At 34.5% G+C, this 144,179-nt stretch overlaps 10 protein-coding genes across 17 annotated transcripts; 5 read left to right on the plus strand and 5 right to left on the minus strand.

Annotated features, from left to right (window-relative positions):
- Positions 1–1,643: 1,643 nt before the first annotated feature.
- LOC147407312 (putative protein phosphatase 2C 55) lies at positions 1,644–6,310 on the minus strand. The gene is made up of 5 exons (XM_086435808.1): positions 6,044–6,310; positions 4,641–5,328; positions 4,153–4,477; positions 3,782–3,931; positions 1,644–2,282 (listed from the first exon to the last, which is right to left on the minus strand). The coding sequence occupies exons 2-5, from the start codon at positions 5,000–5,002 to the stop codon at positions 1,986–1,988; spliced, it is 1,134 nt and encodes a 377-aa protein (XP_086291934.1). The 5' UTR covers positions 5,003–5,328; positions 6,044–6,310; the 3' UTR covers positions 1,644–1,985.
- A 12,429-nt stretch (positions 6,311–18,739) lies between these two features.
- Positions 18,740–21,771, minus strand: LOC147407313 (zinc finger protein ENHYDROUS-like). Of its 2 annotated transcripts, none has more exons than XM_086435809.1 (4): positions 21,018–21,771; positions 20,531–20,927; positions 20,257–20,435; positions 18,740–19,797 (listed from the first exon to the last, which is right to left on the minus strand). In XM_086435809.1, the coding sequence occupies exons 1-4, from the start codon at positions 21,151–21,153 to the stop codon at positions 19,082–19,084; spliced, it is 1,428 nt and encodes a 475-aa protein (XP_086291935.1). In that variant the 5' UTR covers positions 21,154–21,771; the 3' UTR covers positions 18,740–19,081. The 2 variants fall into 2 exon arrangements, with proteins under 2 accessions (XP_086291935.1, XP_086291936.1); XM_086435810.1 differs by having other exon boundaries at positions 18,740–19,794; positions 21,018–21,770.
- A 14,697-nt stretch (positions 21,772–36,468) lies between these two features.
- On the minus strand, positions 36,469–45,086 carry LOC147407314 (uncharacterized). Its single transcript, XM_086435818.1, has 4 exons — positions 44,928–45,086; positions 44,545–44,647; positions 43,713–43,785; positions 36,469–36,698 (listed from the first exon to the last, which is right to left on the minus strand). The coding sequence occupies exons 2-4, from the start codon at positions 44,627–44,629 to the stop codon at positions 36,653–36,655; spliced, it is 204 nt and encodes a 67-aa protein (XP_086291944.1). The 5' UTR covers positions 44,630–44,647; positions 44,928–45,086; the 3' UTR covers positions 36,469–36,652.
- A 1,641-nt stretch (positions 45,087–46,727) lies between these two features.
- Positions 46,728–54,628, minus strand: LOC147407315 (splicing factor U2af large subunit B-like). Of its 6 annotated transcripts, none has more exons than XM_086435813.1 (13): positions 54,424–54,628; positions 53,820–54,031; positions 53,418–53,531; positions 51,991–52,073; positions 51,300–51,370; positions 51,165–51,209; positions 51,009–51,068; positions 49,900–49,960; positions 49,695–49,807; positions 48,716–49,162; positions 47,561–47,702; positions 47,210–47,277; positions 46,728–47,110 (listed from the first exon to the last, which is right to left on the minus strand). In XM_086435813.1, exons 1-13 carry the CDS (start codon positions 54,544–54,546, stop codon positions 46,973–46,975), a joined length of 1,677 nt encoding a protein of 558 aa, XP_086291939.1. In that variant the 5' UTR covers positions 54,547–54,628; the 3' UTR covers positions 46,728–46,972. The 6 variants fall into 6 exon arrangements, with proteins under 6 accessions (XP_086291939.1, XP_086291938.1, XP_086291941.1 ...); XM_086435812.1 differs by having other exon boundaries at positions 51,165–51,212; XM_086435815.1 differs by lacking the exons at positions 53,820–54,031; positions 54,424–54,628 and adding an exon at positions 53,678–53,819 and having other exon boundaries at positions 51,165–51,212.
- A 1,138-nt stretch (positions 54,629–55,766) lies between these two features.
- Positions 55,767–73,573, plus strand: COP8 (Proteasome component (PCI) domain protein). The gene is made up of 14 exons (XM_086435820.1): positions 55,767–56,133; positions 56,237–56,388; positions 58,049–58,152; positions 58,264–58,324; positions 58,808–58,900; positions 58,998–59,098; positions 60,205–60,313; positions 61,252–61,296; positions 61,487–61,555; positions 62,065–62,156; positions 62,276–62,318; positions 72,040–72,099; positions 72,434–72,493; positions 73,341–73,573. The coding sequence occupies exons 1-14, from the start codon at positions 56,004–56,006 to the stop codon at positions 73,413–73,415; spliced, it is 1,194 nt and encodes a 397-aa protein (XP_086291946.1). The 5' UTR covers positions 55,767–56,003; the 3' UTR covers positions 73,416–73,573.
- Positions 73,574–73,708: 135 nt separating this feature from the next.
- LOC147407317 (uncharacterized) lies at positions 73,709–76,145 on the plus strand. Its single transcript, XM_086435819.1, has one exon. It carries the CDS (start codon positions 74,698–74,700, stop codon positions 75,892–75,894), a length of 1,197 nt encoding a protein of 398 aa, XP_086291945.1. The 5' UTR covers positions 73,709–74,697; the 3' UTR covers positions 75,895–76,145.
- Positions 76,146–86,713: 10,568 nt separating this feature from the next.
- On the minus strand, positions 86,714–88,366 carry LOC147407318 (uncharacterized). Its single transcript, XM_086435821.1, has one exon. It carries the CDS (start codon positions 87,985–87,987, stop codon positions 86,932–86,934), a length of 1,056 nt encoding a protein of 351 aa, XP_086291947.1. The 5' UTR covers positions 87,988–88,366; the 3' UTR covers positions 86,714–86,931.
- A 9,405-nt stretch (positions 88,367–97,771) lies between these two features.
- LOC147407319 (polyol transporter 5-like) lies at positions 97,772–100,943 on the plus strand. Of its 2 annotated transcripts, none has more exons than XM_086435822.1 (2): positions 97,772–98,059; positions 99,339–100,943. In XM_086435822.1, exons 1-2 carry the CDS (start codon positions 97,921–97,923, stop codon positions 100,784–100,786), a joined length of 1,587 nt encoding a protein of 528 aa, XP_086291948.1. In that variant the 5' UTR covers positions 97,772–97,920; the 3' UTR covers positions 100,787–100,943. The 2 variants fall into 2 exon arrangements, with proteins under 2 accessions (XP_086291948.1, XP_086291949.1); XM_086435823.1 differs by lacking the exon at positions 97,772–98,059 and adding an exon at positions 98,099–99,170.
- A 14,140-nt stretch (positions 100,944–115,083) lies between these two features.
- On the plus strand, positions 115,084–117,786 carry LOC147407320 (putative polyol transporter 1). Its single transcript, XM_086435825.1, has 2 exons — positions 115,084–115,292; positions 116,199–117,786. The coding sequence occupies exons 1-2, from the start codon at positions 115,154–115,156 to the stop codon at positions 117,644–117,646; spliced, it is 1,587 nt and encodes a 528-aa protein (XP_086291951.1). The 5' UTR covers positions 115,084–115,153; the 3' UTR covers positions 117,647–117,786.
- Positions 117,787–134,022: 16,236 nt separating this feature from the next.
- LOC147407321 (polyol transporter 5-like) lies at positions 134,023–136,792 on the plus strand. The gene is made up of 2 exons (XM_086435826.1): positions 134,023–134,157; positions 135,164–136,792. Exons 1-2 carry the CDS (start codon positions 134,133–134,135, stop codon positions 136,609–136,611), a joined length of 1,473 nt encoding a protein of 490 aa, XP_086291952.1. The 5' UTR covers positions 134,023–134,132; the 3' UTR covers positions 136,612–136,792.
- Positions 136,793–144,179: the final 7,387 nt, after the last annotated feature.

A 144,179-nucleotide genomic window follows, 5' to 3' on the forward strand; every position in this document is an offset into this window, starting at 1 on the left:
TTATGTAATTTGCCAAGTACATCTTTCACGGCTCTAGTGTAGTATCTAGGTCATATCATTCTTATGATAGCGTGTGCCGATTCATACAAAATTACATGTGGTGTAGTGGCCCAAACCATTCAATATTAAAAGCCTTGTATGGTTTCCTTGAGTTATCTGGCTACTATCAAAATTCCATTGAACATTACTACTGCTTGAATGCTAACTATGCTCCTTACTAAAATGCTTGCAATGGAGTGATGCCATTTCTACTATCTTTTGCCTTCTTGAGTCCAAGAAGGTGATGACAAACTACTATTTTAGCATTACTAGATTTTTTGAAGCACAATGTTGTTAAATGTGAAGGGTCAAGAATCCGGATTGAAAGTCTTCCCATGCAAGACGGTTGGCCAATTGCCCGTCTAACCAAGCAGGGCCTTGACGAGATGTAATTTGGGCAACTCTACTTATGGTAAAGAAAAGATGGCAATCGTTCGTGCAGTTGAAAGTATCATCCCAATCTCCTAGGCTGCCGCTTTATTACCTGTACTGATCATGCCATTTGAAGAATATTTTCGATCACTATATCTCCAACATAGCACAACAAAGGTGGCATGCGAAACTTAGCACACCTCAATGATAGTTTTTTGTCTGGATGGGTAAGCTGGACTTGAACCCGCAACACTCAAAGTTGCTTTGCAATATGTCGAACCAACTGGGCTTTGGGTCTAAGCTCAAAAGAGGGAGGAGTGCAACACAAGGACTTCTCAGGAAGTTAATCATCCTAATACTACTCTCATCCAAGCACATTTTACTGCAGAGTTCTGATAGAATCTAATGCATTAGTATTGGCACACCTCAATGATGGTTGTCAACAAAATGTCATTGTTGATGAGTTTGAAATTAAGGGATGGACACACTTTGATTCTATTGCCCAGCGTAAGTGAGAAAAAAATAGTAAAAGAATGGTACATCTTGTTTTGTTGAATTTCCTATTATGTTATGTAATCTCACTTACATAGAATGTAAAACAGGCAAACATAATCTTTCCTTCACAACATATAGGTATATAATTGTAGAAGCCTCTCTTTTTGGAACTCAATGGCATCCTTACTTTGATATAAAAAGTCACAAATAGTTTCAATCATTAATTGTCTTTTAGTGTAACAATTTTAAAAGAGAAGAGATTATGTGTACGATGGCTCTCATACTCTCTCTTTGGCAACTGAATTGGCAGCATTTCTCATGCTTTTAACTTCAATCCTTTAGTCTAAAATAACAATAACCACAACGACAAAACCTTTTGTCTGTTTTGAGCAAAGGTGGATCTATTAGAAAGGGAGGCTTCTGCGACCAAATTACAATTATGGATGCATATCGTGTGAGGGAATGTATGTGTTCCTATTTCACTTTCTATTTAAGTAAGATTACATAACCTTTCTTTGATTGATTAGTTACATCCAACAACAGAATGAAATAACCATACATGCAATATAAATGCTGTAAGACAGAAAAAAATTAGACTTAAAAAGATGACTTATCCGTATCCCATCTCAACCTTACCCAAGTCTAGTGAAGTAATAATTTAAGATCCCCATGACATGTCTGCCCAAGCAATATGAGATTACTCAAAATGAAGAAAATAACATGATCAAGTCAACTACTTAAAACAATAATATTTTCATTCAAAATAATATGGATCAACCTTTTTCATGAATCTCATAACCACATTGAAAATGAAGGATCAATAGGATTTTCCAACATTTGGTCACACATTCCATAAAAAATGGATCAAAACAGACCCACGTGTAAAACAGTAATAACAATATAACTAAACGATAGTGTGTGTAGATAATTTTGATGTCAAAATGCTCCTATGGATCTCCACTTAAGGTAACTGCTTTCAAAGGTTCTCCAGCTAAAAAGCAGATCCCCATTTGACAACCACCCTTAGTAGAGAAAAAGGAACGACACAATTAGAGATGGAATGGGTACAAAAAAATCTCTCATGCATTACTGGAGATGCTTATATAGGAGACAACTACAGTGATGTCGTCGAGCTTGCCACCATAATAATTGAAGTTAGCCTCTTGGGCAGCAGTCGAGAAGGGTGTCTGCCGGTTACTGTCCAGAGCTCGTTGGCGTGCCAAGGCTGCTATTTTCTGAGCTGTCAATTGAGGGCCCAAGCCAGCCTTCACAGCATGAACAACCATAGCTGTGACCTCACTGCTGAATAGGTTGTCAAACAGACCATCCGTACCAGCAATGATGACATCCCCCGGTGCAACAGGAATATTAAAAACCTGGTTTATTATCAATTAAAAAAAGTCATTCAGAAGTTACTAGAATTTCTTAACCGACATCACTTGACTCGGTCCTGAGGTTAGCTTGAACTCTATGTGCAAACATGGATGGAGCAGGCTACATGCATGGATTGATTTCACTTTGCTGTTGCATAATTTTATTTTCACAGCTACATTAGTTCTATTTCAGTTGATATATTTTTCTATTTACTATTTTCTATCAAGTGGTCAGTAGAAGTTGGGAAATGCTTGGTAATGTTGCTGCAGTTCATCTGTCATCATAGCTACCTTGTGCTATGAGTTCTAAAACCAGAGAGGGCAATGGAAAAGGCGTAGTAGCAAAACCTTGACCGTACCAAACAATTTCTAAACACTAAAATGTTAGGTGAGGCCTTTCACTAGCCACAGCCTTGAAGCTTATGCCTAAAGGTATAAGTTGCAAGTTCCATAAGCATGCACATTTTAGGTAGATTAATAATTAGATGTATAAATGTTTAATAGACAGTAAAAAAAACCAAACATTTAAAATTAGGGAACATTCTCATAAAGGAAGGAAAATAGGAGTAGGTTTGACATAGAGAGAGAAATTGAAATAGATAAATAGTGGAAGAGCATGTGAGTGCTGGAGTTGCAAATTCAACTATGACATATAGGGATTGGGGCCAAAAGAAAAATGTAATGCATCTAGTTAAGGACCTTTATAAAAATAAATATTATGGCATGGAAATCTTACAAATTACAAGGACTATTATGTAAGGGTCGTAAAAAATACAAATAAAAAAATACAAATAAAAAAGAAGAAGAAGAAACTCAAAAACATCCCCTTAAAGTGCATCTTAGTCAAAAGACGTGTGTTTCCCTGGGGCATAAACTTTTTCAACCCGCTTTGAATTGACTTCTCTTTTGGTGAATAAATGGAAATATTACTTTTTCGAGAAATACGAGACATCTAAGTCGTACAAGTAAAGAGATCTATTCATTGATAAGAAAAAGAAAAAACGTGAACGGTGATTGGATTGATGATAAAATAGAATCCTGGGTCGCGAACAGTGATTCGATTGATGATGAAGAAAGGGAATTCTTGGTTCAGTTCTCCACCTTAACGACAGAAAAAAAGATTGATGGTGCAAACCTTTGATGAAACAAAGATTTCATAGAAGCCTTAAGGCCTTCTTTTGAGAGTCTCATATGAGAGGGAGGCTACTGATTCAGCATTCGACAATCAATCCATATTCTGTTGGTGGAGAGAGAGAAGGAGGAGGGGAAAGGGGGGGATTGGTCATAATTCATTGCAACTAATCTTGTGGTATGATATGGTATCAATGCATATCCATATATGTATTGTTTATTGGTGTCACTGATACACGATAGTTACTATAAGAATATGTCAACATTTTGACATTTTTTTGTAATGAATGTGCAAAATATTTAATACCACTCAGTAAAGGAAAACGAAGCATCTGAAAGCAATGAAAGAGAATAGCAGTGCATCAACTGACCTCACCAGAGCTTGGTAGATCACTATTATTTCCATTCTCGAGTTGATATGGGAAATTGAAACCATGCTGCTGTACAGGAGATTGGAAGATAGTGCATCCATCTCTAACAACTATAAAGCCACTGTCACCTAGATTAATGGCTTGAATGGCCTGAAAACAGATGATAGACATTCAAGTATGATTCCTTTACATTAGCATTTTTGCCAACAAAAGGTTAAATGAACTTCAGAAATTATGATTTAATAGCACAATTTGCTTTCAAGTGAAATCTAGAACCCATAGCCTCCCTCTCGAGGACCAAAAGCTCCTCATATTGGAGCTAAGGAAAAAATTCAGGAAAGCCTGATGTACAACAGTGACGAATAGGATACCTGGTCTGTTAGTGCTATGATGCACGCTGTGGAGGATCCTTTGGCCTTTGTACTTGAATGTGCTTTCTCTAAAACTCTTGCTGGGTCAATGGAACCTTTGGGCTCCTCTTGAATTGCAGTTACTGAATTAGACATGAGTTCTCGGGCATATAGTCCTGAATCGACACCCAGATCTCTCCAGCCTCCAACACCATCTGCGACACCTATTGCCTGCTCATCAACGCATATAAAGTAGGCATCCTCACCACCAGTTTCTTCCTTATCAGGGTGCGGCAGGTAACATGATCCCGATAGCAACTTCAGGGTTCTGACACCCACAATCATCCTGTACTCGACACCGAGCCAACTAAGTTAGTTGAGAAGATGGGGAACCATTGGAACCTTAATGTTGACAATAACATGTTCAAATTTTTTTTCTCACCATCCTTGACCATTTGAAATTATGAAAAGTAATAAATTTGGAAAAGAAACGATAAGAGAGTACAAACTGGTCAGATGAAACTGTAGAATCTGCTATCTGTTCATCACATGATCCTCCAAAGGAAACATCAGGAACAGCCCCAGCAGAGTAACCTGATGAAGGTGAGCAATGAATTTTTCTCGAACCTGGTAAAGGATTGGAGTTGCAACTCCTCCTCGTGACATCAAAAATGAAATACCCATGAACAAAGTTATTGTTGTATGGTTCTTGATTTCTCAAACTCATGCTCGTTTTCCTGCAATTGTAAAGAGATTTACCGGTGTACGAAAGACCAGCTCGATTCATGGAATTCAAGAGACGATCATTCGTCAAGGTAAATTTATCTAGACAGCAATCGTGCAATACAGCTTTGGAACCACAAGCAGCCATTGGTGTCTTTTGAAATGGACTGCCAACGGAAAATGTGCGAGAAGTGCTCGAACAAAAGATAGGTTCCTCCTTCACTGATTTATTAGTGAAAATCTGATTTCACAGTGAAAATTTTAAGTGCCTTACGATTAAATTTACACCCCCAGAATTCCCAAACAACTTTCTAGACAGTTTTGTAACTGAGAAAAACAATGACATCTGACCCTCTCAAAGAAAACAATTCTACTCCTCCATTATACAGACCAACTCCCAATACATCAATCCTCAAGCTATCCATAACAAGATCCTGTGCCTGCCTCTCCAGATACTTTACAAAACTTAAAATCCTGAAAAGAAAAAAAAAAGAAAAGATAGAGGTGGAGATAATAAGTTACAGACGTTCCAACTACAATAACAGGAAAGACCAGAAAACAAAAAAGGAGATATATAATAACATAAAATAAAATATGGAGCTTCCAAAGTAAAATTGATTCCGGCGTCTACTCCAACAAAAGATTGATAAGATCAAAACACAAATAACTAAGACAAACCCATCTGGGCCCACTAATATGCATGAAATCAAAAGGCAGCTTCAAGAAATCAATAGTGGAATTCTAATACCTCTTCGTCTTTAAAATTAATGATTTTCAATAGTTTTATTATGATTTATAAGTGTTTAATTTCTTCCTCGAGCGCTCGTAGATTTTCGTCTGTAGTGTACTTCCCTGGTAGTTGAATGATTTGATTTTATACAAATATATTTCCTTACTAGCTTAGCAAAATAAATAAAAATCCATCTTAAAAAGAACATTCCCAGAAACTGAAAACCATAATAACATATTGACAGAAGATGATAAATCAAGATTAAATTGGGAAATGAAACAATATTAAATTTGAAACAGTCGATCACGAAGAAGAAACAATGGCAGAAACAACAAACCCTAAAAAATAATCAAAGAACTTGGGCACATTTTCTTCAACCAAAGCTACTCATTCATTCAACCAAGAAAAGAAATCCTAAAACCAGAACATTAATTAATTAATACACCAACACCTACTTACACGAATTATTATAGCTGTTGTCCACCGCATTCGCGATTGGGTTGAAATTTGAAAACACAAGTCTCTCTCTCTCTCTCAGTCTCTCCCCATTAATATTCGGAGTAAAAGCCTAACTTAAGACTGAAATTCCAACTTTAGGGACGTTCGATGCCAGCTAGAAACATATGGAAGAGAGGGGGAGGAAAAGATGGGAAAACTTCAAATATGTAATGACCTAATAAAAATGCCCTTATCTTTAACCTTGGCTGAATTTCCTGATTTTTTTTGTCCCTAAAACCAGTCCGAACTTCGTTTTACCCTTTTTTTTTTTTTAAGAGAAATTCTATTTGCACCCCAACTTTTATTTATCACATCCCACTATTTGAATTATTTGTCACATTCCAGTATGGTTTTAAATCTTGTCCGAGACCAAGACGACTCGACCAATACTTCTTGGTATTATCCAACTAGACGGATAGACAAGTCAAACCTAACGAATAAGATTTTAAAATCATGATTCATTTTTCTCATTGTTGAATGAGACGATTCAAACTTATTAGAAAACTAATCCGAGACATCAAAACGGGTTTTTAAACCATGCATTCCATCCAAAAATTAACATACGCCATTTAACATAGGGATTAACATTTTCAAATCAAAATTTCCTTCATAACACTTGCATAAGATATAAATTACCACTATCGAAAATAAAACATCAAAAATAACAAGTTGATGTGGCATCAACGATAATTGGCTCTGACTAATAGATGTGTCACTCTCTGATATCTCTCCACCAAAGAAAAGAAAATACTTATAAATCTCTTCCAAAATGAGATAATGATATTCTCATCCTATTAATTTTTTATTTTAAAAATTAATTGGAGTGTAATAAGTAAAAGTTGGGAGGCAAATAAAAGTTCTCTTTTTAAAATGAGGGTGTTGAACCTAGGTCTAACATATAAAACACGCGTCGACTTTCCCAGACCAAGATGGTTAGGACAACTATTTTTTTTTTGCCACCAGATAAGTATGTTTTTAATGACATTAAACTTGATGAAGATGGAAATTGAATCCATGTATATGGCATCAACACTCATAAATTTTATCAACTAAGCTAGTAATTGGTTGGCATCTTCAAAAATTTTGGTGTGGCCACCAAATCAGATAAACCCACTTTTAGTGAGATCAATAACTTGTGATGAGAACGAGAATTAAATTTGGTGGGCATTCAAGTCAAGTTTTAAACTATGAGTTAAACTAGTAAGAATTTTCCTAGCTTATAGCTCTTTCTTTTCTTAAAAAAAACCTATTATAACACATATGAACCTATTTTAATAAGTTCTAATCCAAGCAAAAGTTGGGAATAATAAGGTTGGTAACTTTATAATTTAATTGCAGGTGCCAACTAGCTTAATTGGTAAAGTATTTGCGTGATAATACTATAGACTTGGGTTCAAATCCTGCTAACACCGAGTAACTGAACTCATTCAAAAATATGCTTAATATAAAAAATCTCTTAGGGCTTTCAATCCTGCCACCAAAATAATATGGTAGGGCCGGGCTCAAAAAATTTCAACCCATTATATCTAGGTCAAGCTTGGATCTAACGACCTTGAAACTGATTTGGCCCTGTACTTTATTGTATAGGTATATAATATATAGTTAGATGTATGAAATAGTTTTAAAAATTTATAAAATAATAGATTTGTCCTCAAATTAGAATAGAGTATTTTGATTTAACCAAATATCAAACAACTTCCAGATGAATACGACTAACTTTTTGTAAAATACACGAACATCAATCTAAGCCCTTTAGGGATGGGTCTGGGCTTGTCAGACTTAGGCCCAAGAGGGGCATAAGACTATCTAATACACAAGTACCTCTTTAAGGCTAGATTAAGGCTCAACAAAGCCATGCACCAACATTAAGTTCTTGGATAACACTTACCTCAACCAACGGTAGAGGCTCCCTATCGAACAGAAAGTTTGAGATGCTAAGGATTCCTAAGAAAATGGTTTCCCTAGTCCGGCCCACACATGTGGGAGCGTGTTGAGTTTAGTCCCACATCGAACACTTAATTGCCTAGTCTCTCTCTTTATATGCTCTTGAGCCACTCTACTCATTGTCAATTGGTTTTGAGCTGGACTCCTAAATTTATCAATATTACTTGAAAGTAAATGCATTGATTCTTTAGAAATGTATGTTTTTTTTTTTTCTTGTTATCCTTACCTCCTATTTTAAGGAGAGCCGCAACCCTGGGTTGAGACTAGAAAAGTCCTAGATTCACTAGAGAAAATATTCATAGATGGTAATAGTTGAGATAAGAGTTAAAACCAGATTTTCTTAGATATCAGATGAAATAGGGGCACTCTATTTGCATCCACTGTTTGGGTAAGTTACCGCCTTAATGAAAAAAATAAAATGGTAATAATTGTGTTCCTTGATTTTTTGTAAGTGCACCAATCACATTAAAAAAAATAAAACAAAAACCCTAACCTTCTCGTTCGTTGATCAAGTGTAGAAGATGAAATGAACAATTCATATTTATTTTTTTTTCAATTGTTTCCCCTATCTAAAACTTTCAAATTAAGCTTTTTGAATATTACATCAATGAAGGTAGGTTTTTTATTGATTGATTTTTTTTTTTTAATTTTTATAAAAAAAGAAATATAATTGACATTTTTTTTTGTGTCAACAGGTGTCTCTCAACACAAACATAAATCTTTTTTTTTCCGATATTGTCTATGTCGATAGGCATGTGTTGACCTAGTTCTTGCCATGTCGATAGTCAAGATATAACCATACTGACATGGCAAGAGCGAATATTTTTTAAATTATGTTTAAAATGGTTTTGGTTGCTCATATTCTAATAATATTACTTCTTGTATCACTAAACTCTCATTGAAACTTTCATAAATGCAAATAAAAAGAAAAATAAGGAATTAATGTTTAATGAATTATAGACCGGGGAGAGATTGAGAGAGAGAGGAGTAAGAAGAAGAATAGATGAAAAAGCTCAATCATGAAGGAGAATTTTATATTTGATAACTGCATTTAATAATATTTATATATATATGGGAAATATTCACGCTACACTTTACCCTACGCTTTACCAAACGTGTTTTTTCCTACATGGGTTAGAAGTTTTGGAATGGGCTGATTTTTGGTGAGGATGATTTCTATGATTAGAAGATCCTCCTCACCAAAACTCAGCCCATTCCGAAATTTCTAACCCCATGTTTACAAGTTAAACAATCGTGGACCGTCCATTTTTTGTAAACCATTTTTTATGGGGTTAGAAGTTTTGGAATGGGCTGATTTTTAGTGAGGATGATTTCCTTACCATAGAGATCATCCTCACCAAAAATCAGTCTATTCCAAAACTTCTAACCCATGTAGGACAAAACACATTTGGTAAAGCGTAGGGTGGTGAACGGGACCCTATATATATATAAGTGCACTTATCCGTTGGACAGTGATCAAGGCATTCATCCTAAAAGATAGAGGTCTTGAGTTCAAACTCCCTTGTTAGCCACCAATAAGGATTTATCTCCTAGGAATCCAGAGCTTGTCATAAAAAAATGTGCACTTATTAAATTCTTTTAATATTTCGTAAACAAAGTGTCCGTTGAAATAATAATATTTTAAGAGATTTTTCTTGAGAATCCCTAGCATCTTAGTTGTCTGTTTCAAGAGAGCCTCAAGCTTGGGTTGAAGCTGTTGTTTCCATGAAGAAGGATTCAGTGGTCCAACCAAAAAATTAATTTCCATCGACTCTTACGTTCTTAAAGAGGCACGTGAAGCAAAAGTTTACTGCACACAATGGAGCTGTGGACCCATCCTGGCACATTCTTGAGATCAATCAACTTCTAAGTATTTGGCCCATTTCTATGTCGATCCACACATTACAAATAAATATATAAACTTTTAACCCAGATCTTATGCACGGAAGGTGGATGATTGAAACCCCTCCTCCCACACCTTAACACATGCCTTGTAAGCCTCAATCCAAGGGATTGAAGTCTAAAATATCTCGTTTTTTAATTTTCCTTGGATTGTGTCTTATGTGGCATGTGCTGAGGCGTGGGAGGAGGGTTTCAATCCTCCCCCTTGGGTGCATTCGATCTGGACTCATAAATTTTAGTCATAAATATGATAAGAAATGCTAAATGGATGTCGTTTTTGGCCAACGCCCTATGACGTGTTAGCTCACAGCACAAGAAAAAGTTTGACATGTGGCACAATGACATCAGCAATGGAGAGAGCTTCTCTCTCTTGCCCGCTGTCCACATAATTATTTTTTTAAGATTTCAAATCTTTAAAAGAGTCGTTGGGCCCACATTGATTATCATATTGACAATCCAACATCTTTTAGATTTCATAAAAATATTTATATTAAAAAACAAGAAATAAATAAAAAAAAATATTGTTTTTCGAATTTGATCCAAGGTTTTAAAAATGGATGGCCACCAAATACCCAAATTTAAAAATAAAATTCAACGGTGAAAATTAACTTTTTTTTTTTTTTTAAAGTTTATATAATTTTGTCCTCTACAACTCCATTGCATCGGATCATTTTGAATGTCACAAGATAATCAAATTAGAAAGTTTGCTTTTTTTCACTATGAATGGGAGAGAAAAAAGGGCGTTAGGTGCATTGACCAAAAACAACATGCATTTAGCATCACTCAAATATGATTGTTTTAGATCTCTATTATCTTAGATACATGCCACCTTGCAATAAAGTTGTTCACAAAAGAGGAGTTGATGCAACAAGAGATGGATATTTAATTTTCTATATATAAATTTTGATAATTTTTTAATAGAGATTCTTCTCATCCGGAAATGCATTGTGCAAAATCAATCAGTAGGACCCACTAACCCACCATATTCAGATTTAGATTTGCTTTGAAAAAAAAAAAAACAAAAGTTTTGAGTAGGAAAATGATCAAATATGACTAAGAATCAATCATATTAATTTTGAATAAGGATATCTAGGCCCCCTCTGACATATGCCCCCATCATAGAATCGTAGATCATTTGCCTCAGGATACATAGATCATAAATCTTTTCCTTGTGTATCCGAAGGCAAATAATGATCCACAGTTTTGTGATAGGGGCATATGTCAGAGGTGGGTGTCAAAATATCACGACTCATAAATTTTATGCTAATAATTAGGACCCTAATCAAACTAATTGTAACTGTATGGGGCCCTTCATTTGATCTTCATGTAGGATTAGTGGGCCCAATTGAGGTTTCTATAAGACAATATCTAGGGAGAGGAAATTAAATTTTTATGTACTAAAAAAACAACAAATTACCCCTCTTATGAGCCTTGTTAGCAAATCGAAATATGGCAAAAATTTGAGTTCTATACAATTTTGGATTGCAAAAATTCAGTCTAAAATTCGATAAATGAAAAATATGCAACATATGCTTCATATGTGTATTATCCGTTTCATTTAACAAATTTGAATACAAAAAATTCGGCCATATGATAGTGATGTTATTGTTAATGATGTGGTAATAATGAGGACATTGAGATTACTGTTCCATTGATTTAGAAAAAATCAAAGTCAAGGGACAAATCATCAGATTGAAAAATTAAAGTATAATCTCAAATAAATATAGAGGGTCATGTCATTATTATTTTTAAGATAAAAAAGATATTTATCACGTAAAAATGTGGATTGCTTCAAAATTTTGAAACATGACTGTTTTAAAGTCGAGTTTACACTATGCAACATACAATAAGTTATAGTAGTATTTTTTTTCCTCTGAGTTTTATAAAAAATCGTAAAAGTCACAAAAAACGTGTTTTATTCTTTTCAAATTTAAAATGTATGAATTATTCATAATAGTCAATAATTTGGAAAGTAATACTTAAAAAAACAAAAAATTCGTAAAATTTTCAAGAATTAAGTGTGATTGCTAACAAGGCTCATGAGTTCCGTGTTGCGTGCTTCAGTGTGAAAGAGCTCACATAAATGTGAGAGTGGTTTTGACACAAGACCTTAGTCAAGATGCAATTAAGTCAGAGCTACCCTTTGACGTATTAAAAGTTGCAGTTAGAAAATGAATGTATATTAAATGATTACAAACTGCCACAACATGTTCTGAAGATAAAGCACATGGCATCTAAGTATCAAACATTTGTTGTTCGACATATGAAATAAAAACTTGGAGGCGTGGTGAGATTAATAAGTATCACGTGTTTCAATTTTGAAGAAAACATGATGTTTTAGTATTGATCTAATAGCTTTACAGCATAACTAGATCATGGTAAAGCCAGACTAAAAAAACGTTAGTTGTTTTCCAGTGGTGCTGACCTGACCTCAATTCACATTTTTCTGAAGTGAAGGTGCGTACAAAAGCATAAATGCTCGTGCTGGGGTGACACAGTGGAAGACATAAGGGTGATAAAAATTTGTGGTGTCGTGCACGTTATCGTAGATGTTTTTCCGTGAGATATGAGTAAAAAACATCTACAGTTATGTGCACACCATCACATCATTTTTGTCATCTTTGTGTCTCCATTTGTGTCATTTCAGCATTTTCCTTTACTCATGTCTCGATGAAAAGCATTGTCATACCCACTTCCACATCAGCAAGGTATGAATTGAAGTCAATCTTAAGGTCACTCCAGTATTATTCTATGTTTTTGCTCATTGAACTTGGGAGTCTTGTTGGATGACCTCAATTTACACTTTTCACTCGAAGAAACTATGGTTCTGTACACACCTCCACATCAGCAAAGTGTGAATTGAAATCACTCTAGAATTTTTCTTATGTTAGTCCACAAAGTTGTGTGCTCCACATCTCTATATGTACGTGTGAGCTTTTGTTGAGAGACTTCTTCATCACAACACTCACAAGCTCAATTTCTAATGCATGACACATACGACTTAATGAGGATAATTTTGCAATTTTGGGATGCCTCAATACACACGAGCTAATATGATTGGTCGATCTTAGATCTTGCAAGCTCTGGGAGAAAAAAAAGAGTCTTTGAGTAATTTATTTATTTTCGTATTGACACATTATTTATTGGTCATTGATCTAAGAATGTCGTGAAACTCTATTTTTTTCTTGCTTAGTAAGCTTTGGATTATTGGATAATAAAGGTGGAGCTGGGTTCAACGAGATTTGAACCTAAGTCATGGGATCAACTCTCTTCAAGCCTAAACCACTTAGCGAGTGATTTTTTTACTCACAATACAACAGTTATTTGACATGTGGCACAAATGATAAAAGCAATAAAGAGGAAGTTTCTCTCTCCTACCCGCATGTCCTTTGCCCATAAATATTAATTTTAAAATTTTAAATCTTAAAAAGGTTTGTTGGGTCCACATTGGCAATCTAACACCACAATCTTCTAAATTTCATGAAACACTCATAGTGAAAAAAATGAAAAAAAGTTTTCAAATTTGATCCAAAGTATTGAAAATGGACAACTATCGAACATCCAAATATATATATATATATATCTAATTTAATTTTTAAAATTCATAGAATTTCGCCCTTTATAATCCCGTGGCAGTAGATCATATTTTTGAGTGCCACAAGGTGATCCGATCAAAAAATTTATTTCTTCTACTGTGGGCAGGAGAGAAAGTCTCTCTTACTACTTTTTTCATTTATGCTACATGTCAAATGGCCGTTCTAATGTAAGAAAAAAAATCTCTCCCACTTAGCTAAGTGACATCTTTAGATCAGATTTGAAACTCAATCCGTTCAAATCAGATAATTCAAAGTACGGGATGAGGTGAAATAGGGATACAATCTATTAATGTGTTTGAAAATATATGAATGTTGTTATTTATTTATATAATTTAATTATATAGATTTGTGTGTGTGTGTGTGTGTGGTGGGATAGTCTGTTAATGGTACATAATTAATAGATGAAATCAGGTTTTAAAGCCTGTAGCAATACTCCTGGACTTCAACCAACTTGGGAAGATGGTTCCTTGAAAAAATTTATTTACAAGAAATTTAATTATACATATAACATATGCTATATTTTATATACATTTATTTAAAAGAATCGAAGTTAAAGTAGGATCCATAAAAAAAAATATCAATTTGGGCTCGGATCCAAAAACAACCCATTATATTGGATTCAATCAAGAGCTAAAACAAACAGATCCAATTAATTTCAAGTTGATTCATGTCTATTAAAGTTGTTATTGGATTGGTACAAATTTAATACCAATCTGGTCCTGTCACAATCGATTGAGAGCCCTACATACCCATCAATTTTAGGCCATTCCTGATTACTTTTGGAAATCAATCTGATAAGTTTTAAAACATTGGATTTTAGCCAATTTCAATATGAATTTATGAGCACCCCACGGTGCGTTGACATAAATATATTCATGTGAGTGGGTCTTGTCACGTAAGATAAATAAATTGGATGCCATCGATTAATAAATGTTGATTGCAAGGATCATTATTTCTTTCTTCGGTTTCTTACTTTGGGGGAAAGGATCGTACTCCTAATGTGAATAAAGGGTTGACGAAAAAGAGAAGTAGAGAGAGAGAGAGAAGTGGGACCGAATAAAAGCAGTTGGCATGTGGAGGTGGGCACTATATCAATCGCAGCTTTCTTGAGAGCGATTTCGAAGTCACACTTATTAATGTGAAAGAAAAGAAAAACATAAACCTCAAACCACACTTCTTGAGAGTTGAGAGTTGAGAGTTGAGGGTTGAGTCATCAAAGAACAGCTGTGGTGGAAGGATATTTTCTAGGAGTGAAGTCTACACATCAAAACTCGTTTTAGACTGGAAAAGTCCTACCACATGAAACTATAGGCAAAAGGACATTGGAATGTGCAATGGACCACGTTAACCTTAGGAAAATTCTCATCTCCAACCATCTTGTGTTTATATTTACTTTAAGAAATTTTAGTAATACCCCACTACAAAATAAGTGGTATTAGGGATACCCTGCAAAGTATAATTAGATGAAGCTTACCCTACTCGACCTAACGTCAAGTGTCGTTTTGCAGACTGGTAAAGAGATAATGTTGGATTTATAAAATTAAAAAAAAAAAAAATATTCTTCTAAAACTAAATTTACTAAAAGACCATTAGAATTTTTAGAAAAAACAAAATAAAAATAATTTTAGTAATTTAGGGTTTTGTTTCGCTCATCCTTTAGGATTTCTTATCAACTAGGATTCTTTACTTGAATCAATCATCATTTAGGATTTGTGTTAAATAATAATCTTGTCTTTTATTCATCTTTGCATTCTCGCTATTAATGTATCTCCTTTAAAATTTTCTAAGTAATCTTGTAAAATCGAGCTTAAAAACTATTATTTTGTGCAATGGTCGATGGATCATGGTAAAAGCTTTTAGATTATTTTCTATAAGTATTTTCAACTCAAAATCTCTATTTCCTAACAAAAGTTAAGAAAAGAAGCTAAGATTTTCAATTTCCACGAGAGAAGGGGGTTACAGTTCAAAATTCATACAAGGAAGTAATATTATTAAAAAAAATTCTTATGTTATGTTTGAGTAATTTGTCAAAATACTAATTTTAAATTTATAGGTGGGTTAGTCCATTTTAACCTTTTTCTTTTATCTTTTCAAAAAAAAAAAAAGTAGTGAAATTTTACTAATTTTTCTAGAGGGTATTTTGAGTATTATATATGTAGAGGTAGATTTGAGTTTACCTCAAGTTACTTAGTTCTACTACTCAGCCAAGATGTTCCTTTCTCCTTCATGATGACACTAGTGGTACTTACTAATAATCCTCCAACGACTAAGTTAGAATTATAGAAGAAGAAGAGATTACTTAAGTTATAACTCTAGTCAGAGAGGAGTTAAAAAGATCCCTCGCTCTTGATCCTTACTCCTTTTTATAGGATTTCTCAGTGAATAAGGTTGCTTATATGGTTCCTCTGAATCAATGATTTGATCATGGGAGAGCTCTTGATCATGGGGATCTTAACCAAATTAGAACTATCCTTATCGTACCCTTGGATTCTCCTAAAACTCGAAGTCTAATACACACAGAACGAAATTAGTGCGCATATATTGATTTACTCTCTCTTGCCATCAAGGTAGGTGTCATCTTTTACCTACCCTCCTACTTGGCAGACCTGGACTATTGGCCTGACTTGGGTACCAAATGCCTCCAACAATTGCTTCTCTGCTATGTAATCAATTGTCTTCATCATGATATGTGTTGGGTCTTGATGAAGTACCGATTTTACCTTCTACAATATATTACAACGACAATCAACTATATATGTTGACTTTTGATTCGGGGGTAAGTTGCATCTTGTATATTTTCAATGGGTATCACTATGCTAATATCATCAATTTTGCTAGGTTATTACTAATATTCCTTTTAGGGTGGGTTTGATTACCAAAGAAAAGTAAGTGGAATTTTCATTTTTCATTGTTTAATTATTTTTTCCATGAAAAATCTAAATCTACCCTCAACTAAAACGCTAGCTGAGAATGGATTTCAATTTTTCAGCTAGTCCTATGAAAAAATTAATGAAATCCAACGCTAAAATCTATTTCTTATTTTTCTTCTTCGCTCCACCTCTATTGTTATCCCCCTCCTCCCTTCATTTTCTTCTTCTTCCTTCACCTCTGACCTTTGCTCATACCCTATCTTTTTCTCCTCTTATTTTTCTTCTACATCCTTTATTTTATTTTTGATATTTTTCTCTTGTACAATCAAATGGTGACTTTAAATTTTTCATCATGCACATTTTCGTATCACAACTTTTTCAAGGAGTTTGAATTCATGAAATTTCATTTCCCATGCAATTAAACAAACCCTTAATTTATTAGTCTAATCATAGTCACAAAAGATGGCTTTTTTTGAAGGGGGGAAAAAAATCAACGTGACTTGCATCCCTGACGATCAAAACGGTAAAAAACGTGATTTTTTCATTTGTCACAAAAATCGTTGTTTTTTTCCGACCTTTTCCCATTTTTTCAGAGACTCAAAAATGAATGTTTTCTCTCTTTTTTTAAATGTGGGCTTTGATATATAATATAATTTGGTAATTCAAAAATGTAAAAATATGAGGTTTAATGATAACAACTTGATTTTATGAATTTTCATTAGTATATATTTTGTCATAACTTTAAATATATTTTTTTATCTTTTATTTTCATCATTTTTTTTTCGTTTTTAACATTTTTTTCAAAATTTTCTCTTGCCGTTGTAAACCCGTTATCCCACTTTGTAACTATGGTTCCAATAAGACAAAGGAACGACAACGTTGAATACTCACAACAGGATAGGAAGAGAGATACTGGTGAATCGTTTAAATATAAGAAGTTGTATTGTACTAAAATTGTGCTAATGTTCAATTCAACCAAAATAAAAGAGTAAATTTTTATGCATTTTTTATCTTTCTTTCAATCCCCTCTTTTTTAAATTGAAGGTATTTTTTTATAAAAGATTTCATTGATTTTTTCTGATGCTTGAAGAAGATCTAACAACGAGTTGATGTTGCGATGAATCTCGGGCGGTTGGTGATTGGAAAAAACCACCTGATACATTTATGTTCAACATCAGTCATCATTTGAGAATTGAGGCTCTTCCTCAAATGAATATTTGAAAAGGGAGGTTGTTATAGTGATTCTCAAAATGAATCTCTAGACAACTTCACTAATCCCTAGGAAAGTAGAGTTGATATTTAGGAAATACTTGTTTTTCCCTCACATCTCAGCCACAAGTTTGGTGGAGATATGAGGTTAGAAAAGTCCTGAATCAACTAGAAATTTTCAAGAATTCTATCCCTTGGAAAAAACTGTGCTAATCCCCAGAAAGCATGTATTAATCTTTAGGAATTTTGCGTTGCTCATCTTATTAATGTCTGTTTGATGGAGAACCTGAAGCCATGGTTGACGTTAAAAATGCCCTAAAAAAGTCCAAAAAATAAGAAGTTCCTTTGCACCCCAACTTTTACTTATTACAATCCAATTAAATTAAAAAATAGGGTGAATCTCCCAATCGTCGGAAATTTCAGTTTTGGTACACTTTTCATTTTAATTCCCCAAACATGCATGCGATGTACTGTTCACTTTTTACGCATCTACAAACTCTTAAGTTCATCACTTTTATTACCTACAAATTCATAAGTTCGTCACTTTTAACCTTATGAGTTCGTAGAAACCTAATAGTGAAACAGTGTATCATGTGCATATTTTCGTAAATAAAATAAACAATATATTGAAACCATACTTGGAACAAAAGTCGTGCATGTTTTTGTAAAAAAAAAAAAATGTTGAGGTGACACAGGGTATTTACTGCAATTCTGACATGGAATGTGCACATAATCGTAGATGTGTTTTCTCGCGATACGAGTAAAAATCATCTACGGTTATGTATGCACTCCACGTCAGAATTGTGAGAATCGCAGCAAATCCTATGTCACCCCAGCACGACTCTTTTGTAAATATCTTTAAAAAATAAGTCCATGGTTAAGACTAAGTAAAAATAAGAGAGAAACTTCCTCTCTCTAGATACTTGTTAGATAGATTTAGGATTTTATATGAGCCTAATATTAATTCTAATCAACTTTTGAAGTTGTTGGAATGTGTTATAATTAGGTAATAACTTAAACCAAGGTTTTGGTATGTTTTAATCTTTAATAAGGGGGTGATAAATAATTTAAGAAATTGGAGTATAATAAGTAAAAGTTGGGGTGCCAATAGCAGCTCTCATAATAATAATAAAAAATAGAAGAATAAAACCTGCATTCCATGGAGAGTCTCTAAAGCTTCAATGTTTAAATTGACAAAGATGTACGCTAAAGAGTAGGACATGATTTCATAAAACGAATATCATCTAAGCAATACTCTTTTTTACCTAATCTTCTGCATTATTACCAATAAAGAACAACAAATTCCAACTCTGTACACTCAACCGATCATGAAATCCATAACCCACAAAATAAAATTTAATTTTACTCGAAAAGAAAATCAGAACTGCAAAACTTATACCAAGGGGCACTAACCTAAGAGTCCTAAACGTACGCTACCAAGGCATGCAATGCAGACTGCTGAGACATTTCTCCTCCTCTCATTTGTGCCCTTCCCATGTCTTTCCTGACAAATTCCCACCACCAAATGAGTTAATTAGAGCTGAAAACCCTCCTTTTGGGGCACCACCACCACCACCCATCCCCAACCCAAGAAAGTCAAGTGTGGTTGGTTTCGGATCAAAAATCGAAGATGGACCCATCATCAAATCCGTCAACTCGGCTCCTCCATCCCCGATTCCAAGCCCAGGAACCGCACGAACCGGTTCATTACTCTCAATTTGATGGCTCCACTGTAACCTCTCTAACTCTTGCAGCCCAGTCCCAGAAGAGGAGGACGAACTCACAGAAACTCCTAATCCACGCAGCAATGACGAATTGGTTGCGGCACCAATCTGTGCCGCTTTCTGAAGTAAGGCCGTGGCAGACATTGTGGGTTGTGGTGGTGGTGGAGCGAATTGGAGATGATCTTGAGTTGCGAAAAGGGCCGAAGAGACATTGTTGGAGAGACAGAGAGAGAGAGGTTCTGTAGTTGATGAGGCTGAAGTGAAATTGTTTGAGCGCTCTGAACGTGCCATAGCACAGATAAAATCGGAAAGCGAACATGCTTGTGATTGTAAGCTTCCAGCAGCCATTGTAGAGGATGTGAAGAGGTCTGCAAATATACTGTTATTGCTACTGCTACTACTTCCATTTACACCAGTCATTGGAGGGTGAAGATGCTCTAAAATTCCTGTTGGGTACTCTGGTAACTCTGCTAAAAGCAGGTTAAACAAAGAGCAGAAGAGAATCTGAATCAATTTTCCAATAAAGAGAAGAAAATAAATAAAGCTTTTCTTTAACTTTGATCGGAGTAACTTTGAAACTAAAAAGGAGAACCAATCATGGTTTCCTCTCTCTCTTGCCTTTTTAATCTTTGGGTTTGGGTTCTTTATCGATCGCAGATATTGAACCTCCCGTGCAGATTTTACAGAACTTTTAGCAAATTCAGAGAGCTAGAGAGAGAAAGAGAGAACTATAACATTTATATCACAATAACAGACAAAAAATAAAACTAAATAAAATTCGAGATCTATATTCTGGATTACCCTTAAATTTTCATTTAAAAAAAAAAAAACAAAACAAAACAAAAACGAAAAAAACAAAACCAGATCCGACAAAACATGATGGAAAAATCTCTAACTTGCTTCATTTGAACCACAACCGACAATATTACCTGAGTTTTGAATGGGCAACACAGCAGAAAACACAGTAGATGGAGGAGGAGACGAAGAAACAACGTTCTGAAGTTGCTTCTGTTCTGCTATTGAATTCGAATTCGTTATTGTCTGAGCTCTCGTGCTCTCTTCAGTTAACGCATCGCAAAAAGCCCTATGTGTAGTGAAGCTATCTCTCCTTCAACAACACGTCACAAAATTCTTTCAACAACCACCCTAAATTAAAATCCAAATAGAGAAGAAGAGAAATTCAAGGATGAGAGATCAAGAAACCTAGAGAATAAAGTTCCGCAATCGCATCTGTACTCTTTGGTTCCGCAAGTCTTCAAATGCGCTTTCCAATCGGATTGAACAGCGTATTTCTTCGAACACTTGTCACATTTCCATTTCTTCTCACCATGTTTCCTGCAGAAATGTTTCTTGATTCCAGTAAGATCACCTAAAGCTCTCGAAGGATCGTGATGAACACACGATGGTTCGGGGCAGACGTAGACGCGCTTACGAATATCTTTGCTCGTTCTCTGCCGAAGCTTCCATGGAAGATTATGGCCACGTCGGTGTAGTTGTAGATTCTGGTCTCGTTGAAATCCTTTGTTGCAGATCTCGCATACGAATCGGTTCGTCGCCATTAGTGTTTTTGGCGACAAAGCGATCACCTCAGAATCTGGATCTGCAAAAATTGCCAAAGCAAAAAACTTTTTTGTTTTTAAGCAAGATTATCACATTTTTGAAGTTTATTGTAGAAATCGCTTGATTTTACCTGGCATTCCAGGGAGATTTCTCTTTTTCTTCGTAGTCACCGACAAAGGTACGGGTTGATTTCCAGAAGAAGACGCACTTGCTTCTCCAGAAACCGTAGATACAGTCATGGCGGATGAATTTTCTAACTCAACCATCGTATCTACCTCAAATTCTAGGTTTTTTTTTTTTTTTTTACAAAAATCAAACAATAGCGGAAATTGAAATTCTAGGGTTTGCACTTTGAAGTCCAAACAATTTCAATCTAGATTTTTTAACTTCAGTTTTTCGATCGATCCAGCTTTCAACAATCAGTCTCAGTCTCACCAACTATTTGCGATACTCTTCGTTCGACACAGAATTAAAACCAACATAAGAGCTGGAACTACTAATTCAAGTCTCCAAAACCCAAAATCCTCTTCGCAAATCGAAACTCTCGCAGGAAAACAAGCTCATATAACACTGGGGACAAAATCAAAGCCGGAGATCTGACACAACTGGATAAAATTTCTTCTGAAAACCTAAATCACCGAGTTTCTCAGCTTCCGCAATTTCAAACCCAGAAACCTAGGTCCTTCTGCTAAAAGCGACACAAACTCTCCGAAATCCGAAACGTTTCGATCAGGAATCCGATATTCTGCGGAAATGAACCAGAAGTAAAATAAAGTTGGTTCGGCTCGGTCTGTACGTCATTGACGAATATGGCAGGTAGACAGTCTCATAAGGCGGCTTTCTTTTAGAGAGAGAGAGAGAGAGAGATTTACGTATCTTCTCTCTCCTTTAGTAAGAAAACGATGAAAGGAATTAGCGACATTTCAAAAAATAAAAAAAATAAAAAATTGAAGGAATTAGTGTCCCTGTAAGCGTAAGTCCAACTGTCCAAGTAAGTTTGTCATACTGATTAAGCTGGTGATATTTACTGTGCACGTGTCAAAAGATAGTGGAGCCAGGAGTTTTCAGCATCTGTCGGAGGACGTCAGATTAAGTGGTGCCCCCACTTTTGTCGTTTAGTTGAGAGCTTTTATTTTTCGTCAAAGTAAAACAAAGCGTGTATTTAATTTTTGAAAAATGCTGATCTGACCTTCTTTTACACTGCGATCAACACTGTGATGACGTGGCAATTACAAAGTAACATAATAAGCTTTTAAGCTATTTTGTTCAAATGGATTACCGCATCAGTAGTACAACAGCACAGCTCTCCAACTTTCATAAAAAAAAAAAATTCAGAAAACACTTTCCTTTGGGTTTGATCAAGGTTTTGAAAATGGATGGTTATGGGACTTTCCTATAATTCCTAACCTTTAAATTAAAATTCAACAGTTACAATTAATCTTCTTTTTAAATTTTATTTAGTTGAAAGTAAGTAGCATTTTTTCATCTACACTCCTCAAGTATCGGTTGATATATTTGGATGCCACAAGGTGAGTCCAAGGACTTTTAGTAAGGGTGAAATCCTTACCAACTTAGTAAGGCTAGTCCGCCTCAATTTTTTTTATTGACAAACAAGAAAAGTGAGTAAAAAGAAATACAAATTCACAGGACAGACCTAGTGTTGCTATTTATTACAAAAACTCCACAGCTTCATCGAGTTTGATACTTAAACAAAACTTATTTTATGAATTAGATTATCATGACTAATTTAGTAAGATTTTAAATCTTACTAAGGGTTGTTAGGTCCATATGGATTATCAAATTAGCAATCCAACATCAAAACGTCCTAGATTTCATGGAAAAAACTAAGATTCAAAACAAAACAAGAAAAAAAAGACTTTTTTGAGTTTGATTGTAGTTGTTCAAAATGAATGGCTACCAAACTCACAATTTAAAATTAACTTTATTCTCTCTCTCTCTCTCTCTCTCTTCTCTCTCTCTCTCTCTCTCTCTCTCTCTCTATTATATATATATATATATATATATATATATATATATATATATATATATTAAGTTCTTATAATTTTTTTCCTCTATAACCTCGTGGTGTCATATCATGTTTTTATATGCACAAATTGATGCAATTAGAATCCACTCCAAGATATGTTAAGTAACATATGAACCGCATAAATTTGGATTTTATGGCATGGATCATGTAGATGCAAAAACTTGCACTACCTCGAGATTCCCATTGAATTCAGATTCTTTTTTTCCTATACACTTGGGTGTGCCTACAACAACATCTCTCTGACACCCAAGTCAAAACCTTAGTACAAGAAAATAGTATTTAGGATTTTAAAGGAGAAAATCGCATACCTTCCGACCTTCCTCTTCCTAAGGTGTATAAATTGTCCGACGAAAACTTCTTCAAACTCGAAAAAACTTCTTATTGATCCCGAGGACAATCCCTAGAATCAGGACACAACTCTATGTCTAAATATCACCCGGAAGAGTTTGCACAACAATGAGTCGTCGTTCTGGTATAACATCATCTGATTCGTGTAATAAAGGATGTGCTCCATTGGGTCTTTCGTCCCAACAAATGTTTTAAACTTTCGGAAAATGAAATACTCTTGGAGGGTCGGATGCCATTATTGCTGGTGAGAAGGGCGACCCTCAGAGTTCCCGAATTATATTTCGAACGTGATGCCCCGAATCTCTTCCCCTGACTTGTTCCTCGTCCCTCATCCGCAACAGCTCTTGTACCTCTTCCCTTGTCATGGGATTTTGAGCCTCTGAACTTCCCTATTGAGTTCTTACCCCTGTTGAATTTATTGTCCGATCAATCTTTGTATGATCTTCTACGGGAGGTGGTGGTTCATGTCTTGCTCTCCCAATTCTCTCTTAGTTTTGGTTCATTCTTTAACCTTTGTCTAAGTTCTTCATTTTCCCTTTTTATTGCTTGAATCTCATCATTATAATATTCGAGCCCTTGTCACATCTCTACTCTCATCTCTGTCAACAAGCAGTGTACCGACTGTAGAGGGTCTTGTGGTACCAATGGCAGATTCATTGGTTCTTCAGGACCTTCTCGTTTTGTTCTCACCATACTGATTGTTTCTCCTTATAACGATTCTCACGGACGATGTTAAATTATAAATGTAAAAACTTGCACTACCTCTAGATTCCCACTGAATTTAAATTCCTCATTTCTTATACACCTAGGTGTACCTGCAACAACACCTCTCCGACACCCAAGTAAGAACCTTAGTATAATAAAATAGTATTTAGGATTTTAAAGGAAAAAATCACATACCTTCCAATAGGGGTACACATTAAATCAGGTCAAACCGATAACCGAACCGAACCAAAACCTTTTGGATTTGATTGGTTCGGTTTGAGCATGATTCGGTTCAGTTTTGGATTGTAAAAAAAATTGATTGATTCGATTCGATTCCAATTTAGGAATATAATAAAATCAAACCAAACCAATTTTTATATTTATTATATAATACATATATTTATTTGAAATCAAATAATCCTAAAAGAAAAAAACGTCAAACACTCAAATCCCTTTCTTTCATCTATTCTCTCTTCTTCAAGTTCTGTGAAAAAAAATCCTAGTCATCGTCTCCTTTTACCTCGTCACTCGATACTTGCCACCCCGTCAAAAAACAAAAAAGTAACACAACTCTCTCTCTCTCTTGTTGAACTATCCAACATTTTAGTATGTTAAAGAAGCTTTCAGACATCCTTTCTTACTAGGGATCACAAGAGGTCTTAAAAAGGGGGAAAATTGCTTCAATCCATTCTCTGAGAGGACTTCTCTTTATAGTAGTTCTCTAATGGCAGGCAGGGAGGAGTGGTGTGGGGTTTGGGTTCTAGTGACAAAACTATGTTCACAAATTACACTGTGATTCCATTGTGTTAATATAAAGAGAAGCTTTGATTGACAAAGTGTACCCATTACTTTGTTTTTTTAGTTCATTCATCTTCATTCTTTCCAATTTAACCAATGATTTTTTTTCCTTTTACTTGTAAAGTGTTATAATTTTATATTATTATATTTTAAAACTTTGTAGAATCATAAATTTTTATTAACTAATAATAAAAAAAATTTAATTTAATTAATAATAGGAAAATTTAGCGAAGAATTCCTTAAATTTGTTGCATTCAGAAATTAACGACACTTTTAAACTATTACAGCAAATAAGTTGATTTGTTACTATGATCAATTTAGTTGGTTGAAAATGTCCTTGTCTTGAACAATTTTCATTTATTTCGACTCTTTCTTACATCTCTTTGTCTCTCTATCGAAAAAAACCCATGGACGAAATCTTAACCATCTGAGTTCAAGGAACCCTCCTTCTTCGAAATCATATTAGCCCAATGAAAGAGTTACAAAGATTTTCTACTTAGATATTCTCTCTGTCCACAACCGAAAAAAATATTGATACAGTGGAAATTCAATTTATATGATTTTATTGGACTAATGTTACACAATATTTCCCTAAGTTCAATCACTAAAGACTATTGTGTTTGAGAGAGAATGAATTTAAGAATAATTAGTTTTAGTATAAAAGAGAGGTAATGACTTACCAGATGTCTGTAGGGTAAGATTTCTTATTACTTTCTTGTAAAGAAAATAAGTTTGTGAAACCAAATTGATTAATAAACCTTTGTTTCTGGTCATTCACATCTCATATAGATTTCCATTATCCCGAATATGATATGGCCAATGTTAGGACTCTTAGTAAGATTTGGAATCTTACAAAATTGTAAGGAAAGTGTTTCTTTTTTACTTTTTTTTAGTAATTTCCCCTAATTTCTATTACATTCTATAATCTATAAACACTTAAATTTGAATCAAATTTAGATTTTCAGGTTTTTTACTCTTTTAATATTTTCTTGTGTTTTTGTTTATAATGTTGTATAAAATAAAAGTTTCTTTCACAATAATGCAGAAGATTTACATGTTATTCTATTAAATGATTTGTATTTTATAAGTCATCTCAGCATAGCTTATTATTAATAGAAAGGTTAATGGAATCTCTTTGCAAATGGTTTGATTCAAATATTTTTTATGGGATTTTCGATTATGGTGTGGGTTGTCTTTATTAATTAGTGAAGTGCTTTTATAATTACCTTACTTCTTTTGACATAACATTTAGTGTATATTATTGAATTTAATTAATTAAGAGTTTGTTATTTTTGTTAGATGTCAAGTATTGAAGACATGAACATTTTAACTCCTAGTATTGAACTAATTATTGCTCATAATTTTGCAGTTGGCACTGCAACCTCAAAAGAAGATGTAAGATCCACTTGAAAGAAACCTTGTAGATTAAAACCTGATGTTTGGGTGTCAAAATAAAAATTGATAAAGGAGGGAAAATAGAAAGGGTTAAATGCAATTACTGTGGTACAGATTATGGGTGTTCAAGTACTAACGAGACTAGCACATTAAGAAAATATTCGAGTAAATATTTCAAGTATCCCTACAATAATGACAAAAGACAAAAAAAATTATCATTCCAAAAGGTAGGACAAACAGATAGTAGCCTTACCGTTTGAAAATTTGATCAAGAGTTGTGTAAAGATACATTGACTAGGATGATTAGTATTGATGAATTGCCTTTTACGATTGTTGAGCATGAATGATTTTGATACTTTTTAAATGTTTTGCAACCTAAATTTCAATTAGTATCTCGCACCACGGTGACAAGAAATTACTCACAGTTGTATACATCTGAGAAGAAAAAGTTGAAGAACTTGTTGAATAATTATATGTATAAAATTTTTTCACAATAGATTTGTGGACTTCTTGACAAAATATCTCATATATGTGCCTTACTGCGCATTTTATATATAAAGATTGAAAATTACATAAAAGGATAATTAATTTTTGTGTAGTTACAAGTCATAAAGGTGAGGAAATTGATAAATCGATTGAGTTATGTTTGCTTCAATGAGATATAGAAAATATGCACACTATTACGATTGATAATGCAAATTTCAACGATGTTGTCGTGGGATACATAAATAGAAAGCTAAATAAAAGACATGATTACATTTTATTCGATAAATTCTTACATATGAGGTGTTGTGCATATATATTGAATTTGGTTGTGAATGATGGGATGAGTAATGTGCATAATTCGATTGTTAAAATTTGTGGTGTTGTGAAATACATTAGAAGTTCTCAGCAATAAATCAACAATTCAAAAAGTGTTGACAAAGAAAGAATCATATGTAAAAGTTCTTTGGTTTTTGATGTTTCAATTAGATGGAATTCAACATACCTTATGTTGGATACCGCAGTAAAGTTTTAAAAACATTTGGATGATTGGAAGAACAAGAACCACAGTTTATTAAAGAACTCAAAGATGAGCTTCTTAACGAGGAAGATTGGAATTATGATCGGATATTAACTAAGTTTTTACGAATTTTTTATGAGACTTATAAACGCATAGTAAACTCGTTGTATGTTATTGTTAATACGTATTTTTATAAAATTTGTGCTATGAAAAACATTATTTTTGATTAGTCTAAAAGTCTTTATCCTTATTTGAGTTCTATATCAATAAAGATGAAATTTTTTTTGATAAGAGAACATTGATAAAGTAAACTTGATGCTATTGGTTGTGGTAGTGTTAGACCTTTGTTACAAGTAGATGTATGTCAAATTTTGCTACTCAAACATTTATACACTTATGAAGGTTGATGACTTGGTTAAGAAGGTAAAGGAATCAATGAATCAAAATTTTGAACAATATTAACTTCATAACTCCTATCAAATTGATTATTCATCTGATTTTACTAAGAATTCAAATGAGACGGATCTTGATCGATCGATTAGTAAAAGAAGAAGAAAATGTGAAATGCCAATCGAAAGTAGATAAATATTTGGAAGAAAAAGTGAAAAAGCAAAACTTGGACTTTGAAATTTTGAATTGGTGGAAAATGAATTTTTTTTAAATATCTCATATTTTCTAAGGTGGCATAAGATTTATTATCCATTCTTGTTTCCATTGTGTTTCTGAGAGTGCTTTTAGTATCGGAGGTCGCATATTAGATCAATTTCGAAGTTTCCTATTCCCAAAGCAAGTGAAATACTTGATTTGTGGACAAGATTAATTACGTGCTTTAATTCTTCCAATTGATGTTAAAGAAAGGTTAGAAGAACTTGAAGAAGTTGAGTTAGGTAATCTTTTATTTTTTTTTTTTTTTCATTTTACTCATGTGTAAAATAATAATACTTATATTTAATGCAAAATTCATTTCATTTTACTTTTATAGTTAATCCAGATGATGAAATATTTCTATATTGTTAGTGATTAGTTGATTTTCAAATACCTTTTCATTTGTGATTATAAGTAAATTACTTTTCTAAAATTATATATAATAAATGCCTATTCAATAATGATGATGCTTATTTTTCTATTTTTAGGTTTTATGGATTGGAGTATGAAAGAAGAAATGATATGGACTTACTTGATTTTAATTCTAATTTTCATTTTGGATTGACTTATATTATATAAGACATATGTTCATAGGTGTATTTATTTTTGTGTGTAAGACATTTGTTTTGTTTGATGGATGATTTTTATTTAAATTTATTTTTAGAGTTCAAGTTGGATTGACATAAACATGAATTATGATTAAGTATTTATTCATTTTCTATTGTTTGTTTACTTAATTTCTATATTTTTTCATACTATATTTGTTTTTATTATGTCTTTTAACTAAAATCATTGATGGTTGTGAATTTATTTATTCATTTAATGTTTCTACTTTCTAATATTTAATATTAGTTAGCATAAATGCATAATTGTCTTCTTTATGTTATTGTAGATTGATATATTTTCTTAGTTAATGATAAATTTGACTTTGAACAAACAACATTTTGATTCGGGTTCTTGATATTAATTTTAAGAATGTCTTTGATCTTTAATCTTCCTTTACAAGGTAAGTGTTAAAATTAGCTTTTTTGCTTTATTTTTTAATTTTCTCATGACTTTTAATGTGCTATGTGTGATGCTTTGTTTATGTTAAAATTTTAATATTTATTTTGTTTAGTTTTAAGTCTCAACTATTTAAATTTTACTATTGAAATTAATAAGTATAAGAATCGAATCAAACCAAACCATACCAAACCAAGGTTGATTTGGGTTGGCTCGGTTCTATTGGTTCGATTTCGATTCTAAATTTGTAGAATCGATCATATTTGGTTCAATTATGATTTTGCCATCAAATCGAACCATGTGCACTCCTAAATTCAAATGCCCTATGCCCATCAATTTATAAGGGCTTCCTCCTTTATTTTCTCCATGATTACGACTCTTTTTGTTCCAACCGTTTTCATCTATTTTGAGACTTCCTTTGATTGTCGTGAATATAGTTAAATTTCTAATTTTCAGGGGTACGATATTTTCAAACTATATCCTTGATTCTCGAAATCTCGGTTTAAGGTTCATTTCCCATACTCGATCTTCCTTCTTCCGATCTTCACTGTTAGGTTGGATATTCGACCTAATCATCTCATAACTACCACGTGTCAATGTATGAAAAATATCCTTCACAAATTCTAATTTCAGGGTTTTCTCAACAACAAACTTGATAAAGTGAGGTTTGGTGGGTAACAAACTTCATAAAGTAAGATTCTTTTGAAATTGTCAAACTCAAGGGAGTTTTTTTTTTACCAAAAAAATGCAACAGTTAGGTCTGTGGGTAAATCTCTCTCAAAAAATATTTGTTTCTAATTTTAAAAATTAATATAAATAAATAAAAGTTCTTTTGGATGATGATAAGGTCGTGCTAAAAAGGCCCAAATCGGCTTGCCAGTTGAGTGATAAGAAGCTGTCTTATAACAGAAAGATTAGCATGATTACTTTGTCATCATTAGTTTGATTGACAAAGCGTGTCATTTCTTATAATGCAAACTTTTTCCAATAATTTCTAAAGCCCTGCATTTATTTTAATTCCATTTTAACACTTCACGTGGGAACTTCTAAACTAATTGGTCTCCGAGTCCCCCTTTTTATTATGTGCCCTCTGTGCACTTAGTGTTATATAGGACTCAGCATTAATTCCAAAGTCATACTACCTAGTATTCGAATAACAAAGTATACTACACCAATTTGGATGACCATGGGAATCATGGTTTTAAAATTTGGTTTCATGTCTCGTCCATGATATATACTAAGTCGTCTTGGACGAGTTTTTCGATATGTTTGAGATATTTTGTTTAAAAATGAGAAGTTTTAAATCTCAATTGAAAAATGAATTTGTCCATCTGTCATGTCCGTGCCTAATACCACAATGACTTAGGCGATACATTTCAATCTCGGACAAGTTTTGAAACCATGTTGGGAACTCATCATTCAAGTTGTTTGTCAAGTTTTATTTGAACTAAGTTAATCTCAAATCATGAATGTGTGAACTGAAATTTCTTTCAAAGTTATCATATACAAACACATCTTAAATGATGTGGCAGCCTCGCATTTTTAGCAAAATAATTAAGGATGAAGAACATCATCTTCAACCAATGATCAAATCCTTAAAATTCTCAAGAAAGAATGGAAAATTTCTTTAAGAAACAAAAATTTATTATAAAACTTGAATAAGCATAATAAAATTCAACCCATCAAATGATTTAAAAAAAAAAAAAAAAAAAAAAGAAATTATTATTGTATATCTTGTTGTCAGCTTTTAGAATTGATAATACACTTGATGGTCTAATTTACAATGCAAATTTATAAATTTTGAAGACAAATTATGTTTTTTTTGGGTAGTGTTAAAGGCACCTCAATTATAATCAAGGGTGCCCCTACATCATAGTCAAACTGCATGTTTTATATGGGTTAAAAGTTTTGAAATAAGTTAATTTTTAGTGAGGATGATCTCTTCATTATATTGATTATCTTTAAAATAAAATAAAATAAAAAGTTTAGTTCATTCCAAAGATTTTAACTCATATAAGACAAAAAAAAAAAAAAAAAATTATTTACTATGGCATGGGGTGCCCTTGGTAATAATTAGAGTGCCATTAACGTTACCCTTAACATATTAAGTCGACCTATCTCTTTTGGACTTTTTTCTTGAGATTTTGTGTTTACATGTGTCGCCTGGAGATATCATATGCACATTGTAATTTATCATACACCACCTACAACAAAATTACTTCATCTCAAAAAAAAAAAACATTGAAATTAACCAAAATAGGATATTATAATCTAAAATTGTAACATTCGAAAGTGGTGAGGAGATCTGAACCGACATGCGAAAGAATTGTGGGCCTAACATAACATTCTTACCTGTAGTTTAACCCCTAATATATCATTCTGAATAATTCTGTGTGTGGGGTAAGACGCAAAGTCACGTCCCTTACGTCCAAATCGGGCACTAGTATCATGATTTGTACTTGCCAGTCTGTGCTGGAATTGTCAATTTTATTAATTATGATAGTTGAGAAGTTCAGCAAAAATAATGGGAGATTAGCTAAAGCATTATTGACAATGTCAAAAAGAACTTAACAGGATACTTAGGCCTTGTTTGGGAGCACACTTCTAGAAAACTACTTGTTGAAAATTTGGTGATATTTTTTAACTTTTGATGAACAACTTATTTGGATAATTTTATTAAGTTTTGGTCTTTTTCATTATTGATTTAATATCTTAAAATTATTTTGGCGGGTATTTTAATTATTAATTGAAAATATAAATATTATTTAGGTTTCCTGAGTTTCTTGGAAATGGAAAGTTGATTTTGGAAAATTTTCGTTTTATCCATTTTAACTTTTGTACTTGAAAAAGTGCTTGTTAGATCTAATTACAAGAGCTAATTTTAACCCCCCAAAAAAAAAAAAAATTGTTTTCGTGTTCGAGAAGTGTGAGAAACACACATCAAAATACTACTAAACTGATCATTAGGAATTAGATTATCTTTTTTTCCTTTTTCTTAACCATCAACAAATTATGATTTCTTAAAGGTTCTAATACTTTACTGTTTGAATTGCAATTATTGTACCAAATAAAAATATTTTTGAAAGTTCCTACCACTATGTCGGGTTCCTTTCGGTCGATTTGGCTCTCGGGTTGCTTGGCCTCCTACTTTCTCTTCTCTCTTTTGGAGTACAGGGAGGTAGGGACCTATGCCTGATATCCAAACCTCTGCTTTTATAGCTTTATCAAGTATATACTTTTCTAGTCTAACTTTAACTCAATTACATGATCACAACTAGTAGACGAGAGCTCTAATAGGCCAAGGTCCCACCATACCTAACTCGAGGTTCCAACTGCATTTTGTTCGTTGGGTATCTTTTAGAGGCTAAACTCAACTTCCTGTAAGCTAAGATTGTTGTTATTGATCATATAAACAAAAATGTATTTTTGAGAGGTGTGGAAGAATCAGGGATTATATTTAAAAAAATGATTATATTTATTATTTAATAGTATAATTAATTAATAATAATTATTAATTATGAAGAGATATTTCTATATTCAATATTGGGTTTCCATTAAGAATCGGGTCAAGGTCTTCACATAACCTATGATGTGTACCAGGGGTGTCAGTGGGTACCTAATTATCCAATGTACCCAAAACCGATTAATCAATTTTGGATCTACTACGAGAGACCCAATTAATTTTCAGGTCGATTATGAGTAGTCATTTTAAGGACCCATTAAGAATTAGGTCTCCATTGAGTATCTATCGGGTAAACTAGTACATATGGTATTTTTTATTTTTTTAATTATTTAAAAAGATGTTTATATTTATTATTTAATAATATAATAAATTAATAGTAATTACTAATTATGAAGAGATATTTCAATATTCAATATCTTCTCGAACAAATAACTTAATTCTCTAGTCTCAATTCTCAACCCTTCTTATTTTCTAAACGTCTATCCATATTTCCTTCTATCCTTCTCAAGTTTCAACTTCAAAGAAGAACAACATTGTACTCATAGATTAACATGTTATATTTTTCTTATTTTTAATCCTTTTAAATATTAAAACATGTCATTCAAAGTTCAAATAATACAAACAAATAGAAGAATCTGACTAGCTTTACTTAGTATGGATTTCACTCTTACTAAGGGTCCTTGGGCTCACCTTATGACATCAAAATCCATAATCCGATGATTTAGAGTTGTGGAGGACAAAATTCTATAAACTTTGAAAAAAAATAAAAAAATAAAAAAAATTTATTTTTCACCGTTGAATTTTCAAAAAGTAAGGTGGAAGTTCGATAGCCATCCATTCTCAAAAACTTGGATCAAAACATTTTTTTTTTATTTTATATCTGAGTTTTTGGATGAAATTTAGAGGACTGTGATATGGTAATCCATTTGAGCAAAATGACCTTTAGTAATTACGTAAAATTATTATTATTTTATTATTAACGGATATCCAATGGGTATCAGGTATTTGTTGGGTTGATTCTGTTTCCAAGGGTCTCATACTCGGAATCAAAATCGATCAGAACCGAAATCGATGTTTAAATTTGAATTTGATTATGAGTATACATGGAACTGATTCAAGCCCGACCATTGACACCTCTAATGTGCATTGGCCAATTCTGTAATTTTGGAGGAGAACAACCAATATGTGCAAAGGAAGGAAACAACTGAACCGTATATCGCAGCCTAGTCATATTTTTTTGGGTGGTGGGGGGACAAAAGATCGATTGAAGGCGAAAATTCAACTCAGTCCTTTTTTTCAACAAAAAAAAAAAAAAAGAATTGTCAATCCAAACAAGTCCTAAATGTCATCCTCGACGTGCCTTTTAAGTGTTTTCTAAATATTTTTTTTTCCTTGGCTATTTTATTTAAGGCCACGAGATCTTCTCACGATGCATTTGCCCATCCTTTTCACCTTTTCTCTTTCTCCTCTGTCATCATGAGATATGGGCTATGGGGTCAGGTGGTACCTTATGAATTTATATGGGTCAATGACTACTCATTCATTTGAGTGATGATTTTTTCATAAAATATTATATTACATATATGTTTGGTGTTTGAGGGAGGGAGGGTTGTTTCTATTAGTCTCAAGTACTTCACATATCATCAACATTTTAATTGAGAAAAAAAAAAAAAAAAAGTTTGACTCCATCTCTCTTTTTGCATATTGATATATAGGAGATAAAGTGAGTTAATCCAATCCAAATCAGAAAAAAAAAAGTTTTAAACAAGAAAACCTTGCTTTCAGAACTTTGTTACAGAGAAGATTCTAAATCTTTGTTTTAAACTCAGCCAAGTCAATTCATTTATATTGAATTTTGAGTTGGTGCATAAATTTGTTTCAACCCATAGTACTAGAAATTTTGAATTTTGAAATTTAAAATATAATCTTTTAACATCTTTCATTGACGTACAAGATATTTATTCAGTGCATATCCCAAAAGACAAAATCTTAAACCAAACAAAATACAAACTCACAAAATCCAAAATATACGCCTAAGAGATTTGGACAAATGCAAAAGAAAAGTTTGTTAAATCAAGATATTGACCATTCAAGAGATTAACATTAATCCTCAATCGTACGAAAAAAAAAAAATTAGAACCATGACTCACTTAACATAGAATATATTATATTCTTAATAGTCAGGATTTTCTGACTCCTCAATTTGCTCCTTGACGTGGCATGGGCTAGAATTATAGATCTTTTTCCTCTGGATAGGCAACTGCATATCTTCATAAACACGTGCAGTAATGTGTCCCAAGAAAAAAAAAATCTATGATTCTTACCCATGTCATGTCGGGGGCATATATGGGGCATCAAAAAATCATTATTCTATTCTTAATACCAATCTAAATGGTATACTTATTGGAGCACCCGATGAGACCAAAGACCTTTTGCTCCTCGGTATACCTTACTAATTAATTCTCAATCATAAAAAATGATTTTATAATTATGTCTAATGTGACATAGAATATATCATATTCTTAATACCGATCTAAATAATGTAGTTATTGGAAGGCGCAGATGAGATCAAAGGATTTTTTTCCTCGATTTACCTTTTAATTCTATAAACTCTCACTTTCGAAGTAATAGAAAAAAAAGAAATATCTAGGACTTCAACTATTGTGGAAAAGCATATGCATCCCTCTCCATGCATCTCTATTTTCTAAAGATAAACTATTCCTCTAAAGAGAGTTTCTATAACACTTGATTTAGATAGATGGGTCCCCCATCATCCATGATTCATTGTTTTACCATGTTTAGCTACATAATTAATCTAATAGTGACACGATACCAAATTGCTATTTTAAGTCTAAATTTGGTTTAAAGTGGAAAGTATAGGAGGGAGTAGTTTATCATTTTAAATGGGTCCCACCCAAAGCCATGATATTGACTCCATTCATGATTCAAATTATTCCATTATCAAGTTCTTTGACTTTTAAAGAAAATGGTATGATTGGTATGTTTCCATGATAAGATGGGAGTGAATGTTGTTGATTAGATGTCTAATAAAGTGGGTCTAGCCCATGTAAAGTTGTCAATTGATTGGGTCCGATTCAAAATCCAATCCAATAACCACGGGTCTGGATTGAGTAATTGGGATCCGATCCATAATCATTTTGGACTGGTTAAAGAACTGTATGTTTTAAGACTTAAAAAAGCGATTTTAGGATTAATTTCTGCATACCGTCCCTTGGACTCTAAGGCTTACGACTCTCAATGTTCAAATTCGGGTTGGTGAACGTTTGAGATACCTTGTGTTTTCGAACAGATGACACCCTTTGACAGTGGTCTACTATAAGAGACTAAATGCCCTCAAGAAAAAAAGATGGGAGTTTCAGAGAAGTTGGAGACAATGGATTTTTTGCATAGAAAAATGAAGTTGGAGCATTGGAATTTTTCCATGGAAATAAGATTGATCCCTTTACAAAACAGGAGAAATCCATTTTGAACAAATATTTTTAGCAAAAAAAGTTGGAAGGAAAACATTTCTAAGCCTCCATACAAGGAAATGAAGATTTTTAATAAGAAACTAGAGATCATCTACCAAACACCTTGGCTAGAGTTTTCTAATAATAATATTTTATCATAAACTTAATGATAGAAAATTATGACATTTTGAAAAATCCAAACAAAAGCTTTTTGAACTTAAAAGGAAGGTTTGAATCATCTATATTATAAAAGAACTGTTCGAAAAATTCTACACCACCTTTATAAAATTACAAAACTATCGTAAATAACAGTACCATAAATTAATTGATGGCATAGGGGACATTTTCAGGAAAAACAAAGCTTCATGGTCAAAGGAGCGCACGCACATGTGTGCCTGCCCAATAAACCTGCAAACTTGCAACTATTGGCATTACAACACAACTGTGCAGGGCCAAGTTCAGCAGAAAATCATAGTTACAGCCCAAGATGAATCAAACAAAGAATGAAAGATCGAATATTTTCTCAAACAGTTTGGAACCATGGACTGCACCCCAAGAATCATATTGATTTCTCACTATGCTAATACATAGCCCGTCAAGCAGATGGCTTGTAATTGAAGGATTGGGATTGATACATATGTGGGTCATGTCAAACGAACTATGGGATGCATGGGAAAGTAATCAAAAAGCAAAGTAAAGCTGAACTAAAGATAAAGAAAAGTGAATTGGAAAACCTTCTCAAGAAAATGAAGTTCTAAATATATGCACGCGACATGAATAATTGTATTATTACAACGAGATCATGGAGTTCCTAAGCGTACCAAAGTCACGATCAGATCAAACAGCAGACTTTAAAGAGAATTACCCTTCCATACTCTTCAATAACCAATCAGGTTGTTAGATTCCCATCAAACCCAAGTTTTACCTTGAGATGTCTGAAAAAGAAAAAAAGAATTAAACAGCATCACTTAGTAAAATAGAAAAGGTTGGCAATAAAATTTTGACACAGAAAAAATGTGTTATACTTCTTGCTTTTGCTTTATTAGCAACTCTTACTCCTTTTTCTTTTCTTTTAATGAATCTCTTTTACTGATCCATGTACAGAGGCCCATAAAAGCAGCTAAAAGTGCATTTATTCATCCACCATGCAGACTGAAAGAAACTAAAACTTAGAACATCAAGACATAATTGACAGGGATGAGCCCCATTGCACATGGCACACTAGTCATCCATCCAGGCCAAAATTTTCTCTCTCGGCCTAGATTGTCCATTATACATCATTCGTTTAAGTGTATGGATGAAGATCATGAAAGAAATCCTCTCCTTATCAAGGTGAAAGGTGTATACAGTGTTTCAGAATTTGAATCATACCACTCAAAGGGGTCCAATAATACAGAGTTTGATAGATACCAAAAGGGATAATATTTTACATGAAGACAGTCTTATTTGAAGCTTCTTATAGGAATAGCTCCCCAAAACTATCAAATCAAAATGAAAAATCCATTCCCCTAATTGCAATTCAACTACTTAATTGTGTTTCTTAATTAGCCTTGGCTTGGAAACGCTGAAAGCACGAGCATTTTTCACAATCACACTACCAATACTCATTTTAGCTTTTGCTAAAACCACTGTCAAATAGCATCCTACTAGTATGTGGCCTGAGCCGAGTAGCGCTTGGGAGAGATCCCAAATGAAGGGCTCGCTTTATTTAATTATGTCTACATTGAATTTGATCAATTTCACTTTGTTTCAACAGCTAGTAATGGTCCTCTTTTGATACTAGATCAATTGAAGGTGACATCAAATTGGATTAAAAATGAAACTTAAACAAGGGGCAAACTTAGAGCACTACCTAATAACTAAACTAAGAAGAAATCTAAACTCCAATATCATTAAAATTTACAATCCTACAAATATATTACAATTTATAACAGTCGAGGTTGGTGGAGTGATTCTTCTTGTTTACATTGACATGGTTAGTTTGGGACAACTGCCATTTCAATAGCAAAGCATTTATCTCAAGAATCAGCACCACCAACTCTACCTTCTCCTCAAAAGTCTATTGTTCCTTTCCAAATACTCCAAATAATGGCAACGGAAGTAAGGAGTAAATAATATGACCATGGGTGGAGAAGGCATGACATCTCCAGCTTCCCACTCTTGGCATAGTCCAAGAGATTCCAAAGAGATTTAAAAAGGACCACAATCCTAGCAACTGAGCAGTGAAGGAAAGATGATCAATTGTTTCACCACTCCTTTTACACAAGCAAAGAATAAAAATAATATTCTTACAAAAAATCAAGTGCACCAACTATCAAAATCTCATCCAAGCACACTAACCATGCAGAAAATGCCACCTTGGAATAGGTTGTAGGAGATCCCCCAAAGATGGTCAGCAGAAAGTGTTGACAGTAAGCCTGATGAATGACATAATGGAAAGGTGTGTCTGACAAATTCCCTTTCTCACTAAATAGAGAACTTTCTTATCCTCCACAGATAATGAAACAACAAACCCACTGATCTGGGCATAAAGAGAAACAAACAAGTTGGTCAAGTTCCTCCTAAGGCCTAGATTCCATAAATGACCTGCGTTCCCAACTCCCTGATAAGGTTCCTCTTTTCTCCCAACATCATGAACAAAAGCAAAAGACTTCAATCATGCATCAACACACTAAATATCCTCCCAAACAAGACCTTTGTCTCCTCTCCATACACTGCAGAGGATGTAACTGGCCTTGTGCTGGAAATGTCTAGCTACATACTAAGCCCAGGCCACATTCCCCAACCCTTTCCCCAACAAGTGCTTCGTCAACCTTTCCGTTCTCAATGCCACATATATTTTGGGAACATTGAAATTTGGGCTGGTCAATTTGAAAGGATGATCTTGATAAAAGTAAGATCATTATCTTTAGAGAAAAGATATCCCTTCCACACAGAAATCTTCATCTCAAACCTCTTGAAGACTAGATCCCAAGTAATTTTAATGCATGAATTGGCACCAAGGGGAAGGCCCAAATAGACCGAGGGAAAGCACCCTACACCACAATTCAAATTACTAGTCAGAACACTATGATTACCTACATCTCCAACTCCACATATATGGCTCTTAAGTTGATCGTCAAGTCAAATGTGGCCTAGAAGGGAAATGAGGTCCTTAGATTAGAGTTGCATCCTATCCGCCTCACTTTCTCATTATCTTGAGGTAGTGCCATAAACTTGGACTGGGGAAGCACTCAGAGCACAGAAGAAAGAGAAAGAGACGAGGAAAGGGCGAGAACTGCTTCAATTCTTTTCCCTGGCGCAGCTGGGCCATCCTGGACTTGAACCAGAGACCTCGCCCGTGAAGTAAATCATCGCACCTACGATCCAACCAATTGGGAGAGAATCAATAGATTCTTTTTCGGGAGCGATTCATCCTTCCCGAACGCAGCATACAACTCTCCGTTGTACTGCGCTCTCCAAGTGTGCTTGTTCCCCCCTTCTTCCTTACCATGGCAAGTCTTTGTGAAATAATAAGTACTGGAAAAAAACCCTCGAGAACCTAAGCTAAGAATAAGACTCCCCTAAATGAAAAAAAGCCTCTTCGACGAACAATGAGATGGATATATCTATCGCCCACAGAAAAAAATCCTCTCCATGGCACTATTTTCTTTTTGATAAGTGTAAAACTTTATAGAAAAAGAGGAAGGAGATACAAAAGGAGGCTGAGGCAGCCCCCAAGCAAGAGCAAGAAGCAAGAAACCTAAAAAGGCTAAAAAAGCCACAAAACAAACAAGAACAAAAGAAGCACTAAGAATCACATTAAGAGTCCCATTTGAACACAAAATCATTGAAAGAGGACCCCGAGAAATCATTGTTCAACTTTGACCAAAGGTAGAGCCATGGTTTAAAATGTTAATGTTTTGATTTTTTAGAAAATCGAAAAGATACTGAAACAATACGGAACATTCCCGAAACATTTGAAACATTAAATGACTTTTTACAAAATTCTTTCATACAAGACTATGGTCAAGGGGCATATCATTATTTTGAAAGCAGAGGATTTTTCAGATATTTACAGAAATATGGGTCTTTTATCGTAAATAACCTCAATCTTCAAGAGAAGACTAAAGACTAAAGGCAAGGGCATATTCTCGATGAAAGCCAAGCAGCCTTTGTTAATTTCAGAAAAAAAAAAAAAAAAGGGAGAAAAACTCGAAGAAGACAAAGAAGAAAACGGCTGGGTTTTACCTTGAATCCGACACAGTAAAAGTTAACTCCGACGAATCGGTGACCTCACTCATGTCCGTCTCTCTCTCTCTTGTTTCTTTCCTTCCTTTTTCTCCTCTGTTTTTAGAAAAAAAAACTAACAAAACTTTGAATATTTTCCGTTTCAATCAAGTTTTGTTTCGGGATTTCGAAAAACCGAAATGTTTCGTTACGAAACATTACGATACAAACTGAGATTTTAAACCATGGGCAGAGTAGCCCCAAAATCTCATAAACACAGCATGAGAAGTACTTTCCTTGCCCTGGAACACCCTCATGTTTCTCTCCCTCCAAAGACCGCAAGCAATACCAGAAGGAAGAATAGCCCAAAGGTATCATTTTCTATGAGAGAAAATATTTAAAGTCCACCCTTCCAAAACGAGAAGAATGCTCGAGGGAGAACCCAATCCATTCGAAAAAGAGAGAGAAAGTCTGTCCAAATACTTCGAAAAAAAGAACAATGGATTAGAATGTGATTAACAGATTCCCCATCATTCAAGCATAAGGGGTAGAAATTTGGAATGATCTAACCATGCTTTATCAAATTATCCAAGGTAAGAATCTTCCCTAAGGAAGCAAGCCAAACAAAGAAGGAAACCTTAGAAGGGATAATAGTTGACCAAAAGATGAAATCCCAAATATAATTATCGAACGAAGGGAGAAGGAATTTGTAAAAGGAACGAATTGAGAATCTCTTGTCCTTAGCTAATTTCCATTCCCTCTTGTCTTGCTCATCTCTTGAATTGGACAGAATTCAAAAGATCTAGAAAAGATGTTACCTCCGTTATCTCCTAGTCATTGAAATTCCTTCTGAAGCCCAGATCCCAAGAAGTGATACTTCTATTGCAAATCAGACATTACTGAACCGAACAGTTATTTTTCAAAGAACAAATGTACAAAGAAGGATATTGAATTGATAGAGTCGACTTTCCACACCATCTATCTTCACAAAACTTGATCTTGTCCCCTAAATCCACTCTATAAGTGATCCCTCTATCAAACTAATCTAAACCCTTGAGAATCCCTTTCCACACGTTACTACCAAACTTGCCTTTAGCCTCGCCGCTATACCACCCAAACCTTTTCTCCCCATACTTAGCCTTAATCACCCTCCTCCACAAACTACTCCTTTCCTACCCAAATCTCCAAATCAACTTTCCCAAAAGGGCCCTATTGGTAAGTCTTAAACCTTTAATTCCCAAATCTCCATTTTTCTTTAGAGTACAAATCAACTTCCAATTAACCAAGTGGTACTTCCTACCTCCGTTTTTTTGGCACTATTGGCATCCTTAGACATCAACCCAACCAAAGCCTCAAGCAGGACGACGTCCAGAAAAGGAGATACCCTTGCCTTAGACCCCAATAAACTCTAAAGAATTTGGTGGGGGGCCCACTAACCAAAATATAGAACAAGGCCGAAGACATACCCACTTCCTCTGTTTGCTACCAAATCCACACTCCCCAACTTGTAGTTTAGAAACTTTCAATCCACACAATCATATACCCAGACAATTGTGCACATGATCCCAAGGGAACCCAATTGAAGATTGGAGTAAATGCACTAATGTGATATAAGAATAACATCAATCATCTACAAACTCCTCAAATACCTCGTCATGGTGAAATCATGCATCCCAAAGCCCCTTTAAGCCTACCTTGGCTATGATTTTATGCACACTATCAACCAAACTTGTTCCCTCTTTATGGATAAAAGTGAGGAAGATATAGTTATGAAGGTAATCCTGTTATACATCATCCTCAAACTAGTTAACTATTTCCATGAAGTCACATCTAAGAACCTCTCAACATTTCAAAAAGAAAGCAGTAAACATCTATATAGACCTGGAACCTTGTCACCATCTAACTATCTAATAACCTTCAGCATCTCCTTTCCCTTACTACCCTCTAACCGGAAAACTACTCATGAATAATTTGTCAAATTCCCAACCATCAAGCCAAGGTCTAAACTGATGCTGTTTACTAGACAAGCACAAAAGAGAACTTGACCACCTAATCTCCAATCTTTTCCTTTTCTTATCTCTCCATCTACCCTGAGGTGACGATTCTCATTGCATATCCTCCTCGTATTTGCAATATGATCAAAGAACTTTGTACTTTTGACACCCTTTTTCAATCATCTGACTTGTAGACTTCTACCTCCAGCTGGTTTCTTCCCATCTGGCCAACTTTTGCTATTTAGCCTTTAAAGGCACCATCTTCCTCCTACTCTCTAGCTATAAAAAACCATCATCTTCTACCCCATCAATGGCAGCAACTGAGAAAAACCTCTTTATTCCACTTTAGATCTTCTTCCAGAGTCTTGAGCATCTTCCTAAACACCAAAGCATGTCCTCCTTTTGAAGATATAAGAATTCATCAAGCTAGGTAACCATCCTGCTCTCAAACCATGATTTTCATGGTCTGTGTATATTGATCAACGCTCAGATCATGCTCCCATAAAATGCAGTTCAATGCTCCAACTGTTGAGATTCAATACGTAAGTACTCCTTAAAAAGATGGTGCACAACCAGAGCCAAAAATATGGACCCCTTTACACACAGAAATTTGAAATTCCTAAAAGTCGAAGAGCTCAAGAATGTAGAAACCAAGTAAGAATGGGAGATAACAAAATGCAATAAAAAATAGTAGAAGTTTGCAATAGAATCTCCATTCTTCTTTTTTTCTTTCCTTCAGCCCCATTATTTTTCTGTCTTTTAGTTCGAAATGGTTCGTTTTCCAATTATATTTGTTCTCTTTCTATTAATCTTAAGGGAGGTGATGGTGGCTGCTGGCTTGCATTGTTCAGCTCCAATGTGGTTACACAAACCCAAGTTGAAATATTAAAGCCCTCTCTTTAGCGTGAACCAAACTGAGAGAAATGAAAACAATAAATGATATGGAATGGAGTTCTATCACTTCTTGTCTTGTAATCTGTAAACCATACGGGCAATCCACCAATGGATTTTTTAGCCTTGCATATTCGTTGAGTAGGGAGATGGACTCCACTAGTTGTGAAAGAAAGAATGGGTGTGGGGGCAAATTGAGAGAAGAGTAGGGTATTTGTGTTGTGCATATATATATATATATATATATATATATATAGGTATATGTATACACACCTCACATTAGAGTTTTTAGAATATAAAAACAAATTAGAACATTTGAAAATAAAAAGAGGGCATTTCCATACCATAGAAATCGGATACATGAATAAATATAAGTAGGCCTATAATATTACAAAAAAAATTAGTACATGGATGTTGGGCCATAACTGTCTTTTCGAAGTAATGTTTTAACTTGAAGCTGATTAAAATGAAGGATGACACTGCCTAGTGTTTCAGAATATATGTTGAGATGTATCATATATCTAATACAACAAAGAAAAATCTAAAAGATGTGTTACATCACACAAAATGCTACAGTCAAATTATAGCTCATACCTAAAAGTTATCATTAATGATAGTTAAAGGGGAAGATAAAAAAGATAAATAACTTAACATTTAATAATTAAGGAACTTAACAAAAAAAATATAGCTACATAATTCGAACTAGGCAATGGTTATCAGTCAAAGACGAATAGAGCTTAATTCCTATGAATACTGAGATTAAGAGTCACTTATGCATGCCTTAGTTGCAATATACATACATGTATAGGCACTCATTTAAGGAGCTGAAATCAGGAACAAAAGCATGAACATTACCTTCTGTAAAACTCCATTGCAGACCGCGATCCATTGTAGCATATAAACCATAGGAACACAATCATCAATATATCTACTAGAGTTAAGACTCAAAAACACCCACAAATTTGACCAAGAACAACAGAAAAATTTCATTCTCATAATGCACAAAAGAAGTGCAACTTGTAAAATTTTCGAAATTTTGACCATTAGAAATTTACCAATTCCACATTTTTTCCATTTTTCAAATTAAAATATCATATTGATTGAAGTTTCAGCCATATAGATAAAATTTGAATGCTTTCAAATACAAACACACAATGCAAGGCGGTTAAACCTACAGAAACATGAGGCATAATAAGCCTCTCATGAACCCATTTGATTTATTAACGAAAATAACTTTAATTAATATTAATAAAATTAAGATATATATAAGTTTAACAACAATATGCATATGGTTATTCACTCACAACAGGTTTGCACCAGGAATATGCATTAAGCCTATACCTTTTAGCACTTGTAATGTCTAGATTTACTGCACATATTCAAGGACACTTAGCACTGCTTGGTACCTGCGAATTGTCATAAATTTGCAAATTTCGAGCTGCAAAACTTACATAGTTTTACAATGAAATTTTGGACAGCAAAGCTTTGTGTGATTTCTTAATGAAATTCATGAGGAGGGAGGAAATTTTTTACTACATTTTGTGTTCAACAGTGGACAACTTCTTCTTTCTTTTTTCCCTAGATTTGAAAATACGGGTAAATTGGTTGAAAGGAACAAATAGCAAGCATTTCACAACCCTAGATACAATTTTTTATTTTTTTAAATAAAAAATAAAAAAAAGGATACTGAAGAGATAGCGCTCCCACCAATCTAACATGTAGAGTCCGAAAGTGACATTGTAAAGGTAGATTTTGCGCTGAATCCAGTTCATTGCCCTTTGTTTGTATATCTTTAATAGAATCAATCAATAAGAAACTGTCAATTAAGGAGGAGATCTGTTCCAACTTCCAACAATGTTTTTAAAGACCGGGCTGGTTGTTTAACCGATCCAGTTCAACCGGCCAAACCAATTGGTCGACACGTAGTCATCCATCCCTGACAAATATTAGGGATGTCCGTGTCACGCTCGATCGAAAACCTCTTTTCCGTCCAATCCTCTCTAAATTTCCATGAGAGAGCATCAGAGACAGAGAGAGAGAGAGAGACAGAGAGAGAATTATTTCATGTACCTTTGGATCGAGAAGGGTGGATCGGATCGTTCTTTACCAGCTCGAGACAAAGCTTCTGCCAACAAACAAACCTCTTTCTAGTTTCTATCTCCCTTCGTGTGTTGTTTTTCGAAGGATGCAACCCAACTACAAAGTACAAAGACTGCAAACGGATACTAATTGAATCGGATACGGCTATATCCGAATTCGAATCCGAATTTTTTTTACTGCATCCGAATTCGAATCCCAAATCCGACGAGTCTTATGAATTAAGATTCAAATTCGAATTCTAAAAATCTATCGGATATTCGATAATATATGACCCGATAAAAACCTTTCAAAAAATTGAATCAATGTATACCATCATCTTCAATCATTACAAAAAAAAAACCCCTCATTTTCCTTATGTTTTCACCTTCAATAGTCGTCGTCTTCAACCTTTAACATCAAATAAAATTTGATCTTTGAGAAAGAAAAAAATGGTGAAAAATTTGAGCAAGACATCAAATGTTTTACAGATCATCATTGAAGATATGAATTAAAAAAAAAAAAAAAATCAACGGTATTTTTTGTTTGAGGTTGAAGCCTGTGGATTTTGAAAGAAAATAAATAGGGTTTTAATTTGAGATCAAAGCTGTGAAAGAATAAGAGAGGAAGTACCTATCTTAATGCTTGTCGATCAGAGAAAATGGTGATCATCGAAAGTTCAAACGGTTCGCAGTTGCATACTCAAAAACCCGAAAACACCTCCATTGGTTTTGTAATAAGAGTCTGAGAGAAAAGATAAAAGAAGGGAAAGGAAAGTCTTGTTATATTTCATGAATATATAACATATGGATTTAATTTGGATCGAATATTATTAAATCGGATTTTGCAACATTCAAATATCGTAATAACATCCGAATTCGAATTCAAATCTGAAAAATTCAAATAATTTCGGATTTTTTTAATCAAATTCGAATCCAAGTTTTCGAATATCCATTGACAGGCCTATTTAATCCTAATAGGTCAATCTTCTACAAATGAAAATTCAACTTAGAGATACATGATGGATCCAAGCTGTTTGCTATGATATGATGATATCATATGAAACCGTCGGGCTCGAATAATATACGTGGGGGCAGCGCGTTGCTTTCAAAGATGATGCTTCTGCTACTGTAGAGTGAATTAAAAACCGAATGACTAAGCTGAAAAATTGTCAAAATTTTTTTTCTTTTTTATTATTGGTCAGATCAGTCTCACCCTTATTCAATTCAGTTGGACTGATCCATATTTTGTCGAAACAAATAAAAAATGTGTACTTTTTTATATTAAAATTACCTTCATTAAAAAATATTATCCTAATTAGAAACCCGTGGCTTACTAACCTAACTGATTTGACTGTTTGGCCAAAAATTTTCAAAACATGGCTACAAAAATTGCAGTTATGTTATTGGATTTTCAGTAACAATGCTCAAGGGGTACATTTTGAGATCTAAAATCAAGACTGGTTGTTTGGTCAACTAGTTATTAGCATTACATTTATACGAATGGCAACAATGCCGCCATGATAAAGAGACAAGACTTTTGTCACACGCACAGGAGGCATAAGGAGATAACCTAATAATGTTGAGAGCTTAACGGCAATTTTCCATGTTTTACCGAATTAATTCTAGAATAAATAATAATTTGTGTTATATAGAACATGTACTTCTATACCAAAAAACTGTTGGCTCGAATGGACTGCTAAGCTGTCCAAATTGAACAGTTGTAACACTTTAAACTACCAGCAATACAATACACCAGTAAATTCAACCTTTAAGCAAAAGAAAAGAAGGCTACTGCCATGAACCTTTTTATACTAAAAAAGGCTAATTTAATAGAAATTAATAATAAAATCTGCCCTAAATGACAATATATGCAAAATCAATCTAGCCAACAAATTCATCAATCAGTCCCCTACGAGATTGTCTGAGGTATATCCCATATACTCCACACAAGCATCAATCCTCTTTATCTTACACTACGGAGATGAATGGAGAAGGTAGTGTCACAAGAAGAGTGCAAAAGATAACAATGGAGCTAACTTAACCATCATATTCCCCTTGAGAGAATTTATTCTCCGGGTAATAGACGGCCACAACTTGATTTCCACCAAATTTTCTCCCATTCAGCCCTGCCCGCGCCTTGGAGGCCCCATCTGTATCAATATACTCCAAGAACACCTGCCGAAAAGTATCATAACATAGATCAGTTGAAAATTCATACTGAATGCAAGTAAACGTATTTTCAGTATGGAAATAAGAGAATGAAAAGTGTAAAACCTTCCCAACTCCTGGAGAAGGTTCGCCATTTGGTCTTGGACGCGGGATGACAATACTAGTTAATGTACCTGAAAACAAATAAAATATTCAAATCATCGTAAGTTCTCAGAATAGAAACAGAAATAACTCTGGGTAAAGAAAGATGAAAAGATCATGGAATCTTCTGTGAGTGGGTTAGGCCTGATTCTCTATTGCAGAATGAGAGACTAGTGGGGACTACAAATGGCTGTAAAACAGAAAGATATAAGAAAAAGGAAAATTAATAGATGCATGATGATAGAAATAAATTACAAAATAAGTGAGGAAAAAAAGTTCTGAAGTAAATCTGTTACTTGGACTATGGGGACTTACCGTATTTTCCACCTTCTCCTCTCATATCTTCCAATATGTCCTCATACTCTTCATCGTCTTTCAGCTCATCTGCACTTACCACCTGAGTTAAACATACAACCTTGGTTGGCAGAGCCCCAGCCCCAGCTTGAAACACAAGCCTCTGCAAAAGGAAGGGTACACATAAATGAACCAAGAACCACTAGATCACGAACCTCAGCAGCAAAGTCATGAAATATGGTGATATAATCTAAAGATTGGACAACTACAAAAATAAAAACATCCACTGTTCACTTCTCTCTTAATAGGTTAAGCACCCCGCAAATTCAACTTGGGTAATTGTTAATCTGGAGTCATGGACTATACGCATGGCAATCATGCACTATGACATGTGACAAGTTTGATGAAGGAGAGTAGCCACCTGTGAAGGAACATGATGGAAGAGTTACAGAATGAGGGGGAAGTTAATATTTTTTTAAAATCTATTTAGGAAACCTTTTGGCACTAGTTGAGGGACTGGTTTGGGGGGCTAAGAAATGACGTAATGGGTACCAAATGCTTGTAACCGAGTTGATTCACCATTAGATTAATTCATGAGCCCGCATTTTGGGACGAAGCCATTATGTTATTCTTGATCTTGATTTTCGTTTTTCTTTGGTATAAGCAAGATATTAAAACACTCATTAAGTCAACAAAATACAATAAACAACCACATGGATTGTGAAAATGAAGAACAACATTTTGTTATATATACTAGCAAGTATTGAGAGTCCGACAATGAAAAACAATAATATTTTACATGGAAATAAGAGTAACATATTGCATTAACTACATACAACTTAATGTGTAAATTATGGGAATGAAGAAACCGTTGAGTATTGCATTCATGTGTTATTATGATGAATAGGGAAATAAGGTCTGCTCATTATGTTTCTACTAAACACGTTAATAGCAATCACAAAAGATTGCTAAACTGTCAATAACTACCACGATGTGCAACAACCAATGTACCAGGTGAAAACTATGTTGACCATCAAATGCTTGATCATTAACAAATTCACTTAACTGGTGAGAAAAATAAGGTCTGTGACATCCACAGACTACAAAATCAGTTATTAGGGTAACACTTGTACTAATAGAGGAGAACAAAAAGGATGCCAATGATTTACTCCTTACCTGCAATGCAACCTGCTGTTGTGCCTGTAATAAAACATTCTCCTGCTCGGGTTTAGGCTGGGCAGTACCCTGGTTTGCACGCCTAACAGTGAGAGTTTTATCTCCCATTTTGATTCCATTCAGAGCAGCACAAGCAATATCTGTAACCGAAAGATCCTGATAAACACAGAAGGCGTAGCCTTTCGAGTTCCCAGTTTCTCTGTCCTTGACAAGATCAAAACCCCGAAGAGGCCCAAAGGATTCTAACAACTCTCTAATTTGGGCTTCTGTGAAGTAGTATGGGAGCCCACCCACAAAGATGCGATCGGGACCTTCAAGACCTCCAGCAGAACCTGGTGTCAGCCCAACAGCAGCCAGATTTAGATTGGGATTGGGTTGACTTGGACCAAGTGCTGCAGCAAGAGAAGGGTTGTAGTCACTAGGCCTCCTCACCTTCACTGGTGCCCCCTGTATACAAACAAGGATCAACTCAGACAGATCAAGAATCACGCTTATGTGCACGAAAATTTGCACAAAGCACCTAATAAATCCTTCAAAAGTTGAACATCTTGGGGAAATATTTAATGAGTCAAAAAGCAATGCAACAAAAGTTGAATCTTCATGCATGCAAATGGGCTTATAAGGAAAAAAAATATCTTGGTTTTTTCAAGGATGGGTAAGCTGAGCTTATAAGACAAATTCAACTTCTTTTTAGTACAGATGCCTTTCAGGATTTGGCAAAAGTGGAAATGCACTAATAAGCTTTGAGAAAACAGTAGAATTAATTGAGTCTATAAACTGAATCAATCATTATGTTTAGGATTGTTTTGTTAGTTTAGCTAGTTTTACTTCTCCTTTCCCTGAACAATTGATTTACTGATTGAAAAAAAAAAGTGAATCAATATTCGTCAGCTTTTTCCAAGAATCTCATATTTTCTGGTGGGGGAAAACATTGTGTATCATGCATTAATATTGGGTACCAAAGTTCAAAAGAACAGACCTCAAAAATGATACCATCCAAAGCCATTGCATTACTGGCCTCCTCAACAGACCTCATCTCCACAAAAGCGAACTTCTTTTCATGGTTTATGTATACATTAACAACAGCATCCCCTGCAGAACAACCATCAATGAAAAAATGAGCATTCAATGAAAAAAAACACAAACTGTGAATGGGTAGGACATGAAAGGAAGCTTCAACAAACCTGGACCCGCAGTGTTTCCTCCAATTGCAGACATGACCTGGCTGAAAAAAGTTGCCACTGACTGTTGGATAAAAGCAAGGAGTTAAAATCATGAATCAGCAAAAAAAAATGATAGATTGTATCGTAGGTAATCCGAATGAAATTGAAGCACCAAATAGGATACACCTAAAAAGTAAAAGGCTTAAGTTATTAAAAAACATTTTCAATTCAAAAGAATTGATAAACCCTTCACGAGGCTTCAGTAAATGTCCAGTAACATATTCTGATCGTATAAATGATAAAAAGAAAGTGCTGCATGAGCCCAACTAACATGTACATACAACACATGCGACTTTTTAGACATTTCCAATGATAGCACCATAAATCTTGTTTAGGGTTTGCTCAATTGTTGGGGGGAGGGAGTTATTTTTTGAGTATTGTGCTTTTATATGGGATTTGATTATCCCACAAGCCATGTAAATCTACGTCTATGATTGATTCCTTGTGTTGGCTCATTATTCCTTTGATACGTCCTCACAATCTCTGAATTTGTAATTTTTTTTTCCTTCTCTCATTTCTAATACATTCTTCACTTACCAAAACGGAAAAAAAACTTCACGCTTATCAAATTTTGTAGGACACATGGTATGTATGTTAAACTCGATAAGAAAGACAACTGATCAACTCCAGAGAAAGCTTTCATTGTGTTAAGTTCCTCCCATACTGAGATAGGTCCATCCAGAAAAAAAAAACTTTCAATGTGTAACATTGGTCCCCCCAATGCATTTTTATGCAAGAACTTTCAAGAGTTAAATGCTATGGTAGGTGTGAACAGGCACTTCATATGTTCCTCCCAAGGCATAGAGGATGTGAGATTCATAAGCACACCTACAATAAAATGGGTCCAAGCCCAGCTCACTCACCAACCTTTAAATTGACATTCTAGTTTTAAAATATGATCCAAATCACTCTTTTAGAATTTTACAAGAAATAACACTTTAATTACATTATAACATTAGAAATGCCTAAGCCAATTGCAAAAGATTTCAGAAAAGGCAATCCTTGCGAAAAAGTAGTAATCCATAAATAACAAGAAGAAACAACACAAGAAGCCAGATTGGGTGAATGACCTGCTCATTAGCTGTAGGAGAAAGACCACCAACGTACACCCGTCGAGCATGTCGTGTAGCCTAACACCAAATAAAATTCATGTCAGATTGTTAGAATGTATCACACAGAGGGACAACAAAAACCTAGATCCTCATTATATTCTTAATCCACCAAACCTGCTGCGTCATAGCCTGAACTGGCATCACGGGGAGAGCTCCAAACTGCTGTTGCACACAAGAAAGGAACATATTAAAGAAAATCACAGTATCCTGATGCATACACATTCAAGGAAAGAGGAAAATATGAAGTACCTGTCCAGCCCCTAATGGGAACATGTTTGGAAACATTCCAGGAATGGCGGGAGGGGTCCCAGTCATTTGACCTGCAAACGTTACATTGAGATACAAAGTCAAAAACCATGCTACTTTACTATAGTCATAACTACCAAAGCAATATCCGGTCTCATCACCATATCTGCTCACCTAAGCATGCCCTAGCCTCTCATAATAGAAATTTATCAAAAAGATGAAAGTAACACATCATTTTCAAGTACTGGAGGAAATATTCGTAAGACTACCAAAAAGGCAATAGTTGCCGGTTGAAGACGAACAAGATCCATCAAACCGGTGCATTGATTCCTTCTTGTACATAAAAGCTACAGTAGTCGGCTCACGCCCATTGGCAGCACAGTGGGACAAGTAGCCCAACATTGCCTTCTTACAACAAAAAATAGACACAGAAACAAAGAAACAACCACCAAAAACAAGAAAACAACCAAAAATGGCTCTCAGTTTCTGAATTAATTGACCAAGTAAATAATATAAAAGACAATATAGTGATCCAGACATAGCAGCTATAAGTCCCTAATACTGATAATGAAATAACAAACAGAGTACGGCTTACCCAAATGACACCATGCAATTTGATACGAACTTTCCAAGCTAAAGCACAAACAAAGAGATAGCAGTGACAAAGAGTAAAATTCAAATGGAAGGACATTACCTGCAGCAGTAATAGCAGCAGCACCAGCGCCAGCAAGCATTGCAGATGCAGGAGGAGCCATGTCAAACCCGCTTATCCTTTTGCTGCAAAGTCAAATATAGAAGTGTCTCAATAGGGAAGAAATCAATGCAAAGAAAACAGGTTCTAGCAAGCATAATAAATAAATAAAGAAGAAGAATTGAAGCAGACAAATTACAGGACCACCATCAAAAGGATGTAGAATACACATACAAAGGAAAGAAATAAGAAAATCTCTCCCTGCCACCTTCTTGAAAGATTAAGTGGATCAAGATTCAAACAATATGATCAGAGATTCTACATATAAAATCTCTCCAACAGCAAGTTAAGGAATGTTTACTATCCAAATCATACTGCATTGCACAAGATGGTTGACAGTATTACCATTGTTGCAAAAAACAATTTATCAAGAAGAATTTTTTTTTTTTGTTGACAAGTAACAAAAAATATTATGATGAAAAAAGATTGGGGGGGGGGGGGGGGGTTATAGTAAAGCTGGACCTGAGAAAACAAGTCTAAAACTTACAGATAGAACATGTCAAAGGAAAATATTGATGCTTCAAGAATAGATGTAAAACCCACTAAACAGGTGTTGCATGTGTTTGTCAAGTAAGGATTCTACCAATCATTTGCTCGTTCATTGTGAGGTAGCAAAGGAGGTGTGGGCTTATTTTTTATCCTTGTTTGGAGTGGTTTGTTGTGCTCCATGTTCAATTAGAGGCGTCCATGGCGAATGGCTTCAATTGGGTTTGAGTTTTTGACATGCAAAGAAATTGATTTGGAGTTTAACCCCGTTTGCAATCTTTTGGGGCATTTGGAAAGAAAGAAATGCAAGAAGTTTACAAGGAAAGGCGCAATCGACAAAAGAGTTGATTTTCTCGATTCTTGGGCTTCTATCCTTTTGGTGCAAAATCTCCATCTTCAAAGAGTTCGAAGGGATTTTTTTCGAGGACATTTTGGCCCTGTGGGAAAACATTTTTAGTATTAAGTTTTCCATTTTTTTTCCTCGGGGTGGGTCATCTCGACCTTCCCGTCGTTGTATCCTTTTACTCCCTTATCAATAAATAAATAAATAAAGTTCTTGGTGGAAATTTAGAGGACCCACATGCCATTGGAGATACCAATAACAAATCCCCTACAAAATTGGAAACCTTTTTGTTTTTATGCAGGAACCACTGCATTGAAGCTTTTTGTAGATTTTGATTAGCCCAAAAATAAGGGGTATCTAAAGATGAACAGACAAAAAAATTACAAACCCAGTCATTTGAAAATAACACTAATGGTACATCGGCAATCAGATTAAGAAAGTAAACACCTCTCTATATATGTTTGCAATTCAATTCTCATGAAGCAATAAGTTAGTAATACCCACAAGATAGTAATGAGCTTTGTCAAGTTGTATGCCTTACCTTTTAGATCGTGACCGGGAACGAGACCTTGATCTATGATCCGATCTACCCTTTGAATGAGACCTAGATTTATGTCTATGTCGTCCATCTCTGTCTCTATCATAATCTCTGTGCCTGGATATAATATTGAACATGAATTCAGTAAATCATGGTCAACTTAGAAAAAGCATTTGTTTTTTTTTCTGACAAAGAAGACTGTGTATTGTTCGAAATATACCATACAAATAGACGGTAAAAAAACCGAATTTACAATGACTCACTCATGCGCATTCTTCAGATTATGGTGTTGTTTAATGTGAATTGAATAGTTTACACACATAGTTTTTTTCCGAATTTTGTAGTTCTGCATCACAGTAAATGGAAATTAATATGAAAAAAATTGGCCATATATTGAAGAATCACCTGTCATAGTCTCGACTCCGGTGATAATCATCATCATCTCTATCTCGCCCGCGCTCCCTTCTATCACTCCGATCCCTGTAATGGTCTCTGTGGTGACGTTCGCGGTCTCTGTCGCGATCCCTTTCCCTGTCTCTGTCCTTATCCCTTCCCTTTTCTCTTTCCCTCTCTCTGCTTTTTGAAGATCTTCCTCTTTCACCATCACGACTACCATGCTGAATGATGCAGTAACGTTAATAGCAAAAACTTAAAAAAAAAAAAAAAAAAAAAAGCGAAAAAAGATCTAGGCCCTTTTGGAGAACCAATTTTGCAACCAAAAATCAAACTTTTTGAAGGGGAAAAAAGAATTGACTCAACAAATAGTTGCTTAAGTAGGCTATTAATGTTTCATGATTCTCAATTCTGTCTTTCTCCCCATATCATTGAAGTATGATTCTTCGAAGATAACCAAGTCATGGACAAAAATCAAAGAGGAACTCTACTATATAATTCCTAAATTAAGCCTAGAGAACCTGGAACTAAATCCGAACCCTAATAAAGCATATTTTTACACAAATCTTGTTGAAGATTATAGTAGAAAACTCAGCTGGAGTGGAAGATCAATTACCTGGGATTTCGAATCACTGTAGTCATCAGCACCACCATGGCCACCACTTTTCTGTTGAGGCGAAGAACCATAATCGTTGTACCCATCACCATTACCTTCGTATCTCTCATCGTAATCCGGCATTTTTTTATTGCTTTGCCTCCTCTCCTCTCGTTTCCTGCAATTTGCGATTCAAGAGTGACAAAGAGGCTTTAGGGCTTCTGTGAGTCAAGTTTACTGCATTATATAGGAGCAAGAACGAACCGTGCGGATGGGATTAATCTGGACCGTAAAATGTTGGGCCAATACAACGTACACACGTTTTCGTGGTTCACAATCCATCTAATTGTTGCCAATTGGGCCGGTGTCAGCCTGCACCAAGAAAACCAAGGACCGAATCGGTTCCAATCTCAAGCCCAATCCACCATGTTATGAAAAGGCGGAGTTTGCTGCTTCCACTAAATACAACAGCTTGATGTCATCCAATGCAATGTTACGTGGACCTTCTTTCTTATGTAGCTGCTATTGGCACTCCAACTTTTACTTATTACACCCCAATTCAAAATAAAGAATAAGTAAAATTTGGGGTGCCAATAGAAACTCTTTTTTTTTTTTTTTTTGTGAATCGTACATTGAATATGAAACATGATTTTTTAATTAATTTGTCACATTTATAATTTACTGATAAAATACCAACAATTTTGCCATATTAGCGATCTCTTTGGTAATTTATATATGGATTCATTGATTATAAAAGTGACAAATTCACTGAAAAAATATTTTTTGAGATAAAAATGAATAGTATATTGAAATTGGAATTTTGACGTAAGTTGCAAATATTTTGGGATTTTTTTTTTGTCTAGATTTTTATTTTTTTTGTCTAGATTTTTTTTTTTGGGTTTAAAATTCGATATGAACCTTCAAAGACTTGCTATCTATACTATATTCGTAGGGGACTCGATACGTAAACTTCATTCATCGTAAGGCCTCACTACATAAACTTTGCTCCTTTACTCCATGAGCTTTCTTATTAGTAGATTGAAAAAGGGGTTGATAGAAGAATTAAATTCGCCTCCCCTAGGTTTGTGTCGCTAGATGCACTTTCAACCAATAGGAAAAAACCAAGCTAGAGTCAAACTAGACTCCATTCAATTGTTAGTGTTTCAATGAGTTACAATGTTTTGCAATGTTGAAATAATAATTTGAGCCAAACATTTGTATCGTTTAAAAGGTGTGTTTTTAATCTTTCATTGGGGTATGATAAATAATTTAAGAAATTGGGGTGTGATAAGTAAATATTGTGGTGCCAATAGTAGTTCTCTTTGTTATCCACCGCTATAAATAGGTCAAATCTTTGGTGGGTAACTTGGTCGTAAATTTACATTCCATTTAGTCATTAAGAATTATTGGCAGTCCAGCGGGTGGGACTGAGTCCATCGCCCAATTCGCTAGAACAGGAGAAGCACGCACGCACGCATTAGGCGAGGACTGTGTAGAGGAGATTGAAGGGAGAGAGCACTCGATTCAGTAAGGAAAGCTAGGGTTTAGAGTTTCTACTAAGGACCAATTTGCAGAACTTCGAAGATCACTCGGGAGGAGCCATGGAGAGCGCCCTAGCAAATGCGTCTGCGATCACAGACCAGCGGCAAAAGATCGAACAGTACAAGCACATACTCTCATCCGTTCTCGCATCCAACGACATCACCCAAGCGAAGAAATTCATCGATCACAGTTAGAATTCATCTCTTTATCCAGTATTTTATTTTTAGTTCTGATGTCGAATTACTACTCGAAGACACGTTAATGGATTCATTCGTTCTCCTTGGGATTGCAGTGGTATCAGATGAAGTTCCATTGGTGGTGTCGCGACAGCTGTTGCAGACATTTGCGCAAGAGTTGGGGAGGTTGGAACCCGAGACCCAAAAGGAGAATGCGCATCACATCCTTACTCAGATTCAGCCTCGAGTTGTCTCATTCGAAGAGCAGGTTCGAACATCACATTCTTGGTTTTTCATCTCTCTAATCTAGAATTAACAGTTCATTATGGAGATATCATGTCCAGAGTACTTGTAACTGAATTGTTAATCTATCGACATGTTTTAATCAAATATTTTACTTTTCTGCGTTGGATTTGTGGCATTGTTTCTTAGTTGGATGAGTAGGAGATATTTGTAATTTCCCTTAAGAGCGTTAGTAAAGATCCATTTAGGTGTTCTTCGATTTAAATGATATCCTAGAAACAGTTCTATCGATTCAGAGAGGCCATTTTATATTTTGATATCATACCATCAGTTGGTTTATATTCTTATTCATTTCTATGTGAGAATTAAACTGGGGCATTGCATACATAAGCCACTTGTCTTTTAGTGGGCACGTTGGGGTTGGTGGTGGCCTGGTGCTAATTACTGAGTTGTCAACAAGCCCAAACATAATGTTGAGAAATAAATTTGCCCCACCAACCCCAACGTGCCCACTACAAGACAAGTGGCTCATATATGCAATATCCCATTTCTCTATGTCCTCTCAAGGTAGATCATCGGGTTTAAATTCAAATCGGGATGGTGCTTTTTCAGTTAAATCATTTTATCATTCCATAGCCTTTTCTTCATCCCAGGTTGGTTGGTTTTTATTTTATTTTTTATAAACTTTATTTTGTTTGTGTGGCTGACCTAGATAGGATTTGAACTGCAGACCATGTCGCCACTTGGCGTCTTAGTTTGTTTGATTTATGTTATAATTGTAAAGCTAGTGGCGAATCAGTCAATCATCTCTGAATCCATTATAAATTTGCTGTGACATTTGATCTCTCTTCAAATTGCTTTTCCGGTCAGTAATCGTTCCATAATCTGTGTTATCTTTAATTTAATCTTGGTAGTCCATCCACTTTTCTTTGAAGAAAAGATTCCTTTGGCATTTGGTTCCATTTGATTTTGTTTCGGCCTTATGGAAGGAGCGAAATAACTGCATATGTTGGGAAGGAGTTGGTCATGAAGTCATTATCAATATTCTTCATTTCAATTTTTTGTGTGTAACCAATTCAAGAAGTTTGAAAGGCTATTTTTTGTAGATTTCTTTTCAATTGGGAGTTTGATAGAAATGAGAGATTGTAGCTTTGTGGTTGAAATCACGCATTTGGTGATTTAGTTCATTTTGTTCTTTCAATTATTGCTTCTTCTTTTTTTCTCTTTTTATTTTTATGAGAAGGGGGTTTTCTCGACTTCTTTCTTTTCTGATAATATACCCTTTGGTAATAAAAAACAATCTTTCACTGTTTGTATTGATCGAAGATTCTACTCGATGAGAAATGCAACAGATTACAAGAAACTCAAAAACATCAATGGAATTCTTGTCATATTTTATTTTTCCTTGTATGTAACATGTTATAAGGAGTTCTTTAAAAACTGTCATGTCGAAGTTTCCACAAAATAATATTTGTCAAGAAACTATTGGAAGAATGTTTTTCAAGAAAGTACCTGCCCAGAAATCCTAGCTTTAGCGTCAGTTATCCAATCAACAATAATAATTCCCCTCCAATGTGTAGAAAATGCGTGTTATTATAGTTGGTAGAGATTTCTTTCCTGATATCTTCTGTAAAGTGAACTTATGCTTTAGTTTACAATGGAAATTTCACCTACTTGTGCTGCAGGTTTTGATTATTAGGGAAAAGCTTGCTGAGTTGTATGAGTCTGAGCAGCAGTGGTCAAAAGCAGCTCAGATGCTCAGTGGCATTGATTTGGACTCTGGAATCAGGTCAGCGAGTAAGCTTCTTGTTTTGTGTTACTCATGAGACCAGTTAGACTTCTTTTCATCCCTCTCAGAACCCTTGAAGTTCTAATCATCTTCTTTTTTTTTCTTTATTAGAATGCTTGATGAGACATACAAGCTGTCTAAATGTGTCCAAATTGCTCGCCTTTATCTAGAGGTACTTTATAACTTTGTTATCCAATTAGAAATTTTTGGATGGTGGAGATCTATTGTCTGAGTATTATCATCTACTACCAAGGTCTTATGTCACATGCATAGTGGGTCATGATCACCATTTGTGTGCTCCACCTAATTGGACCTGATTGGTTGATAACCATCTGATCAATATTCTTCTTTTCTTGAACCAAATTTTTTTTTTTTAAATTCTCCCGACCATACAAATAAATGGCAATAGATTGGATGGTTGCTGTTTGGTGTATACGAGTTGGGACTAATCAAATATGGATCTACTTAAATCTATATACATGTGTGTAGCTATTCTGATTGTAGATTATATTTGTGTTCTTAGTGTCAGAATTCAGAACTCTTTATCATCATCTATAAAAACACATATACATCTATGATTTCGGTCCTTTTTTGGGTATTGGTGAATCATATAAATTCGTGCTACATTAAGCCTTTTGCTTGCTTTATTTGACAGGATGATGATGCTGTAAATGCAGAGGCTTTTATTAATAAAGCGTCTTTCTTGGTTAGCAATAGCCAGCATGAAGTATTGAATTTACAGTACAAGGTGTATATTGTTACAAAGTCTGTTTGGAGAATCCCTTAAATGCCTTTTACAGTTGTGTGTTCTAGATTCTGAGCTGTTTTTATTTCACTATTTTCAGGTCTGTTACGCAAGAATCTTAGATTTAAAAAGAAAATTCTTGGAAGCTGCTCTTCGTTATTACGACATTTCCCAAATTGAGAAACGACAAATTGGAGATGAGTACGTATTCCAACAAAGTTTTGACTTTCTATTATTCCCCAAGGGGTTATTTTGAGGTCTTTGACGCTAATTATTGAACACTCCATACTGATGTTTCTCTAGTTTTTTATTAAATCATGACCAAGTATTATGGTGGAAGGCCCTATCTTTTTTTCTACTTTGTTCTTGTAATAAAATTTTTGGACCTGTCAAAGTGAAGCTAGTACTCTTTTAATAGTTTTGTTGAAAGGCAGTTTATTCTCCATCTTATTGCATTTGTGAGAAACCTTTAAGTTTTCATCTAAAATTCATTTATGAAAAACACCAATGAGAACAAAAATAACAAGTTTTGAATGGCACATAAAGAAACAAAGGACACAAATTCAGTCGATACGAACACTTGTCTGACTTGGCATCTCTATCAAGGAGAGTTCCCACAACCATCTCCTTCAGACCTCATCTTCCGCTCAAAACCTGAACCATAGTTCAGCAGCATGCAAACATTTCTAGCAGCCTGGTTTGTGGTTTCATCTCCCATGCTTAATCTGTCTCCCCAGGTTTTCCTCTTTTGTCCATCTCGCACTCTCTTGTTTGATCTCTTTCAAACACTTATAGTAACATTTAATCTCTCTCTTCCAATGTTATCTGTTGCATCGTAATATGCATTGTTGTGATGGACTATGTAACATAATAACTATGATGGGTGTAAGGTTGAATATGCCAAAAGTGTTTGCATTATATGATCTGAATTGCTCATATTTGATGACTTGTTTTTGATGGCCATCCAACTGATGGAAATGGCTTTATGTGTTTTTGAGGTGGGAATTCTCACCTCCAACCAAAAACATGAACTTCCTCATTGTGGTACTTCCAACTCAGCTATGTCAAGTGGTGCAACTTTGAAATTACTTCAAGTTGGAAGCATTTTACCCTGAAGGCTTTTATGACTTGTTAATTGGATTTTTATATGGTTTTTTGCATATTTTGAAAAGGGGCCGATTGTTTTTCCCATGCTAATTGGAAACAGACACCTCTCTCTCTCTCTCTCTCTCTCTCTCTCTCTCTCACACACACACACACACATGTGCATATGTATATTCACTGCCTTGCCTTTATTTGTATCTCAGGTTAATTGACGAGGATGCGTTGGAGCAAGCTCTAACAGCTGCTGTGACATGCACAATTCTGGCTGCTGCTGGCCCCCAACGCTCACGTGTTCTTGCCACTCTGTACAAGGTACCAACATTTTATTATAATTGAATATTAGCTTTCCATTCACAATCAATTTTATGATTTACTTCACTTCTCTGTATGTTGATTCACTTAAGAGTCTTTATTCACCATTTGGATCTTTGTAGTTACCATGTGTTGTTTCCTTAAATCTACTTTTTATCTGATATTCATTCACCCACAAATTTCAGTCTCCAGCTTTCAGTTGAATTGGCTTTACAGTGTGTACTTAGTTTGTAATCTAAGTAGATGATATGCATTGTTTCATGTGGCAATCTCTTGACTGAGATGTGTCTTTCCAGTGAGGTACTGGTATGATACCTGGGGAAATGTATCTTGTCAGAAACGACTTACGGAAACTTATTTAATTAAACACAATATTTTCTCATGTTGGAAGTAGTATTATTTGATTAAACAACTTATGTTTAGCTTACACATTAAAATAGCCTAGTTTGATTACCTTCATGTCTTTGTCTATCAAGACAAATTTCTTTTTCCTGATATATAGTTCTGTACTGTTCGAGAGGTCTCATTTCCTTACCAAAATATTGTAAACCTAAATTTCATGGATTACATTACTGTTTATTGTTCCATGTTTATGCATTATTGTTTTCATATCATTGTTTCAGTATTGTGCACTTCCCTGTAAATATTTCCCCTGCCTACACCAAAAGAGAAGCTTTTTATTCATCCTATATGCAGTGATTGCACATGACAGTTAAACTTCTGAATTCTGTAATTCTGTTGTTCAATTTAGTTTTTTTATGGAATATGAGTGTTTTGGGGTTGTATACATATCTTTTTTTTTTTTTAAAGATCAGGTCCAGAAGAGATATTTATATAATTTTATGAATACTAGATTTATATATCTCTGATCATGTCTTGTGAAAGAGTGATATTTACAATTGATCTTGTTTTCTTGAAACATTGGATTTCATTACCAGGATGAGCGGTGCTCAAAGTTGAAGATTTATCCAATATTGCAAAAGGTATTGCTTTTGTACACATTTTAAAATTATGTTTCTGCCAACTTCCATTCCAGAGTAGCTATCCTGCATGTTATGTAGGTTTCTTCTCCTTCTCCTACTAGTTCTACTATTACTATTCTTTCTGTTCATACTTATTTATGCTTTATCTTTATTTTTCTAGAAGTGCATTAACCTCATGAAATTTGACCAGGTGTATTTGGAGAGAATTTTGAGAAAACCAGAAATTGAAGCATTTGCTGAGGAACTGAAAGCACACCAGGTTCTTAGCAATATCTTTCATTTTAGTTGTTCTCCTTTTCAGCCTTCTCTTTTTGTTGAAAGCAAGAGACTGTGGGCTGTGCTGGGTTACCAGGTTTCATTGCTTGTCCCACTATTGGTCAGGCTTGGGCCTTAGACCTAGAGAGAATTGTACCTGATTTCGAAGCCTGCTATTTAATGAGCAGAACAGGCCTTACTGAAAATTTACGGGAAAATATGTTTATTACAACAGATTCCACTGGAGAAAACTTTAAATTTCTATAAATATTTCTTATTAAAGAAAATGTATAGGCTTGGGCTTTGGCCTGATGACGCTTTTGGGACAGGGCAGGTCTTGTAAGTGCATTACTGGATGGTGTGGGGTATGTGTTGTTCAGCCCTTGGCAGGCTTGGGCCTTGGCCTTAGGTACCTAGAAAGTCTTGGGCTAAGCCTACGCCTCTCCATGCCAAACCCATTGACAATGTGAATCCTCATTTATCTGTTATTGTCATGTTCTCTGTTTCCAACAGAAAGCACTTCTGCCAGACAATTTCACTGTGCTGGATCGTGCTATGATTGAGCATAATCTTCTGAGTGCAAGCAAACTTTACACAAACATAAGGTCAGCCATGTGATACAAATGCTATCTTGTTTTATTTTCCCCTTATGTTTATAGTAAATTAGTAATATATTCGTTACTGATCTTTTATGATTTCTCTCTTTGTTTGGTTATTGGTGTAGCTTTGACGAACTAGGCACTTTGCTGGGTATTGCTCCTCTAAAGGTACAATTTTTTTTTTCATAAGCTCAAAAGGTACAATTTTCACACTTCTATTGTGTAATTGCTTTAGTATCCATATCTAACTGTACTGTTTGTATTCCCTGCATGGTCATGTGAATGCAAGTTGTTAATTTTTGGATCCTTAACTCACTCCATCCCATGGTTCCCATGTTGTCAGATCATGGCACAGGCATGTATGGTACACATGTGTCAGATACTATTCAACCATGCCCTAGTACTTCATACTAAACCCTGTTCTCACCTGTTTGCTAGCCCAAAAAAAAGAAGATAAGAACCATAATATTAAAAAGTTTTATCATATTAACCATATAGTAGTATACTGATCATATTTAGCAATTTGACGGAAAAGTATGGTATAATAAAAGTTTGCATATAATCCAGGTTTGTAATTCAAAAATTTTGTACAAAGAAACAAATAGATAAAAAATTTGTATAGCTCATGAGTACAGCAGTCTTAAATACTTTAATTAAAAAATCCTTTAAAAGTTTTTCCATATAATACATTTTTTGAAAAGATAATAATAAACTAACTCAACCCATGATAATATATAATAATAGACAACAATTTATGTTCAACAGTTATAATGCCGCGGAAATTTTTTAATCAACCATCTAATTAACTAAATGCGGAAACAAAACCAGCAATAATGTCCAAAATCCAACATTAAATCTCAATGACATAAACTCATCCGCTTAACATAAACGACCCAATGAGTAAATAGTATTGAATATAACGACACACAGTGCCCTGACATAAGCCTCTTAAAATAGAAGACAAAAATATCCTAAACTGTAATACATCTCAAACTGAAGGAGGATGTTGCTCATCGATATGCTTCTCCTTAGGGACCTCCTCATAAATTGGTTCTTCCATAGCCGAGTAATCTAAAATGGTGAATGGTAGGGTGAGTAACAAGGAGTTATCCAACAAGAATCAACTGTTCTAACATCTTGTCACAACATGCAATGTTAAAGCATACTGAAGTTTAAATAATACGGGTTTTTATCACAATATATAACATTCGAATAAAGATTAAATGGAAAACAGTAAAGCAATTATAATAATTATCAATCTATCAATTCTATAATGTAAAGATGTTATCAGTTATATCATGTTTTGTAAAGTAATTACATTTATGTATCAACACACAATGAAGAAAATGCATAATACAAACACGGCGGTGTAATCGATAAGAGAGTTGAGGAATATGCCGATATAATTACTTCGGTTATGACAAATTGCTATTCCAATACTTAACCTTTAGTGTGGAATCGCACCGTTCGTATCTAATTTTGTGGTTGATCTAGCATACCACAATTGGGTGACCATTTATCTGGTCCAGACTGACTATTGACAAAGAACTTAATATTGAGTTTAACTAATGGTGAGATCGATCGTTTGACAAATACAGACACTTAGTGATCACTAACTACCCAGGAGAGACTCTTTGCGTCTAAGCTTATCAACCAATGCAGTGTGAACCTCGACTATCTATACACTATATAAAAATCACCTTTACACGTAAAGGTTCATCAGGAAATAAGAATAAAAGCTCCCGAATTTCACAAGTTGTGCAAAGTATCCCATAGTACCAAGGAGAAAAAAACCACAAGTGTTATTTTAGATTGACTTGCTGCTTCTGGAGATATAGCAATGCATCACTCTTTTTAGATTTTTTTAATCCTTTTCTAACAAATAATTTTTTTTTAATACATATATAATTTTTTTCTATTAAAAAATACAAAGCAATGGTAGTGCTCTCCAGTTGTGTCCACTTGTCAATCTATCCATTCATCACTCATATCTGAAGTGATCGTGGGAATGTGAGATATTATTTCCGTCCATTTATCTATCGAGTCCAACGTGGCATAGCCACTATATAAGACTAGAATCATTATCCCGTCAATCTGTCAAGAACATAAACTCTCTTTATCCATCCATCTATCTTTCTAAGTATCTATCAAGGTATATAATTTTTTTTCTAGAAAATATTTGTGATTCTAAGATATCAACTAATTTCACATGGTGGTCTTGGTTGAGTAGAAAATTCAGAAATCACGATAGAATGATAAATAGTTAAAACTGTGGAAAGTTGTGAAAATTTGGTAAGTGTCGAAAATGTCATTTTTTGAAGTTCTTCAAATGATAATAATTTTTTTTTTAAATGAAAGTTTTAAATAAGATATTAGATATCATATAATTTTTCTTACTTAGTTTCGAAGGGAAATTTAAGAAGTCAGGAACCCGAACACAGGTGCTGACACGTAGCATACAATGAATCTGACACATGATACAAGTGTCGACACATGGATCTGATGTTGACAAATTGCACATAATGAATCTGTGACATGGCATGAGTGTTGACACATGATTATGGTGTTAACACGTGGCACATAATGAATCTGACAAATGGCATATGTGTTAACACATGACATATAGTGAATTCGACACATGGCATAGGTGTTGACACATGATATATAATGAATCTGACACATGGTATATGTGTGGACACACAACACTGTGTTTGACACATAGAGAATGTGTTTGACACATAACGAACAAGGGTACTATATAGCGAACGTATTCGCTTTCAAACTCAATTTTTTAGCAAAGATTCCCAAAATAACTCGGTTTTTCATGGTATTTTGCGGTTTTCACTCAAACTTAATCAAGACATGTTTTCTCTTTAATAAGGTAATTTTTTTATATATAAACTTAATTAAAGACAAATCTACTGAATTAAAACATCAAATCATGATGGATTTCATATGAAAAATATATAAAATAAAAGAATTTCAACATATTGCTTTGACAATCAATTTTTCTCATAAAAAATAATAATGAAAAGGTAGAAGGGAAGTTTTCCTACTTGATTTGTGTTTTCTATGAAGTGATTTCGTTAATATCAGTTTCTAACACACTCCTTAATCGAAATCCCCAAATTTTGATTTTGTTCCCACCAAAATTGTTTGAATCAAATTAAAGATCTCGATGAGGCCAATCTTTTTCTCTTATTCACGGACTCTTGATTGTCGTTCTAATGTAGTTAGATCTTAACTTGAAAGTCGAGGATATATGAGAATGTTCTTGGCTATGTACTAGAGAAGGAAGGAGAGGAGAAAGTAAAGAGGAGCACATTTCTCTCTCCAAATCTTTGAAAGAGTTATTGATGCCCAAAAGGTGGATAAAGAACTAGAAGTGTATAAAAAAAAATGGAAAACGTTGATAATCACGATTGGAGAATTTACGATAATGAGGGTATAAGATTCAAGAAAAGACTTTGGGTTCCTTGTGACACATTGTGGAGGAAAGAGATCATGAATGACGCCCATAAGTCACAGTTCGATATTCATCCTGGCAGTACCAAGATGTCTCAAGACATGAAGAGAACTTTCTGGTAGTCAGGAATGAAGAACCGTATTGCTCAATATGTTGGTCGATGTATGACATGTCAACAGGTAAAAGCTAAACACAAGAGATTTGCAAGATTATTACAAACATTTCCTATTCCGAAATGGAAGTGGGAGCATGTAACTATGGATTTTGTTTGTGGGTTATCGAAGGCCAATGACAGGATCGATGCAGTATGGGTGATTGTAGATAGATTGACGAAATTAACTCACTTCTTACCTATTAAGATGACCTATACCGTCTATAGACCATGTAGAATTTATGCCTCAGAGATAGTTAAGTTACATGGAGTCCCAAGTCTCGATAGTATGTGATAGGGATCCACGTTTTACCTTTCAATTTTGGCAAAGTTTTCAAGTGGCATTCGGTACAAAGTTGAAGATGAGTACGACATTCCATTCATGGACTAACGGGCAATCAGAATGAGTTATTCAAATTTTGGAAGATATGTTGAGGACTTGTGTGTTGGATTTCAGAGGTAATTGAAAGAACCACTTGGTATTAATGGAGTTTGCGTACAACAATAGCTATCAATCCATCATAAGAATGACACCGTTTGAAGCACCTTATGGTATACCATGTAGATCACAAAACTGTTGAACTGAGGTTGGATATAGTATATTATTGGGACCAAAAATAGTTTCAGAAACTACTTAACATATAAGAATCATTAGAGAACGGTTGCGAGCAGCACAAAGTAGAAATAAGAGTTATGCTGATAATCGTAGACGATCATTAGAATTCAAAGTAGGTGATTTTGTATTCTTGAGGGTGTCTCCTAATAGAGGAATCGACATATTCGGGATAAAATGAAAATTGAAATTGAGGTATGTGGGACCATTTGAGATCTTGGTGAGGATTGGCGCAGTTGCATACAAGTTGGTGTTACCAGATCAATTGAAAAAAGTTCATAATGTATTTTATGTGTCAATGCTAACGAAGTACGAGCTAGATCCATCTCATGTGATAGATTGGCAATCTTTAAATTTGGAAGAAGATATATCGAACAAAGAAGGGCCAGTGCAAATTCTCGATTATAAAGAGAAGATGTTGAGATTACAAGTCATCCCATTAGTGAAAGTGCTTTAGAATAACCACAATGTCGAAGAAGCTACTTGGGAAAAAGAAACTGATATGAGAGCCCAATATCCAGATTTATTTTCCAATTGATGTACATTTTAATTTCGAGGACGAAATTCTCTTTAGTAGGGGAGGTTGTAATGTCTTGATCAAGATAGTTTAGATTATAGATATATGAAAATCGGAGTTCAAACAAAGAATTAGTATGTGTCTCAATAAGCATGCAAACAACCCATCAAAATATAAGCTTTTTATATAAGTTGTTTCAGCAAAATCCAAGGACACTATTAGATTCGTATCAAAAAATATTTTCCTTCTCATTCGTTCTCCAGCACATGACCAAGAACATTCCTATATATCCTAGACTTTCAAGTTCCAATCTAACCACATTACAACGAAAATCAAGAGTCCGTGAAGAAGAAAAAATAGTGGCCTCGTTGAGATCGCTTTATAGTAAATCGCAAATCAATGAGTGTGTTAGAAGTCGATCTTAACAAAATCACTTCATAGAAGACGCAAATTAAGTAGGTAAACTTTCAGTCTACCCTTTAATTACTATTTTTCATAATAAAAATTGATTGTCAAACCAATATATTGAAATTCTTTTATTTAAGATATTTTTCATATGAATTTCATGTAGGATTTGGTGTTTTAATTCAATAATTTTGTTTCTAATTAAGTTTAAATGGATTGTTTTCACCTTATTTGAGAAAAAACATGTCTTGATTAGGCTTTAGAGTGAAAATTGTAAAATACCATAAAAAATTGAGTCATTTTAGGAATCTTTATTGAAAAATTGAGTTTGAAAACGAATGCGCTCGTTATGTAGTACCCTTGTTTGCTATGTGCCAGACACAACGTTCGTTATGTGTTAGACACGTTTGCTACATGTCATGTGTCAGATTCGCTATATATGATGTGTCAACACCTATCCCATGTGTCAGATTTGCTGTATGCCATGTGTTAGCACCTGTGTCCGTGTTCTCGACTTCTTAAATTTCCCTTCAAAACTAAGTAATAAAAATTATAAGATATTTAAGTCTTTCATTTATAAAAAAAATTGTTTTGTCATTTGAAGAACTTTGAAAACTGACATTTTGGACACTTAAACCAAATTTTCACGGCTTTTAACTATTTACTATTCTGTCGTGATTTCCGAGTTTTCTACTCAGTCAAGATCACCATGTGAAATCGGTTAATATTTTAGAATCACAAACTTTTTCTAGAAAAAAACAATACTTTGATTGATACCTAGAAAGATAGATGATTGATCGATGGATGGATAAAGAGAGCTTATGTTCTTGACTGATTGATGGGTCAGTGACTCCAGTCTTATACAGTGGTTATGCCACATCGGACTCGATAGATAAATTGATGAAAATAATATCACGTTCCCACGACCACGTGAGATATGAGTGATGGATGGATTGACATATAGACAATGATTCCAGTCTTATTCTCCTTTTTTCTCAATTAATTTGATTGTACCGTTAAAAAACCTTCCAAGTTTGGGCTCAAACAAGTGCAATAGGTGGTCCCATTATCATGTTGACACCTATAACCATGTCTAGGTATCATAGATCACACTATAATGAATCACTGAATAATAATTTGATTTTATTTGTAAATTCTTTACAAGTTGGTTTCTTGTGCTAATTTGTTATAGTTTAAGATGGGGAATACTTTGTGAAATGGTTTGGTTTTCCGCTTGCGGGTGGGGCCAAGACCAAGTTGGATTGCTTGATCAAATTGGTATCACCAAGAGGTGGATTAAGATCTAAGTGTGATCTTGGAAATCCCATTGGATTAGCTTAAGTGGTCCTGGCTCATGGTCTTCATCTTGATTTCGGCTCATCATGGCTTAAGTCACCTCTGATTTGGCCATGGATGACCTAGGTCCTTAAATTGAAACCTAAAACCATGAGAGGTGGTGTAGAAGAAAAGTTTCTATGGATGGTTATTGCTAATGTTGTAGCGTTGCAAAAAATATACATAACTCGTGTATTGAAATCTTCTCTTTCTTTTGAATTTGAAGGGTTGCAAGTTTTTTTTTTTGGATTTGAGCGTATAACTGTTATTACAAGAAGATTGGTATCATAGCTAGACTTCAGAAAATCATCATTGGATAAAAGTGTCATTTGGCCTTTGGGGGAAACAAATTACACTTCAATAGATTTTAATAAGTGAGTATTTGGTGTGAGGAACAAGACAATTAGTAGGCGTTTGGATAGGACTCCTTGGCTACTTCTGACTCTTGCGGGGAGTTAGAAGTCGTTTGGATGCATTTGTATGAACTACTCCTTCGAAGAGTTACTCCACGCAAGAGCAAAAAATTACTCTTTATGAAGAAGTCAAGAAAACCTATTTCTCAAAACTCTTCTTGCGGGGAGTTAAAATCTAACGGTTCGTTTTACCAAAATACTCCTAACTTTATTAATTTTCTATGAAAATATTTCTAATTCATTTGCCCTTAAATCAAATAAAAGAAACATTTATTAATATTAAATTATTTTTTTTAATTTTGAGTATAATAGATTTAAACACATTATATTAATATTTAATATTTAAAATATTATATTATATTATATTAATATTTATAGTTAAACACATTATATTAATATTTAATATTTAAAATATTATATTATATTATATTAATATTTATTATATTATATTATATTAATATTTATTATATTATATTATATTAATATTTATAGTTAAAATGTCAAAAATAATATAGTTTGAAGGCATATTATGACACTAAAAGACAGTCTGTCAATTTTTTTTTAAATTTTGAGTATAATGGATTTAAACACATTATATTAATATTTAATATTTAAAATATTATATTATATTATAATAATATTTATTATATTATATTATATTAATATTTATAGTTAAAATGTAAAAAACAATATAGTTTGAAGGCATATTATGACACTAAAAGACAGTCTGTCAATTTTTTTTTTAAATATTATGTCATATTTTGTCAAAAACAGTCAGTCAAATTTTTTTTAAAATTTTAAGTATAATGGATTTAAACATATTATATTAATATTTATTATATTATATTATATTAATATTTATAGTTAAAATGTCAAAAACAGTATAGTTTGAAGGCATATTATGACACTAAAAGATAAAAAACAGTAACTGGTATAATATAAGGGTATTTTGGTCTTTTTTCTAGAAGTCATGAGAAGTCAGTATGGTTCCCAAACAGACTTCCAGCACAAAAGTACTTCTGCCAGTACTTCATAGAATTGATTGCCAAACGCCATTTCTGCACAGAATTACTTTTCCAACTCCTCCATAGAGTACTTTAGCTTCTGTTCTTTGGAAAAGTAGTTCTGCTCCTGGTATCCAAACAGGCCCTTAGTTTCTACCTCTAACAAGATGTGTTGGAACATTGTAATATGTGTTGGGTTTGATTTCTTGCTATCTTTGGTTTGTGTGGATTTCTTTATGCATCAAAATGGCAAAATGGTCCCTACTTCTTTCATAAATCTCAAAAGTCCCTAAAATTCATATATGGCCCCAGCACCTAAATTGGGCTTGGCAACTGGGAATGGCCTTGTATAGATTGTCTTGGGTTTTTTTGGCTAATTAAACTTATGCTTCAAACATAACCAATTGATCTATAGCAAGTAGTAGGCCCACATGCCTAGTAAGATGGGTTATCCCATAATCTAGCCAACTAATCCATGGATCCCGAATGGATGGGGCCCATAGCAATCCATAAAATCATATACATTAGAATTTAACCAGTTTGACCTGTAAACCAATTAACTTAGGGGCATAATTGAAAAGTCACTCCACTCTATACTTATAAATACCAAAGCTTTGGCCATTTGGGAGGAGGGCGTGGGGGGGAGGGGGATCATTTTATCTACAAAAGACTAAGCTCACAAGACCTTTTTTTACATATACAATACATCTTCTAGAGAAGGACAAGTTCTGAAACCTATCCAAAAAAAAAAGGACAAGTTCTGAAGCCCTTCTTTGGAATCTGGTTCATTTTCGCTTAGAAGACCTAAGCTCCCCCATTAGGCGAAATATTTTTCACAAGCCCTCTTCCATAAAATAAGCAAAACTCTCCAATATAACACTTGGACTCCATCCTTTAGGGAAGAATAAGCCTAAAGGTTTTTCTTCAGAAGTAAAGTCTCATTCTCAGTTGATCACGATCAAACCCAGAGAGGAAAAAAAAGCCTCTACATAGCCTCCAAAGAAGATCAAGCCTAATAGCTCTATTAGTTTTGGGCTGTGTTTGAAGGATTTTGGTCATCTTATGCATGTTCCTAATTTTTAGTGACCCCTTTCAAAATTTATACTGATTAGGTTTTTTGGATTTTTGTTTGCCATTGGAATTTGAGGGGCTAGCGGTTTGTTTCATAGGAAGGAATATGATGTACAAGTTTTTTTTTTATCTGAAATGAGATTGTATCTGTTCTAGTAGGAAGCTTTTTTAACAGGTAATCCTAGATATCTTTTACAATAGGAAATTCTTTTTGGGTTAAAATGGGCTTTGAGGGGAATACATGGTATGTCAGTCGGTCTCAATCAGTATGTGAGGTTTAGAGTGGGGGAGAAGAGCAGGCTGATTTGTTTCTAGCAGGATGTGCACAGGGACAAAGTAGTTTGTCACTTAGTCTTTGCATTTTCATCATTTTTGAAAAGTCGGTTAAGGGTTGTTATGTCCGATGTGGGCAATTAATTTGAAACACAAAAAAAAAAAAAAAAAGGAGCTGGAGCCATGTTGCATGGACTATTATAAAAGGGTGAAGTCACTGTTTCGTATATTTGTCAAATTCCTATAGGCCACAAACTTCAGTGAACCACACTTCCATTTATCATAGATTTTGGGGTGTCCTTACAAAATACCCCTTTTGAAATATCTTTCTTATATTTTATTGTCTTAACTTTTTTCAATCAATTTGTGGTTTCTTTGTTAACTAAATAATGGACTTTCCTCAGGTGTTTGTACTGTTCTTGGAAAAGTTTATTACTTTTGAATGCTGAGATGTACTTTTATCAAAGTTTTTATTTTTCCTAGTGTTGGTTAATTTATCTGCAGTTTGCACAGATTTCTTCAATCTTGTTGATGCTTAACATCACCTTCTCTCTTTCTCCACTTTTAACAAGATGCAGCATCTTTGTCCAAAGTGAAAATGATCTGAAGTTCTCTTGAAACCATTACCTGTTTATTTGCAGGCTGAGAAGATAGCCTCAAGAATGATATATGAGGATAGAATGAGGGGATCAATTGATCAGGTATGGCTAACCACTAATGTAGAATCCATTGATTTTTTGCTTGGCTAGACTAATGTCTTCCAATTAGAAAAGTTGCTTCCACACTTTATGGGGACCTGTTTTGAGTTGCTGAACCGTCAAATTTTTTTTTTAAACCACGGCTGCTCAGTTTAGCATTTAATCTCAATTGGGACTTGCTGACGTAGCTTCTGCGTTCTCATCTCTTAGGACTGACTTTGGGAAGCCTTGCTCCTAACTTGCTACCATATAACCACCAACTTTAAGTTTTCCTGTTGTTGCTATGGTTCAGACTGCTATTGCATGAAAGGATGCATTTGAACATTTTGTGTTTCAGGTAGAGGCTTTCATACATTTTGAAGATGACTCTGAAGAGCTACAACAATGGGATCAGCAGGTAATTCCCTTCTCAATTATTACTATTTCTCGTTCCTGACAATTTATTGGTGTTGAAATGTCTTGGATGTCATCAAATTGTGAAACACAATTTCTAAAGACACCATATATGATCTTCCAGCAGCATAGCAATGTACTTGGGACTTGCAAGGGTAGGGCAGGGGTCCATCATTTGATGGGTTGCTCCTGTTGATCTGCTAGGCCAAATTTTATCTTATCATATCCCAACTGTTAAAGAATATCAGATAGGAAGCATGTTATAAGATTTATTACGATATACCAAATTATGATTTTATAAAGATTGGGACTAGATTACATTGAAGATTGGGATTAGTTTTGTTAGGATAGAGTTTAGGGAAAATTACTAAAAAAGGGTTAAATATTTTAATATTTACTAAAATGAATCTATTTTTTCAAATATTAACAAAAACAAATTAAGTCATTGGAAAGTCCAGCGTTTTAATGTGTTAAAATACATTGCTCTACCAAAAATTCCCTCTGAATGCTTAAAACACTGGACTGTCCAGCATCGTAATAACTTGTTTTAACACCCCAGCAATTTAGCCTCCATTTAAAACGCTGGACGGTCCAGTGAGATACTAAAATGCTGGACTGTCCAGCGACTTAGTTCGTTTTTGGTAATTTAAAAAAAAAATAGATTCTTTTTTTCTAGATAATAAAATATTTAACCCTCTTTTAGTAATTTTCCCTTGAGTTTATATCTAGTTAAGATTAATTTTCTATATAAACCCTATCAGGGTTCCTGTTGTTATTCATCGCCTAGATGCATGTGCATGCATGCGTGCACCGTTTCTTAGTTTTGTAGTCTAACACTGTAAATCTTTCAGATTGTGGGGCTGTGCCAAGCACTTAATGATGTTCTAGACAGCATGGCAACAAAGGGCCTGTCAATTCCTGTTTGAATTACTCATTTAAGGCACTCTGTTGGAGATCCATTGAAGCAGTAAATATGCTTTTATGAGATTGTGCCTCAAACGAATGTGAATGTGTGAACACTTGTATTTTCTTTTTGTAGTAGATTCTGTTTTGCTTAGTTTATTCATCTGGATGAAGTTGATCATTTTTTGTCATAGTGTCGTCATGTTTAGTGACTTGGGACTCTTGAATCTCCACCTCCAGTTGAAATCTGTCATTCTTTGCCCACTTTTACACACCATGATCAATCTCCCTCCAAGATGAAAAGAGGAAGACTGCTATTATTAAAGAGTTGTGCTAAAGTGACCTCAAGCTGGAACCTCATGTTGCACTTCTTGACGTTAAAGTGGATAGGAACCATAGATGCATTTTCACTCATATCTTGATGAAAAGCATCTATGGTTTTCATACACTTTCACATCAATACGTGCGATATGAGGTTCCAGCCTGAGGTCACTTCAGCATTATTCTATTAAAAATTCTGATTTTAAGATACCTTAACGTTGGCAAGGCCTAGTTTGCTATAATTTTTTTCTTTCTTTCTTACTTTGTTAGTCTTTCTCCAGAAAGTGGGTATATGGTAGAAGAAACCTGGGATTTGGTCTTGTTTACCTCTCTCCTGTATGCAGGCAAATTGGTCATGAAACAAATCCAATGTTTATGTCCGACGTGTGTTCGTGACCAACACCCTTGGGTTTCCTCGAACAAATTAACCTTTAATAAGTCACTCTCTTTGTAACAAACCGAAGCAGCACAAATCAAGCAAATAAAAACGTTTTCTATTTTTTTATTCAATTCTTGCCCATTGGGTTTAATTTTAGAACCCGAGTTTGATGAGTATAGTATATGGTGGGTGCACTGACTATGAATATGATCAAGGGGGGCATTTTCTATCTGAATTGACCAAATAACCCTCACCTTCATCACGAAGTACATGCAATTATTGTTTTCCTTCAACAAGGGTATTTGTGTCAAAGAGCAAATTGGTCGGTAGTTGTGGTTAATTGGAACAATAATACGAATCTCCAGAATTATCTTCACTGTCTCGACGATTGAGATTTGAGAAAGAAATCTGAAACCTCAGGTCGGGGCTTTTTCTTGCTAAGTAAATAGGGTCATTTTCGTCCTAACAAAATTCAAGAAAACATTCAAAATGTAACGATTAACGAACTCTCTAACTGCTCTTCAGCCCGACTCAATCCGGCTATAAATTCCCTCTTGGCCAGTTCTCCTCTCTCTCTCTCTCTGAGTTTTCTCATCCAAGAATTCATGAAGCTTCACCTGCAACTCAGCCTTTTCACCATCACAATAATCGCCGCATTCTGCATCTCAAGAACGAGCGCCAATGTCGCCATGGAAGCTTCAGTTTCAGGATCTTCAGCAATCCTATCTCCCGTTTCTCCTCCATGGCAAGAACTTCAAAATAGTTTGAGTCCAATAGCAATGCTTGAGTCAATCTTAACAAATCTTGGTTTCCAAGAACTGGCCATGGTGGCTCCCTCCCTCTTTGATTCTTCATACACGACCTGGAGCGGTCCTTCAACAATATTCGCACCAACTGATGCGTCAATCCGAAGGTGCGGCAGTTCTTGCTCTGTATCTCAACTCCTTCGCGAACACATCGTTCCAGGATTATTCTCCATCAATTACCTCCGCAAGATCTCCTTCGGGACCAAGCTTCAGACGATGAGCCCAAACCGATGCATCACAGTCACTTCTGCCTTCAACACCAACATCAACGCCAAGATAATCTTCATAGGAGGTGTAGAGATCTCACATCCTGATCTCTTCAACAATGGCCTTATCATTGTTCATCGCCTCCAAGGTTTCATCTCACCACTCTCGCCTTTCTCCTGTAATCTCGAGAGGATGACCTCTCTATCCTTCCCTCCCCAATCCTCTGTCTCCGATCGCTCCACCACTAAATCTCTCCCTCCTCCTTCCTCTGCTATCATGCCCTTGATGCTAAGAGACGCCATGCTTCGCCTTCACAACAATGGCTTCAGCATCCTCTCTCATGCGTTGAGAGTGAAGTATGGAGAGCTAATGAACCTCCAGAATATGACGCTTTTCGCTCTGGATGACGCATCGATCTTCTCCGGAGGCTACGCGTACCTCAGTAACTTCAGATTCCATATCGTACCGAATCGGTTATTGATGAACACTGATCTGGTAAGGCTTCCAGAAGGAACGAAGTTGGTTACACTGGAGCGCGACCAGACACTAGTGGTTACAGCTGCAGGAGGAGGATCGCAGATGAGGATAAATTACGTACAGATCAAGACACCTGATGTGATGTACAACCTCAAGATCGTGGTCCACAGCGTGTACTTGCCTTTCCCGCCTATTCATCCTGCGTCAGCAGATTACGGGAGCATGATCGGAGGGTCTTCGATGTATAACTCTGATGCCGCGATGGGGCATGGAGAGAGATTTCTGGCAAGAGAGGCTAACGCGCCAATGTAGGATAAAATACTAAACGGACTTCGTACAACACTGAGTTGACGAGGCAGTACGTACAGAACCATAGATGATTTTCCTAGAGATACAAGTAGAAAAAGTTATGTTTTGTGTAGAATTTACATGGATGGAATCGTGGAAGATTACATTAGTCTCAAAATGTTACCACTGAGTGTAGTGCTACTAAACAAAGGCAAGCATTTGTTCTCTTTCTCCTTTTTCGTTTTTTTGTTTTTTTGTTTTTTTAGAGTCGTGCTGGGGGCAAGCATTTGTTCTCTATCTCCATTTATTTATTATTTTTTCTTTTAGAGTCGTGCTGGGGTGACATAAGATTTACTGTGATTCTCACAATTCTGATGTGGACATGCATACTGTAAATGGTTTTTACTGGTGGAAACACATCTATGGTTATATGCACATCCCATGTTAGACTTGTGAGAATCACAGTAAATTCTTTTTGTCATTTCAGCATTTTTCTTTTCTTTTTTTAAGGTGTTTTTAGCTGATTTGATCTTGAACTTTCTGTTTAGATTAGAATGATTGAAATTTTGTCAAAAATTTGTTGAAATTCTGAATAGGTAGGCTGGATTTTTTTGTTAATTTTTGAAGCCCATGTAGTATTGGGCCAGTCCAAATCAGCCCTTACCTGTTGACAGCCCTTTCTATAGGGCGAGTTCTTTAATGAGCCCTATCAATATTTGGCTCTTTCTATGGTAAGTGGATCTGCATACCAAAATGAGACTCACTGATGAAAACGGTTCAAATCAAATGGCTACAAAATCATCAATTTGGCCATTTTTTGGTTCTTAGTCGTGGGGTCAATGACTATTCCATGATGTTGCTTGTTATCAACGTTGATTGTGTTACAATCCTAATTTTAAGGTGCACTAAAATGGAAAGATTAGGAATTTTTCAAATAAAACATTATTACCAGTCAACTGTATTATGTGGAAAATAATATAGAATGGATAAGTTTTTGTACCAAGAGATCTTCCAATGCATTTGACTACAAAAACTATCTTCATCCAAATATTATTTCAAAGCTTTGGGTACATGGAAAATATGTAAGCAATTACCACTTAGAGATTTTTGGCGAGCATAATCACTAATAGTTGTGATAGAATCTACACTTTGCTGGATTTTTAGACGACGACGGTGAATTTTCATTTTCCATTTATAAAAGGAAAATGCTGGAATGACACAAACAGTCACTCAAAGGTGATAAAAATGATGGGGTGGCGCGCACATAACCGAAGATGCTTTTTTACTTGTACCTCGCGGAAAAGCATCTCCGGTAATGTGCACAACACATCATTTTGTCTCCTTTGTGTCAATCCAGTGCGACTCAAAATCACTAATGCTGAGGTGACGTGGGATGTGCACATAACTGTAGATGTGTTTCCTCGCAATACAAGTAAAAATCATCTATGGTTACGTGCGCATCTCCACGTCAGAATTGTGAGAATCGCAGTAAATCCTGTGTCAACCAAGCACAACTCTTTGAAAATGGGGCCTTTTATTATAAAATACAGTGAGTCGTATGTGCAAACGCACCTTTTTTTTTTTTTTTTTTCAATTTTAAAGAAAGATAGTATTTCTAAAAAAGTATAAATATCTATATTTTAGCCATGTGATTTTCAACCATGAAAATCCCACACTATTTAAAATTAGAAGTTGTCACCATTCATTAGTTCCTAAGATGTGAATGGTCACCTAAAATCATTTTTTATTTTAAAAATAAGTCTTGAATTTTTTTTTTACTTGAAAAAATCACTCAATCTATACTCAGTTAGCATGGCAAGTGCATAGAACTATAGATCTTTTCCTTTGGTATATATAAGGAAAAAGTCTACAGTTATGTGCACTTGCCGCATCAACCGAATACAGGCTGATCTTTATTTTTTCCAAATCATATTTTATCATTGGTCTTTAAAAATACCTTTCAAAGAAAGTTGACTCTCGTGGTCAAATTATAAAGATTTGTGACCCCCATCATTAAGATGATTGTCCTAATAAACTTGGAAAATTTGGAAAGTTTTAGAAATTTAGATTTTTTGAAAGAAGGGATAAGATAAAGGTGTAAAATGAATCTCCTTGATTTTGGACCTAGGCCTTAGATTGATCCCAATAGTGTGGGAAACTCGCTAGCTAAATCATTTTACGCTAAAAATCAACTAAAAATGCAGAAATTAAGTTTGGGATGCAAAGGCAAAAAAATCATGTTCTTAAATGGATATAGAATGCAATTTCACCAATCTGGAATTTGGATATTTGGACAAAAGTCACTAACAAACCCCTATCAAATCAGTTTGGATTGGAAAGATTTTTTACAGGCTGCAAGTAAACTTCAAAATGATTTTACAAAAAAATTAAAATAAACCCATATGGAGATCTGATTAGATTAGAGAATTATAGTCTTGAGAGAACCATCAATCTCATGTCAGCCCAAAAATTTCAATTCTCTCCATTTTTAGTTGCATTGTCCCATAGGTGTGGTAAATGCTCTAAAGAAAGGAAATAGATGAAATGATGCATGGATTGTGTCCTTCAAGAGGATTTTGATTTGGCATAAGGAAAATGAAGGTGATCTCATTAGAAGACAGCCATCTAATTTTGCCTTATATTGAAACCTACACTACATGAATGCAAATTTATCCGAAACAGAATTTAGTTTTAGATCTAAGATTGCAATCCTGTAATCCACTTCCGGATCTAAAAAAGATTTTATCAATTGTTTCGGATGGAGTCAAGTCAAGAATAGTTTTGCACACAGGAATTTTAAATTATTAAAATGGGAAAAAGAGAGGGTTACAAGAATAATAGCCTAGAAAAGATACCCAATTTATAGTACTCGTGTCTTCTTTGATATTTTGGAGTATTCTTGGATCTTTGATTTTCAAGCTTACTAAGGATGAATGTCAATTTGAAAAGAGGGTGTTGAGGTGGTGTTTTTGCAGAGTTTTAGGGCTTAAGAGAGTCGCTTGGAACCCAACATTGTAACTACTCTGTAGGTCTGAGTTGATGTATTAGACTAGTCTGACATGTAGAATTGTTCCCAAATGGGCCTTTTTATGGGCCCCTAACCCTGAATAATTGATTGATTTCGATTTTACTTCTTTCTTTCTTTTTTTACTTTTTATGTTTTTATCTTTGAACTGTTGGGCTTTCTGGGGGTGTCAATACTCATAACTAATTTAGGAGAATGTTTAGAAATTTCATCTTAATATTCTAGTCTTCTATCATGTGTGATTACATTATTAAGGATATTTTCATATGAGCAGTTTTACACTTACTTTGTACAATACTGCGTTTAACACTATACTGACATGGCTGTGTGCATAGAACAATAGATGTTAGTCATTCCAATCTCGAGGAAAAGTAAATATGGTTATATCACATTGCCACATCAAAGCAGGGTTGAACGCATTGTTGTAAGACGTCAATTTAGTCTTTTTCTTCATATTTGAAAAAATAATTAACATGGATTCGAAATCAACTAAAACACAATCTTCACTCCCTTTGCCATGTCAAGCATAGCAAAGGCAGTTTTGTAAATTGGGGATTCCAATCAACGCGATTCATGTGATTGGTGGATCCTAGATTTTTATGAACAAAAATATTTTTAAAATAAATATAAAGTCATTCTAGAAGAAAATTTGGGATCCACCAATCAAATGACTTGTATTGAATGACATTCTAATATACAGAATTAAATTTGTTAGTTACAAAATTTACCAAGTTGAACGGACGACATGTTTCAACTTTTGAAAGGACCCTCCTCATTACAAGACATGAGGTATTTTAAATTTATTTTACACTCTTATATTTCCTTCAAAATTTGAAATAATTCCTTGAAAATGCCACGTGTAATTCAATGAAGAGGATTCCTTCAAGATTTTGAAGTAGGTTGTCCACTTTAAATTTTTATCCAAATCGGCCTTCCTTATGTTAGATGTGTCAGCATAAAAATCATGAGTCGTGTTGGGGTGACACAATATTTACTGTTATTCTCACAATTTTGATGTGGACATGCATATATAACTATAGATGATTTTTACTTATATCACGAGGAAATACATGTATGATTATGTGCGCATCCCACGTCAGACTTGTGAGAATCGTAATAAATACCTTTTGTCATTTCAACATTTTTCAAAAAATCATTTCTCGCTAATATGTAACCATTTTGGAAGGTCGCTTATTTTCCTTTCTCCAATAAATTTTTTCGTTGAATTTCAACAGCACGCCCCTTCTCTAACGAGAGATTGACGGAGAGAGTGAATGATAAAATTGGTTTTGTAAAAGCCGTTACACGTTGTAAATTGTTAAATGGTCCAACCTAATGGGTCCCACATTTCAAGAGCATGATTGCATCAATTGGACCGACATTTTATGGGTCCCATCTTCCTGTCAACGTGATTGGCAATCATCATGTTTTAAACTTGTCTTGTACGAAGATGACTCATCAATATCGTCTTAAGAATGAGATGGGTTTTCAAGGAAATAACTTTAAAGCGGACAGGCTCCTTCAAAATTCTGAAGAAACCCTCTCACTTGAATTACACGTGTCAATCTAAAAGATATTTCAAATTTTGACAGAAATATAGGCGTGAAATATATTAAAACGTCACATGTGTTGTAACGAGAGATTTTGAAGATGGGACTCCTAACTTCAAAATTTTGAAGTAGATTAGGCTCAGGATTTTTAGTGTTTTGGACTCCTAACTTCAACTCTTAATTCTTTTAAATTGATATTTTATCTTTACACCTTATTAAAAAATCGAAATATCTCTTAATATTGTCAAGTTTGTTGTGGGAGTTGTTATTTAGACCTGAAATCTAGTACATAGCACATGGTACAGACAATTTTACATAAAATTTCTAATTAAAGTTTACTTTATAATTTTTACACGCATTTCCCTTCTTCAAGAAATTTCAATTGTAAGTATTTTGCTCTCTCTTCCATTTTTACACCTTTAAATTATTGGTATATTGATTGCCCTTCTATTTTTACACGATTAACAACAACAAAATTTCATTATTAAGTAATGAAACCCCATTTTTGCATAATGAATTTTTTGGTATTGGATCCTACTTCCATTTTTATGCCTAACAAAGCTGTTGGTAATGGTTCATACTTCCATTTTGAACATAATGAACCTATTGGTAATGGTCCCTACTTCACTTTTTACACTACTTTTGGTATTGGTTCCTATATTCATTATTTCCATTACGAAGCTTTTGGTACTGGTTCTTATGTTAATTTATCTCATCTTCCTCTTAGTAAAAAATTATAAATAAATAAAAATAAGGTGTACAATTTTATTATCTAAAACAAATAATAATTATTGTAAAGAGGCTAAGCTCTTTTGTGAAAAATTCTTATGCTTCAATTAGAATTTTTTTTTTATTACTTAAATGGAAAAGGCACAATGTGGAAACAAGCTTATATTTGATGGTCCAAGGCTGTCAAATTTCATAAAATTTGACGGACCAAGATGTCAAAATTTTCATTGTCAAATTTTTTTTTGACGGATTGAAGCCGTTAAATTAATGGAGGATGGGAGAAATTTGATGACTCTAAATTGTCGAATTGGGGATCATCTAAAATTTCAACGTAGGCCATCAAAATTTGCTTTCTAAAATTTGTGGGCTTTGGCCCATCAAATTTTCTTGTCAAAATTTTTAGTTTTCACATAGTGAGAAAACTATTTTACAATACTACTTTTGTTTATTTTCATCGAAGTTTGGTATGTCTCAAGTATTCTTTACAATTGTAACAAATAATGTACACTTAAGTAACACCCTTCTCTATAAAAGTGTTTCCTCGTTGTGTTAAAGTATAATACTTCTTTACGTAGTGTTAAACATCCCTAATAACATTTATATAATATTTAAGAATATTTCACTTAATGTTTATTTTTTATTGCATAAGAAAAGTACATCAACTAAGATGTGATACATGTAGAGAGTATGGGCATAATCGTTCCACGTGGTAGAACCCACCAGTTTGACAAACTTATTTTTAACCATAGTGTTAACAAGTTTTATCATGATGTCACGCTTTTTTACGATTAAACATCAGAGTGTGACTAACCTATTTTTTTTGTATATCATACCGTAGTATACTCCTTTCTATCAAAGCTTCAACTTTTGTAAAATGCATATTTTGTACTATTTATAAAAGCACTTTGTAAGGAACCTTACATTGTTTGTAAACAAGCGTCCTTAACTCAACACACTTTCTTGTGTTTTAAAAGCTTTATTTATATATGTGTTTGACTAACGTTCGTTTGTTGAGTAAAGAATTTAATGCCTTCGACTAGATTTTAAGTACTCAATGCACAATTCTCTAGTAAAGTACACTTATTTTACTTAAATGATTTGTTTACCTATCCTCTCTAGGGAGGCGTTCAGCGCCATCTCTTTTAACAGTTGTCTTAACAAATAAAACTCCATCGTTGGATATAGAGGAATTGGACGGTCGAGATTGAATTAAATAGCATCTGCGTTTAAGTATGAATTTATGAGCTTTTTACAGTGTCATCCCTCACTTTTTCAATAATTAGTGCTATCTCCCTGGCACAATTAAAACCCTATTGTTGTTTAGAACAGAGAACAGAGAGTTCTCGTTCTCTCTAACAGCTGAAACCCTCCCTCGAACCTCACTCTCTCCTTCTCGCTCGCTCGAGCCCTCTCGTTGAAACCCTCGAACCTAAAAACAGTTGGAAGAACTAAACTCTTTCATAATCCCTTCAAATAGGATATCAGTTATAATATTTAAAAAAAATATATATTCAATTTTTATTGGGGATTACTTCCAATTTCGTTTTCTTCCCATTTCCTATCAACCGTTCCATCCCTTTCTGAGCAGACATAAAACCAATTACCAAATTATATTCTTTTCATCTAAAATCATTCTAAGGTTACAATCAGAAAGAACAAAAAAAAAAAAAAAGAAACAAACAATTATATGTATTTAAGCAGAATCACTTACAATCTCAAATCAAAGATACCCAAATGGCCAAATCCGATTAACTAATATAGCTTTCTTATTGACTCCTTTACCTTGAATCAAGCTGAAGTGTTCTATCAAGGGTTATTAACCAATAATTTGCTCCGCAATTTTTGTGTGCGGCTCAGAAAAAATAAAAGATAGCCAACGAAACTCAGCAGTAACTCAGCTAAAACTACTGCAACTCGGCTGAGTCGGTGCTAAACTCATATGAAGTTTTTACTGACTTATCCATGGCGCCTTAGCCACCACATTTTAACAGCACCCTTGAGATGACTCGGTCAAGCCGCCACCAGTTCAGGTAAGACGGTAAACCTTGTTATGGATTTCTACTTCTTTTTACAATTGCAAGTTAAAATCAATCATAAACTTCGAAAGATTTGAAAAAGCAAGCTAAATAAGATTGAATTAGCGATATATATATATAGTGAGGTTCGAGGGAGGGTTTCAGCTGTTAGAGAGAACGAGAACTCTCTGTTCTCTGTTCTAAACAGCAATCAGGTTTTAATTGTGTCAGGGAGGTGGCACTAATTATTGAAAATGTGAGGGATGGCGCTGTAAAAAGCCCATAAATTCATACTTAAACGCAGATGCTATTTAATTCAATCTCGACCGTCCAATTCCTCTATATCCAACGATGGAGTTTTATTTGTTAAAACAACTATTAAAAGAAATGGCGCTGAACGCCTCCCTCTTCTCTATTAGTAAAATTCCGAAGAGTAAAAAAGCAGAGTTGTGATAGAGATTGAACAAATGTCGTTCGTAGGCATTGTTTGGAAACGAAAACCTTCTTTCTATTTCTATTAGTGAATTCTTAGTAGGAACAATTATAATATTGTGAGTGTGAATTTCATTTCCCTCATTCTTCCTCTCTCTCTTAGATAAATTATTTTTTGTTGGGTTATGTCTTCTATTCTTGTATATGGGATTGTCATAGATTCAAATCGGATCTTTTGATGATCCATTAACGACCCGCATGATCCGTTTAATTGATAATGTGTGGGATTTCCCCACCATTATCGAGGGTCTGGGGGCGAAGCCCCTAGACAAAATATTGAACCCATTTGATTTGGTTTTGAATTCGATCCGTTTAAGTTCTTTGTAACCCTAAGTATATAAAGGATAAGAGATGAAACCCGAAAAGGGTGTGGAAGATATATGAGAGACAGAGAAAATTGTAACATTGTTCTTCTTTGATTAATATAGTGAAATCGTCGTTTTCGCCCGTGAACGTAGGTCGATGATTTGACTGAACCACGTATATCTTGTGTCGTATGAGATTCTTGCATTCTTGTTTGATTTATACTTCGGATCATATGATTTTTTCTAACATTTCTAAAAATTAAAAAAATAAGCATTTACATGCTAAGATTTAAGTATTTTAACAAATGTTACAGATCTGTCACGCTTCAATATATAAAGTTAATATTTTCTAAAAGTTTTTTTTATGATTTATATATGATATTCTTTTTTTGTTCTCAGACAATTCTAAGTAGTTTCAAAAGACACTTGCCAAAAGCTAATGGCAATGCCACTGAAGTAAGGTAGTGGTCTCACGTGGAGCGTGAAGGTGAACAAGTATAAATTCAAGGATGGATTGTATAAATTTTTTGAAGACCATAATATTGTTATTGGAGACATTTTAACATTTATATATGAAAGTCCAATGACATTCTATCTCATTAAGAGTGTGTGTGTGTGGTAGACTATGAGCCAATACTCAACATTGGTAAGTAATAATATATTATGTTACATTCAATCCGTAGCACAACATTCAATTGCTCATGTGAGTAATTCATTAATATTGTTGTTCATAAGTAGATGCGGCCGTTGAAGCAGGACCTAGCTAAACAGGAAATCCAATGAGTGAAGGCAGATGAAGATTGTGTGAGTTTTTTATGAACACATTTTATATGGTGGAACTTTTTTTATAAATGCATGTTTGATCAACGTGCATGTGAAACTTTTTTTGTAAGGAAAATGCTGAAATGACAAAAAGAATTTATTGCGATTCTCACAAGTTTGACGTCGAATGTGCACATAACCATAGATGTGTTTTCTTGCGATACGAGTAAAAACCATCGATGGTTATGCTTGAATGTCCATGTTAGAATTGTGAGAATCATAGTAAATCCTGTGTCACCCCAACACAACTCTTTTTGTAAATATATATTTTTGTAGAGTTGTGCTAGGGTGACACAGGATTTATTGTGATTCTCACAATTTTGACATGGACATGCATACATAACCGTAGATGGTTTTTTCTCGTATCGTGAGGAAATACATCTATGGTTATGTGCACATCCCTCGTCAGACTTGTGAGAATCACAGTAAATTTCCTGTGTCATTTCAGCATTTTCCATCTTTTTAACATTTCTTAGAGAAGTACAAAGATTAAATTTGGTAAGTAAATGAGAAAAAAAAAGTTGCTTATTCAGGCAGTGTCTATTTTTATTTTCACGTTGTACTGTTTTGAATTATTTCTATGTTTTTTTTCTTTTTTAAACTCATCTAAAGTATAGCCTAATGACATTTAGTATGTATTTTAATCAAAGCTTAGTAATTTAAACCCTCAATAACTTAATTCAAACCCTAAAAAACTATGAGTTCAGACAAAAAAGAGAACCACGAAGATGAGAAGGTGAGAAGAAAATAGATTAATTTTGATTTTTTTTAACCAGCGTGATAGGATAATAGGTAATGCAAATTAGTAATAATTGGTAACTTCTCTAACTTCCCCCATTTTGGTCACAAATTAATATTAATTGCAATTTAATGAAAAATTCAAAAACACATCTTTAAAATATATAAAATGTCAATATTAATTCCATTGACGAAGGTTAATAAGCATGATTATCATATATTGACGCAAATCTAAGGGGTAGAATTACAATTTGAAAAATGTCACTGGATATTTCGTTTCTTTACAAATACATTACGCTATTGTATAAAATAAATGCATCTCTTTAACAGGCGCAATAGGCTCTTTCTCATTTTCAAAATTTAATTTTACATCTTCTTCTTCTTCTCATACTCTCAATTCAAACCTTAGAGATGCGATTGCAGGTCTATGTACTTAACATAAATCCTTAAGTCGATGGTATCTGTGTTGATTTTTCAATCTGAACTTTACACGTCCTGACTAAAGTTTCATCGTAGATGATGGTGAGAGTAATATATTATTTTATAAAAAATGTAATAATTACAACTACAACAAAAGGCAATAGTAGGTTTAGCCTCAAAGAAGGTTAAAGGTTAGCTTGGCATAAAAGTTGGACTTTTGTAAATGTGACAATTTTTAAGGGTAAAATGATAATTTAAAAGAGTTGCAGTCTAAACTAACAAATTAGGAGTCCGAAGTACTACAATTCCCGATTTTAAATTGAGTCAATTAGCATGACTTTTGAAATTCAACTGCCACAAAACTTCAAAATTAAACAATTTGCTTTTGCTAACTTCTTGTTGCTCTGAAAAATCATTAGAGGATCCACTCCCAAGCATGGTTTTATTTTTATATCTCGTCTGAGATCGAGACAACCCATCCAATTCGTTTCAATATCATCCACCAACTAACGAGACGGATAGACAAGTCATCTCAAAGCTGGAGCCTTTCTCAAAAATCAGTCCATTATCGAACGAGACAGACATGAATAAATCGGACGATTTGGCCTCATTCATCGACGAGACGAGACGTCACATCGAGTTTTAAAACCATGCTCCCAAGATGATGTGACCACATCATCACACTCCTATCTTTACCAATTGCCATTGGCACATATCGATTGCAATGGAGACAAAATATGGTCTATATATCTTCTGAGGATGTCCTCAATACACACATTTGTGCTTCTCCGTCAAATGACATGCCATCGACTCGGAAAAAATCAACAAGAACCTTTTCATCTCAAAAAAACAACAAATCCTCCAAAACTCTAAATTTACAATTATTAAAATAAAAAATTAAATTTAAAAAAAAAAAAAAATTGATTATCTCCATTAAACATAAAGGAGCTCCTGAAATGGGTAAGTTAGTTACTGGGAGACTTACAGAACAAGTCCTCCCAAATCTCAGAGAACGCTTCAACAATGATTCCATGATGGTGTCTCGAATTTAGAGACAGAAAGCAGTGCAAGAGTTGCTCCAGATCTTTGTCTTCGAACATCTGCTTCTCCATAATCATCTCCATCATCGACCTCTTAAAATCCTCATATGGATCCTCTGACTTCTTCACCACCGCAAAGCTCTCTCTCACTTTCCCCTCCACATCACGCCGGAAAACTGACAACCTCGCCGTTGCCTCAGTTTCCGGAGACTGACACGTCATCGTCTTCCTCGTCAAATTACTACTCCTTGTAACGTGACGTTTCAACCTTCTAATCCTCTTCAGGTTCTGCTTCACACGCCTTGATGAGTCCTTGACTGGTGACTCTCTTATCGTCTCCAAGTGAGTATCGAAATCGGAAGAAGAATCGGTCGAGAATGTTCTAGAACACGATATGAGGGCTTCGATGTCTTCCTCATCGTTCTCGTCTCCACCTTCACTGCTGAACCAACCACTATCATCAGCCGAAGAAGTACTGATTCGAATTCTAGATTTTGATTTATTCTTTTGGTTTCTTTGTTTCTTCTTCTTTTCTATTGCCGGTGGTGGAGATACATAGCCAACGGATTCGTCAGAAACCGATGAATTGTATGATTTCCGATGATGGATTATCTCGTTGGCTATGGCGACGACGTGCCATTTCTCCTCTTTCTTCCAGCTGAACTCATTTGGTGGTGGTGGTGGTGGCGGTGGTGATTCAGTAGTGTCGTTGGATGTAAATAATTGTCCGGTGGGTTTTGATGGGCAACCATCTGATGGCACGTCTAGGTTAAAGGAAGAAGAAGAAGGTGTACATGTAGTGGGTGCTGGGACGATTGTGGTGGCTGGAAAATGGATGTCGATTGTTTTTGGGTTGACCGGGGACAGTCTGAAAACCGGAATTGGGTTTTCCGGCATTGTGGAGGGATCTTCTGACCGGCAGAATTGGAAGGATGGAAATGGGATCATTCGAGAAATTCGTTGTTTGAAACGTTTCGCCATCTCTCTCTCTTTCCGAAGTCGTAACTCTCAAGTATGTGTGAGATGAGACCATGAGAGGTGATAAAAACACAGATTTTGTTTATCAACAAATCGATGTGCCCACATTGGAATGAATCTCTAATAGATACTGATCCTCAGAAAAGTAGTGTTTTTTTTCTTTCCACTCACCCGACACCCGTATAAACGATTCATCATTCATGTGGACTGTTTGAACCAATGACCAAACACGTCTGAGATGGGACAAAAAAAAAAAAAAAAAGTCGAAAAACATAAATTTCCAATATAACTGATTTTGGCTTTCTAGTATTTATATCATGGGAATCTCTAGGTTTATTCTCCAAACTTACCACTGCTCGGGAACAAACAAAATATAATTTATTGTGAAAAATAACAGAGACCTTACTAGGATTCCACTGCCCTCTCTAACACATGCCTCCCATCACATAATCGTAGATCAATTGCATCAGGATATGCATAATCATAAATCTTTTTCTTATGTATCTCAAGGCAATTGATCTATAATTTTGTGATGGGGGCGTGGATAAGAGGGGGGCATCCTATTACCACAAAACATTTGATATTTGTAAGAGTGAGGTTCTTTTAAGTATTTATTCTTTTGAGAGTGATGGAAATTTTTTTGACTAACCGAAATTTGGAACCCACCAATCACATGTACCCAAGTGTATTGAATGGCATTTCTAATTTACAAATGTACCATTGCTAATTACAAAACTACCTTATATGCTTGACATGGCAAGCACTTAGGAGTCTATGAATATTGTGAGCAAAAAACAATTTGAGAGTGAATGTAGAGGGTGTCATTCTAAGAACTTTGAAAAAATAAAATTTAAATATTATTTTCACTGTTGAATTTTCATTTTAAATTTGATAGTTGGTAACTGTCCATTTTAGTGCCTTGGATCAAAGCCTATAAAATAAACTTTTTTTTTTTTCTTTTGTAAATTTGAGATTTTCCATGAAATCTAAAGGGCTGCGTGTTGGATTGCCAATGTTCTAATACATACGGGCCCAATGATCCATAGTAAGATTTGAAATCTTACTAAGTTAATGAGGCTAGCTTAACTCAATATTTTATTCTTTGACGAATTAACATGATTTTTTATGTCTAGGAAATCAAGCTTCTTATAAATCTTGAAGTAATTATCTTCATGATTAGGGTGACGAGAGACTAGTCATTCATTCCTATATTAGAATATAATTGATTTGTTGTTTTTATAATTGGCCTGGGTCTACCAAACTCTCGATTACTCTTATTAAAATAAAATTACCAAACAGATTAGCAAAGTGTATATTTCTACTAAAAGAACAAGTCCAAACAAGTGTGCCGACCATCATCATCACAAGGTCCTGAGCCCTGACTGTTGGATTGTCTTTCAGATTATAACTTACAAACCAAGATCACCAAAATGGTTTGGATTTTAAGATGACGATGGGGTCAGGCGTTGGCTGACTTCATTATTTTACACATAAATTCAGGATAACGAGTTTTGAGTGTATTTTTCTAGTTTTAAAATAGATCCAATTAGTAAGACTCCCACACTAATTAACAATACATATCTTTCCAATAGTATAAATTAGGCTTTCATCAACAGATGCATATGAACCATTATGTTATGCACAATAATATATATATGTTTCTTAGGATGTATCATGTAGCCAACATGATACATTATACTAATCCACCGGAGCATCAGGAGTTAGTAAGGGTGAGAGTGTGACTAAATTGGGCCAAAATTTTTTATTTAAAATATGGGTGAAAACACCCCAAACGAATATTATATATAAACTAATGATTTTCTGACCCCCTCTAACATACACCCCCATCATAAAACTGTAGACTATTTGTCTTAGGATACACAGAACCATAAGTCTTTTTCTTGTGTATCCCAAGGCAAATGATCTACGATTTTGTGATGAGGGTGTAAGGGGCATATGTCAAAAGGAGCTGTCACACCCTAAATTTTTTTAATCTTAACGTGATTCATGACTTAGTTCAAGATCCTAATTTAAGGATATGAGAAGAAATAAGAACCATTGAATCATATCAATTAAATATTAGAACAAATAAAAATTAATGTTTATCAAAATTGAGAGCATCAACCTAGAACTCAACCAAAATGTCAAGTATAGTAATGCTTATTGAGTACTTATTATAAAATAAAATTATTCTAAATCTGAATTCTAAAGAGACAAAACAACTAACTAAAAAAATTAAACTATCTTCGTTACTAATTATGCATTGCCTAACTTCAATTTCAATGCTCATTATCTGAAGAAAAATAAAATAGACAGAGTCTGTAAGTTAAAACTTACAGAAAAATCAACACTATACTAACATCTATGCATGCATAGATATCAATAAAAATAAATATATGATCATGTTATTATCAAATAACCAAGTTATCAAAAAATAATTAATGCATGCAATGATAACCAATTTTTCCAACGACTTAGTCATTACCATCATCACCGATTTTTCTAATAGCTCGATCAAACTCTCTATTCCAAAATAATCAATGCATGCAATGATAACAAAATTTTCTACTGACTTAACCATTACTATCATCATCGATTTTCTTAATGGCTCGATCAAATTCTTTGTTCTAAAATGCGAAACCTTCTTCAAGGGCCTTTTGAGTGTTTCACCTAAAGACCTAAATCTTGATCAATTCATCATTCTAAAACGTGTCTATGATTATGTAATTTCACATGGATCTTCTAAAAGAACATTTCATACATTTGCAACATAAATGTTATCATGACAATTATAGATTTATCACTAAAATCTATTAGACAATCATATATCATATTATTCATCAATAAACACATAAGAAACACATAAACATATTATATACTGAATTTTTATTTACTATGTATATATAAGTAGACGTGTCATGAGAATTTACCTTAATCAATGTTGGAATCCGCTAATAAAATTTGATTTCTTCTACTCTGTTTTATGCCTACTTGATTTTTTTAAATTTACAATGAAAAATATTAGAAAAGTGCAAAAAATTGAGTTGGGACGGAGGTTCCGTTTCGTATGTTATTGAAAATCCTAACTTTTTATTTCTCCTTAAACGTTACAATGATATCGTATGTTATTGAAAATCCTACTTTTTTTTTTTTTTTTCTCCTCAAGGTTGTGATAATCCGATTGTTTTTCTCTTCTACACCGACGTCTAACGGAGACTCGAAATAGATGAAAAACTAGGTTAAAGATAGAAGGAGACTATAATTTCTCTAGGATTTTATTTTAGAAGAAGGGAACGTGAGAAATAAAGGATTAATTTTGAAAATTTTGTGACTTTTAATATTTATAGTGTTAAAAGGATATAACGTTCATTATTTAATTTGTTTTATTTTAATTAAAATGTCTATGTCCGTAATTCTGATTTTCGCGATCGTATAATCTATTTTAATTAATTTTTTAATGTGAATCTAATGGTGTAATCAATTTCAAAAAATTCCAACTTAAAAAAAAAAAAAATTATTTATTGACTTATGAATTTCTTCAAGATACTTGTCTAAAAATCTAAGACATTATAAGAGCGTCAAAATATCATGACTCTTAATTATAAGAAAAGTTTTTCATTTCTTTTCCCCATTGTTTTTCTATTAGTGGCATTGAAGGAATGATAATAAAGATGAAAAAGTGGCAACCACCACATATGAGGATCCAAGGAAACAAAATAATTTGTAGTTCTTTTAAAAAGTTCCGCCCACCCCAACCACCGGTAGCTCATCATTCGACAACTCCTTTCACTTACTTCACTTTTTCAATATTAATTAAAAAAAAAGTAATTTTATTCTTAAAAAATAAGTGTTGATTTTCTAACTAAAAGTTTTTACTCGTTCAATACTTGGAGTGAAGACTTTCTAGATAGAAAATCATTATTCTTAGAAAATAGGACTTTTCTAGTGATAGTATTCACACCAACTATTACCAAGGGCACCCCCACATTATAGTCAAACTTTTTGTCTTATATGAGTCAAAAGTTCTGGAATGAGATGGTTTTTTATGAGGATAATCTCTATAGTGAGGAGATCATTCCTCACAAAAAATTAGACTGTTCTAAAATTTCTAACCCCAACAAATCAAGTTGAAGAATCGTAAATTGTCTATTTTATTAAAACCATTTTTGATGGGGTTAGAAGCTTTAGAACGGGGCTGATTTTGGTGAAGATGATCCCCTCACTATAGAGATCATCCTCACCAAAAAACAGCCATTTCGAAACTTTTAACCTATATAAGACGAAAAAAAATGACTATGGGGTGGGGTGCCTTTGGTAATAATTCGGTGCCTTTAACACTACCTTTTTAAATCTCAACTCACTGCATAGATGCAAGACATGCAAACGGACCCGATCATCAGCAAGCGGGCTGCGGGGCTTAATAGTAACAGGCTGGGAAATGGGCTGGGTCACTTCAAAGTACGAAAGCCCGAACCTATTTGGTACAATTCAATCTTCTGGCCGGGCTTAAAGGTGGATTTCGGGCTTGGACTTAGTTTGGACTATTTTTGAAATGGTCATTTTCAACGCAAATAATAATTATTTTATTATTGGTTATCTTAATGGTCATTTTTTCTTTTCTTTTTTGAAAAACAACAAAAAGTGGGAATAGATTTCCGGCAAATGGCTTGGTAAATCAAAGGCCAGGCCCACCATGACTAATGTGGGCTAAGATTGTTCCAGGCTAAAGTTCGGGCAAGACCAGGTCAAGGCTGACGGGTCAAGTTTGCATCCCTATTTGACATTCTCCATCAAACAGACAGTTGGGATAAGGGAAAACAAAGATTTTCGTAACAATTTTCTAGAGTGAAAATATTTTTCTTGAAAATCCCATAATCTAATTCTAAACTGTCTGTTTGATGGAAAGTCTCAAGCCATAGTGTTTTCCTTAAAAATATCAAATGCCAACTAGTTTCATTGGTATAGTCTATGGTTGATGATACAGGTGTGGAGAAGGCTTAATAGCCTGTTGGCTGCTCAACATATGGATGTCAATGAAGAAGTTTTTTTTTTTTTTTCAAATATTATTTGGATGGGCTTAAATTCAGAGAGTTGGAATAGAACTGGATTAAAAATTTAATATTTTTCAAAAAAGAAAAATATAAATTGTAAGTAAGAATCTTTACGTCACCCCAAGCTCGTATCTCGAAGTTGATCTTCCTCTTGATCCCTGTCTTAGCAATGGGAACAGTTCCCAAATCAAGACCTTTCAATGATTAAATTAACAAAAAAAATCCGAAAGAAATTAGGAATACCAGATGAAAGGAGTTTGTTTTGGTAATTTAATCAAGACCTCAGCATTCAAAATTTTTTTTATTGTTTTTCCAAAATTAAACTAGCTGGTCATCTTCAATCTATCATGGAAAATGAAAATCCTTGATCCATCTTCTACTTTTCTAAAAGTCCCATCATAAAATTTATGGATTTGGTAAAATATTCTACCCATTGGTTGACTATATTTGGGAAGAAAAACCTAGGTTTTTGGCGAAAGGTTTATAAGGTGGTTGTGGGTGTTAATTTTCATTATTTTAAGCATTTTAAAATACAAGTGGTTATAGCTATTTTCATCTATGTTAAATATAAAGTGGGTACGTTTAACTTTTAACTATTTTGATGTTAATAAACACAAAAATATCTTTTTACTTCTTTAACTGTTTCGGGTATAGGCAACATACAAGTGATGAGTGTTTAACGTATCACATAATTTTTTAGAGAACAATCACATAATTTTTTAGATATAATTACTAGTGTGAGAAGAACTCTTTGAGTGTATAAATATGAGAACTATCACATAGGAAAAGGACTTCTTTGACTCGTTCTCTATACTTAGGCTTGTTTATATTTGCTAACTTGATGATCATAAGATCTTGATTTAAGAAACCCTCCCAGATTTAAGACTTTTCTCAGAATCAGGAAGATATCTCGAGATATCAATTAGGGGGTGAGGTAAATTTTCTTACTTACAATGGTATTTAAGTCACTTTCAATTTAAAAGAAAATACCTAGGTACAAAAACATATGTCATCAATTTGAAAACATAAGCAGACACGTATCTCAAATATTCACCAAAACTTGTAGACTTATGTCTAAATCAACTTACAAGCATATCGTAGTTTTTTTTTTCTTGATAACTAAAAAAGAACTTCTTGAAGTCTCCCCTAATTTGATAGATTTATTTATTCCTTGTCTACATGCGGAAAAAATATGACATACATTTAGAGAAAAATCAAAACGGGACTATTTTATCTTATTTTTTAACCTTTTGTATTAGATTGGATAAACGAAGGAAAAATAAATAAAAAGATAGGGGTAGCCCTTAGACAACACTCTGGTGATTAAGTACTCAATAATTGTAAGGAATTCAGGAAAAAAAATTGGGTTCCACGACTGTGTACCTTCGTTCTTGCTATTTTATTCTCACACAATTGCACACCATCAAATTGGTAACTGTTCACATGCTCAAAATTCAACATGTTCCACGGGAAGAACCCATTTCTTGGATTCCTTTCGTTAGTCAAGTCTGCTCCCATTTACCATTTTATGTTTGGTGCAGTTTAACAATTCATTCTCTATCCATTATTTAGGGGTGCATATTCAGTCCCAATTGGATGAGATTATCCACCTATTGGGTGTTTGGTTTTGATTCTAGGATCTGATACATTGTTTGGATTTTTTCATAGTCAAGAACTAAAATCATGCAGAATTAGAAATAATCTTAGGCTGTTTCTCTTGATTTTTAAAACTTATCCACTTATGATAGTCTTAAAATATATCTTGCAATAATAATAAAATTATTATTATTAACAACAATGATATTAATAATTTAACTAATAATAATATAAACATAATTATAATTAGTAATAATAGCAGTAATAATATAATAATAACAACAACAACAATAATAGTTTTTGAAATACAAATAGAAAATCATCATAATTTTTTTTGTGTATCTTACTATGCTTCTTAACTTCTAATTAATTTGAAAACTAATAAAAAATGACTTCATTGTTAATTTTTTCACTAAAACTTAGAAAATATAAAAAATTTCACAATTAAATCATCTAGAAAAAACAATGTTGACTTACGGTCAAGGGGGTAAACCTAATCTTGTATTTTGCAAAGGTGTAAATCTAATGTCATCAATTTTGTAAGGGGTGTTTCTAAAAAACCTTCAAACTTAAATTTGACTAGTTGTGCCAAATAATTGAGAAGAAACCCAAGACTGGACTGTTAAAGTGTCTCTCATAGACTATTAAGTGTGACTGGGCCCATCCTATAATTGAAGGTCTGACCATCTTTAGCGAAGAATACAAAAAAATGGTCCACCTTTCGTCACGAGCCAAGAAAGTCCTTCGTTTTGTTTTATTTCTTTTCCGAGTTGCTTCCTTAAATGCCTTATCCTTCATCATTCTCTCTTATTTGCCCTTCCAAGGAATTCAAAATAAAAAATCATGATCCAGAGGTAATCGGGTACGGCTGGAATGGGACATCTAATTGGTATTAAAGCTTGAAGTGATGCATATTAACTTGGATCGAGATGAATCTTTTAATTTAACAATGAAAATTCCTATCTGGATCTGTTGGAACCGTATCAAATGATCCAAATTCCAAACCCAATACAATTAATACAAGAAGGACCCCAGTCAATTAAATACAGTGATTCCAACAAAACCAGGATCAGATTTGATTGAGACTTCTTAGAATCTCATCTCAAGGATCCAAATCGAAAAAATACTTTGGATCTCCTTTCCAGGTACCAATCAAATTAAATGTTTTTAATGCTCCAAAAATGTGAATGATAAGAAAAATTAAAGAGAATGGCAAAAAAATAAAAATAAAAAAATAAAGCAAGGTGGGCCTTACGATAGAAGAAAGTTACGTATAAAAGCTGAAAAGTAAATGCGTATAGAGACAAAATCCTTCTAAGTCACTAACAATAGAAATCAAAGTTCCCAGTTGGAATTTGCTTCCAACATGATTTTAAAACTCGTGGGTCCATTCAAAACTTGGTACAACCTATCGTGAACCGGGCAGCTGAGTCAACAATTTCAATGGATTCACCGATTTCAGTTATTTTATAATAATTGGAGTTATTTTTTTAGGTGATTGTTCACCTTCTTCTAATCTTCTCTTTTTCAAAGAGATTTTTAAAAGAGTAAATTACCAAAACAAAACACGAAAATTGAAAATTTCCCACAACAATGCACTACTCAAAAGAGTTTGGATCTAGGACTGCAAACTGAGCAGGTTGGAAGTAAACCCAGACTCAACTCAAACTGATCATTGGGCTTAAGTTCACTAACCCAAGTTCAACAGGAATTTGATCTTCAAAAATTGGATTAGCCCGAGTTAGGTAATTTTGTACTGTTTGGTCGGGTTGGCTTATTGTATAACTCTAATTTCATCTTAAGTCACAAGTAAATTTTTATATTTTAAAAAATAAAGACAACATCAAAACAAAAATCACTAGTAAATAAAATCTCATACAACCTTCAAATTAATCATTGAAAAAAATATTTAGACAAATTGTTCTAAAACAAAGTCTATAGTACTAATATTCAATTGACCACAAGCATAAAAAAAAAGCTAAAAAAAAGAAAAATTATAATTAATATAAAAATATTATCTATTATTATGTAGCATCGGGTTCGGGTTGAGTTAGGTTGTCTCAACCCTCAAGTTAAGCGCAACCCAAATTCCAGTTAGATTGAGATATTCTAACCCATGCTAAACTCATCTTCTATATAACTCGGCCCAGACTTGCTCATCTATCGGATTTGAGCCCGAGTTGAGATTAAGCCAACCCGCCCACCCAGGGTGAAGGATTGAAACTATCCTCTTACTCCTCAATAGTCAATACATGCTACTTAAGTCTCAATCCAAGGAATCAGTGTCTAAAATATCTCCTATTAAAAATTTCCTTTAATTGTGATTTACATGACATACATTGAAGTTTGGGAGGAAGGTATCAATCCTCCACCCTGGTGGATATTCATATTCAAATTATTTCGAAAATGGTAAATTACCATTTTCAAAAATAATTTTTTTTATTAAAATAGTATTAAAAAAAATGTATGGTAATTTCTAAATTTTTCATAACAAAAATGTCATTTTCTCTTTCTTTTGCCTTTTACCATTTTACCCCTCACAATTATCAAAATTAACTCTTTTATATAATAAAGACAAGAGGGTATAAATATAATTTGAATATAAATTAAAAGAAGGGTAATTAAGTAATTTTAATATAAAGTTAAAAAAGGGGTATCAAATCATGTTTTTGAATGCCACAAAGTGATCCCATCATAAAATTATCATTTTTAATCTTATTTTATGAGTGCTGATAATATGACTTAGGCATATGGTAACTCAATCGACTTACCTAACATGACAGGTTCAAAAATCGTAGATGTGCTTTCTTGGGGATATAAAATAATGGAACTCCATAAAAAAAATACAGTTTTGTATCCTGAGAAAAGCATATTTACAGTTTTTAAGCTTGTAACATCAGGTAGGTCGATTGAGTAAGCTATGTACCTAAATCAGATTATCACATCTCTTTTTTTATATCTTATATTGACTCGAGAGTCTTTGTGTCGAGTCGAACATTTTAATACCATACACAGCTGGCATAGTTGCACCATATGAGAGATTATGATACTGTTACCATAGGGATATTTTGGTATTTTGCGTACCCCAAAACATGTGGAGGCGTTTCTTACCAGAGAAAAAAAAACATGTGAAGCTGAGGAAGTGAAAGAAACTAATCAAGACCCTATGGTATCATCATTGATAACGTAAGCTTCGGTCTATTTAAGCTCAACTCAAGCACTCTGATTGATCACAAGTAGGCGCCTACTTGTTGAATCTTCCTAATTACAGATTCAAAAAGACCTAGGGATGTATCCCAAAACCGAAAACAATGCCGTCGGTGTCTCTGATGGATTTCAGATTACTCCGTCGGAGAAACCCCGAAGAAATAAGTATGCGCTAGGTTGCGCAATTTTAGCTTCAATGGCTTCTATTCTGCTAGGTTATGGTGAGTCTTCTAGCTATTTGATCTTCAAAGAAGTGAAATGTACAGTGTCTTTGCTTTTACGATTGTAGATCTGTTTATATCTAATGGCACTTAAAACGTCAATTCTGCATCTTTACTTCCTGATTTAGATTTTATTGAAGTTTGGGATTCTTTTTCTTTTAAGCTTTTCTTCTGTACATGTGGAAATAATTAATCTGGATGCCCTTGATTTCAAAAAATTCCTCCTACAAAAACAAAATTTCAAGTTGATCCTCCTTTAATAAATCATACTAAAACATAAAATTTAGAAAGAAAGAACTTATTTGTTGCGAATCCAAAAATTGTTACCTCAGATGTAAGAGTCATTCCACTAATTTTTAAGAATTAAATAGATAACTAAATGAGAAATTTTCAAAAACATGGTCAACTTTTGATGGAATTTTGATTTTAATTCCAAAACATGAAAAGTGAGACGACAAGTATTTCAAAGTAATAATCTCACTGATATATAAGGTAGCGAAATTGTACATATTTATTGGAAAAAAGACAATCACACTGATTATAAAAGTGACAATCTTACCTGTTCATTATTTTTTAGCGAGATCGTGACTTATAAACTAGCAAACTTGTGACTTTTAATATAAATATAAACGATTTCACTACTCTATATCAATGAGATCGTCACTTTGAAATACCTACCAACTTGTTCTTCATGTTATGGGAATTAAAATGAACATTGTGTTGGAATCAAAATTTCATCGTATTTAGCGAATGACATGCTAATTTACCCTAACTTAAAAGGACAATGAATCATAGTCCAACTACCTAATTAATTATGATCAAAATATATAATTTCTTCATTATTTAAGAATTCTTAATCATTAAGTAATATCATGTCACATGGTTTGTCACATGGCTTGTATGGGGTGCATACTTTTTATTGTCATGTGAATGATTTATGTAGATGCAAAAATTTGCTCTACCTTAGGATTGGTGATGATGCTTTTTGATCTCCACTACTTGTGTCCTGGGTGTATCTGCAACAACACTTCTCCAACGTTCTTGAATTCCTTATTTTAATGGATTTGAAACTCTCAAACTTCAATTATAGACCCTCAGACTTTGGTTGAAGGCAATGATCTTTCTTCCTTCTCTGCTGATTTGGCCGTTCAACTATGTTGTCTCGTATTTCAAGCGCTCGACTAAATTGTCTCAAGACTGTCATGTGTCACTTTTTTTTTTCCGAAAAATACCCTTACAGGTAATAATACTCTTTTTCTCCCCTTCTTTTGAGATGCAGATATTGGGGTGATGACTGGAGCAGTGATATTCATCCAAGACGACTTAAAAATAAGTGATGTTCAAGTCGAGATCTTAATGGGAATTCTCAGCATTTACTCTCTATTTGGATCGGCCGCAGCTGGAAGAACATCTGATTGGATTGGTCGTCGATACACAATCATCTTTGCCGCTGTGATCTTCTTTGTAGGTGCTTTAACGATGGGTCTCTCCCCAAATTACACCTTACTCATGGTAGGCCGATTCATCGCTGGTATTGGCGTTGGTTACGCTCTCATGATTGCTCCCGTCTACACAGCCGAGCTCTCACCCGCTGCCTCTCGAGGCTTCTTAACCTCCTTTCCTGAAGTCTTTATCAACGCGGGAATCTTACTCGGATACGTCTCCAACTACGCCTTCTCTAAACTCCCAGAACACATCAGCTGGCGAATCATGCTAGGTGTCGGAGCAATTCCTTCAGCCATGCTAGGTTTCAGTGTACTCACCATGCCTGAGTCTCCACGTTGGCTCGTCATGCAAGGTCAACTTGGCGAGGCAAGACGGGTACTCATTAAAGTATCCGACAGTAAAGAGGAAGCCGAGTTGCGACTCGCTGACATCAAAGCCGCTGCAGGTATACCACAAGATTCCAATGATGAGGTAGTTTCAGTACCAAAACAAAACCATGGTGAAGGTGTATGGAAGGAGCTTCTCATCCGTCCATCACCATCAGTTCGACGTGTTTTAATTGCAGCCGTTGGAATACATTTCTTCCAACAAGCTTCTGGTATAGCTGCTGTGGTCCTTTACAGTCCTCGAATTTTCAAAAAAGCTGGAATTAAGAAGAAATCAGGACTGTTAGTTGCAACTGTGGCCGTTGGATTCGTCAAAACTATTTTCATCTTGGTTGCAACATTTCTATTGGATAGAATAGGACGGAGACCTTTGCTTCTCTTCAGTGTAGGAGGAATGATTCTGTCACTCGCGGGACTAGCGTTTGGTTTAACAATAGTTGATCATCACCCTGATGAGAAGCTCATGTGGGCCATAGTTATTTGTATCACTATGGTATTGTTGTTTGTTGCATTCTTTTCGATTGGGTTGGGACCCATTACGTGGGTCTATAGTTCAGAGATATTTCCACTAAGGCTGCGTGCCCAGGGAACAAGTATGGGAGTTGCGGCGAATTGTATTACGAGTGGGGTTTTCTCAATGACTTTTATATCACTTACTAAAAGGATCACGATTGGTGGGGCCTTTTTCTTGTTCATGGGAATGGCATCAGTGGCGTGGGTGTTCTTTTATACGTTTCTACCGGAAACACAGGGTAAAACCCTCGAAGAAATGAATACTTTGTTTGATAATTTTGAGTGGAGATCATCGTTGATGGGAAACCAGAACAAAGAAGAGACTGGAAGCAATGGTCAGGTTCACTTGGCGACAAAATCAAATGGATCAGCTTTGAATTAGGGATGTCTTTGTTTGGTAATTAGAGGATGATGTCATGATTGCTTTTAATGAAATCGAATTGTTGAATACGATAATTAATAGCTTCTAAATGATGAAGAATGTAATATGAAATAGTTAAAGAAGAATTTGATCATTGAAGACCCCTGCAATGTTGAAAGTATAAGAGCTTCTCAGCTATGGGTGCTGATACAGAGAGTAGTACTCGGGCAAAGACGAACTTGATCACTAGGGTCTTTTTTAGATTTTAATTCCCGATAGATCTTCTTGAAATACCTAAACTCTTTAAAATATAATTGTAAAATTGACACTCGAATCAAAAAATAAATATAAATGTTCAAAATTAGGAGTATATAATTCTCCATTTGTTATCACAGTCAAAGATTGTCGAGAATCCTAATTTTTTACTTTTACTCAAAAGTTGTGATGATCCGATCGTTTATCTCTTCTATGCCGACATCCAACAAAAATTTGAAATAAATGAAAACCTAGGTTGAAGATGGAGAAAGATTGGGGTTTCTCTAATATTTAAATAAAAAATTAGTTCTGAAATTTTCATGACTTAATATTTATAGTGTTAAAAGGACGTAACAGCCATTATTTAATTTGTTTTATTTTAATTAAAATGTCTATGTCTAGAACTCTGATTTTCGTGATCTTATAATTTATTTCGATGCGTATCTAATGGCGTAATTAGTTTCAAAAAATTTTAACTTTAAAAAAAAAAAAATTCCTTTTGTTGATATTCGAATTTCTTCAAGTTACATATTTAAAAATCTAGGGCGTTACAGGAGCGTAAGAATATCACGACTCTTAAATATAAGATAATTAAGTTTTTCTTTTTCTTTTCCTCCTTGTTTTTCTACTAGTAACATTGAAGGAATGTTGATAAAGATGAAAAAGTGGCAACCACCACATGTGGGGATCTGAGGGAATAAAATAATTTTGTAATTCTTTTAAAATGTTCCGCCCACCCCAACTACCAGTAGCTCATCATTCGACGACTCCTTTCTCTTACCTTACTTTTCAATATTAATTAAATAAAGAGTAATTTTATCATTAAAAAATAAGTGTTGATTTTCTAACTAGAAAGTCTACACTCGGTCAATACTCGGAGTGAAGACTTTCTAGATAGAAAATCATTATTCTTAGAAAAAAGGACTTTTCTAGTGATAGTGTTAAAGTCACACCAACTATTACAAAGGGCAACCCAACCCCATAGCCAAATTTTTTGCCTTCTATGGGTTAAAAGTTTTGGAATGAGCTGATTTTTGGTGACGATAATCTCTATATTGAGGAGATCATCTTCACAAAAAATCACTCCATTCCGAAACTTCTAACCACAATAAAATAAGTTGAAGAATCATAAATCGTCTATTTTTTTAAAATCATTTTTGATTGGGTTAGAAGTTTCGGAATGGGCTGATTTTTGGTGAAGATGATTTCCTCACCTATAGAGATCATCCTCACCAAAAATCAGCCATTCCCAAACTTTTAACTTATATAAGATCAAAAAAATATGGCAATGGTGGAGGGTGCCCTTGGTAATAATTCGGGTGCCTTTAACACTACCTTTTTAAGTCTTAACTCACCCCAGATGCTAGACATGCAAACGGACCCGATCATCAGCAAGCACGCTGCAAATAATTAGTTTGGACTAATGGTGGATTTCGGGCTTGGACTTAGTTTGGACTATTTTTGAAATGGTCATTTTCAACGCAAATAATAATTATTTTATTATTTGTTATCTTAATGGTCATTTTTTCTTTTCTTTTTTGAAAAACAACAAAAAGTGGGAATAGATTTCCGGCAAAGGGCTTGGGAAATCAAAGGCCAGGCCCACCATGACTAATGTGGGCTAAGATTGTTCCAGGCTAAAGTTCGGGCAAGACCTGGTCAAGGCTGACGGGTCAAATTTGCATCCCTATTTGACATTCTCCATCAAACAGACAGTTGGGATAAGGGAAAACAAAGATTTTCGTAACAATTTTCTAGAGTGAAAATATTTTTCTTGAAAATCCCATAATCTAATTCTAAACTGGCCATAGTGTTTTCCTTAATAATATCGAATGCCAGCTAGCTAGATTGGTATAGCTTATGGTTGATGATACAGGTGTGGAGAAGGCTTAATAGCCTGTTGGCTGCTCAACATATGGATGTCAATGAAGAAGTTTTTTTTTTTGTTTTTTTTTCAATTATTATTTGGATGGGCTTAAATTCATAGAGTTGGACTAGAACTGGATTATAAATTTAGTATTTTTCAAAAAAGAAAAATATAAATTTTAGGTAAGAATCTTTACATCACCCCCAAGCTCGTATCTCGAAGTTGATCTTCCTCTTGATTCATGTCTTAGCAATGGGAAGGGTTCCAAAATCAAGACCCTCCAATGATTAAATTAACAAAAAATCAAAAAGAAATCTGAGAGAAATTAAGAATCCCAGATGAAAGGAGTTTGATTTGTTAATTTAATCAAGACCTTAGCATTCAATTTTTTTCTATTGTTTTTCCAAAATTAAACTTGTAGGTCATCTTCAATCCATCATTGAAAATGAAAATCCTTGATCCATCTTCTACTTTTCCAAAAGTCCCTCCATAAAAGTTATGGATTTGGTAAAATATTCTACCCATTGGCTGGAGATAGGGCTGTCAACGGATGCTTATCGGTGCAGATACAACAATATTTGAATCCGAATGTGAATTTTTTATCTAATATTCGAATTCGAATCCGATTATCTTATCGAATATCGGATAATATCTGATTAGAATTCGAATAATTTGTATATATAGAAAACATAATTTTTCCTTATCTAACTCATTTTTTATTATTAAAAAAACTTATTATATATTATATTATTTATATAATAAATTAATCAAATAAAACAATATATATTATATATTATTTCAAATCGGATATTATCAGATTCGAAATGTTAATATCCGAATCCCTATCCAATAAGGATTCGAATATATAAAACTATTTGAATTCGAATTCGATATCTGAAATTTTCAGATAATATCCGATTTTTCAAATTGAAATTTGAATTGGATTCGAATTTTCAACTATCCATTGACACCTCTAGTTGGAGATGGCTATTGTTGGGAAGAAAAACCTAGGTTTTTGGCAAAAGGTTTATATGGTGGTTGTGGGTGTTAATTTTAATTATTTTAGGCATTTTAAAATACAAAGTGGTCATAACTATTTTTGTATGTATTAAATATAAAGTGAGTATCTTTAACTTTTAACTATTTTGATGTTAACAAACACAAAAATATATTTTTACCTTTTTAACCATTTTGAGTATAGCCAACATACAAGTGATGAGCCTTTAATGTATTCTCTAAAATATTTAATCCTACATCTATGAGAAAGACTTGTTGTGTCTTTATATAGTAGTTTGCTTTACTTGTGTAGTAAGGTTAGAAAGAATAAGTGGAGGTCCATACATGCATGGGGGCAAAAAGAAAAAGCTAAGGTTCTATTGAAATTTGGATTCACTGATCCGAAAATCTTAATACGTGGGATTAGCCATGTTTTTAACCTATTGCACCAAGATTGAATCAGTACACAATGGGTTCATAACTACGTCAGTTGACATGTACGAACAAGAATCCTCCGCATGGCCATTAAGGCATGTAAAGGTTGAGTCAAAGCGGACACATGTTGAAGTATACCCACGTATCAAGTCTCTTGAGTCCTAAAAAGAACTTGGCTAGAGTGGCATGCAACAAAATTAAACCACTCGAATGAGCACAATTGAGTGATCTTTATGTTAGAAATAGTAAGAGAATCCCTAAGTATCCTAATTGGAGATTTCGTGAGATCTTTGGGACTCCAATATATTGGTGGTATATTCCCAGATCAAATGAAGTAAAAATTACATCGTTAGAAAGAGCCACAACTCACATGTTATCAATAAAATTAAGATGGAAAGATCCTAATTCAAATGTGATACTAGAATACTTACAAGATTTTTGAGATATAGGTACTAATATGAGAACAACTCTTTGAGTGTATAAATATGAGAACTGTCACATAGGTAAAAGACTTGTTTGACTCGTTCTCTAAACTTAGGCTTGTTTATATTTGCCAACTTGATCGTTATAAGATCTTTATTTAAGAAACCTCCCAAATTTAAGATTTTTTCAGGAATCACGAAGATATCTTTATTAAGATATTAATTAGGGGGTGAGGTAAAATTTCTTACTTACAATGGTCTTTAAGTCATTTTCAATTAAAAAGAAAACACTAAAGTCAAAAAACTTATGTCATCAGTTTGAAAACATAAACATACACGTATTTTAAATATTCACCTAAACTTGGAGACCTATGTCTAAATCACCTCACAAGCATATTGTAGTTTTTTTTTTTTTCTTGATAACTTAAAAAGAATGTCATGAAGTCTCCCTTAATTTGATAGATTTATTTATTCCTTGACTACATGCGGAAGAACATGACATACATTTAGAGGAAAATCAAAACAGGATTATTTTATCCTATTTCTTCACCTTTCGTATAAGATTGGATAAACTAAGGGAAAAAAACAAAAAAGATAGGGGTAGCCCTTGGACGACACTCTGATGATTAAGTACTCAATTATCAAAAGGAATTCAGGAAAAAAAATTGGGATCCATGACTATGTACCTTTGTTCTTGCTATTTTATTCTCACACAACTGCGCGCCATCAAATTGGTAATTGTTCACATGCTCAAAATTCAATATGCTCCAAGGGAACAAACCCATTTCGTAGATACTTTTTCGTAGTTTAGTCTATTATCATTTACCATGTTATGCGAGGAGAAATTATCAAACGTCTAGCATTCCCTCACATTTTGCACCGTCGGGGGCCCGCTCAAAATCGTTGGGGCTAGTACCTTGTGGGGAGGGACCAACATAGAGTCGAACGAGACGGGAACCTTTGACCCCATGGGAATAAGAGGAGGAAGGGGAGAGAAAACCCACAACATAGTATTTAGGAGATTAGTGATTACCTGCCTCGCAGTTTGTATTTTGAGCAGTGTCTCCTATGCAACCGTCTATGGAACGAAACTGTGGAGGCCGATTTCAGGATAAATCAACCTCCATCACGATTTTCACATTTAATTCTCAAAATGGTAATAAAAATATAAAAATGGAAATAGAAGACATATTTTTTATATGGTTCGACAAATGTGTTTACGTCCACGAGCTCGAGGAGCTGTTCCACTATCAAACTCGTGGTTACATGGCCTCTTTCCAGCCTTTTTGTCTCTACCTTCCTCCCCCTTTTCAATGGCCTCCAGGCCTTTTTAAATAAAAGCCTCAAAAAAGTTATAACCCTTACTAGGATACAATTGACCAGATTACCCTTACCTAAATTAGTTATTACATCAAAAATGAAAAGAACCCTCTTCAAATGATGCCACGTGTCTACCTCGAAAAATGTGTTGATATTACAAATGGATGATCCGAATGAGGGACAATTTAATCCATTTTGATCTATTCCTTGCTTTTCTCCAACCGAGACCCAAATCCATGTTTGGTTTGTAACTGAGTTACCAAGTTTACCCTTGTATCTCTATACTTGACTCGAATCCCTAGGTGTCACGTGTCCTCCTTTGGTACCTAGCAAGAAATATTCTCCATAATACCCCTTCTCGGGGGTTTGGACTTTTAGTTCGAGCGCTCGAGAATAAATGAATGGTACTATGTGACACGTGGTCACGCACCCCATAATATTGTCATTTTCTGATTATTGACTTCGCTTGGTGCCATCATAAACCCGGTCTCCAAAGCTATTAAATATAACCCCCTATGGTCAAGTTTGGAATAGAAATCGATTAAACCCACCCCCAATGGTTGGACTTGCCTCCTTTACGAACCAGTCGTTACAAAAAGACAAAGACGAGTTAGCCCGACCCTCACTGACCGGACTTGGTTCCCTTCACGGGTCAAGATTTTCGTTAAATAATAGAATAACCGACCAAAATCCCAGATCAGGCTTGGATCCCAGAACGATCCAAGACTTTGATAAATAATAAAATAACCGATCAAAGTCCCAGATCGGGCTCGGCTCCCCTCCAATGACAAGCCAAGGCTTTGACAAAAGAACCGACCAAAATCCCAGATCGGGCTTGGATTTCAAAACGATCTAAGACTTTGATAAATAATAGAATAATTGATCAAAGTTCTAGATCGGACTTGGCTCCGCTCCCATGACGGGCCAAGGCTTTGACAAAAAAACTGACCGAAATCCTAAATCGGGCTTGGATCCCAAAACGATCAAAGACTTTGATAAATAATAGAATAACCGATCAAAGTCCTAGATCGGGCTCGACTCCGCTCCCATGACGGACCAAGACTTTGACAGAATAACCGATTGAAATCCCAGATCGGGCTTGGATTTCAAAATGATCAAAGACTTTGATAAATAATAGAATAATCGATCAAAGTCCCAGATCGAGCTTCGCTCCGCTCCCATGACGGACTAAGGCTTTGACAAAAGAACCGATCGAAATCCCAGATCGGACTTGGATCCAAAAACGATCTAAGACTTTGATAAATAATAGAGTAATTGATCAAAGTCCTAGATCGGGCTCGGCCCCCATGACGGGCCAAGCTTTCCGCTATACCAACCCCTCGGTTGGGCTCGGTACTAGTGAAAAGCCAAGGCTTTTCGCTATACCAACCCCTCAGTTGGGCTCGGCACCAATAAAGGGCCAAGCCTTTTTTTATAGGCCGACCCCCAACAGTCGGGCTTAGTATTAAGTGGTCTCGCATGACCGACTTAGGATGTGGACCAGACTCCCCATATGAGTCGGGTGTGGCGCTAAGTGGTCCCGCACAACCGACTTAGGATATAGACTAGACTCTCCATATGAGTCGGGTGTGTGTCAAGTTCCTTTGCATCCTGCATCTTTAAAGTAACATGGACACAAAACAATAATAATTGCATGAAAAAATAAGGCAATTAGTTCCTAGTCAGGTGTTGTCGATCTGTGCCACTCCATAGATTGTACAAATCTCAATTATAAATTTACCTCATAAATCAAAATCAATTGACTTGCTGAGTTGAGATCAATTGTTCATTAATAAATTGGTCATTCGTAGTTCAAATTAGACCCTCATTTATACCGTACAACTTGGCGAGTCGAATTTGGATTGAACCTTACATAAATTTACCATTTTAATCATTTGAGTCTCCTAACTCGGGTAAAGTCCCAATTATTTGTCACGTGATATGACGGAAACCCTCGATTCGATTTAATTGGACACAAAATTGGTCCCCAAGTCTTATTTGTTAAGCTGACCCAACTACCAGGAAATTGGCTCGACGTGACTAAGCTGCCAAGCAATTTAGTTGTTTGCTACAACATACTAATTGTATTTATTAAGTCGACATATAAGTAACTCAACTCATCGAGTTCAATTTGGATTAAACCCCTTTTTATTTCGTTCGACTCGATCGAGTCATGAAATTACAAATTTGGTCGAATTGAGACTTTATGGTTCAATTGAGTTACCAACAAACTTATTAGACTCGCTAGCTCAATTGACTCCCAACGACCACTAAATTTGACACCAAACCTTTACCTTTTATACCACGTATTATAATCCTTATTATTCTTCCAAATAAAGGATGTTAAGGTAATGAACATTAAAAATTAATGTTCATACAAAGTAATTAGCAATCAAATTACCATCCATTTTTAATGTTCCCACTATCAAAAGGGTTCAATGCACATCAACCTTTATGTCTATGTAATACACCCAACCACTCTTTTCCAAATTTGACTTAATAGTACCATCGCAACACATGTGATATTTTGCTTCCTTCCTTTGCCAGCAAATCTTTGCTTGTCAAGTTTGAAACCATCTAACGTCTAATCCATCCTTATTTGCAGGTTGCGTGACAAGTAAGCAACAGACCACCATTATTCTTCCCCCATTGGAATTGATTCTACTAGGTCTGAAGTGATAACACCCACAATTTCTTCCCCAAATGAGCTGGTAAACCGAAAAACCAGCGATGACATCGTCGGACACAGGTTATTTGAGTCTGAAGCACTATCTTGTTAAGACAGCATGGAAGCTGAACCAGGTACCTCGTCTTCAACCATAGAGAGAGCAGCAGTATCCGCCACCACTCCTATTACTTACCATTCCAAGGAGTTGTTACTCCTTATACATGAGCACCTCCTGACATCTGGCTTGGCCACAACTGCCGCTTCACTGCTAAAGGGGGCTTGATTAACACCTTTGCATCCTTAGCAGCACCCCCTCCTCTCCTGCATCAAACTTCTAGTCTTAGCTTTTAGTTAAGAAACCAATCTGTATCCTATCCATCGTTAGTCAACAAAATCTCCAGTGCGTCTAGAAATCCGTCTATATCTACTAGAGTATTAGAACTCTCGTGGTAAAATCGATCTTGAAACCTCATAATGTATGTCCTCATAATTAATCAGTATCGAAATTCTTGTATGTTAGAGCTTGGTCGTTTTTACTTGTAGCATTTCCCATGGACGACGCCAATTGTGGAGGCCGATTTCGAGATAAATTAACCTCCATCACGATTTTCACATTTAATTCGCAAAATGGTAATAAAAATATAAAAAAGGAAATAGAAGACAGATTTTTTACGTGGTTCGACAAACGTGTTTACGTTCACAGGCTCGAGGAGCTATTCCACTATCAAACTCGCGATTACATGGCCTCTTTCCAACCTTTTTGTCTTTACCTTCCTCCCCATTTTCAATGGCCTCCAAGCCTCTTTAAATAAAATCCTTAAAAGAGTTATAACCCTTACTAGGATAAAATTGACCAGATTACCCTTACCTAAATTAGTTATTACATCAAAAAGGAAAAGAATCCTCTTCAAATGATGCCATGTGTCTACCTCGGAATATGTGTTGATATTGCAAATGGATGATCCGAATGAGGGACGATTTAATCCATTTTGATTTATTCCTTGCTTTTCTCCAACCGAAATCCAAACCCATGTTTGGTTTGTAACCGAGTCACCGAGCTTACCCTTGTATCTCTGTACTTGACTCGAATCCCTAGGTGTCACGTGTCCTCCTTTGGTACCAAGTAAGAAATATCCTCCACAGGAACTATCTTAACAATTTTTGGAGGGAAGGCTGTCTCCAGAATAAGAAGATGGCACATATTCGATCCCAATTGGATGGGACTATCCACCTATTGGATGTTTGGTTTTGATTTTAGGATTTGATACATAGTTTTGTTTGAATTATCAACCTGATTTTTCATAGTCAGGAATTAAAATCATGCAGAATTAGAAAAAAATCTTAGGCTATTTTTCTTATTGACAATAATGATATTAATAATCTAATTAATAATAATATCAATATAATTATAATTAGTAATAATAGCAATAGTAATATAATAATAACAACAACAATAACAATAATAGTCTTTGAAATACAAATAAAAAATCATCTTAATTTTTTGGGTAATCTTAGTTTCTAATTAACTTGAAAACTAATAGAAAACTTTGAAAATATCAAAATTTCACTATTAAATCATCTAGAAAAAGTAAATGTGGCTTACGGTCAAGGGGGTAAATCTAATATTGTATTTTTTAAGGGTGTAGACCTAATATCACAAATTTTATAAGGGGTGTTTCTAAAAAACCTTCAAACTTAAAATTTGACAAGTAATGCCAAATAATTGAGAAGAAGCGCAAGACTGGACTGTTATGAGTGTCTCTCATAGACTATTAAGTGAGACTGGGCCCATCCTATAAAAAAAAAGGTCCACCTTTCGTCACGAGCCAAGAAAGTCCTTCGTTTTGTTTTGTTTATTTTCTGAGTTGCTTCCTTAAATGCCATTTCCTTCGTCATTCTCTCTCGGGTCCCATTCAGCAACAAACATTTTGGCAAAACATTTTTCAAAACATGGGTTAGAGGTTTTGGAATGGGCTGATCTCTACGGTGAGGAGATCATCCTCATCAAAAATCAGCCCATTCCAAAACTTCTAGCCCCAGTTTACAAGTTGAAAAATCGTAGACCGTTCATTTTTTATAAACCATTTTTTATGGGGTTAGAAGTTTTGGAATGGGCTGATTTTTTGTGATAATGATCTCCTCACCGTAGAGATCATCCTCACAAAAAATCAGCTCATTTCAAGACCTCTAACCCATGTTTTGAAAAATGTTTTGCCAAAATGTTTGTTGATGAACATTTCCCTTCTCTCTTATCTAGTGGTAATCGGGTACGGATCCAAATTGGTATTAGAGCTTGAAAAGATGCACATTAATTTGGATCTAGATTAAGCTTTTAATTTTACAATCAAAATTCCCATCTGGATCTGTGGGATCTATATCACATGATCCAAATTCCAAACCGAATACAATTATTACAAGAAGGACCCCAGTCAATTAAATACAGTGACTCCAAAAAAACCAGGATCAGATTGATTGAGACTTCTTAGAATCTCATCTCAAGGATCAAGAGACCAATCAAATTAAATGCTTTTATAATCCTCCAAAACTGTGAATGATAAGAAAAATTCAAGAGAATGGGCAAACAAAAAAAAAATAAAGCAAGGTGGGCCTCATGATAGAAGTAAGCTACCTATAAAAGCTGAAAAGCAAATGCGCATAGAGACAAAAATGTCTCCAAGCCACTAATAATAGAAATCAAAGTTCCCAGTTGGACCTGGCTTCTATCATGATTTTAAAACTCATTCAAATCTTGGTAGAACCTATCTTGAACTCGGCAGCCGGGTCACCAATTTCAATGGATTCACCGATTTCAGTTATTTTATAATAATTGGAGTTATTTAATTTTATTTAGGTGATTGTTCACCTTCTTCTAGTCTTCTCTTTTTCTAAGAGATTTTTAATAGAGTAAATTACCAAAACAAAACACGAAAATTGAAAGATTCCCACAACTATGCACTACTCAGAGAGTTTGGATCTAGGGCTGCTAACTGGGCAGGTTGGAGAGTAAACCCAGGCTCAACTCGCTTAAGGTCACTAACCAAAACTCAACACGAGTTTGATCTTCTAAATTCGGATTAGCCCGAGTTAGGTAATTTTGTACAGTTTGATTGGGTTGGCTCGTTGAATAACTCTAATTTCATCTTCATTCACAAATAATTTTTTATATTTTAAAAAAGAAAGACAACATCAAAATTAAAATCACTAGTAAATAAAATCGCATACAACTTTCAAATTAATCATTGAAAAAAATATTTAGACAAATTGTACTAAAACAAAGTCCACATTACTAATATCCAATTGTCCACAAGTCATAATAATAAGATGGAATAAAAAAAGCTAAATAAAAAGTTTATAATTAATATAAAAATATTATTATATAGCATCAGGTTCGGATTGAGTTAAGCTGTTTAAACCCTCAAATCGAGCTCAACCCAAATTCAAGTCGGATTAAGATATTTTAACCCATGCTCATCTCATCTTCTACAGAACTTGGCCCAGGCTTGCTCATCAATCGGGTTTGAACCCAAGTTGAGGTCAAGCCAACCCACTCACCCAGGGTGAAGGATTGAAACTCTCCTCTCACACGTCAATAGTTAATAAATGCCACTTAAGCCTTAATCCAAGGAATTAGTGTCTAAAATATCTCCTTTTAAAAATTTCCTTTAATTGCAGTTAATGTGACATGCATTGAAGTTTGGGAGGAAGGTTTTAATCCTCCACCCTAGGTGGATATGACCTCGATTCATATTCAAATTAATTTCAAAAAGGGTAAATTACCATTTTCAAAAATATTTTTTTTTATCAAAATGGTTAAAAAAAAATTGAATAGTAATTTCTACATTTTTCATACCAAAAATGTCATTTTCTCTTTCTTCTACCTTTTTACCATTTTACCCCTCATAATTATCAAAACCAACTCTTTTATATAATAAAGACAAGAGGGTATAAATATAATTTGAATATAAATTAAAAAAAGGGTAATTGAGTAATTTTAATATAAAGTTAAAAAGGGGGTATTCTAGTTATGAATATTGTAAAAAATATTGTTCAATTTATTTCTTACAATTTTCATATAAAAAAAACTTATTTCTAAAAACGGTAAATTACCATTTTCGAAATTAATTTGAATAGTGCATATTGAGTCACCATTGACAAAAAATCAATGCCAACTCATTTTTTCCTTTTCTATATTCTTTTCCCTTGCCCCAATCCAGGGATTGTAACAATTTTGAGAACTGATTCCTTAATCATAAGGATCCGACTGTTATATAAACTCGTTATCTCCATAAAAATAATCAACTTCTTATCTTCAATCATGTCTTAACATGGTATCAGAGCAGAGATCGTTTCCTTTTATTCTCTATTTTTTTTCTTCTGTCAATGGTGACTCAATAGTGCATCATTTTGATAATTTTTCAATTTTTCGTGCATGTTTTAGTAAAGCCTTTTAATATCTCCCCTCCTCTCTAATGTTGCTATTGTTCCCTAATGCATGTTGAGATTAATATCATTCTAAATCACTGTCCCCAAAGTTGATGATATTTATCTCAACCTTGAAGTCATATAATAAAGGTAAACGCTGAAGTAAAATTGAAATTGACATGGTTTTAGATATTGTTGATGTGGATGTGTTTATAAAATCATATATGCTTTTCATAGAGTTACAAGTGCGAAGCATTTATGGTTCTATGCACATCAATGTCTCAAACGATGTCAATTTCAATGTTTTCTATATTAAATCCCTTTTAATTTTCTATATGATAAGGAAGAATGGGAAGGTGTCTCGTGCCCGTTTGGATTTTTTTTTTTTTTTTAAGGAAGTATTAAGTTAAACAAACAAACAAAAGAGTACATTTAAAAATGGAAAATTCATTCTTTTTGAGGAATGATTTTTTGCTCACAAGGCAGCCCAACAAATCCAACTTTGAAGGGGCAAGCTGCTTCAAAGTTTTAAAGGAACCCTCCTCGTTATAAGACATGAGGCATTTTCAATTTATTTCAAACCCTTACATTTCTATCAGAATTTAGAACGCCACGTGTAATTTAATGGAGAGCATTCCTTCAAAATTTTAAAGCGGTTTACCACCTTCAAAGTCTTTTCCCAGCCAACAGTCTTTTGACATGTGACGCAAAATGACATCAGCAATAGAGATAGAATTTCTCTCTCCAACGTCCTCTGCCCACAAATTTCAGCTTTAAAAATCTTAAAATGGGTCCTTGAGAACATAGTAACAAAGTTCGGATTGAGTAATTGAGTGGTGAAGGTTCAATTCGGTTCATTCAGAAAAATTTAGTCAAATTTTAGAGATTATATAAAATATTTTATTGGAATCTATCATCTTCAACCACTGTAAATCCTATTATCTTCTTAATGTTTGAATATCGAAAAAAATAAAATTTGTAAGAGGGGGGAGGGGGGGGGGGTGTGAATGGTAAAAATATTACCATATTTTATGATTGATCGAGGGATCGTCAATTCGTTGAATTAATCGACTAACCCAGGGAATTTTACAAATATTTTGAAAATTTTTGAGAATTTTGTGACTATGATTAAGACCACATGGATTATCACATTGTCAATCTAACACCATAGCCTTTCAGATTTTATGAACAAAACTCAAAATAAAAAAAAAATTGACTCATTCAAAATTTTTTTTTCCAAGCTTGATCCTAGGAATTGAAAATGAATGGTTACCGAACTATCCAAACTTCAAATTAAAATTCAACTGTGAAAAATACACATTTTTTTTTTAAAGTTCGTAGAATTTAATTCTCTACAAGCACGTGGCATCCAATCATGTTTTTGAATGCCACAAGGTAATCCGATTAGAAATTTTCTATTTTTAATCTTATTTTATGAGTGCTGATAATCTGACATAGGCACGTGGCAACTCGATCGACTTACCTGACATGATAGGTTCAAGAATCGTAGATGTGATCTCCTCGGGATACAAAATCATGGGTTTCCATAAAAAGATGCAGTTTTGTATCCCGAAAAGAACATATCTACAATTTTCTCAAGCTTGTCATGTCAGGTAAGTCGATTGAGCATGTCAAGTGCGTAAGTTAGATTTCACGACTCTTATTTCATTTCTTTTATTGACTCGAGAGTCTCTGAGTCGAGTCGAATATTCATGTTTCAACTCTTTTAATACTATATACAGCTGGCACAGTTGCACCATATGCAAGATTATGATACCATAACGTCACCATAGGGATATTTTGGTATTTTGCGTACCCAAAACATATGGAGTGGTTGAGAAAAAAAAACATGTGAAGCTGGGGAAGTGAAAGAAACTGATCAAGACTCTGTGGTATCATCATTCATAACGTAAGCTTCGGTCTATTTAAGCTCTACTCAAGCACGCTGATTGATGCGCCTACTTGTTGAATCTTCCTAATTACAGATTCAAAAAGACCTAGGGATGTATCCCAAAACCGAAAACAATGCCGTCGGCGTCTCCGATGGATTTCAGATTACTCCGTCGGAGAAACCCCGAAGAAATAAGTTTGCGTTAGGTTGCGCAATTTTAGCTTCAATGGCTTCTATTCTGCTAGGTTATGGTGAGTCTTCTAGCTATTTGATCTTTAAAGAAGTGATTGTAGATCTGTTTGAACTTCATGGCACTTTAAACATCAATTCTGCATCTTTACTTCCTGTTTTAGATTTTATTGGAGTTTGGGATTCTTTTTCTTTTAAGTTTTCTACCGTACATGTGGTGGAAATAATTAATCTGAATGTCCTTGATTTCAAACAATTCCTCCTACAAAATTTCAAGTTGATCCTCCTTTAATAAATCATACTAAAACGTAAAATATAGAAAGAAAGAACTTCTGATTTGTTGCAAATCCAAAAATTGTGACCTCAGATGTAAGATTCATTCCACTAATTTTTAAGAATTAAATAGATAAATAAATGAGAAATTTTCAAAAACATGTTCCACTTTTGACAAAATTTTGATTTTAATTCCCAAAATATGAAAAGTGAGATGACAAGTATTTCAAACTAACAATCTGGCTGACATAAGGTAGCAAAATCGTAGATATTTATTTGAAAAATGAAGAAAAATTGTGACTTTTCAAATGGATATCAGCATTTCACTACTTTATATCAGTGAGATCGTCATTCTGAAATACCAATTTGTTCTTCATGTTTTGGGAATTAAAACGAACACTGAGTCGGAATCAGAATTTCATCTCATTCAGCGAATAACAAGCTAATTTACCCTAACTTAAAAGGACAGTGAATCGTAGTCCAACAACAAAACTAATTATAATCAAAATAGATAACTTCTTCATTATTTAAGAATTCTTAATCATTAAATAATATCATGTCACTCCAAATGTTAGATAGAACTTGTGAAGAACATGAGAGACCAATCGTGTATCTGGTGCATACTTTTTATTGTCTTGTGCACGGTTTACAAGAAATAATACTTTTTTTTTCTCCCCTTCTTGTGAATTGCACAGATTATGGGGTGATGACTGGAGCAGTGATATTCATCCAAGACGACTTAAAAATAAGTGATGTTCAAGTCGAGATCTTAATGGGAATTCTCAGCTTTTACTCTCTAATCGGATCGACCGCAGCTGGAAGAACATCTGATTGGATCGGACGTCGGTACACAATCATCTTAGCCGCTGTGATCTTCTTTGTAGGTTCTTTAACGATGGGATTTGCCCCAAATTACACCATACTCATGGTAGGCCGATTCATAGCTGGTATCGGCGTTGGCTACGCTCTCATGATTGCTCCCGTCTACACAGCCGAGCTCTCACCCGCCGCCTCTCGAGGTTTCTTAACCTCCTTCCCTGAAGTCTTTATCAACGCAGGAATCTTACTCGGCTACGTCTCCAACTATGCCTTCTCTAAACTCCCAGAACACATCAGCTGGCGAATCATGCTCGGTGTCGGAGCAATTCCTTCAGCCATGTTAGGTTTCAGTGTACTCACCATGCCTGAGTCACCGCGTTGGCTCGTCATGCAAGGTCAACTTGGCGAGGCAAGACGGGTACTCATTAAAGTATCCGATAGTAAAGAGGAAGCCGAGTTGCGACTCGCCGACATCAAAGCCGTTGCAGGTATACCAGAAGATTCCACTGATGAGGTAGTTTCGGTACCAAAACAAAGCCACGGAGAAGGTGTATGGAAGGAGCTTCTAATCCGTCCATCACCATCAGTTCGACGTGTTTTAATCGCAGCCGTTGGAATACATTTCTTCCAAGCAGCTTCTGGTGTGTCTGCAGTGGTCCTTTACAGTCCTCGAATTTTCAAAAAAGCTGGAATTAAGAAGAAATCTGGACTGCTAGTTGCAACTGTGGCCGTTGGATTCGTCAAGACTATTTTCATCTTGGTTGCAACATTTCTATTGGATAGAATAGGACGGAGACCTTTGCTTCTCTTCAGTGTAGGAGGAATGATTCTGTCACTCGCGGGACTAGCGTTTGGTTTAACAATAATTGATCATCACCCTGATGAGAAGCTTATGTGGGCCATAGCTATTTGTGTCACTATGGCATTATTGATTGTTGCGTTCTTTTCTGTTGGGTTGGGGCCCGTTACGTGGGTCTATAGTTCAGAGATATTTCCACTAAGGCTGCGTGCCCAGGGAACAAGTATGGGAGTTGCAGCGAATTGTGTTACTGGTGGGGTTATCTCAATGACTTTTATATCACTTACTAATAGGATCACGATTGGTGGGGCCTTTTTCTTGTTCATGGGAATGGCATCAGTGGCGTGGGTGTTCTTTTATACGTTTCTACCGGAAACACAGGGTAAAACCCTCGAAGAAATGAATACTTTGTTTGGTAATTTCGAGTGGAAATCATCGTTGAAGGGAAACCAGAACAAACAAGAGACTAGCAGCAATGGTCAGGTTCACTTGGCAACAAAATCAAATGGGTCAGCTTTGAATTAGGGATGTCTTTGTAAATATACGTAAAAGTTTGGGCACGTACAACTCTCACAATGTTTTTTATCCTATTATTTGGACAAGACGTTCGAGGATGATTCCGTGTTTGCTTTTAATGAAATAGAATTGTTGAATTCGATAGTTAATAGCTTCTAAATGATGAAGAATGTAATATGAAAATGATTAAAGAAGAATTTGATCATTGAAGAACCCAGTAATATTGAAAGGACGAGCATCTCAGCTACGATTGCTGATTACAAGCAAAATCATTGAAGACCCCAAAATCTTTAAAATATAATTGTGAAATTGATACTCAACTTAAAGTTACGAAATCTTTAAAAATATTTAAAATCCCAACTTTTCCTATTTTTTTATTATTATTATTATTATTATTATTATAAATCAAAAAATACATATAAATATTTAAAATTAGGAGTATATAATTCTCCATTTGTCTTCACGATCAAAGATTGTCGAAAATGATTGTAATCAGTGTTGGCAAATCGAAGTATATGAAGAAGATGAAAATAGGGTAATTAGAATACTTCAAAAATATTTTTAGGAGATGATTTGGAGGGACCATTTAGATATAAAAAATTTACTAAACACTATCAAGTTACAGTAAAAGTCAAGGACTATTTAGAAAGAAAACCCCTCCCATTGGGTTCATTTAATAATTTTCCCTAGAATTTTCTAAATGGGCCTCAAGGTTTACTTTAGTTGAACCTTTGAAATTTTCCAAATGAAAAAGAAAAACTAAAAGTAGAGAAAATGAGGAAATAGAAGTTAAAATTTTTGATTCTACGTGAGGATACTAATTTTGATATTTACAAAACTACCATTGCATCACATGAAATAATACTAATGAAATTTTATTAGCTCATAGACATATTCGTCACAGACATAAAGCCCATAATATACTCTTTGAAATTTCTATCAAAAATTATTCAACAAATCATAAATCTAATTCAAATCTCACATAAATACTAATTTTAGTAACTCACATGCCAATTGCATATGTTTTTTTGCTAGGCAAGCAAGGTGGTTAATAGTCTATGCAAAGGTGGGTGCAACGAAACATGAATGTAAGTGAAGGGATCAACACTCCACATACCTTTGCCAACTTAGCTATGTTGGCAAACCGTCATTTACAAATGTAAATGTAACCATAAGTCTCTTATAATTTCAATCAATTTCACAATAATAAGGATAAGGTTTGATGAACTTCATAATCTTAATCTATTTCAGTCTGACTATGTTAAAAGGCCATGTGTAGATGCAAAAATTTGCACTACCTTGAGATTTGTGACGATGGTTTTCGATCTCCTTTCCTCGTTCCCTTGGGTGTGCCTGCAACAACACCTCTCTGACGTCCAAGTCAAAAGTTTAGTATAAAAATAATATCAAATTTAGAGGGGGGGGGGGGGGGGAACTCATACCTTTTAATCCTTCTATTCATCTATTTATAGAGATGAAACCCTAGGAACTTTAGATCCTATAATCGATTTGACCCTTATCCGATTTAAAATGTATATATTCATTGGTGATTTGAAATATATATAGTAAATATTTAATTCTCATACATTCCTCCTTTTTTAGGACTTTCCCTGATCAGAATTTTAATCCCTTTTGATCTAATCCTTGATTTTCTCCAATTGAGACCTGAACCCATGATTGGTTTGTAACCAAGCCGCCAAGCTTACCCTTATATCTCTATACCGAACTCGAAGCCCTAGGTGCCGCATGTCGCCCCTTGGTACCTAATGAGAAATATCCTCCACATCATGTATTATGGAATCAATCGTCTTCCACTTTCCTTTATCTTCTTCTTGTGGTTGGTCAACTCAGTTTCTATCTTAAGAGTGGGATCTCAACATGGTTCTGAACTATGGAAATGTACTGTCTTTTTTGTATGTTGATATCATCTACATGGGAGAGTATTTTTGGACCTAAACCAGTTGCACAATAATTTAAATATATATTTGTGGGCTGGGACACACCCTGTAGGACAAAGCCCGTTGGTGTATGCGGTTATGAGTGGTTCATAATTTGGTCTAGCCCATTTAGAATGGGCTTGGGTAGTATTTCTTGGTCCATTTAGTTATTAGGATGGGTTTGTTTAGGTTTGATTCATGTTTAACGCTGGGCAAAAGCTAGGGAAGTAGATCCAATTGACGACCTGGCCCGGCTTTGATTGAGAACTCATCTTATAATTTGTAATAAAATACAATTTCACCCCCTACAGTTTGACATTATTCTATGTTGACTCCTAATTTTTTGACCATTGTACTTACTTCCCCTATAGTTATGTAACAGACTCACTTAACCTCCCCACCCCCTTTCTATCTACAAATTGTCTATCAGAAGGTTAAAAATGATTTTTTACTTTTTATTATATAACTTTTTTAAAATGCCAATTTTTTTTCATTGAAAAATATATCTTTAGATGTAAAAACTTGTACTACCTCGTGATTCTCACTGCTAAAAAAACTTTTGCCTTCTTGTGCTCCTAGGTGTGCCTACAACAACACCACGCCAACACCCAAATTAGGATTTTTAGTATAAGTTACATTTTTAGAGAGAAATTGCATATCTTCTAGTGCCTTGCACCTACATATTTATAGGGGTTTTCTCCCTTAGATTTCCCCAAAATTTTTCTTTAATTTACATTTGAACGATTACACCCATTTAGGATTTGCCTTGATTTTTGAGGATACAGTTATACTCCTTATTTTATGGGATTTGTAACTCCCGTACATCAAGTACATTCCTGCGGAGCTCTGTTAAAGGTAGATCCAGCCTTTCTTGTCCTTTGTTATTTTGAACGTTTAGCTAGTTCGACTATGTTGTCCTATAATTCGGGTGCTCGGTTGAGTTTCCTCGAGATTGACACGTATTGCTTTTTTCGAAAAACATTCCCCACAATATGTGAAAAAGAGAAACACTTTCCATACTTAAAAGGATTTCAAATCTCACTAAGGGACCTTTAGCCCAAATGTATTATTAAATTGGCAATCCAACACCACAGTCGTCCAGATTTCTTGTAAAAACTCAGACCTAAAATATATATATATATATATATATATGATTATTTTTCATCATTAAAATTTAATATTAAATTTGGAATTTCAGTGGGAGTTCAATAGTTGTTCATTTTCAAAATAATATGTACACACACACATATGTATATATATATGAACTCCCACTGAAATTTCTAAATTTAATATTAAATTTTAATGATGAAAAATAATCATTTTTTAAATTCATAGAATTTTGTCCTCTACATCCCGTGACATTAGATTATATTTTTGGATGTCACAAGGTGAGCTCAATGATTTACTAGAGAAAAAATGGATTCAAGCATGAGAGTATGAGATTGCTTAGATGAGGGTGGGTCATTTTTTTTTCTTTTTAAAATTTATTATTATTGTAATAAAAAAAATATAAAAGGAGAGGGTAAAATAGTAAATTAGCATCTGAATTTGACAACATCTTTGATAGGGGAGGTAAGTGCAATTGTCAAAATGTGAGGGAGTCAATATAATATTATGCCAAAATATAGTATGTCAGAGTATAATTTGCACTATAATTTTATGGTAGTTATTACTGCCCCACTAAATGTTTACTAATGCCAAACCAACTCTGGGCAATTCTTTATTTACATAGGAATTGATGTGGCATTAGTAAAGGTTGGTGTGGCAATAGCAGCTCTAGATTTTATTAATAATAATGGTTATTTAGACTTTGCCACCATCAATGATCTGATGTTCCAAATTATTAAGTAGGGGCCACTGCTGAACCCATTTATCTTTGAAATGTTTCATTTGAAATTGAATTAGCTCCTCTCCATTCATGCTGAATTTTCCACTTTTGTCTGAGAGTGCACATCATATTCTATTTTATTTATGTAAAAATAAAATAAAATACGAAAATATCATTTACAAATTATCGCAAAAAAGAACATAAATACATCATCTACAAAAACATCAACAGTACAATTACAAATTAATCTAACAAATATATGAGTTAACTTTTTTTCATATACTAAAATTCATCATCTTTAATAATAACAAACTTATAAGAAAGGGGACATTTTAAATTAGAATAAATAATTTATATGAACTTCAACTATCTATAATAGGAAAAAAATGGGTACCCATAGGATAGAACCTATTGATTCCAGTTCCCCATTCAGTTCGATTCTTTTTAGACCGGATCTAATCAAGTATTGAAAACAAGGATCCGGATCCAACAGGGGTTTTGATTCTGGTTCCGATTCAAATCCAGTTAAATGGCATGGTACCCATTGACTCCCTACCTAATCACCGGTACTGGGAAACTAAAAGAATTGCACCTGGTAATATCAGTCTCCCCATATATATCTTTGGTATTAAAATGTCAAAGAGGAGTGTGAGCATCATCCCTTGAATGCACCTTGGGAGGATAATGCCACGACAGCATTCTCGCAGAGGATAATTTACAAAAATGGACAAATCTCTCGAGAAAATCTTAGGTCACGTGGTTGAAACTTGAAAAAGATCCCACACTTTGGACTTCTCTGAATCTTTATTATAAAAATGGGATTTGTTTATATATTAAAAAACAATACAAGTGAAGATTCTTTCTCAGTCCACACATACATATATACTCTTTCGACTTCTCTGAATCTTTATTATAAAAATGGGATTTGTATATATATAAAAAAACAATACAAGTGAAGATTCTTTCTTAATCCACACATACATATATACACTTTGGACGTCTCTGCATCTTTATTATAAAAATGGGATTTGTATTAAAAAAAAAAAAACTAATACAAGTGAAGATTCTTTCTCAGATCACACACACATATATATCGGAAATGTTCAACACCCTACTATTTAACCCTACGTTTTGCCTAATATGTTTTGTCCTACATGGGTTAGAAGTTTTGGAATGGGTTGATTTTTGGTGAGGATGATCTCTACGATTAGAAGATCTTCCTCACCAAAAATCGACTCATTCCAAAATTTCTAACCCCATATTTACAAGTTGAAAAATTATGGACCGTCCATTTTTTGTAAATCCTTTTTTATGGGGTTAGAAGTTTTGGAATAGGCTGATTTTTGGTGAGGATGATCTCCCCACCATAGAGATCATCCTCACAAAAAATCATAGAGATCATCCTCACCAAAAATCAGTCTATTCCAAAACTTTTAACCCATGTAAGACAAAACATGTAGGGTGTTGAACAGGACCCCATATATATATATATGGAAAATGTTCGACGCCAAACATTTTTCAAAACATAGGTTAGAAGTTTTGGATTTGGCTGATTTTTGATGAGGATGATCTCTACGGTGAGGAAATCATCATCACCAAAAATCAGCCCATTCCAAAACTTCTAACCCCATAAAAAATGGATTACAAAAAATGGACGGTCCACAATTTTTGAACTTGTAAACATGGGGCTAGAAGTTTTGAAATGGGTTGATTTTTGGTGAGGATGATCTCCTTACCGTAGAAATCATCCTCATAAAAAATCAGCCCATTCCAAAACTTCTAACCCATGTGGGACAAAACATTTTGGCCAACATTTTAGCCAATCATTTTTGTCCTACATAGGTTAGAAGTTTTGGAATGGGCTGATTTTTGGTGAGGATGATCTTTAGCCCCATATTTACAAGTTGAAAAATTGTGAACCGTCCATTTTTTGTAATCTATTTTTGATGGGGTTAAAAGTTTTGGAATGGGCTGATTTTTGGTGAGCTAGAGATCATCATCACCAAAAATCAGCCAAATCCAAAACTTCTAACCCATGTTTTGAAAATGTTTGGTGCTGAACGTTTCCCTATATATATATATAGGGTCAGGTTGAAGGGACATGTAAAAACAATGTAATATTAATAAATTTTCAAAACATGGGTTAGAAGTTTCAGATTGATCTGATTTTTTGTGAGGATGATCTCTATGATGGGAAGATCATCTGGAAAAAAAATCAGTCAAATCTAAAACTTCTAACCCCATTAAAAGTGATTTAGAATGTGGACCGTCGATTTTTTGTCAATTTTTGTCAATAATTTGTAAATCACTTTTGATTGATTTAGAAGTTTCTGATTGAGTTGATTTTTTGTGAGGATGATCTTCTCATCATAGTGACCATCCTCGCAAAAAATCAGCTCAATCCAAAACCTCGAACCCATATTTTGAAAAACCATTATTTCATATGTTTTTACATATGGCCCTTGAACCGCCCCATATATATATATATATATATATATATATATATATATATATATATATATATATATATATATATATATATATATATATGGGTCCCGTTCAGCAACAAACATTTTGGCAAAACATTTTTCAAAACATGGGTTCGAGGTCTTGGAATGGGCTGATTTTTGGTGAGGATGTTCTCTATAGTGAGGATGTTCTCTACAGTGAGGAGATCATCATCACCAAAAATCAGCTCATTTCAAAACTTCTAGCCCCAGTTTACAAGTTGAAAAATCGTGGACCGTCCATTTTTGTAAACCATTTTTGATTGGGTTAGAAGTTTTGGAATGGGTTGATTTTTGGTGATGATGATCTCCTCACTGTAGAGATCATCCTCACCAAAAATCAGCCCATTCCAAAACCTCTAACCCATGTTTTGAAAAATGTTTGTTCCTGAAGATTTCCCCTATTACGACTCATATTGCGACACACCATTTTGTCTTATATGGGCAAAAATATTTGGAATGGGCTGATTTTTTGTGAGGATGATCTCTGTGGTGAGGAGATCATCCTTGCCAAAAATCAGCTCATTATGAAACTTCTAGACCGTCCAATTTTTGTTGAAAAATTATAGACCGTCCTATTTTTGTAAATCAATTTTGATGGGGTTAGAAGTTTTCGAATTGGATGATTTTTTGCCAGGATGATCCTCTCATCACAGAGATCATCCTCACAAAAAATCAGCCCATTCCAAACATTTTTGCCCATATAAGACAAAATGGTGTGTCGTAATATGAGTCGTAATAGGGGTCGTAATAATGCTGTTCATATATATATATATATATATATATATATATATATATATATATATATATATATATATATATATATATATATATATATATATATGGATTAGGATCCGTATACACATAAAGCTACTCATAAAGCTACAATGTGTTTTGTCTTATATGGGCAAAAATGTTTGGAATGGCTAATTTTTTGTGAGGATGATCTCTATGGTGAGGAGATTATCCCTGCCAAAAATCAGCCCATTATGAAACTTCTAGCCTCATGTTTACAAGTTGAAAATTTTTAGACTGTCCAATTTTTGTAAATCACTTTTGATAGGGTTGGAAGTTTTGGAATGGAATGATTTTTTGCAAGGATGATCCCCTCACCACAGAAACCTTACAAAAAATCAGCCCATTCCAAACCTTTTTAACCATATAAGACAAAAATGTTGTAGCTTTATGTGTCTACGGAACCCCACCCTATATAAATATAGGGACGGTTCAAGAGACATATGTAAAAACAATGGTTTTTCAAAATATGGGTTAGAGGTTTTGGATTGAACTAATTTTTTGCGAGGATGATCACTATGATGACAAAATCATTCTCACAAAAAATCAGTTCAATCTGAAACGTTTAAATCCATCAAAAGTGATTTACAAATTATTGACAAAAATTAACAAAAAAAATCGATGGTCCACATTTTAAATCACTTTTAGTGGGGTTAGAAGTTTCGGATTAGACTGATTTTTTTTCTGAATGATCTTCCCATCATAGAGATCATCCTCACAAAAAATCTACTCAATCCAAAACTTCTAACTCATATTTTGAAAATTTATTAATTTTACATTGTTTTGACAAATGTTTTTCATGTCCCCGATCTGTTCCTATATATATAATTTGCTAATGAGGAGATTACTTGCATACGTATAATTGAATGTTGTCTCAATCATATATCTATGATCCACACAACCAACATCAATTTGAATGTTTATAATCTTCGCTCTCAATGTTATTGCTTTCCTAATGTTCACATCTCCATTAATAACATTCAAAATTCTCCTAAATTAACCTACTCCTCGAAATCCCTCTTTGTGTGCTAGGTTGGTGTACTAATTGCAGTGTCAAAATCAATAACATATATGGGATTATGGCTTCAGTTAATTTAGTAAGTTACGTCTAGGACCATACAAGTGATAAGTTGGTTAATTAAGTTGCAGATTCAACAAATAAATTTACTTATGACTATTACTTCTTGTCGTCAATCTCCCGAAGTACTGAGCCATCGAGATCTTAATTAAATTCTGCAGAACATCTCATATATAACTCATGTTAGTTAATACATGATTAATAAAGGTGTCATGTGTCCATTTTGGTTTAAGAGTAATTATTTTGTACTTAAATATAAATTAATGGATATGGTTGGTTAAAGGGAAGTATGATTATCAACAATTTACCAAATTTTTTTTATATGACCAGGTAGCCTTGTAGATAATGGACCGGGCCTGTATTTGAGTTTTGCCCAATCCATAGACCATGGTCTTGTCTAAAGACTAGTTTTACAGCATGTGCAATAACCGCATATCGCACGCATCAAGTAAGTGAGGGTGTGTCCTTTTGAGTGGTCCCTTGAGGAATTAATGCTCATACTAGGTATCAAACTCATGACTTATGGGCATTAATCACTCATCGATTTGAAATTGCCACTGAGTCAATCCTCGGGGTTCAATTTACCAAATTATCGGGTAGACATACAATGTGAATCTTGTCTTGAATGGGTTGAGACATTAATTTTTATGCCAATTATCAATCCTGGTTTGCAAAAAAATTGATTATTGTATTTGTATGTCGAATCAGATTTAAAAACTTATGAATATAGGGCATAATTTAGACAACGAAGTCCATCCTTCTTATATAAATAAAGAGAAATGTGCTACAATTTCTTAATTGTTGAAAGGATGACCTTAGCAACTTTTAACTTCTTCAGGGCCATGACCTTTTTTTATTACATTTTCAACATTTTATGCTTTTTGCTAATATTTAATGTTTCAATCGTAGGTGAAAAATATATTATTGAATCAAACATCTCCAAAAAATAAAAATAAAAATCTTTCTACGCAAAGCAAATAAAATATTTTATTTGATAAGATGTTTGTCTCATCGATACTTCTTTTTAAATTTTTCTACAGAAGTATAATAAAATGCTTTCTTGTATATGTATCATTTGGCTCTAACTTCGATAAATGGTGACCCGTAGAAGACATTACAAAACTTTGCAGCCAACTTAGACCAAACCTTTCAGAGTTACCTGTCAGAGACAAAGAAATATATGACTAGAGGGGGTTCATGATTTGTTTACCAAAAATAGTTTTTAATTACAAGTTAGTATTTTTAATAACCAGTAATTGGCGAGTAGAGGAACACAATGGTATTGGTCCAACTTAGTTAAACGAAGAAAATAATTTTGCTCACAGAATTTTTCGTCGCAGCTCTCACATGATCCGGGATCAACCAATCGTATAACAATGCATGTAATGACATCCCCAATTTGCAAAATACATGAATGTCTTATTCGTTATATTGTTCTATCCAACATTAAATTATTGGATTTTATTATCACTTTCTTCATATTTTTATCCAAAACGTTAAATATAGTGAAATTGTGATGCATGTACCTCGATCAAATTTTATATTGGGACCCAGTAGTTGGATGTTTATTTAGGATTTAACTCTTCCCAGTCATCATTCAACCACCGTCCAATTTTTTTATGTGGGTAATTATAAAAGCATCCTACGAATTAATAAGGGCAACTTAGTCATAGCAGAATAGTTTTGTCTTATATGGGTTAAAAGTTTTAGAATGAATTGATTTTTGGTGAAGATGATCTCATCCTCACCAAAAATCAACTTGTTCCAAAACTTCTATCCCCATCAAAGCAAGATGATATTCTCATCATACAAATCATCTTCATCAAAACTCAATACATTCCAAAAATTTTAACTCATATAATACAAAACAATTTGACTATGGTGTGGATTGTCCTTATTAATGCATGGGGTGCTTTTATAATTACCCTTTTTATGTATGTTGCCATATAACCACAATCTTTTGACGTTTTTCCTTTATCAGTAAAATTTGATTTTTCTCTTGAAAAATATTATTTTTTCTAAGTAGACATTAAATTAAGGCAATTTAATTTTCAATGAAAGCAACCTTCAAAATCACACGTGTTACCATGCCTATTACCAAAATTATCCTTGATATTGTCTTTTAGAGAAAAAAATTTTGTCAAAATTGTGCTATGATATTTTATTATCATAAAATCTCAAAAACCTATGATTTAGTGGTTGCTCTGATCCCATCAAGTCTTAGATCCTAAGATCAATTTTGACTTTCATATGATCTAATAATAATTAAAAATGTAATCTATATCTTATCCATGATTTTAAAACTCGTTTTGACGTCTCGTCTCATCACGTCCATGAGCAAAACCGAGTCGTCTCAAATGAATTTGAGTCGTTTCGTTCAACAATGAGAAAAATGAATCATTTCTTAATTTCTTCTCTTTATCAACCATATCAGCATCATCACATCAGCTCATTCCTCCAAGGACATTACATCAGATCATTCCTCCAAGGACACCTCATCTGGAAATACAGAATAGTTTGTTAGTTTGTTATATACGTGTCCTATTTTCATTTGTAGTAATAAAGTCTGTAACCAAAAGAATATTCTATCTCAAAAGTCTATAAATAGTGCTCATGTATCAAATATCATTGAGGGAAGAAATACAAACTTTATTTTCAGAGAATCAGTTCTTGTTTCTGTTGTTTTATCATAGTATCCAGAGCCTTCTAGGACTCACGTCCATTCTCTCAGTTTTCAGTCGACAGCTTGTAAGCTTCCATGGCTGAAATTACTGAGAAATCAACTCCTCCTCCCCTTTCTTTTCCATCACTGAATGTTCCCCTATCATCTCCTTCTAATTTGATTACAGTCAAATTAACAAATGAGAACTATCTTCTATGGAAGGCACAGATCATGCCTTACCTTAGAGGACACAACCTATATGGTTATGTTGATGGGACTATGGTTCCTCCCCAAATGTTCGACGAAATGTCTCAAGTAACCCCTGCTTTTCTTGCTTGGCAGCAACAAGATCAAGCTGTCATGAGCTTGTTAATTTCGTCCTTATCTGAGACCCTTATTGCACATGTTCTAGAGGCATCCACTTCTCGTGAAATTTGGATTGTTCTCGAAGAACTATTTGCTGCAACATCTCAAGCTCGAATAATGCAAGTCTTCCTTCAACTCACTACCCTTAAAAAAGGGTCCGATTCCATTGCTAAATATTATAGACGTGCTAAGCTGCTCGTAGATACATTGGCCTTGGCTGGTAAAATTCTACCATCTTCCGAGTTTATCCCTTTCCTTTTGGCTGGCCTAGGCACAGATTACGACTCAGTAGTCACTTCCATTACTACTCGAGTTGATCCGCTTACTCCCTCTCAAGTCTACAGTTATCTTCTTACACATGAGTCTCGATTGACCCATCAGAATACTAGTCTAACAACTGCTCCTGAGTTCTCTGCAAATACCACTTACAAACAATCCAACAATAACGCTCGAGGCCGTGGTTTTTCTAGGGGCAGGGGAGGTTTCAGAGGGCGTGGTGGTCGTGGCAAGAATGGTGGCCGTAGTTTTAACCCCCATACTCCGTTCTTTGCACCTACTCGACCCACTTGCCATGTGTGTCACAAACAAGGACACACGGCTACCACCTGCTATTATCGGTTTGATTTTAATTACCAACCACCACCTCCTCCTTCTCTCTCGGCTAACTTCACCTCCGGACCTCAATATCCACCACCATCTCCTACCCTTGCCGATTCTAATTGGTACCCGGATTCCGCTGCAACACATCATTTTACTCATGATTTTTCTAATCTTACACTCAATCCATCTGAATACAAAGGTGATGAACAAGTGCGTATAGGTGATGGTAATGCTCTCCCAATACATCATGTCGGCAGCTCCTCTATTGCATCCTCCCATGGCAATTTTCTACTCTCAAAACTTTATCATGTTCCATCTATTTCAAAGAATTTAGTTTCGGTTCGACAATTTTGTGAAGATAATTGTGCTTACTTTGAATTTCACTCTTCATTCTTTTGTGTGAAGGATTCCCAAACGCAGAAAATTCTACTCCAAGGCCCTACTAAGGATGGCATGTATGTGTTTCCATCCTCTTCTCCTCAAGCTCATGTTCATGAAAGAGTCACTCCATCCCAATGGCATCTTCGACTCGGACATCCATCCATGCAACTAGTGCACAAAATAATCTCCCAAATGTCTCTTCCTATCACGCAGTCCAACTCTTCGGGTTTGTGTTCATCATGCTGCAAGGCTAAACTACATCAACTACCATATGGCCGTTCCACTCATAGGTCACCAGCACCTCTCCAACTCCTCTTCATCGATGTATGGGGTCCTGCCCCACTGCTTTCTAGAGGAGGTTTTAGGTTTTATTTTTCTTTAGTTGATGACTATAGTCGGTTTACATGGATTTTTCCATTGAAATGTAAGTCTGATGTAGTTAAAGTCTTTTTATCCTTCAAACGCCATGTAGAAACTCTTTTTAATACAAAAATTCGTGCCATACAATCTGATTGGGGTGGAGAATTCAGGTCTCTTAATACTATTCTTCAATCATTTGGTATTTCCCATCGCTTATCTTGTCCATATGCACATTCACAAAATGGATCTGTTGAACGTAAACATAGACATGTAGTAGAAACGGGTCTTGCTCTTCTCGCACATTCCTCCCTACCATATTCCTACTGGTCCGACGCTTTTCTTACTGCTGTATTCCTAATCAATCGTTTACCATCACCTACATTGCATTATAAATCACCATTTGAATTGTTGTTTCATCACAAACCCGATTACTTATTTTTAAAAACTTTCGGTTGCCAATGCTGGCCTAATCTCAGGCCCTATAATAAAAATAAAATGCATTTTCGGTCTCTTCCTTGTGTGTTCCTTGGATATAGTCCTTCTCATCATGGCTATATGTGTTTTCATGTACCTACGGCACGGATGTACATCTCCCGGGACGTTTTATTTGATGAACATTGCTTCCCATTTTCTGATTCTACTTTCCCTTCTTCTAATTCTAACTCACAACCCAATCCATTTGCTAGTTTACCATTCCATCTCACCCCACACTCCAGGCTTCCTTCTAATAATAACCAATCCCCATCTCGGCCCACTCATATATCCATTCCCACCAACACACCGACAAGTTCACCATCATCCAATATTCCTGAGCCCACTTCCCCTGCAAGCCCATCCCATTCCTTACCTTTGGCACCTCTTCCCGAACACCTTCTCGAATCTTCCTCTCCCTCTTCTTCTTCACTATCTACTCCCACATCCACCCATGGCCATCCTATGCAAACCAGATCCAAAACTCACACAACTTGCCCCAAACTTCGAACTGATGGCACTGTTTCTTGGCCACCACCTCGTGCCTATATTACCACTTCTAATGTCCCAGAGGAACCCACCTCTTTTTCTCAAGCTTCGAAGTTTTCGGAATGGCGGCTTGCAATGCAACGTGAGTTTGATGCCCTCATGTCTACAAATACATGGTCCTTGGTTCCACCAGCATCACATCAGAACATTGTTGGGTGTCGCTGGATTTTTAAAACCAAGCATTTATCCGATGGCTCTATTGAACGACGGAAGGCACGATTAGTAGCCAAAGGCTACAGTCAGCTTGAAGGACTTGATTACAAGGAGACATTTAGTCCTGTAATTAAACCAACCACTATCAGGTTAGTCCTATCTATTGCAATTTCGTTGGGTTGGTCAATTCAACAATTGGATGTCCAGAATGCTTTTTTACATGGACATCTCGATGAACATGTATTTATGACACAGCCACCTGGATTTGTTCACCCTGACTTTCCTAACTATGTCTGCAAACTCAATCGAGCGTTGTATGGTCTCAAACAAGCTCCACGTGCATGGTATGCGCGCCTCAGTTCTCGGCTATTAGAATTGGGTTTTGTGGTTTCCAAATCGGACACTTCTTTATTCATTTATCGGCATCAATCTGTGGTCTTATATTTTTTGGTTTATGTGGACGACATTGTGTTCACTGGTTCCGATTCGAAGATTATGGCTGAATTAGTTTCCATTCTAAGTAATGATTTTCCTCTCAAACAATTAGGGGATTTGCATTATTTTTTGGGCCTTGAATGTCGACGTGATTCTTCTGGTCTCAAGATATCTCAAAGAAAATATATCATTGACTTACTTAAGAAGACCAATATGTTGCAGTGTAAGCCTGTTGGCAGCCCCATGTCTCCTTCCACCAAACTGTCTGCATTTGATTCCACCTCATTTGAAGACCCTACTTTATATAGAAGTGTTGTAGGCAGCCTACAATACTTGCTATTCACTAGACCGGATCTTGCATTCTCAGTAAATCGGGTGTGTCAATATATGCATGCTCCATGTGTGTCTCATTGGCAGAGTGTCAAACGCATCTTACGTTATTTGAAACAAACAATGGATTTTGGTCTTTTTCTTCAACCTTCTACCACTCCTTCTCTGGCTGCATACACTGATGCTGATTGGGCAGGGTGCCCAGATGATCGGAAGTCCACCGGCGGCTATTGTATATTTTATGGAAAGAATCTGGTGTCCTGGAGCTCCAAGAAGCAAAATACAATAGCTAGATCAAGTACTGAGGCTGAGTATAAGGCCCTTGCTCATGCCACTTGTGAGTTGCTCTGGCTACAGTCACTTATGACTGAATTGGGTATATTCTTATCCACACCTCCCACTCTTTTCTGTGACAATTTGGGAGCAACATACCTGTCCATGAACCCAATCATGCATTCTCGGACAAAACACGTCGATATTGATTATCATTTTGTCAGAGACAGAATTCAAGCCAAGGCCCTTCAAGTCTCTTTTCTATCTAGCAAGGACCAGATTGCTGACATCTTTACTAAGCCCTTATCCATTTCAAGATTTGCAACACTTCGATCGAGCCTCACTGTGCTTCCAGACAAGCTTGGCTCGCAGGGGCGTATCAACCATATCAGCATCATCACATCAGCTCATTCCTCCAAGGACATTACATCAGATCATTCCTCCAAGGACACCTCATCTGGAAATACAGAATAGTTTGTTAGTTTGTTATATACGTGTCCTATTTTCATTTGTAGTAATAAAGTCTGTAACCAAAAGAATATTCTATCTCAAAAGTCTATAAATAGTGCTCATGTATCAAATATCATTGAGGGAAGAAATACAAACTTTATTTTCAGAGAATCAGTTCTTGTTTCTGTTGTTTTATCATCAACCATTTCTCAACATGGTATCAGAGTAAGGATCGTTTACTTCTATTCTCTGATTTTTTTTTTCTTCTATCAATGATTACTCAATAGTGCACCATTTTGATAATTTTTCAATTTTCCATGCTTTTGGTGAAGCCTTCTAATATCTCCCCCCTTCTCTCTAATGTTGTTATTGTTCCCTAATGCATGTTTAGATTAATATCATTCTAAATCAACTGCCCCCAAATTTGATGATATTTATCTCAACTTGGAAGCCATATAATAAAGGAAAATGCTGAAGTAAAATTGAAATTAACATCATTTCAGGCATTGCTGATGTGGATGTGTCTATAGAATCACAGATGTTTTTCATCGAATTAGAACCATATATGCTTTTCATCGAGTTACAAGTGTGAAGTATCTATGATTATGTGCACACCAATTTTCCTAACGATGTCAATTTCAATGTTACTCCAGCACGACTCTATATTAAGTCCCTTTTAATTTTCTATCTATAAAATAAGAATCGGAAGGTGTCTCGGGCTCATTTGGATAATATTCTTTAAAATAAGGAAGAATAGGAAGGTGTGTCGTGCCCATTTGGATAATTTTTTTTAAAGGAAGTATAAGGTTAAACAAAACAAACAAAAGAGTACATTTAAAAATGGAAAATTTGATCTCTTTGGGTCTATGGGTCGAGTCGAATATTGGTGTTTCAACTTTTTAATACTATATACAGATGGCATAGTTGCACCATAAGAGATTCTGATAATATAATGTTAACATAGGGATATTTTAGTATTTTGCGTACCCCTAAACATGTGGAGGTGTTTCTTAATTATCAGAGAAAAAAAAAAAAAAAAAAACATGTGAAGCATGGGAAGTGAAAGAAACTGTTCAAGACTCTATGGTATCATCATTGATAACGTAAGCTTCAGTCTATTTAAGCTCATCTCAAGCACACTGACTGATCACAAGTAGGCGTCTACTAGTTGAATCTTCCTAATTACAGATACAAAAAGAACTAGGGATGTATCCCAAAACCGAAAACAATGCCGTTGGCATCTCAGATGGATTTCAGATTACTCCATTGGAAAAACCCCGAAGAAATAAGTTTGCGTTTGGTTGCGCAATTTTAGCTTCAATGGCTTCTATTCTGCTAGGTTATGGTGAGTCTTCTAGCTATTTGATCTTCAAATAAGTGAAATGTACAGTATCTTTGCTTTTACGATTGTAGATCTGTTTAAACTTCATGGCACTTTAAACAGCAATTCTGCATCTTTACTTCCTGTTTTAGATTTTATTGGAGTTTGGGATTCTTTTTCTTTTAAGCTTTTCTTCCTTACATGTGGTGGAAATAATTAATCTGGATGCCCTTGATTTCAAAAAATTCCTCCTACAAATACAAAATTTCAAGTTGATCCTCCTTTAATAAATCATACTAAAACATAAAATATAGAAAGAAAGAACTTCTGGTATGTTGCAAATCCAAAAATTGTGACCTTCAGATGTAATTTTTAAGAATTAAATAGATAATTAAATGAGAAATTTTCAAAAACATGCTCAACTTTTAATGAAATTTTGATTTTAATTCCCAAAACATGAAAAGTGAGATAACAAATATTTCAAACTAACAATCTTATTGATATAAGGTAGCGAAGAAATCGTAGATATTTATTTGAAAAATGATTATCACACTAATTATAAAAGTGACAATCTTAGAGGTTTACTATTTTTTAGTGATATCGTGAATCTTTTAAATCAGCAAGATTACGACTTTTCAAATAAATATCAGCGATTTCATTATTTTATATCAGTGACATCATCACTTTGAAATACCTACCAACTTGTTCTTCATTTTATGAGAATTAAAATAAACATTGAGCCGTAATCAGAATTTCATCACAATCAGCGAATGACATGCTAATTTACCCTAACTTAAAAGGACAGGGAATCGTAGTCCAACTACCTAATTAATTATGATCAAAATAAATAACTTCTTCATTATTTAAGAATTCTTAATCATTAAATAATATCATGCCACTCGACATGTTAGATAGAACTTGCGAAGAACATGAGAGACTAATCGTGTATCATGTGCATACTTTTTATTGTCTTGTGCACGGTTTACAAGTAATAATACTTTTTTTTCTCCCCTTCTTGTGAGTTGCACAGATTATGGGGTGATGACTGGAGCAGTGATATTCATCCAAGACGACTTAAAAATAAGTGATGTTCAAGTCGAGATCTTAATGGGAATTCTCAGCTTTTACTCTCTAATCGGATCGGCCGCAGCTGGAAGAACATCTGATTGGATCGGACGTCGGTACACAATCATCTTAGCCGCTGTGATCTTCTTTGTAGGTTCTTTAACGATGGGTCTCGCCCCAAATTACACCTTACTCATGGTAGGCCGATTCATTGCTGGTATCGGGGTTGGCTACGCTCTCATGATTGCTCCCGTCTACACAGCCGAGCTCTCACCCGCCGCCTCTCGAGGCTTCTTAACCTCCTTCCCTGAAGTCTTTATCAACGTAGGAATCTTACTCGGCTACGTCTCCAACTACGCCTTCTCTAAACTCCCAGAACACATCAGCTGGCGACTCATGCTCGGTGTCGGAGCAATTCCTTCAGCCATGTTAGGTTTCAGTGTCATCACCATGCCTGAGTCACCGCGTTGGCTCGTCATGCAAGGTCAACTTGGCGAGGCAAGACGGGTACTCATTAAAGTATCCGATAGTAAGGAGGAAGCTGAGTTGCGACTCGCCGACATCAAAGCCGTTGCAGGTATACCACAAGATTCAAATGACGAGGTAGTTTCAGTACCAAAACAAAGCCATGGTGAAGGTGTATGGAAGGAGCTTCTCATCCGTCCATCACCATCAGTTCGACGTGTTTTAATCGCAGCCGTTGGAATACATTTCTTCCAACAATCTTCTGGTGTAGCTGCTGTTGTCCTTTACAGTCCTCGAATTTTCAAAAAAGCTGGAATTAAGAAGAAATCTGGACTGTTAGTTGCAACTGTGGCCGTTGGATTCGTCAAGACTATTTTCATCTTGGTTGCAACATTTCTACTGGATAGAATAGGACGGAGACCATTGCTTCTCTTCAGTGTAGGAGGAATGATTCTGTCACTCGCGGGACTAGCGTTTGGTTTAACAATAGTCGATCATCACCCAGATGAGAAGCTCATGTGGGCCATTGTTATTTGTATCACTATGGTATTATTGTTTGTTGCGTTCTTTTCGATTGGGTTGGGACCCATTACGTGGGTCTATAGTTCAGAGATATTTCCACTAAGGCTGCGTGCCCAGGGAACAAGTGTGGGAGTTGCGGCAAATTGTATTACGAGTGGGGTTCTCTCAATGACTTTTATATCACTTACTAATAGGATCACGATTGGTGGGGCCTTTTTCTTGTTCATGGGAATGGCATCAGTGGCGTGGGTGTTCTTTTATACGTTTCTACCGGAAACACAGGGTAAAACCCTCGAAGAAATGAATACTTTGTTTGGTAATTTTGAGTGGAAATCATCGTTGATGGGAAACCAGAATAAACAAGAGACTAGCAGCAATGGTCAGGTTCACTTGGCGACAAAATCAAATGGGTCAGCTTTGAATTAGGGATGTCTTTGTAAATATACGTAAAAGTTTGGCCATGTACAACTCTCCCTATGTTTTTTATCCAAATACTTGGACAAGACATTAGAGGATGATTCCATGGTTGCTTTTAATGAAATCGAATTGTTGAATACGATAGTTAATAGCTTCTAAATGATTAAGAATGTAATATGAAAATGATTAAAGAAGAATTTGATCGAAGACCCTAATAATATTGAAAGTACAAGAGCTTCTCGGGTGCTAATTATTGAGAGTAATGCTTGGGCAAAAATGAACTTGATCATTATGGGTTTTTTAGACCTAAATACCGGATAGATCTTCTTGAAATATCCAAAATCTTTAAAATATGGTTGCAAAATTGATACTTGAATCAAAAGTTATGAAGAAATCTTTAAAAATATTTAGAATCCCAACTTTGCCAATTCTTTTTTTTGTTGATACAAATCAAAAAATACATATAAATATTTAAAATTAAGAGCATATAATTCTCCATTTGTCATCATGGTCAAAGATTGTCGAAAATGATTGTAATTAGTGTTGGCAAATCTAAGTATATGAAGAAGATGAGAAGAGGGTACTTAGGATACTTCAAAAATATTATTAGGAGAGGAGAGATGATTTGGAGGGACCATTTAGATATAAAAAGTTTAGTAAATACTATCAAGTTAGGGCAAAAGTTAAGGACCATTTAGAACGAAACCCCTCCCATTAGGTCCATTTAACAGTTTTGCCAAGAATTTTCTAAATGGGCCTGGAGGTTTATTTTAATTAAACCTTTGAAAATTTCCAAATGGAAAAGAAAAATTAAAAGTCGAGATGTAAAAGAGAATAAAAGTTAAAATTTTTTGTTCTACGTGTAGATACTAATTCTGATATTTACAAAACTACCATTGCATCACGTGAAATAATACCAATGAAATTTTGTTTTGTTTGCTCGCAGACATAAAGCCCAGAATATACTCTTTGAAATTTCTATTAAAATAACTATTCAATAAATCATAAATCCAATTCAAATCTCCCATAAATACTAATTTTAGTAACTCATGTGCCAATTGCATATGTTTTTGGCTAGGCAAGCAAGGTTGCTAGTAGTTGATAGTGAAGGTGGGTGCAACGAAACATGAACCCTGGTGGGGGGATCAGCACTCCACATACCTTCGCCAACTTTGCTATGTTGGCAAAGCTTCATTTACAAATGTAAATGTAACCATTAGTCTCTTATAATTTCAATCTATTTCACAATAATAAGGACATGGTTTGATGAACTTCATCTTAATCTATTTCAGTCTGACTATGTTAAAAGGCCATGTGTTATGGAATCAACCGCCCCAGTCTTCCACTCTCCTTCATCTTCCTCTTGTGGTTGGTCAACTCAGTTTCTGTCTTAGGAGTGAGATCTCAACATGCTTCTGACCCACATAAATGTACAGTATTTTTTGTACGTTTATATCATCTATATGGGAGAGTATTTTTGGACTTAAACAAGTTGCGCAATTATTTAAATGTATATTTGTGGGCTGGGATACCACTGTAGCCCAAAGCCCTTTGGTGTATGGTTCTATGAATGGTTCATAATTTGGACTAGCCCATTGTAGAATGGGCTAGGGTAGTATTGCTTGATCCATTTAGTTATTAGGGTGGGCGTGTTTAGGTATGATTCATGTTGAAGGCCTGGCAAAAGCTAGGGAGGTAGATCCAATTGACGACCCGGCCCGGCTTTGACTGAGAATTCATCTTTTAATTTTGGATAAAATACAATTTCACCCCCTATGCTTTGACATAATTCTATTTGACCCCTAATTTTTTAACCATTGTACTTACTTCCCGTATAGTTATCTAACAGACTCACTTAACCTCCCCACCTTTCTATCTACTTGTCGTCTATCAAAAAGTAAAGGGTGGACATTTTTTTCCTTTTAAAGTTTATTATTTTTGTAATAAAAAATACAAAAGGAGAGGGTAAAATAGTAAATTAGCATCTAAACGTTAAGAACATCTTTGATAGGGGAGGTAAGTGCAATTGTCAAAATGTGAGGGGGTCAATATAGAATTATGCCAAACTATAGTATGTCAAAGTGTAATTTACCCTATAATTTTATGATAGTTATTATTGCCACACCAACTGTGTGCAATTGTTTATTTACATAGGAATTGATGTGGCATTAGTAAAAGTTGGTGTGGCAATAGCAGCTCTAAATTTTATTTATAATAATAGTTATTTAGACTTGCCACCATCAATGGTCTGATGTTCCAAATTATTAAGCAGGGGCCACTGCTGAACCAATTTTTCTTTGAAATGTTTCATTTGAGGTTGAATTAGCTTCTCTCCATTCATGCTGAATTTTCCACTTTTGTCTGAGAGAGCACATCATATTCTATTTTATTTATATGAAAACAAAAAAAAAAAACAAAATTAATAGTAATCATAAAATACAAAAATATTATTTACAAATTATTGCAAAAAAGAACATAATATATCATCTACAAAAACATCAATAGCATAACTACAAATTGATCTAACAAATATATGAGTTAATTTTTTTTCATATACTAAAATTCATCTTCTTTAATAGTAACAAACTTATAAAAAGGGGATATTTTAAATTAAAATACATAATTTATATGAACTTCAACCATCTATAATATGAAAAAAGCAGGTACTCATCAGATAGAACCTATTGGTTCCAGTTCCTATTTAGTTCGATTCTTATTAGACCAGGATCTAATCGAATATTGAAAACAAGGATCCGGATCCAACAGGGGTTTTGATTCCGGTTCGAAACCGATTAAATGGCATGGGTACCCATTGACACCCTACATAATCACCGCTATTGCAATTGGGAGACTAAAAGAATTGCACCTAATATCAATCTCGCTGTATATATCTTTGGCATTAAAATGTTAAAGAGGAGTCATTCCTTGACGTATAGCCCGTTGGTATGGTCTCTTGAGAGTGCACCTTGGGAGGATGATAGCATTCTCGCAGAGGATAATTTACAAAAATGGACAAATCTTTCGAGAAAATCTTAGGTCACGTGGTTGAAACTTGAAAAGATCCCACATTTTGGACTTCTTTGAATCTTTATTATAAAAATGGGATTTGTATCACTACTTTCGGGGAAAAAGAAAAGAAAAACAATACAAGTGAAAATTCTTTCTCAGTCCATATATATATGGAAATGTTCAGCAACAAACATTTTTCAAAACATGGGTTAGAGGTTTTGGAATTGGCTGATTTTTGGTGAGGATGATCTCTACGGTGAGGAGATCATCATTACCAAAAATCAGCCCATTCTAAAACTTCTAACCCCATCAAAAATGGTTTACAAAAAATAGACGGTCCACGATTTTCCAACTTGTAAATATGGGACTAGAAGTTTTGGAATGGGCTGATTTTTGGTAATGATGATCTCCTCACCGTAGAGATCATCCTCACCAAAAATCAGCCCATTCCAACCGTAGAGATCATCCTCACCAAAAATCAGCCCATTCCAAAACCTCTAACCGATGTTTTGAAAAATGTTTTGCCAAAATGTTTGTTAAAATGTTTGTTGCTGAACGGGACCCTATATATATATATATAATTTGTTAATGAGGAGATTACTTGCATACATATAATTGAATGTTGTCTCAATCATATATCTATGATCCACACAACTGACACCAATTTGAATGTTTATAATCTTCCCTCTCTACGTTATTGCCTGCCTAATATTCACTGCACAATTAATAACATTCAAAATTCTCCTAAATTAAAATACCTTCCTACTCCCCGAAATCCCTCTTTGTGTACTAGATTGGTGTACTAATTGCAGTCTCAACTCCAATAACATATATGGGATTGTGGCTTCGGTTAATTTAATAAGGTATGTCTAGGACCATACAAGTGATAGGTTGGTTAATTAAGTTGTTGATTCAACAAATTAATTTACTTATGACCATTCACTACAGGAAAAATGATTTATTGCGATAATTTTTAGTAATGGTCAGATTTTGACCGTCGCTATGGAGTCGTTGGAGACGAAATATCTCACTCTCTCCATCTCTTCGTCTCAACTCTCAAATGAAAACATCTAAAACAAAAACGTTTAAGAAGTAATATTACTTCTTCTTCTTGTCAATCCCCCAAAGTACTAAGCTATCGAGATCTTAATTAGATTCTATAGAACATCTCATATATAACTCATGTTAGTTAATACATGATCAACAAAGCTGTCATGTGTCTATTTGGTTTAAGAGTTATTATTTTTGTACACAAATATAAATTAATGGATATGGTTGGTTAAAGGTAAGTATGATCATTAACAATTTACCAAAAAAATTTATTTTTATGATAACTGGGTATCCTTATAGATAGTGAACCAAACCTGTATTTGAGCTTTACCTAGTCCTTAGACCATGGTCTTGTCTAAGGATTAATACCACGGCACGTGCAATACCAATACATCACATGCACCAAGTAAGTGTGGGTGTGCCCTCGCGAGTGGTCTCCTAAGGAATTTATATTCATATTAAGTATCAAAGTCATGACCTATAAACATTAATCACTTATTAATCCGAAATTGTCATTGAATCAACCCCTCAAGATTCAATTTACCAAATTATTGGGTGGACATACAATGTGAATCTTGCTTTGACCGGGTTGAGACATTAATTTTTATCGTCATTTTTATGCCAGTTATCAATCCTGGTTTGCAAAAAAATTGATTATTGTGTTCGTACGTCGGATCAGATTTAAAAGATTATGAATAAAGGGCATAATTTAGATGACGAAGTCCATCCTTCTTATATATAAATAAAGAGAAATGTGCTGCAATTTTTTAATTGTTGAAATGATGACCTTCGCAACTTTTAACATTTTGAGTGCCATGACCTTTTTTTTATTACATTTTCAACATTTTATGTTTGGGATTTTGCTAACATTCAATGTTTCAAGCGTAGGTGCAAAATGTATTATTGAATCAAAGATCTCCAAAAACAAAATCTTTCTACGCAAAGCAAATAAAATATTTTATTTGATCAGATGTTTGTCTCATCGATACTTCTTTTTATATTTTTCTACAGAAGTATAATAAAATGCCTACTTGTAATGTATCATTTGGCTCTAACTTCGATAACTGGTGACCCGTAGAAGACATTACAAAACTTTGTACTTGGACCAAACCTTTCATAGTTACCTTTAAGAGACAAAGAAATATATGATTATGAGGGTAAGATGATTTGTTTACTAAAAATAGTTTTTAATTACAAGGTAGTATTTTTAATAAACACTAATTGGCAAGTAGAGGAACACAAATTAGATGGTATTGGTCCAACTTAGTTACATTACGAAAATAATTTTGCTCACAAATTTTTTGTCACAGTTCTCACATGATCTGGGATCAACCAATCACATAATCACGCATGTATTGAATGACATCTCCAATTTGCAAAACTACTCTCATTTGTGAAAAATGTGAGGAAAAAGTTTGGGAGCAAAAAAATTTCTCACAAAATCACCTCTAAGCTGGCAACCTTATTTAAGAATTTAACAAAATACATGAATGTCTTATTCATTATATTGTTCTATCCAACATTAAATTATTGGATTTTATTATCGCTTTCTTCATATTTTTATCTAAAACGTTAAACATAGTGAAATTGCGATGCATGTACCTTGGTCAAATTTTATATTGGGACGTAATAGTTGAATGTTTATCTAGGATTCAACTCTTCCTAGTCATCATTCAACCACCATCCAATTTTTTTATGTGGGTAATTATAAAAGCATCCTACAAATTAATAAGGGCAACCCAGTCATAGCAGAATTGTTATCTTATATGAGTTAAAAGTTTCAAAATAAGTTGGTTTTTGGTGAAGATGATCTCAATGATGGGGAGATCATCCTCACCAAAAATCAGTCTATTACAAAACTTCTAACCCCATCAAAATAAAGATGATATTCTCATCATAGAGATTATCTTCACCAAAACTCAATGCTTTCCAAAACTTTTAACTCATATAAGACAAAACAACTCAACTATGGTGTGGGTTGTCCTTATTAATTCATGAGGTGCTTTTATAATTACCCTTTTCATATATGTTGCCATATTAACAAAGTCTTTTGACCTTTTTTCTTTATCAACAAAGTTCGATTTTTCTCTTGAAAAATATTATTTTTTCTAAGTAGACATTAAATTAGGGCATTTTAATTTTCAATGAAAGCAACATTCAAAATCACATGTTTACCATACCTATTACCAAAAGTATCATATTGTCTTTTAGAGGAATTTTTTTTATCAAAATTGTGCTATGATATTTTGTTATTATAAAATCTCAAAAACCTATGATTTAGTGGTTGCTTAGATCCTAAGATTAATTTTGACTTTCATATGATCTAATAATAATTAAACCTGTAATCTATATCTTATCCATGATTTTAAAACTCTTTTTGACGTCTCATTTTGCCCATGAACAAGACCAAGTTGTCTCGAATGAGTTTTTTAATACATTTGAATTGTTTCGTTCAACAATAAAAAAAAATGAACCATGATTTTAAATCTCATTTGATATGTTTGACTTGTCTATTCGTCTTGTTGATGGACAATACCGAAATATATCAAATAAGTCATCACGGTCTCGAATGAGATTTCACCCATGATCTTATCAATGTACAATGACTCATGAAAAAATGCTATTGAAATATGTAATCCCAATGGTCAGGACTTTTCCTCAAGATGAGTGTCAACTTATAATATGTATTATTGGAATACATATAAATCTTGACTATTGAATTACATGGTTTAACGATTGTCGTTTGGATTATGTATCCTACAAATATATTCTATCCGAGACATGAGAGTTAGAAATACCAAATGATATTTGAGCTTTTACTGCTTAACTTTTAATCTTTTTTATTATTTTTTTTTTTACTTTTTCATTGAGAAGATGTCGATGAGGTGGTAAAGTAGGTGTGGCTGTGCGGCAATAGCGGTAAAATTTGACTTTTTGGGGATTTTTAAATAAAAACGACGGTACACATCATTATTGAATGGATATGTTATGTTATTGTATTGGACAAAGATCGTCTCAGACACGTGACTTGAAAGCGCAAATCCTGAGGTTGATGAAAATATAAACTCTACCATTTTTTCTTATCTTCTTTTATTTATGGTCAAGATGGATTAGAACGCACGACATCAAATATATATATATATATATATAAATTTCAATACGGTGTTCCGTTCACTGTAGTTGGAGTTTAAGCTACATCGGGCTTTAACTAAACCGTGCACGCAGCCCAATGTATGTTTATGGACTTATTATCCAACCACTGTGTGCCACGTAGACATCATTTTGAATGGGACACTATATATAAGTTTGAATATCCTCTTTTGATTTAAGGGGGTAAAAGTAAAAAAAAAAAAAATTGAGAATATTATTAAAAAAAATTAAATTAAATGATAGAAGATAAAAAATAATAAATTACGTTAAAGGAGTAAAAGAAGAAATATAAAAAGTGAAGTGGTGAGAAAAGTGATTGGAAAGTTTATCCTAGTTGGATTTATCTCCCGTATTTTATCATATACTAG

The sequence above is a fragment of the Akebia trifoliata genome, chromosome 3 (assembly GCF_017979445.1).
Source record: "Akebia trifoliata isolate Shusen 1 chromosome 3, ASM1797944v1, whole genome shotgun sequence".
Taxonomy (NCBI): Eukaryota; Viridiplantae; Streptophyta; class Magnoliopsida; order Ranunculales; family Lardizabalaceae; genus Akebia; species Akebia trifoliata.

Coding starts and splice junctions, on each gene's coding strand:
- LOC147407313 (XM_086435809.1), bottom strand. CDS start 21,153: ATGGTTGAGTTAGAAAATTCATCCGCCATGACTGTATCTACGGTTTCT. Junction 20,436..20,530: donor TGCGGAACTTTATTCTCTAG/GTTTCTTGATCT, acceptor GTGTTGTTGAAG/GAGAGATAGCTTCACTACAC. Junction 19,798..20,256: donor GTTGCCCATTCAAAACTCAG/GTAATATTGTCG, acceptor ACCTGCTTTTAG/CAGAGTTACCAGAGTACCCA.
- LOC147407315 (XM_086435812.1), bottom strand. CDS start 54,546: ATGCCGGATTACGATGAGAGATACGAAGGTAATGGTGATGGGTACAAC. Junction 53,532..53,819: donor CGGAGTCGAGACTATGACAG/GTGATTCTTCAA, acceptor TATTATATCCAG/GCACAGAGATTATGATAGAG. Junction 49,961..51,008: donor CTCCTACAGCTAATGAGCAG/GTCATTCACCCA, acceptor TTTATCCAACAG/TCAGTGGCAACTTTTTTCAG.
- LOC147407318 (XM_086435821.1), bottom strand. CDS start 87,987: ATGGCGAAACGTTTCAAACAACGAATTTCTCGAATGATCCCATTTCCA.
- LOC147407314 (XM_086435818.1), bottom strand. CDS start 44,629: ATGAACTGGATTCAGCGCAAAATCTACCTTTACAATGTCACTTTCGGA. Junction 43,786..44,544: donor GTGGGAGCGCTATCTCTTCA/GTATCCTTTTTT, acceptor TAACTCTAGTAG/ATATATTGATGATTGTGTTC. Junction 36,699..43,712: donor GCAATGGAGTTTTACAGAAG/GTAATGTTCATG, acceptor TTTCTTTTTCAG/ACATCTCAAGGTAAAACTTG.
- LOC147407319 (XM_086435822.1), top strand. CDS start 97,921: ATGTATCCCAAAACCGAAAACAATGCCGTCGGTGTCTCTGATGGATTT. Junction 98,060..99,338: donor TTCTATTCTGCTAGGTTATG/GTGAGTCTTCTA, acceptor TTTGAGATGCAG/ATATTGGGGTGATGACTGGA.
- COP8 (XM_086435820.1), top strand. CDS start 56,004: ATGGAGAGCGCCCTAGCAAATGCGTCTGCGATCACAGACCAGCGGCAA. Junction 62,319..72,039: donor TGGGTATTGCTCCTCTAAAG/GTACAATTTTTT, acceptor GTTTATTTGCAG/GCTGAGAAGATAGCCTCAAG. Junction 72,100..72,433: donor TGAGGGGATCAATTGATCAG/GTATGGCTAACC, acceptor TTTGTGTTTCAG/GTAGAGGCTTTCATACATTT.
- LOC147407320 (XM_086435825.1), top strand. CDS start 115,154: ATGTATCCCAAAACCGAAAACAATGCCGTCGGCGTCTCCGATGGATTT. Junction 115,293..116,198: donor TTCTATTCTGCTAGGTTATG/GTGAGTCTTCTA, acceptor TGAATTGCACAG/ATTATGGGGTGATGACTGGA.
- LOC147407312 (XM_086435808.1), bottom strand. CDS start 5,002: ATGGCTGCTTGTGGTTCCAAAGCTGTATTGCACGATTGCTGTCTAGAT. Junction 4,478..4,640: donor TCTACAGTTTCATCTGACCA/GTTTGTACTCTC, acceptor TGTCGAGTACAG/GATGATTGTGGGTGTCAGAA. Junction 2,283..3,781: donor ATCTACCAAGCTCTGGTGAG/GTCAGTTGATGC, acceptor ATAATAAACCAG/GTTTTTAATATTCCTGTTGC.
- LOC147407321 (XM_086435826.1), top strand. CDS start 134,133: ATGGCTTCTATTCTGCTAGGTTATG. Junction 134,158..135,163: donor TTCTATTCTGCTAGGTTATG/GTGAGTCTTCTA, acceptor TGAGTTGCACAG/ATTATGGGGTGATGACTGGA.
- LOC147407317 (XM_086435819.1), top strand. CDS start 74,698: ATGAAGCTTCACCTGCAACTCAGCCTTTTCACCATCACAATAATCGCC.